Source organism: Nyctereutes procyonoides, unplaced genomic scaffold, assembly GCF_905146905.1.
Source record: "Nyctereutes procyonoides isolate TBG_1078 unplaced genomic scaffold, NYPRO_anot_genome, whole genome shotgun sequence".
Classification (NCBI taxonomy): domain Eukaryota; kingdom Metazoa; phylum Chordata; class Mammalia; order Carnivora; family Canidae; genus Nyctereutes; species Nyctereutes procyonoides.
This window is the reverse complement of record NW_026575131.1, coordinates 3,612,099-3,754,560: the sequence shown is the minus strand read 5'-3', so window position 1 is coordinate 3,754,560 and position 142,462 is coordinate 3,612,099. Positions and strand designations below refer to the sequence as shown.

The 142,462-nt window shown below is 49.9% G+C and overlaps 1 protein-coding gene across 1 annotated transcript; it reads left to right on the top strand.

Moving 5' to 3' along the window:
- The first annotated feature begins 23,652 nt into the window (after positions 1 to 23,652).
- Positions 23,653 to 129,583, top strand: NUP210 (nucleoporin 210). The gene is made up of 40 exons (XM_055343508.1): positions 23,653 to 23,920; positions 42,689 to 42,825; positions 44,336 to 44,467; positions 48,119 to 48,215; positions 52,200 to 52,350; positions 54,133 to 54,265; positions 58,785 to 58,943; positions 59,515 to 59,583; positions 61,232 to 61,338; positions 62,358 to 62,498; positions 63,395 to 63,532; positions 64,479 to 64,634; positions 66,495 to 66,693; positions 71,327 to 71,472; positions 79,845 to 80,066; positions 82,080 to 82,253; positions 87,966 to 88,158; positions 88,789 to 88,895; positions 90,932 to 91,036; positions 91,125 to 91,226; positions 98,736 to 98,864; positions 100,150 to 100,277; positions 100,367 to 100,502; positions 102,059 to 102,121; positions 102,287 to 102,466; positions 104,571 to 104,651; positions 105,733 to 105,864; positions 106,920 to 107,078; positions 110,064 to 110,155; positions 112,378 to 112,552; positions 113,939 to 114,114; positions 116,182 to 116,402; positions 117,862 to 117,998; positions 120,615 to 120,732; positions 121,737 to 121,883; positions 123,407 to 123,657; positions 124,620 to 124,836; positions 126,746 to 126,841; positions 126,918 to 127,001; positions 128,166 to 129,583. The coding sequence occupies exons 1-40, from the start codon at positions 23,772 to 23,774 to the stop codon at positions 128,264 to 128,266; spliced, it is 5,640 nt and encodes a 1,879-aa protein (XP_055199483.1). The 5' UTR covers positions 23,653 to 23,771; the 3' UTR covers positions 128,267 to 129,583.
- The last annotated feature ends 12,879 nt before the right edge of the window (positions 129,584 to 142,462 follow it).

Below are 142,462 nucleotides of genomic sequence, written 5' to 3'. Positions count from 1 at the left end.
CAATTTCTGATACAGTCTGGTTTATCTGTTTTTTCTTGTTTGGTTTTGTTATTTGGGACTCTCTGCCTGCCCACAGGTCACAAAGCTATTCTCCTGTGTTTTCCTCTAGAGGGCTTATGGCTCCAGCTATGAGATCTCACATTATTTTTTTTTTTATGGATTTGATTAACCAGTTGTTATAGCATCACTCATTAATAATTTTTCATTTCTGGGGCACCTGGGTGGCTCAGTGGTTGAGCATCTGCCTTTGGCTCAGGTCATGATCCTGGAGTCCTGGGATCGAGTCCCACATCGGGCTCCCCTGCATGGGGTCTGCTTCTCCCTCTGCCTATGTCTCTGCCTCTCTGTGTGTGTGTGTCTCTCATGAATAAAAAAATAAAAACTTTTTTTTAAAAAAAGTTTTCATTTCTTACTTGAATCACCTTATCAACTTTGTGAGTCAATTAATGGTATATGATAGGGTCTATTTCTGGACTGTCCTGGTTCTATAGATCTATTCATCTATTCTTACGTCAATATCATAAATGCTTAATTACTAGCTTTATCGTGAGTCTTACAAAAGATTAAGTCATCTGAATCTGTTCTTATCCAAAATTATTTTGGCTAATCTAGACCCTTTGCATTTTCATATGTATCTTTAGGATCAGCTTGTCAATATATCTACTAAACAGCTTTGCCAGTTTTGTTTGTTTCTTGGATTTGTGTTGGAGTTTCAGGTGAATTTGGAAAAAATGGACAACTTTAAATTTTCCAGTCTTCTAATGCATGAACATAGTGTATTTGCCCATTTATTTAAATCTTTATTTTTAAAAAAATTTTTTAAAGATTTTATTTATTCACTCATGAGAGAGAGACACACACAGAGAGAGAGAGAGAGAGAGAGAGAGAGAGGCACAGAGACACAGGCAGAGGGAGAAGCAGGCTCCATGCAGGGAGCCCAACATGGGACTCGATTCCGGGACTTCAGAAAAACGCCCTGAGCCGAAGGCAGACACTTAACTGCTGAGCCACCCATGGATCCCCAAATCTTTAATTTTTCTCACCATTGTTGTATAGTTTCCAATGTGGAAATAATGCACTTTTTTTATTAAGTTCAATTCTAAATATTTTGTTTATTTTGCTATTACAAATTGTGTCCTCTTACATCCTTTTCTATTTGCTTGTTGCTAGTATATATAAACACAAGTTTTGTATACTATTCCTTCCTGTATTCTGCAGCCTTGCTAAATTCACTTAATTTTTCTAAGGGTTTTTTTTTTTTTTTTGCTTTTGTTTTTTAAGATTCTTTAGGTTTTCTGTATACAAGATCACGTTGTTTGTGAGTAGAGAACTTTATTTCTTTCTTCCAATATGTGTTTTGTTGTTGTTGTTACTTTGCTACACTGGCTAGAATTTCTGGATCAATGTTGAATAGAAGGATGAGATTAGACATCCTTGCCTTGTTGCTGATGTGGAGGTAAACCTTTCATGTTTCACTGTTTCCAAGTTACACTAACACTAAGCATGCTGTTAACTACATGTATTTCATACATGCACCTTATTAGCCTGAAGACTTTCCCTTCTCCTCCTACTTTGCTCAAAGTTGTTATTACAGATGGATATTGAATGTTCTCAAATGCTTTTTTCTGCCTTGCAGAGATGGTCTTGTTAACTGCCCCTTTTATCTTGCTAATGTGATGATGTATATTGATTGAGTTTTGAATGTTAAACCAAACTTGCATTACTACGATAAGCCACTGGATTCTATTCCCTAATATTTTGTTAAGGATTTTTGTGTTTCTAGTTAAGGGGGATATTGAACTGTAATTTTCTTTTCTTATAATGTTTGGTATCAGGATTATGTTAGCCCACTAAAAAGAGTAGGGAAGCATCCTCACCTCCTCTATGTTCTAGAAGAGATTGTGTAAATTAGAATTATTTCTTCCATAAATGTTAAATGACATTTAACATTTTGGACATTTGACATAAATGTCCAAAAGTTTTTTGTTGCAAATTTAATATTTTTTGCAGTCAAAGGGTCATTCAGATTTTTAATTTCTTTTTGTATCTGTTTTGGTGAATTCTGTTTTTCAAGGAATTTATTAATTTCATCTAGATTGCCAAATGTATTACCATAAGCTGTTTATGATATTGAAATTTTTTTCTCTTCTTTTTTTTTAAAGATTTTATTTATTTGAGAGAGAGAGAGAGCATGAACAGGGGAGAAGCAAAGGGAGAAGAAGACTCTCCACTGAGCAGGGAACAAGATATGGGACTCAATCCTAGGATCCTGGGATCCTGACCTGAGCCAAAGGCAGATGTTTAACCAACTGAGCCACCCAGATGCCCTTGATATTAAAGATTTCAATGCCTTCTTTCAGCGGACAAGAAAGTAAAATGAGACATCAGTGAAGGCATGGAGTATTTAAATAACACTAACAAAAAACTTGTCTAAATTGATATGTATAGAATATTATGCTGGAGACTTGCAAGATACACATTCAAGTACCCATGAAATATCCACTGCATATATACCACATGCTGGTCTGTAAAATACATCTCAAAATTATATTAAGTTAGATATTAGTCAAAATAAGCTATTCTTTATACCTGTTAGGATGGATACTATCAAGAGAAAAACAGAAGCTAGCAAGTATTGGCAAGGATGTAGAGAAATTGGAACCCTATTCACTAATGTTAACTGGTGCAGCTGCTGGGGAAAACAGTACAGCAGTTCCTCAAAAAAGTAAAAATAGCATTATCATATGGTCTGGCAATTCCACATCTGGGTATATACCCAAAACAATTGAAAGTGGGGTCTCAAAGAGGTATGTACACGCCCATGTCACAGTAGCCAAGAGCCAAGAGGTGGAAGCAACCCAAAAGTCCATCAGCTAAATGAATGGCTAAAAATGTGATCTGTACATACAACAGAATATTATTCAGCTTTAAAAAAATATATATGGGAATTCTGACACACACTACAACATGGATGCACCTTGAGGGCATTGTGCTACATGAAACAAGCCAGTCACAAAAAAGACAAATCCTGTATGATTCCTTTCATACAAAGTTTCTAGAGTCAGGGCACCTGGGTGGCTCAGTGGCTAAAGCATCTGACGTTTGGTTTCCTCAGGATCATGAGATCAAGCCCCTCATCCGACTCTGTGCTCAGCAAGGATTCTGCTTGGGATTCTCTCTCCTTCTCCCTCTGCCTCTCCTCCTGCTTGCTTGCTGTCTCCTTCCTTTGCTCCCTCCCTCAGAAGAAGAAAGAAAGAAAGAAAGAAAGAAAGAAAGAAAGAAAGAAAGAAAAGAAAGAAGGAAAGAAAATCTTTATTAAAAAAAGTTCCTAGAGTCAAATTCATGGAGACACAAAGTAGATGGTATTTGTCAAGGGCTTGGAGGACGGGGCAGTGAGAGCTGTTTAGTGGGGACAAAGTTTCAATTATGCAAGATGAAAAGAGTTCTGGAGACAGATGGTGGGAATGGTTGCACAAAACCATGAATGTACTTAGTGTCACTGAACTGTGCACTTACAAATGGTGAAGAAGGTAGTTTTTCTGTTATGTTTACTTTACCATAATTAGAAATAAAATTTAAAAGCGATCTACAAAATCTCAAAAATACTTGAATACTAAACAGTCCACTTTTAGATGGTGATGAATGAAAAAGTTACAAGGGAATTTGGAAATATTTTGAACTGAAAGCGAAAACACAGCATCTTGAATTTGTGAGAAGCCATGAAAGCAGTGCTTAGAGGAAATTGGAAGCTGTTATGATGGTTAATTTTTGTGTGTTGGCTGGATTGGGCCACGGGGGGTGCACAGCCATTTGGTGGAACAGTATTCTAGGAACAGTATTCTAGGTGGTTGTGTGAGCATGCTTGTGGAGGAAGTCAACATGGGAATTAGTACTTGAGTAAAGCAGATTGCCCTCCCCAGAGTGGGTCCAATCAATTGAAGACCTGAAGAGAACAAAAAGCTGAGTAAGAGGCAACTTAAGTTGCCTGACTACTTGAGCAGAGACATCGGTCCCCTGTCCTCAGACTGGAGCTTAGTTTAGACCCATGGGCTCTTCCAGTCTCAGACCTTCAGACATGGACTGCACCTACACCAATGGCTCTCTTGGGTATCTAGCCTGCTGACCACAGATCTTGGGATTTGCAAGCCTCCAGAATCATGTGACTCATTCCTTATAATGCATCTCTTTATCCCACATACACCTGCATACATGCATATCCTATTGCTTCTATTTTTCTATTTCTCTGGAGAGGCCTGTTGATACAGCTCTATAAACAGTTATACCAGAAGAGAATAAACTTTTGACAAAGTAAAGAATCAACCCTCTAAAGACAGGCAGTCTGCAGTCAGTATGTGGAAGAGCCAGGTGAATGCAGACAGCCAGGCTCTGGAGTCCAGGGCTTAATCTTCAGGTTGCATCTTGGCTTACATACCTACCATTGGCTTGAGTCAAGCTTGCAGAGGATAGCAGTCAGGGAGAAGATGGTGGTCAGGCTAATCCTGTGTGGTGCTCCTGAGGGCAGAATTTGGACAGTAGATGGAGAGCAGCTCTAGGTAGCAAGGCAGATTTAAGATTGACATAGAGCAGAACGCATGACAGGCTGGGTCACGCAAATGGCAGTGAATCCTTTGTCCCCGGAGGTATTCAAAAGCAAAGTCAGACCATAACTTGTCCCTACTCTCAGTCAACCCCTATAATTGATGTTCAAACCAGGATTTAGTGGGCACTCTTCAAGAAGCTATCATGTTCTGCCTAATTTATCTTGGGTTTTTTTAAGGATTATTTTTTACAAGCTGTAATTTTCTGGTTCTTGGTCTAAAGACCATGAAGATATTTTAAATAGGAACATGGTCCATTTCCCTGTCTGGACAGAAATGTTTAAACAAATAAAATTGTCTTGCCCTCCGGAGTATGGAAAGAGCATTCTGACTTCAGCCTAAGCCCCCAAATACACTGGACCCAAGTTCTGGGTCAGGCTCTGTGGGATCATGGGCATGTTACTCTACCTCCCTTGGTGTCAATGTGTTCCTCTGTAAGGTGGGCATAATAACAAGGTGTGTTTGCTGAGTGTCTTTCCAATTGCTGTTCTGTGCTTTGATTTTCAGTGAGGATAAGAAAATCACAGATGAAAACAGCATCTGAAAAGTTAAAAGCTGAGTGCACACAGAGGGTATAATTTTCTCCTGCCTGGAAGGAAAAGAAATGCAGGATATCATTTCTTTAGCATCCAAATGCAGCCCATTTTTGCCTAAAAACACATTTAGTTCTTTGACAGGGAAACTTCGTCCCACCTCAGGGATCAGAGATTGGCATTTGAGAACAACAAAATGTTTCATGGCAGCTCCTGGACAAGCTTTTTACTTTTTTTTTTTCAATGACTAATATCCTTGGGTCGGCATGTCCCTAAGCTGACCCTAGCAACATAAAACTGAGACTAATTAGTGTAGAGATAAAAAATAATAATTAGTGTAGAGATAATACAGATGGGTCCAGTTCCTGTTTTCATGGACATCTCAAACACGGAGAATAAAAACAAGGAAAGAATTCTAATTTTTAAAAAATATGTCGTTGGGAATATCCTTGGCAGTGGCCTGGGTGTCAGGAGAATTGGGTTTTAATTCTTAGTCTATCCAAACCATAAGAGACTCTTTTTAACTCTAGGAAACAAACTGAGGGTTGCTGGAGGGGAGGTGAGGTGGGAGGTTGGGGTAACTGGGTGATGGGCATTAAGGAGAGCATGAGATGTAACGAGCATTGGCTGTTACATAAGACCAATGAATCACTGACCTCTATACTTAATAATACACTATATGTTAATTAATTTAATTTAAATAAATTTTATTTTATTTTATTTTTTTTAATTTTTTTTTCAATTTATTTATTTATGATAGTCACAGAGAGAGAGAGAGAGGCAGAGACACAGGCAGAGGGAGAAGCAGGCTCCATGCACCAGGAGCCCGATATGGGATTCGATCCCGGGTCTCCAGGATCGCACCCTGGGCCAAAGGCAGGCGCCAAACCGCTGCGCCACCCAGGGATCCCTAAATAAATTTTAAATAAATAAATTCTTTGTCTACCAACTGAGTGGTCATGCAGCCCTTCAGAAGCCATTTAGCTTGCTCGGTTTCCAAACCCATAAAGTGGGTTGGTTTACCTCCTGTGACATAACAGAATATATATATATTGATCTCTACCCCCAGTTCCTGGCATAGAGCTCCTAAAACCTTTGTAATTTCCTATGTCACAAGAGCACTAGGAACATCTTTTGTTCTATATTTGATCTTTTTTAAAAAAGATTTTATTTATTTATTCATGAGAGACACACAGAGAGAGGCAGAGAGAGAAGAAGGCTCCATGCAGGGAGCCTGATGCGGGACTCGAACCCAGGACCCCGGGATCATGCCCTGAGCTAAAGGCAGACACTCAACCACTGAGCCACCCAGGCATCTCCTAATAGTTGGTCTTTGACTCCAGTTACTGACACAGAGCTCCTGAGTCTCTTGGCATTGCCTGAATGATAGAGGAGTGTCTTTTGTTCTAATGAGGTGACTCTTGGTGGGCTCCTGATAGCTTTAGGCTGGAGGCTGGTCCCCAGAAAGACCAAGCCATGGTTATGAGTTTGGAACTTTGAGCTCTCCTCCATCCCCAATCCTCCAGGGAAGGGAGAGAAGCTGGGTTTAAATTAGTGCTCTGTGATGCCTGTATGATGAAGCCTGCATAGAAACCCCAAGCTGGGGTGTTCAGAGAGCTTCCGGGTTGCTGAACACACCCATGTGCCAGGAGAATGGCACACTGCAATTTCACAGGGACAGAACTTCCTGTACTTGGGACTACTCCTGACCTTGCCTGACGTACCTCTTCATCTGACCGTTCATCCATAGCCTTCCTGCTAAACCAGTAAGTGTAAGTAATTGTTTCCCTGAGTTCTGTGAGCCATTCTAACAAATTTATCAAACCTGAGGAGGGGATCATGGGAAGCTCAGTTTAGACCTGGTCAGTCAGAAGCTTAGGGACACACACAACATAAGCTTAGGATCACAACCCAAACTTGTGATTGGTGTCTGAAGTCGGGACAGTCTGCTGGGACTGAGACCTAACCTGTGAGATCTGACACTATGTCCAGGTGGTTAAAGTCAGAAGTGAATTAGATCGTAGGACACCCACAAGGTGAAGAATTGCTTGATGTGCGGAAGATCCGCGGATCTGGTATCAGAAGTGAAGTGAAGTGTGGTAGCAGTGTGAGAGTGAAGTGGAAACGCAGGGGTGCTCTGTCTATACACCTGCCAAGGTGTGAGGAGGAAATTACATTAGGAACACAGTTCTAGCCCTGTAAAGAGTTCATCGCCCAGCAGGAAAGGTCCATGCTCCTTGCTTGAAAAGGATCCTTTGGGACAATGTCCCCCACTCCACCCCTACTTGACACTGAGTTGTAGAGTATATGATGGGTTCCCAGAACATCCTCTGTTTTCCACTGTTTTAGGGTAGCTTGTATTCTATTAAACTTTATTTTATTTGTTTCCTGTTTTTATTTAAATTCAGTTAGCTAACATATAGTATGTTATTTGTTCCAGAGGTAGTGTTCAGTAATTCATCGGTTGTGTATAACAACTGGCGCCCTCCATCATGTGCCCTCCTTAATGCCCATCACCCAATTATTTTTATTTTTGTTTACAGCCATGAGACATGTTCTTGCAAAAATCCAAACTCTAGGAAAATATATAGGCAGAAACAAAAGCCCGTCTGCTGTTCTATGTCCCAAATGAAAACTTTGGTTGTCAGTCTTCCCCACTAGACTATTAAAAGTTCTGGTCACCAGCTCAGATATGGAGCAGGGGTTGTGGGGAAAGTCCCCCTACACCACCAAGCAGTGCTCCAACACCAGCTCAGTGTCCTACAATTCAGCTAAGTTCTGATGCAATCTACCCCGGGGATAGCACCGGATCCCACAGGTGAAAGGCCCAGTCCCACAAGACTGCCCTCCATTTCAGATGTCACTCAAACGTCCAGGCTGTCACCTGTGCTTCGGATCAATGGGCTATAAATCAGAGATTCCCCCAGCCCCTTCCTTGAGATTCCATTAATGTGCTAGAGCAGCTCACACATTTCAGGAAACCTGCTTACACACTAGATTGTGGATTTATTACAAAGGATATTAAAGGAAACAAATTAACAGTCACATGAAGAGGTACTTAGGGTGAGGTCCCAGACAAAGAAACCTGCCCTCACAGAGTTTGGGCACAGGAGTACATAGAAGTGTTCTGGTTGACAACCTGGAAGCTCTGAACCCCCTCCTTTTTTAAATTTATTTTTTATGGAGTCTTCATTATACAGGCACAATTGATTAAATCATTGACCATCGGTGATTGATTTAACCTCCAGCCCTGAAGGTCAGGAGGTGTGACCTAAAGTTCCAACCCTTAATTCCTGGTTGGTTCCCCTGGCAACCAGCCCCCATCCTTAGGGTCTTTCTGAAAGTTACTTCATTAACACAAACGCAGTGGTGGTGGGAAGGGACTTGAATAACAAGACATTCATTTCACTGTAAGAGCTCTGAAGCAATTTTGGGAACCAAGGGCAAGAGACCAAATATTATAACAAATGTTGTTTTATTCCTCAGGAGAGTTCAAAAGTCTGAGGGGCTGGGAGCCAGGAACTGTGGATGTAGACCAAACATGTATGAGAAATACATTTTGATCACCTGAAAGATAAAATATGATTTCCTATAAATTATATCTCATGCACTGTGAACAACCAAGACACCCTTTTATTCTTCTCTGTATCTGTATTTCCCAATTTGTCCATTGGAGGAGTGGATACCAAGGCCCTCAACATATGCCCTACTAGATGAATAAGCACTCCACTGACTTCATTGTTTCTTTTTGTTTTTTTTTTTTAAAGCAAGATGTCCACACTAATAGATGTCCAAAGCTAATCTTTCATATAGTTACAAGAGCTTAAGATCATTTTCTTGATATTGTTAGAAAAATTCAACGAAGGAAATTTTAAAGATCTTATTGGCTTCACTCATTGCTTCAGGAATCAGACAACATCCCATCCAGCAGATAGAAAGGAGCTGTACAAAATGAAGGATTTTCATAGGTGGAGGGAATAATAAAGTTGTACTATTCTATTCCAAAAAGTGCTTTTCTGTAGGGGATGCAGGTTCTATCACGCAGATTACGTCACCAGTGCTGATTGGGTGACTCCTGACTAAGTGGTTTAAGATTCCATTTCTCAGAGAGCCAAGACTGTAATTAAGTCTCGGTTTGGTGATGTGGGACTTAGCATAAGTGACTCTACTTTGGGCCTGTTGTCTTGTTTTCAATAGCATGGTGTTTTCCCCAAACTATAGCATTCATGTAGAATTAGGCCGAAAATAAATAAATAAATAAATAAATAAATAAATAAATATCACCCAAGAGCATCCCTATTATGAAATTTTACTGTAAATTAAATATGAGTGTCAATGAATATTTGGAAATATTTTGAATATTTGGAAATCTTAAAACAAAAGCAGTGTCCTAGCTTTCCCACTCTAACACAAAAAACATTTGTATTTTGGTATATTCTCTTTTCAGTAAGTCCTTTTTTGGTTGAATTTTTAGTATCTACTTTTAGATTTTTAGAATTTATTAGATTTTTAGAATCGGAGAAGATAGGGATCCCTGGGTGGCGCAGCGGTTTGGCGCCTGCCTTTGGTCCAGGGCGCGATCCTGGAGGCCCGGGATCGAATCCCACGTCGGGCTCCCGGTGCATGGAGCCTGCTTCTCCCTCTGCCTGTGTCTCTGCCTCTCTCTCTCTCTCTGTATGACTATCATAAATAAATAAAAATTAGAAAAAAAAATCTAGAATCGGAGAAGATAATAGAAAATATACATAAGAATAAAACGCCCATAGTCCCCAAACTTGGAATGAACGATCACTAATACTGTATTTGCCTTCACTTTTAAATTAAAGACATAAACTATTTTAAGATTGACTATAATTGTTATCATGACTTGGGTGGGACTCCTTCCTATATAAACTATAGATAGATTGTTAGCTCTATTCCTACCTTTCCCTGCTCTCTGTTTTATCACATGGGACTAGAAGCTTCCAAACCACACTTCCCTCTCCCTTCCCCACTGGTTTTGGGGCGTCCCTGGTGGGAGATGGAAACCTGGAGAAGAAATTAACTATTTTTACTTTGTGGCGCCATCTCTGGTAGGCTGGTGGTACTTTCATCAGCGGCCAACTTAGCCACAGAGTGTAGGTTGTTGCAGTCACAGTCAAGGGCAGGACAGTACATAGTGTCAACTATTCAGTCCAGGGATAGAGGTAGCCTCCTGAGGTACGCATACTATAGCCTTTTTCCTGTTATTTCTCCATCCCTTTCAACATATTTGAAATCAGTTATTTACACTAAATACCTTTCTGCTTGAAATTGGTAGAATAACCGGTTTTCCTGGCCAGGCATGAATGAATACAGTGCTATTGATTGGCATGTTCCTAAAATGTATATAAACAGCATCATGCTGCATATAAAATTCTGCATTTCCTTTTTTATTTTTTAAAAATATTTTGTTTATTTATTTGACAGAGCAGAGGCAGGGGGAGTAGCAGAGGCAGAGGGAGAAGCAGGCTCCCCGTTGAACAAGGACCCTGATGTGGGGCCCCATCCCAGGACCCTGGGATCATGACCTGAGCTAAAGGCAGACACTTAACCAGCTGAGCCACCCAGGCGCCCCTGCATCATCTCCTCCTCCTTCTTCCTCTTCTTTTAATAAACTATAAATTATGAAGATACAGAAAAGTGTTCAGTTTAATAAAAGTTTGCACTCAAAACCATCACTCAGACCAAGAAACAGAACACGAATGGCACTGGAAATACACAATCCTTGCAAACTTACTTTCCATGAAACACGGAATTTGTGACCTGTGTCACTCTGTAGCTTTAGTTCATCTCTTTTATTTCATGAATGTGATTTGCTTATCCATTCTTGTACTTAGTGAAATTAGAGATACTTCCAGTTGGTTCACATTCACAAACAAATCTTGCAACAAATATCCTTCCTTACCTCTCCTTGTACACACATGAGAATTTCTCTGTAGTCATTTTGTCAAATTGAGGGGCGTAACCTATTAGTAGGTTGAGAAATCAATGTAAGGGGTTTTAACCAATTTTTAAATGGTTTTAGTGATATATACATTTCACATATCATAAAACCCACTGATTTAAAGCATAAAGCTGCATGTTTTTTAGTATTTCAGAGTTGAGAAATCATCACCATAATCTAATTTTAGAATATTCTCAAAGCCCCCAAAGCAAACCTCATGACCATTAGCAGTCACTTCTCATTCCTGCTCCCCACCACACAGCCTTCTCCAGCCTCAGGCACCCACCAATCTATTTTCTGCTCCTTCAGATTTCCCTGTTCTGGACATTTTACATAAATGGAATCAGACAGTATGTGGCCTTGTATGTCTGGCTCCTTTCACTTAGCCTACTGCTTTCAAGGTTCTCCCATGTTATAGAATGTATTGGTACTTCCTTCCTTTTACTTGTCAAATAATATTCCATCGTATGGATATACCACATTCTGTTTACCGATTCATTGGTTGATGGATGATTAAGTTGTTTCCACTGGCTATTATGAGTGTGTGAGGGTATGTTTTCATTTCTGTTGAGAGTGAAATTGCTAGATCATATGAGAACTCTAGATGTTTAACTTTTGAAGAGCTGCAAAACTGTTTTCCAAAGTGGCTGCATCATTTAACATTCCCATCAATGTTATTTGGAGGGTTCTGCAATGACCCACCTGAACCCTCCTTTTATTTTTATTATTCATAAAATAATTTGAATATTATTTTAAACTAAACACATTTAAGATTCAAGAAATGCAGAAAGAGCCTTTTTGGAGCTTCCCTGATCTGATTAAAAGCAGAAACTTCTAGAAGTGTGGCTGCCATAAATCTTTCTAGGGGAATTTTACCTTCTTTGCCAGAAAGAATGCAAAGAAGATCACTTGTATCTATCTAAACAAATATTGTCACAAACTTTATGTCCTGTTTGTTTCCCTAGAAACTCATTTGCTCTTCTCATTTGTACCAGAAACCTCTTTTCCTCCCAGGCCCTCTCCCCTATCAAGTTAGGTATATAAACTCTCATCTCAAATGGTTTAGGGAGTCATGTTTTTCTGTGAACTCTGCATACATATGTAAATAAAAGTTTGTCTTTTCTCTTGCTATTCTGCATCTTGTTAGCTTAATTTACAGGCCTCTAAGAACTGAATGTAAGAGGTCAGAGGAAAAGTTTTTCCTCCTCAACGGTTCCAATTTCCCCATATCCTCACCAACACTTGTGATCATCTGTCTGTCCTATTATAGCCATCCCACTAGGTGTGAAGTAGTATCTTATTGTGATTTTGAGTCATATTTCCTTGATGGGTAATGATGTAGGACATTTTTCCATGTGCTTATTGGCCATTTGTATATCTTCTTCAGAAAAATGCCCTATTTGGGTACTTTGTCCATTATATAATTGGCTTATTTATCTTTTTATCATTGAGCTGTAATCCAACAACTTTTTAAAAACTGAAATGTAGAAAAAAATGCTTAGAGCTGGGCAGACACGTATTAAACTGTGCATGTGTTAAACATCCAACACATGAAATCTGGAATACGTGATTATCAGGGTGATCATCTATAGGAAGGGTAGGTACTGTTTCATGAAACTTTGGTTTTAGTCATATGACTGTATATGTGAATTGTGTTTCTTATTGTGGATTGCATTCAGAGAAGTTCAAATCCCATTATTTTAAGGCGTCTACTTAGGAGATGAATTGCTAGGTCATAGAGCAGGACCGTGCTTGAGTTTATAAAGTGCAGACCCTAGTTTCCCTTCTGCAATTTTGAAGGCCAAAAAATTCTAAAAACCCCTTTTCCTATAACTTTGCAACAAAGTCCTGTGGCAGTGAGAAGTGACCTAAAATGAGCTAAGTCTATTTAAAGCTCTATATTTATCCTATTTAATCTGAATATTCATGTTTCACTGCAGACAAATCAATGTGTTGACATTGGATGCTGTTCCTGAACTTATTAGGAATGGTAATGTAAAAATGGTATCTGTACCTTTTAATTCCAAAGTAAAAAAAAAAATTCCAAGACACATCTGGTCGCAAAGATTTCCAATAAGAGCTTGCAGACTTATGTACCGGAAAGCTCTCCAAATTGGCTGAACCAATTTACACTTATCCCATCTGCATGAGAGAGTTCAGGTTCCCCCATCTTTGTCCAGACTTGGTAGAGTCAGACCTTAAATGTTTTGCCTATCTGATCAGTGAGAAAAGACAGCTTGGTGCTGTTTTAATTCGCATTTCCCTGGTTATTGAAAAGGATGAACAGATTTTCTTTCATGTCTTGACCATTTGGGTTTACTCTCCTGGGAACTGTCTGCTCATGTGTCTGTCTTTTCAATTATGATTTCTTTGAGTCTCCCACAAATGGACTCCAACACCATATTCAAGTAATTGTAATTTTCAACTGTTGGAGAATTTGGGTTTATTCTGACAAACTTACGTTTTCTTTCCCCCTGAGATAATAAATGTAGATGAGAAACTAAGAAATTGCAAATTTCTGGATGATTTCTGCCTTTCTCAATACAAGAAGTATTTAGGGACCATAGAGTAAAAATGGCAGAAAAATATTTTTCTCCTCTTCCCCCTAATTAAATTTTGAACTCATTGAAGTTTCTAGTGGATGCAAAACCTAAATTATTCAGGCAAGCCAGGTTATGACTTAAAGGACACTTCAGTTTGCCATAGTCTAATGTGTACCTTTGCGATGTCAATGTTGAGATAATGTCAACAGTTGAGCTAAATATACCTGGCTGGTCACTTTAATGATTAACTTAAGCAACTTCCTCTGTGGGCAGGGAGGGGGACTGGAGCATCTCACTGAAAAGTCACCATCTCACCAACAAGAAGTCACAGGTGGAGGGGAGCCAATCTGAAAGATTTGACGTTGGTGGAGGTAAACCTGTGGCTTCCTCCTTCAATGAATATAATGGAAAATTATGGAAAACCTGAAGTTCCTCTTGATCGTTGTGTTGGTGAGGCTGGGGATGAAAGGAGTTGCCTAACACATATTTTGTTGCCTAGGTGTGAATTTTCATTTATGGCTTCTGTGCAGTTACTCAATGGAGATGAAAGGATACACTCAGAAGAATGTAATGAGTAGAATATTCTGGCCCCATCTTAATCAGAATAAAAAAAATATTTACATTTGAAGAGTCCTTTGCTCAATTTTTTTCTTCGATTTATTTGAGAGAGAGGTGGGGGAGGGGCAGGGGGAGGGAGAGAGAGAGAGAATCCCAAGCAAACTGCGCTAAGCATAGAGCCCCACATGGGGCTTGATCTCATGACCCTGAGATCATGATCTGAGCTGAAATCAAGGGTCTGATGTTTGACTAAGTCACCCTGGCGCCCCTACCAAATGCTTTTATATTAAATATATTCTTTGATAAATATTCTAAAGATTTTTTAAAGCAATATCTACACACAATGTGGGGCTCTAAGTCACAACCTTGAGATCAAAAGTTGCATGCTCCACTGACTGAGCTAACTAGACACCCCTGATATTTTTCATACTTCCTCGAGGTGGAAATTGTTGGTCCCATTGGTCAGTCCTGAAAACTCAGGCTCTGGGAGAGGAAGTGATTTCTATTTAATTCACCTAAGGGGCAGGTCTAGGGAGTAAGGCAGGGGGATAAGTTATAGATGGATCTTGAACAACGGCCACATACTCAAGGGTCTATTGGGCTGGTAGGTAATGGAAACAATGAAAGCTGACTGGGAGCAGTAGGGAGTGGTGGGGACTGTGGCAAAACAAAGGTCACAAATCCTTCTTTTTCTTTAGATTTTATTTGTTTATTTATTCATGAGAGACACAGAAAGAGAGCCAGAGACATAGGCAGAGGGAAAAGCAGGCTCCATGCAGGGAGCCTGATGTGGGACTCGATCCCAGGATACCCAAGATCATGGGGGCCATGATGGGCCCCCATTATGGGGCCTGCGTTTGACCTGAGCCAAAGGCAGGTGCTCAACCACTGAGCTACCCAGGCATCCCACAAATGATTCTTTTAGAAGGTTGTTGCCACCCCAGCATAGCATTACCATGTGGCCTAAGGTTGCCAGAGCTTCTGATTTTCCAAGAGAGATTATAAATCTAGATTTTAATATCAAATGCTCTGATTTTTAAATGCTAGCAAAAATTCAAATTAAAGAAACTTGGATAGGTGTTCTCATCAGCTGATGAAAGGGAGTAGAGGACTCCTAGGAGAGTAAATATTTGAATACTGTTTAAAGCACTGTCCTGAGCACTGTACGTGTATTATTAATAGAATGCTTGTCTCAACTCTGTGAGGGAGTTACTGTGAAGGTCTCCATGTTATGGATAGCTGAAAATGTGACCAAGTAACTTTCTCAGGGCCCATAGGTAGCAGAGTCAGGATCTGACTAGCCAGTGCCAAGAGTATCAGGGTAAGCATCATCCGAAGGCGGGCACTGGGACAGGTCTGCTCTATATGCAGGTAGTAAGAGGATGCATCCTCTATAGAGAATTTCAAAACAGCTAAAAATGGACTGAAGGTCATCTGCTGTTTATTATCACCACACACAGGCACTATTAAATAATGTCAGGGTGTGTTTATTATTTATCACAGCAATAAAATACACAAATCCCAGAAAAAACTCCGGCAGGTGTGAGTTCTAAGGAAGTGTTTTGGCTACTGTTGGGGGTTTAAAAAAACCTTTTGTGTCTGTGTAAATACACATAACATAAAATTTGTCATCTTAACCACATTTAAGGGCACAGTTTAAGTATATTCACATTGGTTTTTTTTTAAATTAATTAATTTATTTATTTATGATAGTCACAGAGAGATAGAGAGAGAGAGGCAGAGACACAGGCAGAGGGAGAAGCAGGCTCCATGCACCGGGAGCCCGACGTGGGATTCGATCCTGGGTCCTCAGGATCACGCCCTGGGCCAAAGGCAAGCGCCAAACCTCTGCGCCACCCAGGGATCCCTTCACATTGTTTTGTAACCAATCTCTAGACATTTTCTTTTTGTAAAACTCTGTCCCCATGGAACTCTCCAGTTCCCTCCCCCAGCCCCTGGCAACCACCATTCTCTATGAACTTGACTGATCTCTGGACCTCATGTAAGTGAAACCCCACAGCATGTTTTTTTTTTTGGGGGGGGGACTGGCTTGTGTCACTTACAGCGTTCATCTGTATTGTGCCACATGTTAGAATTTCCTTCCTTTTGTAAAGCTGGGTAATATTCCACTGTATGCTTCGGCTGTATTTTATCTGTTCATCTGTTGATGAACATTTAGGTTGCTTCCACCTTTTGGTTACTGTGAATAGTGCTGCTATGAACAGGAGTATACAAATATCTCCTTGAGTCCCTGCTTTCCGTTGTTTGGGTATATACCCAAAAGGGGAATGGCTGGATCATATGGTAGATCTCTTTTTAACTTTTTAAGGAAACACCAGACTGTTTCCATACTGGCTGCACCATTTAACATTCCCACCAGGGCAGTGCACAAGTGTTCCAATTTCCCCACATCTTCATCAACCCTTGTTTTGTGGGTGCATGTTATTTTTACAGTAGCCAATGGTATGAAGTAATATCTCATTGCAGTTTTTTATTTGCATTTCCCTAATGAATAATGATGTTGAAAATCTGTTCATAGGAGTATTAGCCATTTGTAGATCTTCTTTGGAGAAGTGTCTATCTTTTTTTTTTTTTTTGGCAGACTCCATGCCTAGCAAGGGTCCCAATGTGGGGCTTGAACTCATGACCCTGAAATCAAGACCTGAGCTTAGGTCAAGACACTTAAGAGATGGAGCCACCGAGGTGCCCCTTCTGCCCATTTTTAAATTGATTATTTGTTTTTTTTGTTTTTGTTGTTGAGTTCTAGGAATTCTTTATGTAGTCTGGATGTTAACCCCTTATCAGTAAACATTTTGTAAATATTTCCTCCCATTCTATCGGTCACCTTTCCACTCTGTTGGTCATATCCTTTGATGCACAGTTTTGAAGTTTAATGTAGTCCAATTTATCTATCTTTACTTTTGGTGCTTGCACACTGTCAAATTTTAATAACATAAGCCCTAAAATAATACTTACAAAACTTCCCTTTAATAAACAATGTAGAAAATGCTTAGTTACACAAGTGGGTTCCCCAGACATATGGATTTAGCTATTGTGTTTGTTTCCAGAGTAAGTTTGTAACTTTTTTGGCATCATTTGAATTTGCTTCGGGGATAGTTCTTATCTCCAGCTCCTAAGGCAATACATATTCCTATGTTTAAACAGTAATTTCAAAATAAGCAATGATAGTACAGTGATTGTGAAGACAAAACAAACAAACAAACTCTTTGTGATTTAGCCATTCTGTGCGAATTCTTATTTGGCTTAAATTTTATTTTACTTTTTTCAAGATTTTATTTATTTATTCATGAGAGACACAGAAAGAGAGGCAGAGACACAGGCAGAGGGAGAAGCAGGCTCCCTGTGGGGAGCCCGATGTGGGACTTGATCCTGGATATCCAGGATCACTCCCTGGGCCAAAGGCGGCACTAAACCGCTGAGCCACCCAGGCTGGCCTGGCTTAAATTTTAAACCGTGAAACAGAATGCCAGCTGCAAGGGGTAATATTTTGGCTAAGTGTAAGTCTTATCTTATACTTGAACTAGTTTACTGAATCTGTATGCTAGTCTAAAATGGAAATCTATTTTTCATTGTTATTCTTTTTTTATTTAATGGTTAGTACACTCTAACATTATTCATTATTGCAACAGGTCAATATATAACTGTAAGCTAAAAAAAACCATGAGGGTAATTATTTATCAATCCACCATCTTTCCCTTTTTTGGAGTAATATTTATCTTATTTTTTATTAAAAACTTTTTTTTTCTGGGTTACCTGAAGTACAATAAAACAGTAAAAATTATTTTTTTCCAGCCATTATTATGTTGCATTTAATGTTCATTACTGAAAAGAAATTTAAAAACTGATCCTCCTATGGCATCAGATACTGGAGACATGAGATATCTAGGTGTGTCCAGCCTAGGAGAGGGGCATGGGAGGTAGAAGTAAGAGGTGACACTGTGCGGTCTTTTAGGCACGGACATCTTTTAGGGCGTGAGGACCACGGGAAGAGTTTGGATTCTCTTCCAAAGGCATCTGGGAGGCTCTGGGGGGGCAGCCAGGTGAGAGGTGTACTGTGATCTGTGTTGCCTGTACTGGCTCCCATGTGGAGCTGCCTGGCTGGCTGGGGCAGTTTTGGGAAGTCTGGAAGTAGGATCTGCCCTCCTCCGGTTTGTGTACCCTCGAGATGTCTGAGGACCCCTTTGTGTGTCCAGCCAGGGCTGTCAGTGTCAGGCTTAGCCAACTGGGGTAAAATACATGTGCCTGAGCTTCTGAGGGCATCTGACAGTGTGGAGCTGCAATCTGCTGGGGATCGAGGATGAAGGACTACAGCAGTCCACGGGAGGCGAATTGACTAACATAAATGGCCACAGACTCCGATGGAGGATGAATGTGGCAAGTGTGAGACCTTCCTGAGTGAGAGTAAAAGCACAGACAGAAATCGGATTCACGAGCAGGCTGCTTGTCTGCACATTGATAGAGAACAGCAATTTCTCTAACTAAATAGCACCATTATCTTACACATGATGATGTTTTGGAAATCATTTTGCAAAGACCATTCCAATGCCCCCAGCTGGTTTATTTTTTTATTTTTACCAAATGCTGAGTTTTCCAGCTCAGAGACCGAAGATTCGTGTTGGGTACCTCTTCCCTGAATTTCCATGACCAAAACCGAGCTGCAGACTCACCCAAAAAGGAAACCACTGCTGCTGTGGCGGTGCCCACAGATATGTTACAGGGCCGGCAGGTTCTGCAAGAGGATGCTCTAAAATACACACTTCTACTCCAAAGAGAAAGGGGAAACACAGAAATCACCAGGAGAGAAACGGAGATAAAGGGCAATCTATAAATTAAAGGCTTATTTCAACCAATTGCAATGTCTGAATCTTAGTTGGATCCTGATTCTTAAAACACAAACTGAAAAAAAAAATGTGACATGTATGAGCCAGTTGGAAATTTGAACTGACTGGATATAATGGAGGAATTATTGTTAACTTTTTAGATGTGATAATAGTATTGTGATTATAGTGTATATATAAAAGGCTCCTTATCTTAGAGATAAACACACTGAAATACAAATGAAATGGTAGGATCTCTTGGATTTGTTTCAAAATGACATGGTGCGGAGCCTGGGGTTGTCTGCAGAAGGCACAGGATTGGCCATGGATTGTGATCATGGGACTGAACAGTCATAGGCTTCATTATACTACCCTACCTACTATTGTGAATGTTTGAGATTCTCCATTGCAGAACTAAAAAAAGAAATTTTTGTGAAAGATGGTGGATAGGCTCTAATACGACAACATCCCACTAGGAAAAAAGTTACCTGCTTTTCATGATTTAAAAAAATATATATATTTATTTATTTGAGAGAGAGAGATAAGGGGCAGAGGGAGAGAGAGCAAGAGTATCTCAAGCAGATTCCGCAATGAGTGTAGAGCCGAAGCGGGGCTGGATCCCACAACCCATGAGTTCGTGACCTGAGCCAAAATCACGATTTGGATGCTTAAGCGACTGAGCCACTCAGGTGATCCTTACCTGCTTTTAAATTATCTCTCTGGGGGCAGCCCCGGTGGTGCAGCGGTTTAGCGCCGCCTGCAGCCCAGGGCATGATCCTGGAGACCCTGGATCGAGTCCCACGTCAGGCTCTCTGTATGATGCCTGCTTCTCCCTCTGCCTGTGTCTCTGCCCCTCTCTCTCTGTCTCTATGAATAAATAAATAAAATCTTTAAAAAAATTATTTCTCTGCCCTTATCCGCTCAAGGAGCAAGGCCCTTTGATTGGGCGAGTCTGTGTTTGATATTGTCTAATGCTTGATCATATCCCTGTTGAACAGGGACAGCAGGCCTTGGGCTCTGAGCCTTTGGCGGGACACAGTGTCTATTTCTAACTTGATGGCATCCCTTTGTATCATTGTATTTATTTTTTGACTACTTCTATTCTTGTATCTGATGCTGGTTTTCTATTTACAGAAGGGACAAAGATTTCTTCTTAAATAAATGTATGTAAATGCTCTGATTTAAAGACAAATAGAACAGGGGTACCTGGATGGCTCAGTCCGTTGAGTGTCCAACTCTTGATGTCAGCTCGAGTCTTGATCTCAGGATTGAGTTCAGGTCCCACACTGGACTCTGTGCTGGGGTGTGGAGCCTACTTAAAAGAAGAGGGATGCCAGGTGCAGTCGGTTAAGCGTCTGCCTTTGGCTCAGGTCGTGACCCCAGGGGTCCTGGGATCCAGCCCTGCTCAGTGGAGGGTCTGCTTCTCTCTCTATCCCTCCCCTGCTCATGCTTGCTCTCTCACCCTTGCTCACTCTCTCAAAAGATAAATAAAATCTTTAAGAAAAAAAGGACAAATAGTAGTTTGTACTCAGATATTGTAGGATTTTCTTTTTAGGGCGGGAGGAAATGATAGAAGTGTGGGAGGCACATTTTCTCATTTTATATTTCACATGGACAACCATCTAACACAAATTTGGGGTCCCTTTCATCCTGGAGGTTCTCTTTGCCTGAAGCAAGATGGCCTGCTCGGGCCCACAGTCTCCCTGAATTTCAGACAAAGCACTTGACACAGAGAAGAGGGTGCAATAGCAGGCTGTGGAAACAGATCACACAGAGAGAGCTGGCTGCCAGAATGGACCCCAACTGGGCCCCAGACACCATCCAGTCCTAGGTTCAGAGTCAATTAAAACAAAGGAGGGGTATAAGTGTAAGGACAATGTAAAGGGGAAAATCTTAAATGGGAAAATGTTTTATCCATCATTTTGTTGTTTCCCATTGGCTGTTTTCTGCGAGGGAAATTTCCTGTCTTAAGTGAGGCATTACAGGTGGTCAGCAAGCCATGTCTACCCAGATTCTTTTGTTACAGCTGTTTGTATGTTTGCTTTGGGTTTGTGTAAACTTTTTTTTAGATAAGTGTAGACCTGCATGCAGTTGTAAGAAATAATACAGAAGGGTCCCATGTATCCTTACCCACCAATGGTAATGTCTGGCAAAACTGGAAGACAATACTGCAACCAGAAAACTGACACGGTCAAGACACAGAACATTTCCATCACCACAAAGGTTCCCCTGTTGACCTTATATTCATATCACCCTTGGCAATCACTCAGCAGCTCTCCATTTCTAGAACTTTGCCACTTCGGATGCATTGGATGCAATCATATATAACCTTTGGGGATTGGTTCATCCCCCGCCCCCCGCCCCCACAACCTTGTAATTCCCTGGAGATTCATCTGAGTTGTCCATGTATCAATAGCTTGTTCTTTACTGCCAAGGAGAACCACATTGTATGGGTGGACCACGGGTCTGTTCAGTGGTCATCCATGGAACGGTCTTCTGTGCTGTTTCCAGTTTGGGGTTACTATGAATAAAGTTTCTATGAACATTTTATTTATGGGTTATCATGTGAACATAAATTTTCATCTTTCTGGGATAAAGGATGCATGTTTGTTTTTAATGAATTAATTGCCATGTTTTACAATCAGGATATTTCACCTAAAAAAAAAAATCCATGTTCCTGAATTCTCTTCAGTAATCACAATAATCTGGAAAGATTAGGTATAGCAGCTCGTGATCCTAATGGGCCAGAGTACTCCAGTCCCCTGCTGCCTGCCTAGTCCTTTTTATTTATTTACCTGCCTGGCAAGGCTCCTGGTTTACCAATTTAAGTGAGCAGAATTGGAACACAATGAGTTTTATATATATGCATGTCCACAGTTTCTCTGCTCAAGCAGAAAACACAGGTTGCCTATGGGGAAGGGTATCCAGTGATGTGATAGCAAGGGGCAATCATTGTTACTAAGAGCCCTCTGGGGCCTTTTTAGTTGAAATCATCTGACTGTATAATCTACTGAAAAATGAGTAAAATGTGCAAACAAGAACACTAAAATTTCCTTACAGATACCCCCCTCTGGCTCTGCTTTTCCCATACCGACTCTTCTGTTTCTTCAGAGAAGAGAATCCATTGGAATTTCCCTTCCCAGAGACCTGGTTTTACACAAGGAAAAACCCCTAGCTCTGGGATCTAGTTTTCCCTAATGCACACATTCCCTGTCCTAGACCCCAAAACACACCTCATCACCATCCAAAAGCCCAATGACCCCTCAGGGGCGGGCACAGACACATCGTGGGCCTCTCTGAGGCCCAGTCAGGCGTCCATGTCCAGCCCAGAGGCCACCTCCTCCAAGAAGCCTTCCCAGCCTGACAGAAATTCAGTGTTTCCTTCCTTGCCTGGCAGTAGTATTGTGTGCCTTTCTGGTTACAATTCAGTGCATACTTCCTGAACCTTTTACACGAGCTGGGCTGGTGCACCCTCGCCCCACCCCTTTCCTGACCTCTCACTAGACTGCCCTCCCCCATCCCCGTCCCCCAACCTCCTGCAATAGATTAAAATTTTAGAGGCCCGGCGAACGTTGTGCCCTCTGAACCTCCCGCTCCTGCTAGTCACGGCAAAGACACCTACAAACCATAGAACACAAAATGTAGACTGAATTTAAGAGCGAGGACTTCTGCGTGCAGATGGATTCAGTGATGCTGAGCTTTCTTTTTGTTTTGGAGGGGGGTGGGGGAGAGTGTGCTCTGGCGCGGCTGGCGCCCTAAATCCACCCTTTGGGTGACCTCCCTAAGACTTAAAGGAGACAGGAGATGTAGCACAGAAAACAAGGGCTTTGGGATCTGAGAGTCCTAGCGGTGCCCCCGTTGGGTGGTCTTTGGGCCGCTCAACCTGTCTCCTCCTGGTGAAATGGGGATCATAACCTCCCTCTGGCAGGGCTGTCGGGGGTTAAGGAGGGAGGAAGCACCCAGCGGGGCCCTCTGCCTCAGCAGGTCGCTGCCGCTTGCGGAGCCCGGTCCCGCTTCTAGAAAGTACCAGCGGAACGCGGTGCACTCGGCGCTCCGCATTCCCGGCGTCCAGCGTGTCTGTCCGTCTCTCCGACGAGCTCCGGGTCACGGACGCTCCGCGGCCTCGTTTGCGCCCCCCCCCCCCCCCCCCCCGCCAGGCTCACTCGCCCAGGGAATGAGCGCACGGGCGGCTGGAAGGCGCCGCGCCGGGTACAGCCGGAGCCTGAACCCACGCGGGGCGAGCGTGGGGACCAGAAGCCCGCGCAGGGGGCCCGCGCCGAGGGGGGCCCGCGCCGAGGGGGGCCCGCAGGCGCGCGTGCAGCTCGACCCCGCGTGGGCGCGCCCGGCCCCGCTCCCGCCGCCCGCGGCTGGGGCTCAGGCCGGGTCCCCCGTGCCCGGGGCGCGCCCCACCTCCTACGCGCCCCTCCCCCCCCCGCCCCGGCCCGTCCCGCACCGCGTGGCCCAGGGCGCGCGCGCTCCAGACGCTCCCTCCGCCCCGCGCGGTCGAGGGGGCGCGGGCCTGGGCCGGGGGTGGGGTCGCCGCGGGCTCGGCCCCCTCAGTTCCCGCGCTCGGGCCGCGCCGGGGCCCAGGAAGCGTCCCTCGGCCGCGGCCGTCGCTCCGCCTCCTCCCTCGCGCGCTTATCACCTGCCGTCCCGGCGCGCGGGCGGGCGCGAGGGCGCGAGGGGGGGCGCGGGCGGCCGGGCGCCGGGTCGCGGGAGGTGACAAGCGCGCGAGGATGCGGCTGCTGCTCGCGCTCCCGGTGCTGCTGGCGCTGGGCCCCGCCGCCGCGGCGGCCAAGCTCAACATCCCCAAAGTGCTGCTGCCCTTCACGCGGGCCACGCGCGTGAACTTCACGCTGGAGGCCTCGGAGGGCTGCTACCGCTGGTGAGGCGCGCGGCCCGCGGCCGAGGAGGGCCCGGGCCGGGGAGGCCGGCGGGGGCGCGGCAGGTGCGCCGGCGCGGGGGGGGGGGGGCGGCCGCGAGTCGCGGGCCGGTGCGGCGAGGCCTGCGGGCGGGCGCGCGGCTTCCAGGCCGGGCGGGCCGCGGGGCGGGGAGCGCGGAGGCCGCGGGCGGGCGGGCGGGCGGGCGGGGCGGCGCAGCAGGTGCGGGGCGCGCTCCCCGGGCTCCGGCGGCCGAGCGGCTGGCGGCGCGGGCTCGGCGGCGTGCGCGCTGGGGGCGGTCCCTGCGCATGGCGCCGCGGGGCCTGCGGGCCGCCGGGGCCGGGGCCGGGGCCGGGGCCGGGGCCGCGGGGGGGAGCGGGGGCCGGGGCCGGGGCCGGGGCCGCGGGGGGTGGGGGGAGCGGGGCCTGGCCCCCAGCGGTGTGTGCCGGTGTGTGCGGGCGAGGAGGGGCCCGGGTCGGCCTCACTTGCCGCGGAGCGCCCCGGGAAGGGGGTGCGCAGGGCTTGCCCCGGGGCCGGGGGCCCACGTGGCCTGACTTCCCCTGGTCGCCCGGGCCCCCGGCGGGCCGCGCTCAGGGCCCTGCAGAGCCGAGTCTGGAGACGCAGGTTTCTTGATCTTGTCTAGTGGTGGGGGGAGCCTCCTCTCCGGCGCCAGACTGCTGTGGGAATTGGGTTTGTGTGGGAAGAATTACACCCGCTCGGCCTCACTGGGAGGAACATGGAGCCTGTGATGAAAGGACTCGCGCGGGAAACCCTGGGGACCCATTTTACAGATGAGAAGTGAAAGGCAAGGAATGGTTGGTGATTCACCCCAGGTTGTCCAGGGTCAGGTTAGGCCTTTATGCTCAAAACCCAGCCTTTTTTTCCCAACTCCCCTCCTGGCTTCCTGGGGGAACTCAGGAATCCTGCATTGGGGTGGGGGATGGGATATTGGAAACCCCAGAAAGTAATGAAACTAGAGGCCTCTGTTCCCCGTTCCCTCCTCCCCCGAGGCAGAGAGACCTGGCTAGCTCCTGGCTGGGCAGGGTGATGTGGTCCTGACCTTCCCTCCAGCACCTTGAGGAGAAGGCAGCTTCTCCTCCTGCAGGGTGGAGACGGGAGATCAAAGGCAGCTCTCTGGCTGCTGGCCTGTAGGCTACACTTTTTGCCTCTCCCTTTCTTCACCTGTCTTTTGCCAAGGTCAGTGTGGAGGCTTACCAAGGCAGAGCTCTGTTACAGAACCAGGTGTGTGTGTGTGTGTGTGTGTGTGTGTGTGTGTGTGTGTGTGTGTGTTTTAGTCTGTTTGTTTGTCAGTCTGTGCAAATATGCAAGTATGGTCCTCAGAGCCCAGAGGAGCATTCTTCTTCAAGTGTACTACAGCAGCTATTTATTTTCTGAAACTTGGCCTCCTGAAATAAGGCCATGCTGTGTCAGCCAATTGCATTTTGGGTTTAGTGCCTGATGCACCTGGAGGGTCTTGTTCCTGCCTTGGTATCAGAGGCTGACCTTCAGCATAAAGTCTTCTATATCCCTGACTAGGGCATTGTCTTTTTTTTTTTTTTTTTAAGATTTTATTTATTCATTCATGAGATACATAGAGAGACAGAGACACAAGCAGAGGGAGAAGCAGGCTCCCTGCGAGGAGCCGGATGCAGGGGAGCCCAATGCAGGACTCCATCCCAGGACCCTGGGATCACACCCAGAGCTGAAGGCAGAGGCTCAACCGCTGAGCCACCCAGGTGCCCTCGGGCGTTGTCTGGTGTGGGAAGATGAGCCATTAGTCCCTCCTTTCAGGAGATGCAAACCTGCTCTCTGGTTGAAGGTGTCTTTTCTTCTTGACATATGGGCAAGAAAAGAGGAAGCCAGTTTTTGAAAACAGCTGGCTTCAAATGAATTTGTACGCTACTTCCTTTGAGATTCTATAGCTGTGTTTTTTTTTTTTTCTGAAGTGACCTTTTTTTTTTTTTTTTCCTTTCCCTAAGTACATTTTCTTTTCTGAGCGAGGCTGGTGGTTTTTAATTTACTTGAATAGCTTCTTAGGAAGAAGGGAAGGGAGGGGGGAGAAGAAAAAAAAATGATTCCTAATCTCTTATACATCAGAGAAGTGCTAAGTACCTTATAGCTTGTTTGGCATCTGATCCATAATTTTTATTGCAAATGTGTGACTACCTCACTTAAGTGTCTCCTCAGAGGTGTTTTGTGGTTGTGATTTTCCCCTTAACTTCATAGGAAAACCTTCCATCAATCAAGCATTGAAAATATTTATTTTTAGTAGTGCTGTTCCTACTTTGGTCCTCTGTTGCTGTAGTTTTTGAAGACTCCTTTGGAGATTTTAAGAGTTGGCATGCAGACAAGCTATTTATCTGCAGTTATCTAAACCTGGGAGGAAAATAACCTCTTCATCCAAGAAGTTCATTGTTAAATCTGACATGAAGATTAAAAAAAATGAAAAATAAAAACTCTCCTGGACATTGGGGGAATTCTTACTCAATCCTTTGAATTTGGTGCCAGGCTCCAAGCTTACAGAAATTACTGCATGCCTCAGCCAGTGGGTGTAAGTTCACTTTTCCTGTTTCTTGATTTTATAGCATCAAATCATTAGACAGTTTTTGGGCCATAGGAGTCATAGAGATCATGTAGTATAAATTGCCCATGTTGTACTCTGAGCCTCAGAAGGAAGGGCTGTGTGTGATGTCACATGAATACAGATGGACCCTGATTAACAATAGTTCCACTTAGATTGTTCAACTTTATAATGAAGGTGCAAGAATGATACTCATTCAGTAGAAACTGTACTTGGAATTTCAAATTTGGATCTTTTCCCAGGCTAGTGACATGCAATACGACACTCTCCCATGGTGCTGGGCAGTGGCGGCAGCCTCAGCTCCAGTTCAGCCACATGATCACAGAGTCAACAACCGATACCCTTACAACCATTCTGTACTCATACAACATTCTGTTTTTCACTTTCAATATAGTATTCAGTAAGTTACATGATATACTCAGGACTTTATCATCAAACAGACCTGTGTTAGAGGATTTTGCCCAACTGCAGGCTAACGTAAGTGTTCCCAGCATGATTAGAGTAGGCCAGGCTACACTATGATCTTTGGTGTGTTTGGTGTATCATATGAGCTTTCGACTTGCGATATTTTTAACTCAGGGTAGGTTTATTGGGGCCTAACAGTGTCATAAGTGGAGGAAGGTCTGTGGTGATAGTTTCTGAGTCAAGTGGGAGCTCACAGGGGTGCCCCCATTCCCACCCCACTCAGGGACTTGTGGCCTCTGGTGTGTTTGCTAGACACTGATTGAATCCTTCTAGTTGCATTGCTGGTTGTGAGACAAGTTTCTTATTCTTCTTTTGGCTATTTCGTGTTACTGAAAATGTTCTATGAAATATCTTTCATTAGGCCTTTTTTTTTTTTTTAAGATTTTATTTTTAAGTAATCTCTACACCCAACATGGTGCTTGAACTCACGACCCTGAGATCAAGAGTTGCATGCTCCACCAACTGACCCTAGCTTCTCCAACTCATATTAAGACTCAAGTATTCGGGATCCCTGGGTGGTGCAGCGGTTTGGCGCCTGCCTTTGGCCCAGGGCGCGATCCTGGAGACCCGGGATCGAATCCCACATCGGGCTCCCGGTGCATGGAGCCTGCTTCTCCCTCTGCCTATGTCTCTGCCTCTCTCTCTCTCTCTCTCTCTGTGACTATCATAAATAAATAAAAATTAAAAAAAAAAAGAAAAAAAAAGACTCAAGTATTCTTCTATGGTGTTTCATTGTCTTCCTAAGCTTTGAGTGTCTGAGCACCATTCTGCTTGGTTGCTCTTCCACCATCTGCTTATGCTTTTCCCTGTGATCAAAGTCCCATGGTGTTCTGGTTTCCCCAGTAGGCTGCCCTGTCTTGGAGAAAGTGAGTATCTTGGGTTGGTTTCCCAGTACATCCAGAAACGAGGATTTGGTTGTATGTAGTTTATTTGAGAGTGTGCTCTCCTGGGAGGCAGGATAGGAAAGAGGAAGGAGATGAGCAAGGATGTGGTCCCAGAGAAAGTCTGTATGGCCCTTGTGACCCTGTGGAGTTGAATTCCACGGCGCGGGGTAGAGCAAGCTTTCGAGCTTTTCTTTCACCCGTGATCAGCTGGCCATTGGCTGCTGCAGGGGGAAGGGGGTGTTGTGCAACCTCCCCGGCCTCTGGGTGAGGCAGCCCTCTTGGTCAAGGGTGTTTGACTGGATAAGGTTGTGTGTGTACACCGTGAGCTGCATGCAGCGCTGCCCTGGCTGAGGGGAGTTGGATCGACATCCAGGCAGGGCATCCTGCAGCCCCCACTAAACTGCTGTGCTCAGAATTCTCCCCCTTTCCTGCTCCCGAAAGTCTCCCCGAGGCACCCTGGAGCTGCCTGGTGTGTCTGCCAGGCGTGGTCCTGAACCACGGTGCACTTCTCAGCCACAGGCATAAGCCTTCTTGGAGGAGCAAATGGGACCCCCCTCCTGCTGCATGGGTCCCCACTCGGTGGAACTTGTCATGGTGGGTGTTGTGTCCCACACACCTCAGATCATCCTTGGGAAGCAGTGGGCATGGAAAAGCCAACAGCCCCTCTGTTGACCTGCAGCTGTGCGAGGTCCAAGGCCAGTGGCACCTCTCAGGGCCTCTGGGCCTGCCCCCAATGGAAGGAAGTGACCCAGTCCCCTTGTAGCCTGGGGAAAGTGGGAGAGAAAGGGGGCCTGCCATTTCCTTGGGCTCTTCCGGAAACCCCTCTGCACACTGAGCCAAGTTGGAAAGTCATTCCACATTCCACCCAGCTGCCTTCTGCTGAGCCCACCGACTCAACCTGCAGGACGGGGGTGTTTGCATGCTGGAAGCTGGATTGGTGAGGAGGCAGTAGGACCCAGGGGAAATTGGAGAGTCAGGCACTAAAATTAAAATAAAGCATTTATAGTGTGGAGGCTTAACCTGAAAAGTGGGTTTAATTCAGCCAGCGGCCCACCAGTGCTCACTGTGAAGAACCAGCCTGCCCAGATTCCCTGGGAGGACAAGCCCTGACCAGCAACACTGATTGCCAGGTGAGGGCTGGGGATCCACTTACCAGGTGTTGCGTGTTTGTGACTTACAGCCCATCCGGGCACTACTCCTCATCCTGGGTCATGGAATAGTGGACATAGGCTCCATTCCTGGAGCCTGCAGCTGGTTGGGAGAGTTAAATAATAAACGAAGATGAAAGGGGCTGCCTTTTGTGTGGTAATAAGGCTGCAAAGGACATAAAATAGCCTGTGTATAACGATTGCAGAAGAGGGTGATGTGCCATTTTGGAGAACGTGGTCAGGAGAAAACCCTTTTTGAAGCTGGCCTGGGACTTGAGCTCGTATCAGCCAGAGGAGCAGCAAGTGCAAAGGCCTGAGGAGGGGCCAGACTTGCTGGAGGGGCACAGAGAAGGCAAGCTCGGTGAGGGGAAGGGTGAGGTTAGAGAGGTTGGCGGGGCCGGGCCATGTGGGACCTTGTGGGCCGTGGTTAGGAGATAGGAAGTGGCTTGCTGGGGTCAGGACTTGGGCTGTGTTAGCCTGGGACCAGTTGGTTCTCAGGGTCTGGATCTCTGCTCTGCTCTGCATCAGCCTCGGGGGCTACCCGCAGCTCCGGTCCCCGCAGGGCTGGTGGGGCCTCCCTCAGTTCCCCTCATGGACCTGCTGAGGGAGGTGCCAGGAAGTGTATGTTGACTCGAGTTGACCTGGTGCTGGGTTGTTTTCTTCCTGCTTCCTCTGCCAGCCCCTCTGGGTGACTTCCTCCGTGGAGGCCCTGTCTCTGCTGCAGAGGGGCTGGCACACAGGTGGATGGCGGGTGGGCTGTGCTTTCCCCCGCCCCCACCCACCCCTGTTCTTTGGACATCTCACTTCTCCCTTTGGACTCTTGCTTTCTGGCCTGACGCTCCTGTGTCCTTGAGCTCCCCTGCCCCGCCCCTGTTTCTGTGTTCTGAGGAGTGGAGAATGGCTCCCCTGGGGCAGTGGGGCCCCAGAGCACCCACCGCGTCCGTGTGTGAGATTAACCCCTTCAACAGCCACGGTCAGTCTTTAGAGTTCCTCAACATAAAAATGTATTTCTGATGCCAATATGCTATTTACATTTTTAAAAAAAATATGGTAAGACATACATACTGTAAAATTTGCTGTGTTAATTGTTTTTAGGTATATAGTTGTGGTGTTTAATGACATTCTCACTGTTGTGCCACCATCCCCACCATCTACCTCCAGGACTTTTCTATAATCCTCAACTGAAACTCTGATCCCATCAGACAGGGAACACCCCCCCCCTTCCTCCTCCTGCAGCCCCCGGAAGCCACCATTCTGCTTTCCTTAACACCGTGGAATATTTGCCTGTCTCCTGTGAGCAGGGACATGAGCCCAGAACCTTTGCAGGCAGCAGTGCCCCCTCCCCCAGAGCCTAGTCACATTGTTTTGAATCATGTTTGTTTTTATGGTTTACCTGAGATGTATGGCAAATGGTATGGGCTTTCCATTTATACTAGTGATAGAAGGTTTCCTCTCCAAGTACTTTTTCTTTAAAGAAGAATCAATTTAAAAGAAAAAAAAAAATAAGGGAAAGATACAAGGGTGTACTTGGATGTGACTGGTCCGGAAGGGCAGCATACAGAAGGGGGGGCCTGGAGGTGGGGAGGGGTTGGCAGACAAGCAGGTGTCCAGCTGGCTCCCCCACAGGCCACAGATGCACATCCAGAGGCTTCAGATATCACACAGGGGGTGTGTGGCAGTGGGAACCAGAATAGCAGAACCCATTTTTTTGCTAGTCCCTTTCTATTACTCCCCACTTAATCCTAAAAACAAAACCCTTTTTGGTAAGAATGACCACTCCCTGTGCAATCTGGGAGCCAGAGATCAGGAACCAGTTAGTGGAAGAGCCACATTCAAAACCAGGTCACCTACCCCAGAGATGGCGTAATTCTGGGGTACACAGGGAGCCATGCTGGCGCTTCTCAGCCATTGGTTGGTTTAATAAAACCAATGACACTTTTCAAAAGCAGTCTGAAAGATACAGGTGGGGTAATGAGGCCCATCTTCTGTTGGAATCTGGGAGCCCAGGCCCTCCCCATGGGCAGGCCTGATGGGGCTAGAGGCCTTTGGCCCTGTTTTGAAGAGTTGTGTGTTCAGCATAAGGGAGTAGGGCAGTGTCCAGAGCAGGAGTCCAGAACTCGGCTGGACTGAGCTGTTTTTCTGGGAATGTGACCTCGGGCTGGTGACTTAATGTCCATGTGGGGGTCTCATGGGGTATCAAATGGTCTTTTGTTTTTAAGTAGGCTCCACACCCACCATGGAACCCAATGTGGGGCCCGAACTCATGACCACGAGATCAAGACCTGAGCTGAGATCAAGGCTCCCAAGCTCAACTGACTGAGCCACCACCCAGGCGCCTGTCAGATGGGGGTTTTAATAAGATGTTTGGAGCAAATGAAACATTTGTGGTGTATTTGGCTCAAGCCAAAACAGTTTAAATAAAACAAAGGAATGTTGCTTGGGCTCCTGGCACTGAATTCTGTCCTGCAGGGTTTCCCTGATTGTTAGCAGGACCTGGGTTTCTCAGTCCTCTTGTCTTGGCTCTGGCCAGGTACTCTCCTGGGGAAGCAAGATCACAGTTCCAGCCGTACAACCTCTAGAGGCAAGTCTAGTGGAGCAGAGGCCACATGGCCCTTTCTGGCTAACTCACCTGGGCACATGCTTGGGGCTGAAACCCTCTCTGGCTAGGTGAACACAGAGCCAACTGGCCAGGCCCCAGCCACCTGCCTTCTCGTGTCCAGAGAAGTGTGAAACTCTCTGGAGCCTTATGTGTCTAAGAGTGGAGGAGAGGCACCACTCACGGAAAAGCTGGGTGCTGTAAACTGAAAGATGAGGATGGAGGCTGGGCAGCCAAAATCCAACATAAGCCCCCTACGGGAGTGACATCCTCCTTGCCTTCTGTTCCATTTAGGGCATTTGGTAAAATTAGGTGTATAATCAAAAACCCTCTCATAAAGAAAATTCCAAGCCCAGATGGCCTGTCTGTAAATCCTATGAAACATTTAAGGAAGAAGTAGTACACATTTTTTATGAACTCTTCTGGGAAGGAGACAAAGAGTGATTATTTCCTAGGCCATTTTTATGAAGCCAGCATTCCACTGATTGCAGACCAGACGAAAACATTACAAGAAAAAGAAATCCACAGGCCAAAGGTATAACATTCTTTCATAAAATAAGAGCAAATCAAATCCAGAAAAATCTAAAATAGAGTGATGAGTCGTCATGACCCACTGGGGTAAATCCCAGGAATGCAATGTTGGTTTAACTTTAGCAATCAGTGTAATTCACCATATCCATAGAATGAAGAATAAAAGCCATATAATTAGTTGTCTCCATAGGTGCAAAGCATTCAGTGCCCATACATGATAAAAATTTGTAGCAAATGAGGAATAGAAGAGAATCTATAGCCTGACAAGGCATCTATAGGACCTTGTACCAGAGTCTTGTGCTAGGGCCAGTGGGGGCAAGGAAGGAACAGGCCACAGGCTCTGTCCTCACACTGTCTCTGAGGGAAGTTGGACAGGAAGAGGGTCATTGCTGAGCCATTGGCTTGAGCCATTTGGGCGTGTTGATCCTTTTGCCTTGAATGCTCTTCTTCCAGATGTTCAAAGAGCCAATGATGGCCTCTGCTTCAGACACATTTGAGGCTGTGTTCATACGTCACCCTCTTGGGGCACCTGGGTGGCTCAGTGCTTGAGCATCTGCCTTTGGCTTGGGGTGTGATCCCGGGGTCCTGGGATTGAGTCCCACATCGGGCTCCCCACAGGGGACCTGCTTCTCCCTTCACCTGTGTCTCTGCCTCTCTGTCTGTGTCTCTCATGAATAAATAAATAAAATCTTTTAAAAAAAGTCACCCTCTCTGTTAGCCTTCCTCTGATCATCCTCCTGAAAATCACAACCTTTCCCATCCCTGCTTTATGTTTGTTCACAGCCCTATTGTGTAAGATCCTATATTTGCTCATTTGTTTTGTTTCTCACTGAGATGAAGGCTTCATGAAGGTGGGGACTAATGCAGATTTTGTACTTTGGTGTACTCCCCAGCACTTAGAACACTACCTGAAATATGGCATGTGGCCCAGTCAGTATGGATTTGGTGAATGAATGAATGAATGAATGAATGAATGAATGTGTGTATTAGGGACCCCATGGAGGACCAGTGGGGCTGTGGGCCTGAGAGGAGAGGTGTGAGGAGGCTTGGGGATGGGTCCATGGAAGAGCTGCCATTTACTGTGAGCCGTGAAGGCTGTGCAGCCAGAGAGCTTGGAGAAGGGTGTGTGAAGTGGCAGGAACAGCAGCAGCAAAAGAATGAAGGTGTGAGAGCTGGGGTAAGGTGGGGGGAGAGGTGGACTTCCAAGTAGAGGTTAGACTCCAAGTCCAGTGGCTTGGGATCTTGCCAGCGGTGTGGCCTCAGGCCAGCAACCCTGTCTTGGACTTGAATCTTTGCTTGTGGTTCTGAAGATGTCTGCCTTTGTGGGTGGTGGGGCTCATGGTGAAGCTGCCGTGGGGGCCCTGACAGCAGGGACCAGGGTCAGCCTTCACTCAGGGAAGGGGATGGACAGCGTGAGGCATAAGTGATCACGGTATAGAAGGACCTGCATTGTCTACCTGACTGCCTTCATTCATGTTTAAGATTTCATTTTAAGTAACGTCTGTACCCAAATGAGGCTCAAACATACAACCCCAAGATCATGTGCCGCATGTTCCACCAACTGAGCCAGCCAGGCATCCCTGTCTAACTTTCTTTTTTTTTTTTTCTTTCTTTTTTTTTTTTTTAATTTTTATTTACTTATGATAGTCACAGAGAGAGAGAGAGAGAGAGGCAGAAACAGGCAGAGGGAGAAGCAGGCTCCATGTAACGGGAGCCCGATGTGGGATTCAATCCCGGGTCTCCAGGATCGCGCCCTGGGCCAAAGGCAGGCGCCAAACCGCTGCGCCACCCAGGGATCCCCCTGTCTAACTTTCTTTAACAAGCAAAGTTCTTGTGGTCAGAACTGTACCAAAGACCCCTCATTTGGGAACCACCTTCTGTTTCCTGAACTTGTGAGCTTTCTATGTATAAGGCCCGTGGTAAGAGTTTAATATTTTCTATGCCATCTAAGCCACCCCAATCCTTTGCGGCAGGAATGATGTTTATTCCATTGTGTAGATGAAACCGAGGCCCAGAGAGGTTGAATCATCTGCCAAAGGCCACACATCTGGTGAGTGGCAGCACCGTGCCATCTTAGGGCCTTACCTGGTAGCAAGCAGACAGCCACGGGTGAGAGAACATCACCAAGTGCTGCTTACCACCCTGCCCAGGGGCCCAGGGAAGCCCCTGGAGCCTGTCCCGGGGGCCCTGGGGAGTGCTGGTGTGTGATATGGTGGGACAGACCTGCTGGCTCCTGCCGAGACCTAGGGAGGAAGCAAGTGTGTGCCAGCTGAGGCACCACCAGTCCTTTCTGCGGAGTGGCAGTTAATTTAAACTGGGGGGCAGTGGAAAGATGTACAAGCCAGGACGTGTTTTCAGAGCTGTTTGTATCACTGTGCAAGGCTGCTCTGTCTTTGTTTTTCTGGAAACCTTGGGAAATGGTAGTGGATACAATAGTAACAGAGAGGAGATGTGGCTGGTGTGGCGAGGCTCAGCCCCTCACTGTCCCTGGACCCCACGCCACCCACGCTGTCAAACTGCAGATGCTTTGTGCCCCTGTCAGAGTTGGGCTTTTTTTTATGTACGACGATATTGGAATTTACTATTTCAACAAAAAGTCTCTCTTTTTTTTTGATATTGATGTTGTCTTCAGTATTAACATCTATGAGCTCATGAGTTTAATATATTTATTTTTCCTAAAACAATTTAAAATGAAAGAATAATGATTGAAATACATAAAGAGTCCATTGAAATCAGTTCATCTGTGTACCACTCCTCTCCAGTGTTGTGTGTGCCATACCCTGGGGAAGAGACTCATGAAGTGGGAGAAATATTGGACCTTTTGTTGCACAGACCTTGTTGTGATCCCTGGCCCTGCCACTTACAGCTGTGTGGCTTTGGGGAAATTGCTGGACCTCTCTAAGCCTCAGCTTTCATTTTCCCAGATGGGCATGCTGGAGGATAAGTAATCTGATGGGTATCAGTTTTCAGCTCTGGGCATAACACATGGTGGACAATCCCCTTTGTGATCTTTTTCCTTCTCCCTGTATTAGTAAGGATTTTCTAGAGAAACAGGACCAATAGTATATAATTTTATTATATTTAAAGAGATTTATTATAAGGAATTGGCCCATGTAATTTTGGAGGCTCACAAACCCCAAGATCTACAGGATGAGTGAGTTGGCAAAACTAGAGACCCAGGACAGCCAATAATAAAACTCTCATCCAAAGGCTGCAGGCTGGAGACCCAGGAAAAGCTGATGTTTCAGTTTGAGTCTGAAGGCAATAAGCCAATGTCCCAATTCAAAGGCAGTCAGACAAGAGAAATTCTTAATTGGAAGAGGATCAGCTCTTTTGGTCTATTCAGACTTTCAACTGATTGGGTGAGGCCCACCGACATTAGGGCAATCTACTTAGTCTACTGGTTTAAATGTTAATCTCATCCAAAAATACCCTTGCAGAAACACCCAGAATAATGTTTACCCAAGTGACCTCTTGACCCAGTCAAGCTGACACATAAGATTATTGAACTCTCCCAGCACCTTTTTATATTATATTTTAAAGTTTTATTTATTTGGGTAATCGCTATAGCCAGCATGGGGCTTGAACTCATGACCCCAAGATCAAGAGTCACATGCTCTTCCAACTGAGCCAGCCAGGTGTCCCATACTTTTATTTTTTAATAAAAAAATAGTCCCCTGAGGTCTCAGCACTAGCCAGATGTGAGGTGCTCTTGCTCATCATTCCCTCTCTTATCTCCTCTGCCACTCCCTGCCTCTGTGTGCCTGGCTTGGTGTGATTAACTGTTGTGTCTCGAGAATTACCCGTTCTCCCTCTCTGGAAAAGGTGATTCTTTTGCCAGATCCTGGAAGCAGAAATATGCCAGAATTGCATATGTGTAGCCAGGTCTTCATGCCCAGCCCCGGATGGAGCCTCCCAGAGCATCTGTACGTTTTTTTAAGCCCACTTGGAGATCTGTGAGATGCAGAGAGAGCACTTCTGTGTATCCAGAAGGGGACTTGAACAGCAGAAGACACCCAAATTTGGCCTTGGATCACATGTGTGCTGGCCCTGGCGCGCAGCATGGCCCATAACCAGTTCCCTCTTTCTGAGCCTCTGTTTACTTCCCTGTACAGTGAGGGCACAACAGCCATTCTTTAAGTTATGTTCACTGTTAGGGGGAAATATTTATATTTAGAAGTTGAATCATGAGAGTGACAGAGAGAGGCGGAGACACAGGCAGAGGGAGAAGCAGGCTCCCTGCAGGGAGCCCAACGTGGGACTCGAAGGCAGATGCTCAACTGAGCCACCAGGTGCCCCTCTGTCCTGGTTGCTGCCCAGTGTTTTTACCCCCTCCCCCTGGCAGTCTCTGTTTGGGCTTCGAGTCCCAAGGGTGCCTGCCTGACACATTCCCGACAAACACTTTCGAATATGCTTTTTCACCTATATTCCATGTGAACCTCACTGTGACAGAGACACACAATTACTGGATTCTGAGGTTCTTTTGTGCCTCTTAAAAGTACCAGCTGAAGCAGGCAGGCCTCAGGATGTCCCAGAAAAAGTCAGATAACTGAAAATAGCCCTTCTGCTGGTAACAGAAACACAACCCTAGGCTGTCGTAAACCCTCCTGTAGGGGGCTGGCATGAGCCATTCCAGAAGCTTCAGATGCAGCATCCTGGAGATCAGAGAAAATTTGTGGGCGACGTGAGCGGGTAGGGGATGTGGCATGGTCTGTCCCAGGCCTGGCCGTCTGCCACATCTGCCGACGTTTCTCGGCACTTTAGTGTTTCTTATGAGGTGCTTTCTGGCCCTCCCAGATGCCCTGTTAAGGAGTGTGGCTCCCATTGCCCCAGCTTAGCCGAGTTGAGCAGGTGCAGTGACTGAGGCTGAAGCCTGCTGCCAGCCTGTGCTGGAGCCTGCCTCCCCTGCGTGGGATCCCCCTGTCTCCTGGCTGGGATGCTAGGACAGCCTGCAGGCCTCAGGATGGGGTGGGCGCCTCCTTCCAGCTGGAGGTCCAGCATGCTGCTTTGTCTTTTCTGGAGGCTGTTATCTGGAGACTTAGCACCCTTGGATCAGCCCTAAAGGTGAAGAGGGGAAACTTTCTCAAGAGGTGCTAAGAGTGCTCAGCACCCACCAACTCCCAAGCCAGGCCTTGGCAGGAGTTAGAAGATAACCCCAGGACAGGAGGTGGATCGAGAGGAGTGTGTGCCTACCTGGCTCTCCACCTGCAGAGCAGTCTGCAGAACTGGCTGGCCTGGGCCTTTGCCAGTCTCCTCAAGTGGCGATGAGTGCCTGCGGTGTCGCTGGGCAGTGTGTTGGAATGAGGACGTCTGGGATGTGTTGGGTTACATCATAGGTATAATTAAAATTAATTCCTCTATTGCTTTAGTATGGCTTTTTTTTTTTTTTAAGATTTATTCATTTGGGAGAGAGAGAGAAAAAAAAAAGCAGGCAGAGGGAGAGGGAGAAGCAGGCTCCCTGCTGGGCAGGAAACCAAAGTTGGGGCTCAATCCCAGGACCTTGAATTCATGACCTGAACCAAAGGCAGACGCTTAACTTACTGAGCCACCCAGGCGCCCCTTAATAATGTCTTTTTAATAGGAACTTTTTAAAAAATAGGAATGAATCGGTGGAGCACAAGGTTTTCTAGGGCAATGAAACCACTAAGTGTGGGTTACAGATGCTGGATACATGTCCTCATACAGACTGCAGCCCCGAGAATGAACTCCCACGTAAACTGTAGGCTCTGGGTGATGGTGATGTGTCAGTGTGGGTTCCCAATTGTCACAGACGTACCCTCCCTTGAGGCATGTTGACAAGTGTGTGGGGGGTACAGAGTATGGGAACTCTCCCTACTTAGCACTCAATTTTGTGTGAATCTCAAACTGCTCTAACCAAGAGTCTGTTAAATTAATTTCACCTGTGAGTTTTGTTAAGGCGATTGTTAAGGCTAAATGTGATCTGCCAGCTTTCTCTCGGACAGGTTCATCTGGACCGAACCTCACCTGGCAGCACGCAGGCCTAGAGGGAGAAGTGGGGTGTTTCCAGCCAGACCTCCAGGCTGCCAGGGCCTTTAGGTGGCGGCCCTGCAAGGGCGGGGGGATGCGGGAGAGAGAATTCCTGATTCCTGGCCTAGCACCGTTCTTACCTGTATTGATTCATTACCCGGGGCTCCGTCTCAGATTAGCTGGGAGAAGAGGTAGCTGTCCTTGTTTTAGTCTTGAGGAGACTGAGATTCAGAAAAGTGAGGAGGTGTTTTCAGCCCAGACTGGGAGCCCCCAGGTCTGGCCACCAAGGGGCCAGGGAGCAAGCAAGACATATACCACACTGTTTCTGAAGCATAGAAGTGGGATATGATGAATTGTCTTTTGAAATAAATTTTATTTTTGAGAGCAATTTCAGCCTTCACAGAAATTGAGCCAAAATCACAGAAATCCCATATTACAGAGCACCCACTGTAACATCCTCCACTGTCAACATTTGTTAGAATCAGTGAACCTACATCGACACATCATTGGCAACCAAAGTCTTTAGCTTACATCATGGCTCATACTTGGCATCCTACGTCCTGTGGGTTTGGACAAACGTACAATGACTTGTGTCATCATCATCATATCAGACAGCATAGTTTCATGCCCTAAACATCCTCTGTGCTTGGTGTATTTACCCCCCACCCCGTCTTTTTTTTTAATTTTTATTTATTTATGATAGTCACAGAAAGAGAGAGAGAGGCACAGACACAGGCAGAGGGAGAAGCAGGCTCCATGCACCAGGAGCGCAACGTGGGATTCGATCCGGGGTCTCCAGGATCGCGCCCTGGGCCAAAGGCAGGCGCCAAACCGCTGCGCCACCCAGGGATCCCCACCCTGTCTTTTTTTAATTAATTTATTTTTTGTTTTTTGTTTTTGTCTTTTTTAAATTTTAAATTGTGGAATAATTTTATTTTACTTTTATTTTTTTAAAAAGATTTTATTTATTTATTCATGAGAGACACACAGAGAGAGAAAGGCAGAGACACAGGCAGAGGGAGAAGCAGGCTCCATGCAGGGAGCCTGATGTGCGACTCGATCCCAGGTCTCCAGGATTACACCCTGGGCTGAAGGCGGCATGCTAAACTGCTGAGCCACCCAGGCTGCTCTGGAATAATTTTAGATTTATAGAAATGTTGCAAAGATAATATAGAGATTCCTTATACCCTTTACCCAGCTTCCCTGAAGTTCATGTGTCCCACAACCAGGAACGTTCATCAAGATGAAGAAATGAACACCAGTGAATAGTCACCAACCTCTAGACTGTTTGCATGTCACAGTTTTCCCATGGAGGTTCTTCTTCTGTTCCTGGATGGGAGATCCACATTGCGGTTTTTTTGTCCTGCCTTGTTAGCCTCTTCTCATCCGTGTGAGTTTTCTAATTTTCTTGTTTCCACACTCAGTTCCACGTGTTTTATATATGTGTGTGTTTGTGTGGTTTAACAGTCTTTGAAAACTATCTTATTTTTAAAAATTTTTAAAAAAGATTTTATTTGTTCATGAGAGACAGAGGCAGAGACACAGGCAGAGGGAGAAGCAGGCTCCCTGCAAGGAGCCCAATGTGGGACTGGATCCCAGGACCTGGGGATCACGACCTGGGGCAAAGGCAGACACTCAACCACTGAGCCACCCAGGTGCCCCTGAAAATTATCTAGAGGGGCGCCTGAGTGGCTCAGTCGGTTAAGCATCTGCCTTTGGCTCAGATCATGATCTTGAGGTCCTGGGATCGAGCCCCACATCAGGCTCCCTGCTCAGTGGGGAGACTGCTTCTCCTTCTACCCCTGCCTCTCCCCTCTGCTGTGCTCTCTCTCTCTCTCATGCTCTCTCTCTCTCAAATAAATAAAATCTTTAAAAAGAAGAAACAAAACTATCTTTGAGTCTCAGAGCTGCCACCAGCTAAATGAAGTGTGTTTCTAGCATGGTGTGAGGCGCATTGTCACAGGCACCTCCTCTCACTTTCTTACCTGTGTATGCGTCCCTGCCCACTTTGTCTTTCCTTAGTCTCTGACATGCTGTTTTCTTAGAAGAAAACCCTCTGCGAGGGGACTGCAGTGCACTTCCTCAGGGGCTTGGGGCTCCTTCCTTAACACAGTGGGTGAGGTTTCTGTTCTGAGTACTTTGAGTGGAGGTGTTGATGTGTCTCCAGGCACCCCACCAGCAGCTCGGCATGCGTCTGTGGTGTTGGTGCCATGCGAGCATCCTCAGGTGTGTGAGGAGGTGCTGCTGTGCCTACCTGGCCCTGGAGAGACACCCAACCCGTGACATGCCAGCAGATGTGGAGATGTCTCTTTGGCTACATTTTACACCATTGCTTTTTAATACCAGGCATTTTTTTTCTTATGAGTTTCTTTCTGAATATCCCACATCGATGGTGTTCCAGTGAATTTAATTAAGCAAAGGGCAGGGAAGGAAGCTAAGACTGGAAGAGCCTACTGTGATCAGGGTGCTGAGTGCAAGCCCCTGGGAATGAGTGTTGGATACTCTGCATGGGGGGCCCTCCTTCCCTAGGTCCTGGATTATACTGCCAACTCCCTGAGGGCAACACCTTGTTTTCTGCTCTGTAGAGTGTGCAGCGGACTGGATCGTGCACCTGCTTAAGATCCCCCAGGGGCTTGTCATTCATTGCTTTTGGAACAGATCCAAGCTCTTTGCTTCTGGCCTCTAGTGCCTCCCTGATCTCCGTTCCTGCCATCTCCTTTAAGGATTTTTTTTATTGAGGTGTACTTGGCATATCACATTGTACTAGTTTAAGGTGCACAACATAATGAGTTGATACATGTGTATATTGCAAAATGATCACAGTAAGTCTAGTTACCACCCATCACATACATAGTTACAGTAAGTTAAAGTAAGTTAAAGGTAAGTAAGTTTGTCCCTTTTGATCCCCTTCTCCCATTTCCTCCCCACTCCGCCCCACCTCTGGCAACCACCAATCTGTTCTCTGCATCTATGGGTTTGGTTGTTTTTAGAGTTCACACATAAGTAAGCTCATACAGTATTTGTCTTTCTCTCTGACTTGTTTCACTGAGCATAACACCCTGAGGGCCCATCTGTGTTGCCACAAAAGGCAGGATTTCCTCTTCTGTGGCTGAGTAATATTCCAGTGTGATTGTGTGTGTGTATGTGTGTGTTCCACATTTTCTTTATGCATTTTACAATTGATGGACACTTAGGTTGTTTCCATGTCTTGGTTATTGTGAAGAGTGCTGCAATAAACTTGGGAGTGCAGATATCTCTTCAAGTTAGTGATTTCATTTCCTCAGGATATATTCTCAGAAGTAGAATTGATGGATCATATGGTAGCTCTATTTTTAATTTTTTTGGAGGAACCTCCATACTGTTTTCCGGAGTGGCTGCACCAGCTTGCATTCCCACCAATAGTGCAGGAGGGCTCCCCTTTTCCCACGTCCTTGCCAGCACTTGTTATCTCTTATCTTTTTGATAATAGCCATTCTAACACGTGTGAGGTAATGATCTCACATTGTAGTTTTGACTTATATTTCCCTGATGATTAGACTCCAAATTTTGAACAATTCTCAAGAAAAGCCATTAGCAGGTCAGGTGTTGGTTAAGAGCACAGGCTCTGGCCAGTACCTCCCATCTCCTTGACCTCAGCCGCTGCCCAGCTCCCTGACCTGAGTCTCAGGCCTCAGATCACACTAGCCCTCCTGTTCTTGAAGTGCTCCTGGCTGTTCCCACATCAGGGCCTTGCCTGAAACACCAGATCTTTGTGTGGTATTCACTGAGGGGTCTCCCCCAGAGGCTCCCCTGAGCTTCCTGCCTGCAGAGAACTACAATGACACATGCTCACTCAGTACTTTCTGTGAAGTATCTGCTCTGCCCATAGCCACTCATTCCCATCCCGCCTCAACTCGGAAACTGTTGTTAGCCTGTGTCATAGGTGAGAAACCATGGCACCAACCTTGGCTCACTCCCCCAGCCATGCCATCCCTTCATCCTGTTGTTGTCAAGCCCTGTCTCCCAATAGAAAGTCACCTTATAGATGTTACTGGTCTCTCTCCCCATCTTCTCTGTAATGTCAGCTCTGTGCACATCAGGATTTTATGATCGCAATTGTTGTTATCCTTACAGTTGATGATGTCCAGGTTTTATAAGACCTGTTTAGAACTGTCTGGGTACCTGCTATGTGCCAGGCTCGCCCAGAGGTCAGCAGGGATACACAGCGGTTCCTCCTAACCAGACACCATAGGCAGTTTTCCCACCGATAGAGAGTCATTTCTAGTTGCATAGATTAGTCTTGTAAGGTGACCATCTACTGATCATGGAGATTGTTCCCATGTGTTAGGTGTCCTGTTTAATTTGTTCGGCAGAAACGTGTGTAGAGGTCCCATGCACTCAGGTGATCATTCTCCTATTTGGAGGGGCATCAGCCAGGCCCCATGTCTTCCCGGGTGTGAAGATCCTGGATGCTGCCCACCTTTGTTCTCCATTTAAGTCTGGGATGGAGCTCCAGATGGGGAATTGCACCTTTGGCTTGTGGGCCCCACTGTGCCTCTTGGGGGAGCTTCAGAGAGTCATTTCTTACCTTCTTGTCGCAGGTCATCTACCCGGCCAGAGGTGGCCAGTATAGAGCCACTGGGAGCGGATGAAGCGCAGTGCTCCCAAAAGGCAGTGGTGCAGGCACGCCTGTCTCAGCCTGCCCGCCTGACCAGCATCATCTTCGCCGAGGACATCAGTAAGAGCTTTGAGTGCCCTGTGGGAACCCCTGGCAGGGACAAGAGATGGGAATCACCCCACGGAGACCTTGGCCACGTAGCCCACCCTTGGCAGTGCTTTCTCTTTCTCTTGTTGGGGCAAAGGATGCTCAGGCAGGGGGGGAGGCCAAGCAAGCAGCACCAGCTCTAGTCCCTCCCAACAGCACTGTGTCCTGTTTTCCCTCTCGTAGAAGCTGGCTTTCATTTCTTTTTTTTTTTTTTATTTTAAAGATTGTATTCATTTCTTCATGAGAGACACACAGAGAGAGGCAGAGACATAGGCAGAGGGAGAAGCAGGCTCCCTGTGGGGACCCTGATGTGGGACTCAATCCTGGGACCCCGGGATCACGGCCTGAGCCAAAGGCAGATGCTCAACCACTGAGCCACCCAGGCATCCCCTGACTTTAATTTATAAATAATTATTTGTTACCCAGATAACTCCTCTGTGGGTATTGAGTCAAAGTGAAGAAAGTTGTAGCAATTCTTTTACTACCCCATATTTAACTTAATATCCTATGGTTGTAAAATGCTTAGAAGACAATTAATGTCATTTCCTGTCATGTTTTCTTTCACTTAACATGATATGAAAAGTTCTTATTTTTATTAGAGTCATTTTTAATGGCTGAATAATATTCCTCATAGGGGGGTTGTCCTGTAAGGATCCCCTTCTATTGGACTTTAGATTGTTCTCAGATGTTTGTTCCAGCATATATAGAAAAGTAAATATGTTTGTACAGAGAACAATTTTAGATTCTTTGAAGCTATTTTCTGCCAAGGATGGATTCCCAGTTTTACATATGAATATATTTTATGGCTTTTGATGTAGTGCTTTCAAACAAGGTACCATTAACAGTACACAGGTTTTCATATGGTGCCTGGAGAATGGTCAGAATGATTTTGTGTCACATGCCATTATTTTTAACTGGAGAATTTTCCAGGTAATGAATGCCATTTATGTATCTTATTTATGGAGCAAGTAAAAAACTCTGTGCTTGCTCACACAACTCTTTTATTCTATAGTACAGTTGATAGTCTTGTGTGAAAACACCAGTGCAAAGCAAACAAACTCTGGGTGCAGTTCCTAATTTTAGTGTAGGGACAAGCATTCAGAACAGCGTTATCTTTCTGGATTCTAACTCATCACAATGTATCCTGGCCATTTAACTTAATGGTCACACCCCATCAAAACCAGATTTTCTCTGAGGAGTTTTCTCATACACAGCCTAAAATTCTGGTGCTCACCTTGCAAAAGTGCAAGAGGGGTGATGAAAATGCCTCCGAGCCCTTACTCCGTACAGGTCCGCGCTGACTTTGAGAAGGCCTGCGTGCTGGTCAGCAGCTTGGCTTCTGAGGATCACCGGCTCCATTTCATGGTCGTGGTTTTGTTGGTTGCTCTCATCTTTGCCAAAGTGCAAGAGTACCTGAGCTATGAGACCCTGGAGGAGGTACCTGCCGCCTTCTGTGCCAACCCCTCTATTCCCGTCCCTCCAGCCACGGGCCAGGTCCTGCGCTGTGATGCCATCGTCGACCTCATCCACGGCATTCAGATTGTCTCCACTACCCGTGAACTCTACCTGGAGGACTCTCCCCTGGAGCTGAAGATCCAGGCTCTGGACTCTGAAGGTGAGGACGTGCCCCTGACAGTCTGCTTCTCTGTCCCTCCACGTCTGGCCCTGCTGTTCCCCCGTAGAGGGCTGTTCCAGCCAGGATGGCAGGGTTAGTGCTGGGGAGACGCTGAAGAGGTCAGGACCACTCTGAGTAGCCCCCAGGCCTTGGGAGGTGGCACCCCTTGGCCTCTGCAGCAGGGCCTGTGAGATGAGAGATTCGGCATCCCTGGAGGCAGATTCTATGCCTGTGCACGGGATTGTGCTGGGTAAAGGCATACCTTTGGGAAGCGGACATCCAATGTCTTGGCAGCAATGAGAGGCTGGGAGAGGCTCACTGAATCACCACTCTGGAAACAGTGGGAGCCTTCTCCTTGCCTGGCTTTGAGGGCTGGGGTTGGCTCCCTGGTCCAGACTGCAGGGCACACATGCGAATGTGTGTGCACGCTGGGACACGTCTGTGTGCTGTCCCTTGCACCGCCTTTCACTTTACTTCACTGGATCCAATATTGGATTGTTCTGGGGTTCTTATAAGATCTGTTCTTGGGCTGTCTTGGTTGCAGCCTAACCTCTTGGGAAGCTGAGCAAAGGGAAATTTATAGGCTAAGATTCCTATGGGAGAAAGTCGGGCAATAGACACCGTTCAAGTGAGGGATCTCACAACACTTAAGCCCAGTCCTTGCCTTACCTTGTCTTTGAAATCTTCCCTGACCTCTCCAGCTCCCTCTGCTTAAAAATAAAGTTCTCTAGATCAGAATTTCCCAGCTTGCTAGTATCACTTGGGGCTGGATAATTATTTGTGGTAGGGTCTGTCTAGGATGTTATAGGATGTTCAGCAACCTCCCTGGCCTTTACCACGAAAGGTAGTAGAACTCCCCAAGTTTTGAGGACCAAAAGTATCTCCAGCCATTGCCAGATGTCCCCTGGGGACAAAAAATCCCTGTTCTAGAGCATCTTTCAGGTCTCTCCTTCCTATCTATACATTTATCAGATAAGCTGCCTCACTTTTCTGAACTATTTTCTGGTCTATGAAATTGAGATAGTGGTGCTTATCGGGGGCGGGGGGTTGTAAGGATTTGGTGAGAAGTGTGTAAAGAGCTTAGAGCTGGGCAGCCCGTAGGTCTCAGCGAGCCAGGTGGCACCTGAGCAGTTCTACCTGCTGGGCATCCTGTCAGGTGCTGGGAAGGGAGGGCTGGCTTCTGTCTCAGTAGCTCAGGCCATGGGGGGCCCACATGCATCTCAGTAAGTGCTGCTTGTCATCAATTCCGATGTGAGGCAACCTCAGGGAGGGTTGGCAGTTGGGTGTGGGGGACAGAGGTCAAGACAGCTTCTTAGGGACATGCTGTTTGACCAAGTCATGAGGAGTATGGTGTTTGACCACCTCAGAAGGCCATTTTATTCTGGAGGAGACTAAACTTGAAGCAGGTGCCATGGTGGGGGATGCAGGATGTAAAGGATCTTGCATATCAGACATGGGGGTTTGCACTGGTCTGAAAACAGAGGGAACCGGGGAAAGGGTTTGTGCAGTGAGATGATAGGAGCAGGGTTCTGTGGGAATTACTCAATGATCTTAGGAACAAATGACCAAGCTTGAGGCCACGCTGAGGCCAGGCACTCCTCTGAGCACTTTGCATGTTCTAACCTCATTTCATATCCAGATGATGAATCCGAGGCACAGAGTATGAACACACGTGTGTGCAGGGAGAAGACATGTAGTTAGTGTGTAGCAGAACCAGAGTCTAAGCTCCAACCTGGCCCCTAAGTCCACTCTCTTGGCTAGTGCTCTGCAGACTTTTCCTGTGAAGGGCCATATAGCATATGGCCACACTGTCTCTGGTCTCCCGCTGTTGCTCCAAAGCAATCATAGAGGATCCATAGTGACTGTGTTCTAATAAAAATTAATTTACAGAAACTGGCAGTGTGATGTGGTTTGCCAAGCCCTGCTCTTGACTGCTCTGTTTTATTTCCTGTCTTATGTTACTTTTAAAAAAAGATTTGTTTATTTTTGAGATTCATATACCATGAAATTCATCCACTTAAAGTGTACAGTTCAGTGGTTTTTGATATATTCACAAAGTTGTACAACCATCACCACTAGGTAATTTTTAGAACATTTTCATCACTGCAGGAAAGAAACTCAGTACCCTTGAGCAGTTAGTTCCCATTCTTTCCTCTCTCCAGCCCCTGGCAGCTGCTGCTTTTAGTGTATATAGATTTGTCTATTGTGGACATTTTATATAAATAGAATCATACAACGTATGGTCTTTTGAGTCTGGTTTCTTTCACTTAGAATAATGTTTTCAAGGTTCATTCATATTGTACTGAGTATTTCCTTCCTTTTTATGGCTGAATAATATCCCATTGTATGGATAGAGCACATTTGTTTATCCATTCATTTGTTGATGGACATTTAGGTTGTTTCTACCTTTTGACTGTTGTGAATAATGCTGCTTTGAATATTCATGTGCAAGTCTTTGTGAAGACAAAGCTTTTCGTTTCTCTTGGGTGCATTCCCAGGAGAATTACTGGGTCACAGAGTAACTCTATGTTGCCCTAAAAGTAATGGCCAGGACAGCCCAGTTTTCTGGAGCTTTTGCCACGCCCTGCTGTGCTTGGCTTCTGAGATCTCACAGGTGGGATGGGGTGGGACCTGGGGCCTGTCAGACTCTAAATGCCTTGCCCTTTGCACTGTAGAAAGAGCTTTTCTAGATTTCAGATGTTCTTATTTGGGTTGCTGGGCAGACAGGGAATATAGATGAAGACTATGGGGAGGGGGACAACAGAGCATGGTGGGGAATGTGGCAAATCTGAGACCATGATCCTTTTAAGAAGGCTAAGCAGAGGGACTGGGGCCCAGGAGGCTGGATCAGTAGACTTTTCATGACAACTTGGAAGCTGGATATATATATATTGCATTTCTTAATTTGAAACGATGGGAAATAACCCAAAAATGTAAGAGCAGCGTTGTGTAGGTAAAAGCAAAGCCACGGCTCCTCAGAGATCTGGTTTTAGACCTACTGGTTTCTATCTCCCACCCTGTTGTAGGGCATCTACACGGAACCAGACCTTGTACTTACACTAAGAAGGTCTTTGCAGAGTGTTAGGACCCCCTCTGAGTCCTATCTCCAAAATCATCGCCCAGTCATCGGTTAGGCTCTGCTTGTCCTGACATCTGGTCAGAAGGCTCACGGACAGCAAGCTGAACTTCAGAGTTAAGGCCAGCTTGGGTGGCTTGCCATCTCCTCTACACTGGGACCCTGGGAATCTCGGCATCCAGGCAAAGAGACAAGATGCTGCTCTTCATCCCCAGCTTCTTTCTCTGCAGAGGGAGAGTAAGGAGGAATAAATGACTCCAGTCTCGCCTAGACTGTAAAGTACTTGTAGATGTGAGGGGTGGTGGTGTCACATGCTACCCTGGGCCTGTCATGAGCAGTCAAAGGCTGGAGGTGCAGTGGGAAGAACACGAGTGCTCACCTGGGACTTGGGTTCACATCCCATGTGAGTCCTTCATGGTCATGTGACCCTGACCCTGTAGGCCTCAGTTCTTCTTTCCTGAAATGGAGGCATGACACCTGCTTTGCAGAGGGGTGGTACTGACTGTGTTTTCCCCTTCTCCTGGACCCCAGTTAACTCTGCTGCATTTCTGCCCCCCCACCATCTGCTCTTACAGGGAACACATTCAGCACCCTGGCTGGGCTGGTCTTTGACTGGACAATTGTGAAGGACACGGAGGCCAATGGGTTCTCAGACTCCCACAATGCCCTGCGGTAAGAGGCACCTCACCTTTGCAGGAAAGCAGGAAGGGGTCTGTCCGTTGGCTCCTTGTAGGCTGGGGTCTTTTATCATCATCATCAACCTCAGCAAAGGAGCCCGGGGCAGTTCCTAGGATGCTGGCCAGCATTCCCCATGACCGATGAAGGAAGAGTACTGTGGCTCACATGGCTGTGTGGCAGCCTTGCCGCTTCTGCAGCCCACTGGTGGGCCGTGGGAAGTTGTCCAGGAGGCTGGCATGTCTGGCTCTGAAAGAGAAAACTTGCCCCAGATAACGGAAGCTGCACGGGGTGCAGGAAAGGGTTGCATATGGCCTCAGAGGGCAGCCCTCCCCTGGGGTAAGTGAGAGGGGAGATAGGTTGTGGCTAGGAAGACATTCCAGCAGTGACAGCCCTTCCCAGGAGCAGGAGGCTATGTTCCCCAGCACTGGAGGATGCAGGTGGACTCCTTACAAGATGGGCTCGGTAGGCATCTTGACTCACTCAATCCCTCCAACAGCTGTATGGACTCACATACCCCCATTGTTGCCATCTTTCAGACATAGAAATTAAAGTTTAAGCCATTTGTCAGGTGGGTAAGTGGTGAAGCTAGAATTTGGACTCAGATCTACATAAATATTCACTATCCAATATGATAATCACTAACCCAACCTTGACTATTTAAATTTAAATGAGATAAAATGAAAAATCCATGTCCTCAGATGTACTATGTTTCAAGTGTTTGTTAGCTATGTGGCTAGTGATTACTGCACATTGGCCAGAGCAAATGTGGACCAGAAAGTCCTGTTGGCCAGTGCTGTGCAGACCCAAGGTCTGGGCTTGTATCCCCTGCTATTGCATATTGTATGCTGCATTGCCTCATGCCTTATTAATAAAATTTTAAAGTCTCTTGGGGATCCCTGGGTGGCTCTGCGGTTCAGCACCTGCCTTTTGGCCCAGGGCGTGATCCTGGAGTCCCGGGATCGAGTCCCACGTCAGGCTCCTGGCATGGAGCCTGCTTCTCCTTCCGCCTGTGTCTCTGCCTCTCTCTCTCTCACTCTATGTCTATCATGAACAAATAAATAAAATCTTTAAAAAAATAAATAAATAAAAAAGAAAGTCTCTTCTAAGGTGGGTCACTTAGATGGCTCAGTGGTTGAGCATCTGCCTTTGGCTCAGGTGATTCCGGGGTCCTAGGATTGAGTCCCACATCAGGCTTCCCCACAGGGAGCCTGCTTCTCCCTCTGCCTGTGTCTCTTCCTCTCTCTCCCTGTTTCTCATGAATAAATAAATAATCTTTATTTAAATTTATTTATTTAAATCTTAAAAAAAAAGAATAAAGTCTCTTCTAAAGGAAGCCAATTTTTTTAGTATTCCCTTACAGTCTTTATAAAATTTTATTTTAATTTCAGTATAATTAACATACACTATTATATTATAAAACTTGAAACTATTATATTAGTTTCAAGTGTACAGTGTGGTGATTCAACAGGTATGTACATCACCTGGTGCTCATCACAACAAGGACCCTTGTTCATCTTCATTACCTATTTCCCCCGTCTCCCCCCCACCATCTTCCGTCTAGTACCCACAAGTTCTCTATAGTTAAGAGTCTCTTCTTTTTTTTTTTAATTTTTTTATTCATTTATGATAGTCAGAGAGAGAGAGAGAGAGGCGCAGAGACACAGGCAGAGGGAGAAGCAGGCTCCATGCACCAGGAGCCCGATGTGGGATTCGATCCCGGGTCTCCAGGATCGCACCCTGGGCCAAAGGCAGGCGCCAAACTGCTGCGCCACCCAGGGATCCCCTCTTTCTTGGTTTGTCTCTGTCTCTCTCTTTTCTTTTTCCTTTGCTTGTTTATTTTGTTTCTTAAATCCCACATGTGAGTGAAATCATGTGGTATTTGTCTTTCTCTGATGGACTTATTTCATACAGGATTATACTCTGTAGCTCCAGAGGAAGAGTTAATTTTGAAAAAAAAAAATTCACAGCTATTTTCAGCCTACAGAAAAGTTGCAAGTGTAGTACAAAAAGTGGTGTCCCTCCCTGAACCATCGAGAGCCGACCTGATGTCCCTAATTATATTAGTGTACATTTACTATCAGTAACAACATTTTCCAGCATAGCCACCATGTCATCAAAATTAGAAGATTAACACTGATGCCTACTGTCATTAGCATTCATTCAGGCCTTGCCAACCTACCCGAATTTTATCCTTCATATGAAGCAAAAAATCCAGCCAGAGTCACTTTCCTTATGTTGTCCTGTCCCTTAATCTCTATCAGCCTGGGACAGTTTTTTGTCTTTCTTTTTTTTGGGACCTTGATACTTATGAAGATTATATAGTCCAGTTATTTTGTAGAATGTCCCTCATTTTGGGATTATCCAATACTCCCTCCTGATTAGCCTCAGAGCTTTGCATTTTTGGCAGGAATATCACAGAGTTGAGCTTCTGTGTTCTCCTGATTGCATCTTATCATGATTTTGTGGGTCTATCTCTGATGATCTTCACTGTCATCACTTGCATTAGGTGGTGTCTGCTGGGGTGTCCCCACTGTGAAGTCACTGTCTTACCACTTTCTAATTAGCAAGTATTTTGTGGGGAATTAAGAGTCTGGTCTTTTATCTACACCTTTAAAAGTCCAGCTCGGGACTTTGGGGAACATCTCAGCTCAGCTCATGACTATTCTCATGGCAGACATTCTCATGCCCTGACACTGCGAGCTGGGTTGCCCTTTTGGGTCAGAGGTCTTTGGGGGGATGGGACCCTCAACCTTTGTCTGCCGAATGAGCTCTAGAATTTCTGGCATCTCATAAAGCCAGGAACATGGACTGCGCAGTCAGAGACTTGGATTCCCATCCTGGCTGGGTTGCTTCCTGCCTGTTGGCTTTAGTCAAGAACGCAGCCCATCGGGGCATCAGCTTCCTCCTCTATCAGAGGGAGGGGATTATTGTGCCTACCTTTGAGGGCAGCTGTGTGGGTTAGCATGGTGACCGGTATTCAGAGCCCATCTCTGGGCCTGACGCACACTAGATATTCAGAGAATGCTGGTTCCCTGCCCCATTCTGTGCTGCCAGGTGTGTTTCCTGTCACAACAGCCCCCTGAGCTTCCAGGCACTCTGTACATGAGCTGAATGTTAACCAAAAATCTAAGGCGCTAAGGCATGTTGCAACCAGAGTGTCCTGGATTTTCATTAAATTCAGGATGTGACGACACCTAGTAAAACCGGGCAAGGAAATAAATCACAGCATAGTACAGCACCCGGCAGGTCTTGGGGAGAATGAAAGCGTGTCCAGTGGACTGCTCTTGTTCAAGTGGAGAGGCGGGCTAACTTATAAATCATAGGCTGCAAAAGAGACTATGGAAAGGGTCCCTCAAGCCAGCCCTGCTTCCTGCCGACCCTCCCCGGTGTCACCGCATCCTGACTTCTCTTCCACCTGAGGCTTCTCCCCATGGCCTAACCCCAGGGGCGAGAAGATGGGTGTGATCCCCTCTTCCTGACACTTCAGAGGGAGGGTCATTGAGAATCATTTCACAGTGGCAGGAACTGGCCCAGAGGTGTGGGTAGAATGTAGCAGGGAGCCCCAGGAGCCTGGTGGGCATTGCTGGCACCACCCCAGCTGGGTCCATGGTCTTGGGCCTGCTTCTTAGTTTCCCTGGGCCTCACCTGTCACATCTATGAGAGTGAAGCATTTTGACTAAACAGGTGGTCCTAATATTTCAGTGTTTACCATAATCACATGCAGATTTTGAGAAAAGGCACAGTGCCAGTCTCATGCAGACTAAGGCCTGGGCCAGAGGCCAAGAATCTGCATTTTTCATGAAGAGGTTGGCAATTCTGATGTAGGAAGAAGTTTCAGGGACACATTTCTAAGCAGCACTGGGTAGGGCACCACCACTTATTTCAGTGTCTGGCCCCTACTAGGAGGTGCCAGTAGACAGTGAATCTGTTAGGGTCTTTGCTTCCCCAATCAGGTCTGATGACACTTTCCTTTTCCAGAATTCTCACGTTCTTGGAGTCTACATACATCCCTCCTTCCTACATCTCAGAGATGGAGAAGGTGGCCAAGCAGGGGGACACCATCCTGGTGTCTGGGATGAAGACTGGGAGCTCCAAGCTCAAGGCACGCATCCAGGAGGCCGTCTACAAGGTGGGACCCTTGGGCCCGGGAAGTGCTGGGCTTCCTGGGGGTGGCACCAGGCTGCCTGTTCCCACTCATGCCTGTGCACACATTTAGGAGTGGAAATTAGTTGTTCTACTGTGAAAGTTTCACTGTGAAAGTTTCATGAAATGGGAACTTCAAGGTGTGATTCCGTATTTCTGTTCATTGGGTTTGGTGTGTGGGGACCACAGCTTTTGAGAGAGGTAGCTGGAGGCCAGAGTACACCACCTCCAGAGTCACAAAGGAGTTGATGCATTGTCACTTTTGAGGGAGGTCTAGGAGCAATGGGATGTTTATTAACTAGCTGATTTTCAGCAAATACTCTCCTGTCCCAGTGTAGGGATGCATCCAAGCATTTGGGGCTCTGAAAACACTGGGGATTTCCTGGTGTCCTCCACACTGTCTCTGAGCCCCATTTCGAGCCCTGAGACTGGTGGTCCTAGCTGTACAGGGCTCAAGCTCCTTACCTCGCTGTACCCCAAATCACCCTGGCCTCACTAGCACCTGCATGTTGTGGGCACACGTCTGCCCTGCCCCTGCCTCCTTTGAACTACAACCGTGAGATCTTCCTTTTGTTTGCCTGATTCCTAGAGCTCATGCAGGAACAGTGCAGCACTCCATCTGCCCATTGAATTTCTAAAGTGACAGATGAGAGAACTCCTCCTGATTCACTCTTTAGTGGTTTAGCTAGTAGGCCGGGGGTCCTGGAGGCTTTTAGAAGCGCGGGACATGCCATATTACAGGGGTTAGTCCTGTAGCACCCTGCAGTTAGTGTTTGGAGATCATTTGCCTCTTTTTATTCTGGGCCCCCGAGCCCAGCCCGTCCACCTCTGTCCTGCCTGTTACCTGTGTGCTTCCCTGTCTGCCATGCTGGGCCACAGAGCTGGGCCCCAGGGCTGCTTTTTTCTCTTTGGATGAGTCAAAGACATATTTAACTTACTAGTAAGTGAGGAAACCTTTAAGACATTACAGCTGCAGCAGAGGAGAACCCCAAGAATTTAGGAATTCTTGAAACAGAACTGGTCAATATCCACAGGACAACAATTGACTGCACCTCCACCCGAGATGATGTATTTGCATTTCTGTGGATGAGAATCATTTCCTTTGCCAAGTTTTCTCCAATTTGAAGAGTTGCCAGGTGGGGGCCCAGGTAGACTCTGGTAACCCGAGGGGTGCGCTGGACTCCAGACTGGTGGTCTTTCTCCCATTTCAAGTCTCCCATGTCTTTTCTTGATGAGGAGGTCACGACATTGGGGGGCGCCAGGGGGGTGCTGAGCACTCATCAAGGACATACATCTCTCTCCTTCTCAGGTTTGCCCTGGCCTTTGGGCTTTTGTGGGCGGCACCCCCGAGCCCCTGGTGGCCATAGTATCCATGGATACCACTCCTCACTTTTCCAGTGGTTTAACTATTATGATTGTATGTTGAGCTGTAATGTGCATAATGTAAAGTGATGTGCTCCATAGGGTTTGGCAGTAGACACTAAACATGTGCCTAGTATATGCACAGGATTCCCCTGGGGCTTTGGGGGTCTGAAGGTATGGGGCTATGAGCATTGCCTTGTTTTTTCACCCCTAACGTCTCTGTCCCCACATAACAATCCTGAGAAGTTCTAGATTCTTTTTCTTGACCACACTACTCGCTGTTCCCCAACCCCACCTCACTGTTTTTCAAGACCTGAGCTGAGATCAAGAGTCAGATGCTTAACTGACTGCACCACCCAAGCACAATACTCCCCCTCACTTTTTCTATCCTCCTCTTTCTTCCAAGCATGTGCGCCCTGCGGAGGTCAGGCTGCTGATTTTGGAGAACATCCTTCTGAACCCAGCTTACGACGTTTACCTGATGATGGGGACCTCCATTCGCTACAAGGTGCAGAAGATCAGGCAAGGGAAGATTACAGGTGGGTCATGAACTCAGCATGGTAATCATGGCAGAGGCTCCCCTTTTTATGGTAAAATATACATAATAAATTTTGCCATTTTAACCATTTTTAAGTGCATAGTTCAGTGGCATCAAGTGTACTCACATTGTGGTGCAATCATCGCCACCTTGGCTATCTGGAACTTTGTCATCTTCCCAGAATTGAAACTGTTTCCATGGATCACTTGCTCCCCAGCCCCCTCCCCCAGCCCCTGGCAGCTACCATTCTACCTTCTGTCTCTATGGATTTGACTTCTGTAGGGATCTCAAAGAAGAGGAATCCACCATATTTATCATTCTGTGACTGGCTGATTTCACTTACCCATAATGCCCTCAAGGCTCATCCTTGTTGTAGTATGTGTCAGAATTTCCTTCCTTTTTAAGGATGAATAGTATTCTACTATGTATATTAATGTTTTGTGACCAGAACACAAGATGTCAAGGGTCTCAGGTACAGGAGTATCACCTGTCCAAGGGCTTTGACATGTGTTCAGGCAGGTGCCGCCCCCAGGTTGGAGGGTCACTCTGTCTGTGATGCAGGGTGTTGTTTAAGAAGCACATACAGGCTTCAGTATCCAAGAAACTTGGGTTTTGTTGTATAGATGGGATCCTGAAGGACACCGTGTCACCTGAGAGCAGTGGATCTGGTCAGAAGTTACAGTGTGGCAGAGGACTCTGCCCCTCAGGCCATGGAAGCTGAGAATGGGCCCCTTCTGGGTAGGAAGCAGGGCAGAGCCTCTTGGTCAGAGATCTGAGAGCTGTGCCCCAACCAGGGAAGGCAGTCACCATGGTAAGGGTGGGTGATTTAACGGAGAGGTCTTGAGAGCTCACCCTGAGTTAGTTCAGGTGTCATAGTCCAGAGGAATGACACATCTTAAGGGACCCAGAAAACTTTGGGTTGAATCACTGACCCTTCATAGAAGTCAAAGAGTAGAATATACAAAAGATGCCCCAGGGCCAGAAATAGGAATGTTGCCTCCCTTTTATCAGTAGGGAAATGAGATAGAAAGTTTGTTCAAAAATGAATACACAGCAAAGGTCTACCATGGACAAGTCATACAGATGGAAACTCTGTCCATTTGTTTTAGATGGATTGGGCTCGTTTTCTTTTAATTGAGATATAATTCACATCACTGTTGTTTTAAACAAGGTGACTAAGCAGGGAAGTCAGGAGTGATGGCCTTACAGGGATGTGAATTTCAGCTGTGTCTCACATGGCATCCCTCTTTGGCTCAGAGAATTCTAGGTGAGAGGCCAGCCACCTGGACTTCTTAACATGCAGATCATTGTAACCCCAAATTTATTCTCTTTCTTTTTTTCTTTTTTAAGTTTTCTTTCCTTAAATGTGTGATTTTCTTCTTTTCTTCCATATCTTTATTTCCCTTCTGGCTGCCTCCCTTTATGGGGTGGCTTTTCTTTCTTTCTTTTTCTCTTTCTTTCTCTTTTTTTTAAGATTTTGTTTATTCGTGAGAGACAGAGAGAGGCAGAGACATAGGCAGAGGGAGAAGCAGGCTCCCCTCAGTGAGTCTGATGCAGGACTAGATCCTTGGGACCCTGGGATCACGCCCTGAGCCAAAGGCAGATGCTCAGCCACTGAGCCACCTACGTGCCCCAGGTGGCTTGCTTTCTTCCAAGCCCATTTATTGAGCACCTACTTGGTGCCATAGTCTGCTGGGTGCTGCATATGCTGCCTGGGTTCCTAGAGCACACAGCCCAGTAGCCAATCTGGTGATTACTCTGCAAACTTCTTACAGTTGGGAGCAGGTGAGGGAGAGAGGGGCCCTTGGAACTTATAACAGGGGTATGTGTGCTCTTAATGCAGGGCAGCGTTTCCAGGGTAGGGGCAGGGCACAGATCTCCCCCCTCAGTCCTCAATCCCGTTCGTGTTTGTACTGTTTGCAGATATAGCTGGCATAGGAACCAAATTATCAGGCAGTACAAAGTGTGGGAAGGCCATGCTGATTGAGGGAATTGGTGTCTGAAAGAACTTGAGAAGTGGAACGGTGGAAGTGGCAGAGAGAAAATGCACAGGGGCAGGGAGAAACACCTGTATAGGCTGGTGTCGGTGACCCAGGTATCAAAGGGTCTTGGAACCCAGCACACCCTTGAGCCATGGCTGCCCAGAACTAGCTCACATGGGCTGTGTGAGCAGGGGCTAGAGCCAGAGGCTGGGGAGTGAGCTCCTCATCCTCCTGTACTCAGATCCACCTCTCCAGGAGCTCCATGGTCATCCCTGGAGCCTACCTGGAGTGGGGTAGGGGCATTAGAAGCACATCTGAAGGGTCAGCCAGGGTCGGGAGGGTCACAGAGCCTGTCTCCTGGAGGCATGTGGGCCTCCTGGCTTACGGAAGGGCAGCCTTGGGAATGGCCCTTTACCCTCTGCAGATGGCAGATGGGCTGTTCTGGTGCCCCAAGAACAGCCTTCCTATTTTTACAGATAGACAGTGACCCTTAGCATCTGCAAAGCCTTCGGTATTCAGTTCCTCTTACAAGTAGTGAGTTCTGCATTATAAGAGGTATTTCAGGAGTCCAACGCACCCCCCCCCTTATTTTCATTGTCTTAGGATTTTGTAATTATCTTGTGCAAGATCTTTTGAGAATCGTATATTCATTTCCCAAAATGGCCTATTCATTTGGAGAACTTTAAATAAGGGAGGAAGCTAGTATTTCATGAAGCAGTGTAAAGTACTACTTTATTGAGCAATGGCATTATTTTATTATGGCATGGATCTTGCATGCACTGCTGCCGTATTATGAACACAGCCCAGCTCGGCTGGGCTTCCACCATGTAGAGGACAAGGAGATGGTCTGTGTATACACTAGGGATTCTCAGTTCCAGCGTGCACTGGAATCACCCGGAGGGCCTGTTCAAACCCAGAGCACTGGGCCCAGAGTTAGGTTCAGCAGCTCTGGGGTGGGCCCAGTCATTTGTAGTTGGCAAGTGTCGCTGATGGTCCAGGGCCCACACTTTGAGAACCTGCTGCTCCAGGGCAAATTTTTGGGGACTTACTACAACACACAAAAGACACCCTAACACAGGAAGTGGACCGGTTGCCTCCATTTTTGAGTTCCCATCAGAATTCTTGGGAATTCTGAAATTCCTCCTGGCCCTTGTGCTGGATGCCTCCTGTGGCAGGTCCTGAGCTGGGACCAGAGAGGAATGGTGAGGAGGGGTGCTGTCTGTGCCTCTTGGTGTTCTCTCTTCTTTCTCTTGCTGGGGTGCAGGGACATGGCCACCACACCTGCAGGCTCTGTGAGCAGGTGGCTTGGTAGGAAATTTGACAGACCAGGAGGGGTCATGTAACAGTGCATCTGAAACTAATGATGCATTGTATGTTGGTTTGTTGAATTTAAATTAAAAAATAATAAAGAGGGACACCTGGGTGGCTCAGTGGTTGAGCATCTGCTTTTGGTCCAGGATGTGATCCTGGGGTCCTGGGATCGAGTCCTACATTGGGCTCCCTGCAGGGAGCCTGCTTCTCCCTCTGCCTGGGTCTCTGCCTCTCTCTGTGTGTCTCTCATGAATAAATAAATAAAACCTTTAAAAGAAAAAAATAATAAACAACAAGTACTCCTGCTCTCTTTGGCTTGAATCCCAGCTCTGCCACTCCCCACTATAAGACCTCCAGCGGACTTCTTGTCCCAGTTTCCACAGCACCACCATCTTGAAGGCATGGGCATCAGCAGTACCCGTTTCAAGGTGGTTGTAGGATAAAATGAGGGTGATGTGCACATAAAACACCAGTCACAGTCTTGCCACGTCTTAATTTTGTGGTCAGCGATAGCCATTTATATCAAAAGCATCTGTGATCATTACCCCTAGGGTGTAGAAGATTGACGCAGAAGTGGTGGGTTTTGTAGGACCCATTATTTCCTGGGGAAATCGTTTTTCATGCTGGCCCAGACTGAGTGACTTCAACATGACACAGCAGAGAAACATTGATGGATGGTGAGGATAGCAACAGAGAAAATTCTTTGCAAATCCTAGACTGAGCTCCCCAAACCCAGTTGGGAAGCCATGGATTGGCGCTCTTTTGGAATCCCCCAGAGGCCTTATGGCTCCAGTGAGCCCCATCCTGGGCCCCTTAGTGCAGCAGCAGAATTCACTGAACTCCTGTATTCTGCAGGTAGTCTGCAATTGGCGTCAGAGGCTGTGCTTAATTTAAAAAAAAAAAAAAGTAGTTTATGGCAATCACTAAAAAAACTGATTGCTTCTGAAAATTCATGGAGAGTGTCAGTTTTGTCCACAGGCATGGAGAATATGTTAAATTTTAAAGTGTTGAGAAAATTGTAACACTGTATGTTAACTATACTGGAATTTTTAAAAAGTGTTGAAACTTAGCAAAAAAAAAAAAAAAAAGAAAGAAAAGAAAAATCAAGCAGTAGTACTCATAGCTGGATCCAGGGATTTGGAGTGGGACAGGCATACTGGTTTCTAATGTTTCTTCTCTTTGCTCTTGTCTCCCCAACTTTGTGCCTTTTTGGTTCTGGGCGGCTAGAGCTGTCAATGCCTTCTGAACAGTATGAGCTCCAGCTTCAGAACAGCATCATGGGCCCTGAGGGAGATGCGGGCCGGCCCGTGGCTGTGTTGGACCAGGACACGTCGATGGTCACCGCAGTGCAGCTGGGACAGAGCAGCCTGGTTCTCAGCCACAGGAGTATCCTTTGCCCCCGGCCGATCTGCAAGTACATATGGGTGTCCTGTGCAGGAGATCTGCTGTTTGGAAGTCATTTTTTCTTCCCGAAAGCTTGGCGAGGCTAAAAATAACCCTGTTTTTCCTCAAGGTCTGAAAATCAGAAAGAACCAAAATAGCAACATGGTTGTATGGAATCACTTACCTCTGTGGAGAGGCTCCAGGATGGGAAGTGGTGGCAGGAGCAGAGCTTCACTCCTCTCTCCTCACTCCTCGCCTCCAGAACCTTCTCTGGCATGACCATCCTTATCCGAGGGGCCTGGCCAAGGCTCTTTTCCCTGTGGGTTGTCTGTCCTAGACTTATTCGTGCGATTTCCAGTGTCCCTTGGAGAGATCCTCCTCTGCTAGTGTAGGAAGAGTGGCGTGGCCTCTGATTCTGGAATTCGGCTTCATTGTACTTGGCCTCAGGCAAGGGGGTTTTCATCCTCTGTCCTACACCTGTGATGTCTTGATGGTAATCAAGCCATCCAAACCAAGCTGAATGCTGCCAGCTGGTCTGTTTTCCTTCTGTTTTTTTCCTTAAGTGAGAATTCAGGTATCCGCATGCAGGGTGCTTCCAGGTTACCCAACAGCACCATCTACGTGGTTGAACCTGGATACCTGGGTGAGTTTGGTCATCATGTGTCCTCCTGGATGTTATTTATAGGAGTTAAAACTATCTTAAGACTGTTAAAACGATTTACAGGAGTTAAACAAAATGAATAGAGGCAACAGCTCCCCAGAAAATGCTTCACACTGGCCTGCTTGGCCAGTTCTCACCAGGGCTGCTCCCCAGTCCTTCCCGCTTGATATGCAGAAAAAGCAGAGGGCAGGCCAGGGTCAGGGTGGGGGGACAGCTCCAGAGGGGGAGAATGAGACACTCATCGAAGTCTCAGTGGAGAGGAAGGGGAGGCCGTTGACCAAGAGAGGAGGGGAAGAGTCTGCAGTCATGGAGGACCCGTGTGGACAGAGCCAGGGCTCAAGAGCTGCTGGAACTGATGCTGCTTGGGAGATACCCAGGACATACGTGTCGCCCCAGGTCATAGAGGCCATGCTCCCTTTGAGTTTCCTTATGAGTTGACTCACCTGTTGAGCGTACTGAATTGGTTCGGGCAAGAGAATATTTGACCGACATGCAGCAAAGTCCCTTAAGTCCTCTTGTTAGCTGCCAGGTGAGCTTGCGGTTTGGGGCAGACCTGAGTTGACAATGTAGCAACACCAGGCAGGGTAGCCCTGTGGGTCTTAGGAGCTTCATTTATTCAGAAAGACTTTCTTGCTACCTTTTCTTCTGTCTGGCCTAGGCTGGGCCCTGGGATTCTGGAGGAAGGAAGCTTAGGTCCTTGTGCTTGGTTTTGCCAGGAGAGAGCAGGGTAAACAGATGGTGATGGGACAGTGGTAAAGGTGAGTGCAGAAGAAAGGCTTCTGGGAGATGATATTTGAGGCAGGTGTTTCACTGAAGCTGCTCCTTTGTAGGTAGGTCAGCCTGGCAGTGGTAACAGCTTGGCAAGGCTGTGGTGAGAAAGCACATGGCCTCACGGGGCTCAGTGAGCACCTGGTGCGGCATTGTGTGGGAGCACAGCCAGAGGCTTAGGAGGGAGGGCCGCACACACGGGTAGAATGCTCAGTGCCAAGACCTACTGTGGACTCAGAGCATTAGTGACTATAGATTCAGCGTGTAGACCTACTGTGGATTCAGAGGGTAGACTCACTGGATTCAGATGTAGATTCACTGTGGATTCAGATAGAGACTTACTGGATTTGGAGCACAGACTCCCTGGATTTGGAGCACAAACTCATTGTGGATTCAGAGTGTAGACCCACTGTGGATTCAGATGTAGATTCACTGTGGACTTAGAGTGTAGACTCTGCACTGTGGACTCAGAGGGTAGACCCATTGTGGACTCAGCAGAGACTCACTGTGCATTCTGAGTGCAGACCTATTGTGGATTCAGTTCATACAACTACTGTGGATTCAGAGTCTAGACCTCTAGACCTTCAGTGGACAGGTTCAAGTCTGGATGAGCCCTTGAGCGGTCAGTGTGGGATATGCTCAGGGTGGTGCTGGGGAAGCCGAGAGCTCACCTCAGGTTCTGCGGGCTCAGGGCTGATGGTGGGCAGTAGATCTCACCGTGATGAGCAGCTGTTCTTCCTCCTTGGAGGAGTGCAGGCGAGCAGCGGTGGAGTCCTACAGGTGTGCCTGCTACCATTCTCTTCCTCAGCAGTACGCCTCTGTGGCCTAAGAGGTCAGGCTTTGTTGCTTGCCTGTTTTGTAGGGTTCACAGTCCACCCTGGTGACAGGTGGGTGCTGGAGACGGGCCGCCTGTACGAAATCACCATTGAGGTGCTTGACAAGTCCGGCAACAAGGTCTACCTGTCAGACGTGAGTGCCTGCCTTGGGTTCTGGTGGGGTGTCAGTGTGGAATTTATCTCCTGGAGCAGCCCCCAAAGCTGTGGGGCCCCCATGCAGGCAAGCCAAGTCACTCATTCCTGGTGGTGCTGCAGGGTCCCTGGGAGACAGCACTGTGACATCCCTGGGGCTTCTCAAGACTTTGTGAACCTGTGAGTCTGCACCCCCAGCCCTACCCCTGCAGGGCCAGAGTGGGGAGAGGGGGCGGCAGGCAGCACTGCTCAAGGAGGCAGTGATTGGGAAGTAGCACCCACCAGCTGCCTTCCTGCTCCCTTGTCATTAGCCTGAGGCTTCATGGTGCTGAGAATCCATCTCTTCCTGCTCTACGGAGGATCAGGACACTTCCTGGCCTTTCCCTGCAGGGCCAGGAATACCTAGAACTCTGTCCGGAAGTCCCAGATGACCTAGGCCAATCCTAGTTAGCTCTCTGGTTCTAGAAAGGAACGGCAGACGTTGGCAGAGGGAGGGGAGTCTCAGCATGTTTTGACCCTTCATGAGAGGTTTCCAGGATCATCAGTTTGAACATCTGGAACCTTACTAGTGGCATTGAGGTTTTAGAAGGAGGTAAAGGTCCCGTTGGGCAGCATAGCAGGTCATTGCTTTCCTTATGTTTTTGAACAGAGACTAATTGATCACCGTTTTGGGGAAGGGGGGAAGCTCTCACAGATACTGATGACCTTTTCTTGTGTTTGGTGCTTTCCTCGTTGGGCTCTCAGGGTCTGAGAATGCCAACAACAGTAGGCTTTGGGTTCCCGTCAGCACCACATGGGTGATCACAGCAGGAGCGCTGGGTCATCAGGCCGTGCAGGGAGGAGACAAAGGCCAGAGTGGTCAGAGTTCAGTTCTAGGGCTTTGGCTAACTCGTCTACTGGTTTTGGAAGCCTCTGGCCTGACCTGGCTGCTCTTTGTGGGTCACGTTGCTCCTTTCCTGCATTCTGACTTCCTGACTCATCCCAGAAACACCTCTCTCTCCCATCTTGCGTCTCTTCCAGAATATTCGCATTGAAACCGTGCTGCCTCCTGAGTTCTTTGAGGTGCTTGCTTCTTCCCAGAATGGGTCATACCATCATGTCAGGGCAACAAAGAAGGGCCAGACAGCTATCGAGGCAGCCTTCACCTCTGTGGTGGACCAGGCAAGTTGGCAGCTCGCTCTCTCTGCCCCCCGTGCCCTTCCAGGCTGAACATGAGCTCCGGAGAGTCGGGGTCCCCAAGTTCAGCCTGGCCCGCTGCTCTCATGGGCACTGTGGGGGTTGCCTCCCATCTGGGCTCACAGGGTGGGCCGGACATCTGGGTGTCCGGTGGCAAGGCTTTGGGCTTTCCCTGTCTCCTGTGTTCACATGGCATGCCCCTCTTCCTTTACCCTTTGGCAGCCTCTGTAAAGGTGAGCCTGCCCTCCTGGAATTGGGGCAGAAACCCTATTGGGGAGACAGTGTTGGGCCAATGTGTCTAGCTGTGTGGCTTTTAGGAGCCATGAGCATCCCTTTGGCTGTTTTAGCTACTAGGGTCCTTCAGAGTCTTTTCACTTTCCCGCTTTATTTAAAAGACCAGTTCTAGGTGTGAGCAGTTTTTAACTTATAGGAGCATTGGCATGGGCGTTCTCATCCTCCCACCCTGCACAAAACCTGTCCCAGACCTGTAGGGGGCAGCAGAAAGAATGGCCTGCGGGTCAGGCAGCAGTTCCTACCAGTCAATCACTTCAGCTCTGGGGGCTTTGGGCAAGTGGCTGTAGGGCCCCATGCCTCAGTTTCCCCAGCTGTGAAGTGGGATACCCACATCACCCCATCTGGGGTGCTGTGAGGATGAAGTCAAGCAGCATTTACTTGAGTGACTATTACAGAGCCATGGAATGCTGTCTCCATGGAGACTGAGAAGGCTGCAGGGTATCTAGCATCTTCCTTCCTGCTCCCCGACAATCACAGACTCTCTCTGTGACCTGATCTCCAGGGAAGGGCGGGGGGCCTGCTCGACTGGGAAAACTTCTGATGACCTGGTTGTCATGGTGACATGTAGCACCCTCACCCCCTTGTAGGACGGAGGGGTCCACACATTACAGGTGCCTGTGTGGAACCAGCAGGAGGTAGAAATTCACATCCCCATAACCCTCTATCCGAGCATTTTGACGTTTCCGTGGCAACCAAAGACCGGCGCCTATCAGTACACGATAAAGGTAACTGTGACACCCCACATCTGGGTGCATTCCTTTGGGTGTTTCCATGGGTTTGAGGCTTCTCACCTACTCTGTTCCTTTTAATATTACTTTCTAGTGATTGGAGAGAATTTAAAATTGGAGTTTTATGCTTTTTATATTTTCTGGGGTTTGTATCACAGCATTATATTTTGGTAATCAGAAAAAAAAAAAAAAACCAACCCTGAAAAACAGAAAAAGAAAGCATAATAAAGAAAACCTAGAACAGATTTAACTTTTGCCTTCATTTTTTTTTTTTGTAAAAAAAAAAAAATAAGTGGTTTCCTAAAAGTAGTAGAACTACCCCTGGAGAAAAAAAATGTGAGATTTGAGGGAAGAATATCTCTAGCTCTGTCTCCAATATTCCCCTTGCCCACCTGGCCGTGGTTGGCAGGGGCTGACTCCCATGGGGGCTTGAGCCCCTGTGGCCAATCATGTCCCCATCAGTTCCCGCTGCCTCCCTGGCAGTGATGACTGTCACGGGACCTGCTGCCTGTTCACTCAGGTGTGTCCCCTCCTCGGCCTCTCTTGGGCTCTGGGGTGGTAGCCCTGGCTTGGGGAAGCCGCTGGACTGTCTCTGCTTCATGGTGGATGACTAGGGGCGGCAGGGGTGCATGCCAGGAGGGAGCTTCTTGGGCCTGGGTGTGTGGCCCACTCCAGTGTAGGTTCTCCCAGGTCTGGGGCCACTGCCGGGGTCACGTGCATATGTGTGTGTCAGCCACAAGGCCCCCAGAATCTGGGGAACAGAAACAAGGCAGGGTGGAGAGAATGAGGTGGGGAGGGGGCCTCCAACCAGATGTCAGCCTGACAGCCATGGTCTTCCGTGGGGTCTGACCATGCGAGCCAGAGAGTGAGTGTGAATGTGTGATGGAAAGAGACAGCCAGAGAGACCAGGCAGGTGGGCTGACACGATGGTTTTCCTCTCCAGGCCCACGGTGGGAGTGGGAACTTCAGCTGGTCTTCGTCGAGCTACGTGGTTGCCACAGTCACTGTCAAGGGTATGATGACCACAGGCAGTGACACTGGACTCAGTGTGATCCAGGCACATGACGTGCAGAACCCACTGCACTTCGGGGAGATGAAGGTGAGGTCTCAGGGGCCCAGAGGCTCAGGATGGCGGTCTCTAGCCGCCTCCTCTCATCCAGTCCTCAGGCTTAAGCACTTCGGCCCTCAGTCTTGTATTTGGTGTTGGTGGTGGGCAGGAGCGTGGGGGTCAGGCACTAGCCCTGCCCTTGAGGAGCGTACATCACAGCCAAGAATGGGACCAGAAGGGCCAGGGTCAGCATAGTTGGAATTTTCTGGAAAGAGGGTCAGGGAACACAGAACACATGAGATCCTCAAAGGAGTCATTCTAGAAAACTCAGACCTGAGAGGTATGAATCTCCACATCGGAAGGGCCACTGAATGTTGGTGAATTCACAGTGAAAGGGAGACCCCAGACTCTGTGAGGCCTGGCTCTGACTCCTTTCCTTTCCCTGTACTGGGTTCCCTTCATCTGGCTCTTGACCCCAGGTGATGCGGGACTGACTCACTAAGCACAGGCCTGGGGTGGAGTGGTCACCTGTGGCTGAGCCTCTGCCAGCCTACCTCGGCCTCCTGACTTCCTGACCCTGACCTCAGCCTGCCTTTGCTACTTCATTCAGGGCAGAAGTCAAAGCGCCATATGCAGTGCGTCCAGTCCCAACCTGCTCTTATATTATTTGGGACGTGGAGGGACAGGTTATTCTAGTCTCTCTTTTTTTTTTAAGATTTTATTTATTCATTCATGAGAAACAGAAAGACAAGAGAAGTAGAGACACCGGCAGAAGGAGAAGCCGGCTCCATGCAGGGAGGCTGACACAGGACTTGATCCCAGGTCTCCAGGATCACGCCCTGGGCCGAAGGCAGCGCTACACCACTGAGCCACCCGGGCTGTCCTATTATAGTCTTTTTATTTGGATCTGCATAGACACACACACACATATGCATGCGCACCCCTGTCTAAAGATTGATCTCATTCTCATGTAAAAGAGTCATGAATGAGACCCTATAGCTACAGCATAACTGTCAAATATGTGGACTATGACCACCTTGCTCCCCCTCAAGCTTCTTTATCTCGTTAAATGCGCTACCTCTCACCCAGCTGCTCAGCCAGAAGTCTGAGGACCATTCCTTGAGAGACAGTGTGTGTAACAGTTAGAACTTGGTTTCTGGAGCCAGGCTGCCCAGGCCAGACCCCATTGTGCTTGGGCAAGTCCCTTCACCTCCTGTGCTAGGTTCTTCATCATGTAGAGATTATGTAATAGAATCTGCTTAACAAATAGGCTGAGGAGATTGAATTTAAAAAATGTTTTTAGAACAGAACCTGGAGGGCAGCCCAGGTGACTCAGCAGTTTAGTGCTGCCTTCAGCCCAGGGCGTGATCCTGGAGACCCAGGATTGAGTCCCACGTCAGGCTCCCTGTGTGGAGCCTGTTTCTCCTTCTGCCTCTCACTCTCTCTCTGTATGTCTCTCATGAATAAATAGATAGAATCTTTAAAAAAAAAAAAAAACAGAATCTGGAGTGTGGAAAGTTTTGTTTTATAGAAGTGTTAGCTGTAGGTGATGACGCCTCTCATGCCGTCCTGTGGCCTTTATATTCCTCCAGCATGCTGAGCTGGCACATGCCTCAGGACCTTTGCACAGACTGTCTCCTCTTCCCACAACACTTCTCCCCCATGCTGCTGTCTGGCTGCCTCTGACATGCCTCTCAGGTCAGAGCTCCTACTTCACCTTATCAGAGGGGCCTTCCCTGACAGCTCTGTCACTGAAATCTTTCCTGTCTCCAGCACACATGTTCCCCAGGCTCAGTCTCCTCACTGATGTGTCCTCAGTGCCTAGTGCACGGCATCTCTTAGTAAATACTGCTGCGGGCCCTTCGTCACCTGTGGAGCCTGATGACCCCAGTCCATGCCCTTGCCCTCCAGGTATATGTGATTGAGCCCAGCAGCATGGAGTTTGCCCCGTGCCAGGTGGAGGCACGTGTGGGCCAGACCTTGGAGCTGCCCCTGAGGATCAATGGCCTCATCCCTGGCGGGGCCAACGAAGTGGTCACCCTGAGTGACTGCTCCCATTTTGACTTGGCGATTGAGGTGGAGAACCAGGGTGTGTTCCAGCCGCTCCCAGGTAAGCCAGCATTGATGAGTGGGTGCCAGATGGTGGGTCAGGCCAGACCACCTACGTTCTCAATGTGGGCTGCCCCAGATTTCCTAAATGGAGGTCTTGAGCAGCGGTGGAGCGGGGGTGGGGTTTGGAGTGCGGGGGTCACAGCCTAAAGAATGGTATCTGTCCCCTTGTCCACCATTAGCAATGGTCTGGTCTGTCTGGCTCTTGTGCACCATGTGACCTGTCCCTGGGCCTTCAGAGCCTCAGGTTCCACATCTCTAAAATGAGCATCATCCTAAATAGAATTGCATGTCCTAGTGCCCATGACAGTGTCCAGAATGTAGTAGATGCTCAGAATACCCTGTCGATAGGGATCTTGGCTAGTGACAGGATCCTGACACCTTGGTGGCATGCAAGGTCTGACCCCCCCGAGCAGTCGAAGTCATGCACACTGATCTTTCCTCTCTGGCACGCCCATCAGGGTTTCAGTGGTGGTATCGGTGGTGATGATGGCAGTTAGTTCAAGGAACATCACCTTGCCAGGCGTGGAGTCAGCACTTGGTGTGCGTGACTCCTCAGACTTCTGGCAGTGGGAGGTGGAGCTGTGGTTGGGCCACGTATTATGTGAAGAGACTGGGGCTGCCTAGCTGCCCAAGGTCACACAAGGGCACGGGTGGGATGGGATAGACCCGGGTGGGTCTGACACTGTGAAACCTTTGTTCCCTGAGAAATGGTGCCTCCCAGGAGAGTCAGCCAGGGGCAGCAGGGGGATTCCTCTGTGGACCAAGAAGACCAAAGGACTGACCGTCTGTTGAGGGAGGAGTAAGGTTTGGGCAGGTGGGCAGGGTTCTGTGGTCAGGGCCCAGAGGTGGGCATATCCGTAGGGCATGGGCACTTATAGTGGCCCTGGGAAGGGAACCTTTTGAATCATGAATCATGAAGGGCTTGGACTTCAGAGTCTAGGCAGTGGGGAGACACTGTTGTTTTTTGAGCAGAGACTTTGAGAAACTCAACTGGCAGAGGTATTTGTAGGATCATCTACGATGCCAAGCAGCTTCACATGTACCTGCTGTAGCTGTGGTTACCTGTGGAGCTGTGTGAGCCCGCAGCCACACAGAAGAAGGAGGAAGTGTCTCTGAAAGCAAACCACATTCTTCCTTTCTTGGAGGGTGCTGCTGTGCTCTCTCTGACCATCCAGGAAGAACAGCTTTATGGAAATTTAAGTGTCCTCAGTGAAGCAGCCATTTAGGACAGAGGACAACATCAGCATTGAGGGAGAGAGAGAGACCTGCTGATGTCAAGACAGGAGCCTGCTCCCTGTGTGTCACCCCTGACAAGTGTCTGAGGGAAGAGTCTGCAGGCTGTGGCCCCAGGCACTGGGTCAGCGCCCGGGAGGTTCTGGAAGTGAGGACAACATTGGGAGTTCTACAGCTATGGGTCTGAGCATCACTTCTTCCACATACTGGCTGTGTGATGGTGGACAAGCTGCCCAACGTCTCTGAGCCTCCACTTCTCTGTGGATAAAATGGGGATCCTAGCTCCTCACTTGCTGTGAGAGTTACAAATGAATGTCCCTCAGCCCAGTGCAGAAGCATTTTTCAAGGAGTTTGGTTCTGAAGACGGCGGCCAAGACCAAAACCCTGTGGCATCAAAATTTCCCTTAGGAAGCTCCTGAAATGTCCCTCAGTGTAGACTTGGTGTGGCTTTGTGAAGCCTCTGTGGAGGGTCCAGGTCATCTGAGAGGTATGTGTCTTACAACCTGTAGCCTTGTCTGGGCAGAGAGATGCTGGTGTCATGGAAACCATGTGGGACTAGAGACCAGATTGAGTGACATCTATCTGGGGCGTAGGAGGCTTAGAGGTGATCCCCACATGAGGTTTCCTTCTCTGTCTGTCTCAGTTTCATGCCCAGGTAGGGAGGATGTGTGTTGTGACCCAGGTCATGGTTCTTAGGAAGGGGCAGCCCCAGGTCCCCAGCACCATCTGGGTCAGTTTGGAACCCCACCTTCTTCCCATTGGAGTTGGCTGCTGGGACCTCATTTCCTCCTTGTCCTCCTTGAAGGCCCCCTGAAAGCCCTGTGACTGTAGGCACTGCCTCTACTGGAGCCTCAGGGCTTTGGGCTTGGCTAGAATCAGCGCCCAGGATAGCCACACCTTGGCTCTTGCTCTGCCCTGGCCCCTTCTGGAGCCTCGGCCAGTTTTCAGCAACCTAGTCACTGAGCATCTAATAAGCGCCATGCTCTGGGGGTTCTTGCTAACCGTGAGAGGCATGGTGTTGCCCTAAGGGGCCATATAGCCCTGCAAGACCCATGATCCCATGGGCAGTGTGGTGCCTGCGACAGGGTGTACCTGTGGGTGAGCGCAGGTCCTGGGAGTTCTGTCCTCAGCAGAAACGTGCAGAAGATGGGTGCCTAAACCAGTGTGGGGGCGTCTGGGAAGATAGAGGAAACGTGAGTTGAACCTGAAGGATGAGAGAGAAGAGACCAGGAGTGTTCTGAGGAGTGGGAAGAGTATATGAAGAGCCAGAGACCACAGAGGGAGTGGCATGCTCCACTCCACAGTGCGAGTGGCCTCTCATTGCCAAGGCTGAGGTCACAGGATGGGGTGGGAGGCAGAGGGCATCACGCCCAGGAGGCTCCTCGGCTGTGCGTCAGAACCTTCCTCCGAGCCACGCAGAGGACCTGGCATCCTGTCTCATCATTCAAGGCCGTGTCCAGAAAAGCATTTGCTCAGACTCTCTGAGCCCGCCTGGAAGTCAGCACGGTCCTCAGACCTAGCATTTCCATATTTGCTCTGTGTAGTTATGGCCACAAATAGGCCCGTTTGGCAGACTTGCAGTTTTCCAGAGCTGATGGGCTCTGTGCGTGGGCCCTATAGCCCACCCTTTCCGCAGTGTAGGGATTTCTACCCAGGGCACAGCACGCCCTGCTCCTTGATCGCCCCAGCCTGGAAATAACCCCAGTGCTTTTCAGCTGGTGAATGGATGAGCAAACCATGGAACCTCCTTGCAGTGGAATACTCAGCAGTAAAGAGGAACCAGCTACTGATCATGCTACACCATAGATGAATTTCAAAAATATGTTGCGTGAAACCAGCCAGATGCAAAATGCCCACTTCATTGATGTGCATTGTGAGGCAGACCAATTTACATGGAGAGAGACTGGTCATGGATGTGGGGTTTCTTTTTAGGAGATGAGATGTTCTCAAATTAGTGCTGATAGCTACAGAACTCTAGGTTAAAAGCCACTGAACTGTATGTGCCCTCTAAATGGGTGAGCCTATGGTTTGTGAGTTGTAGTTCAATAAAACTATTATTAAAAAAAAAACAAAAACAAAATTAAACTATGGTGAAAAAAATCAGAATGCCATAGTGGTTGCTCCTAGGGAAAGGATGAGCAGGGATGGCCTGAGGAGGAACAGGAAGGAACCATGGGCGCAGGTCATGTCCTGCATCTGGGTAGAGGTTTGGGTTTCACAGGTGGATGTGTTTGTGTGAACTCATGGTGTGGTCTGTTTAAGATTTGTGTCTCTCACTCTGTGTAAATTTGACCTTAAGAAAACAAGAACCGAAAAAAAGAAAAAAAAACAAGAACCGTGAGGAAATACTGAACTGCAGATAATTATGTGTGTCTAAAGCATTTAGAATGAAGTGTGCTGATGCCTGCAACTTGCTTTTAAATGCATTAAAAAATAAGATCAGCTGATGGATGGGTAGGGGGATGGATTGATACACAGTAAGAGAAATAGAGCAAAATGTTCATTGTAGAATCTAGGGGATGGGTGTGTGGGGTTTCACAGTAAGATTTTTTTTCTAAATGAAAAAAAAAACAGTAAGATGTCATTACACTCCTTCTAGAATGGCTTTTTAAAAAATCGTGGAAAATACCAAGCATTGGCAGGGATGCCGTGCAGCTGCTAGTAGCAATATAACTTGATACATCCATTTTGGGGAAGATATTTGGCAATGATGATGAAAAGCAAACATACCCATGGTCCTGGCAGTAAGGACTAGAGGTTAACATACTGCATTTTTAGGGATACACACAACAGAAATGCCAGAATATGTCCACCCCGGAAAACACTCATGCATGTTCACAGCAGCACTGAGTCAAAGCCCCACACTGCAAATAGCCCAGATGTTTGCAGCAGCATGGGGGAGTCATTTGGTGTCTATTCACACAATGCAATCATATATACAAACATGCATAAAAGGTCTACATTGTGCAAAATAAAGGAGGGCTCTCACCACCGATATCGAGCTCAGGAGGGCAGACACAAAGGAGTTTATGCTTAGTGATTCACTATGTGTACAATATGGAAGCCAGCAAAGTTAAGCTGGTTAGATGTCAGGTACCACTGGTTTTCCTTTGGGGAGGCTTAGTGACCAGAAAGATATATGGGAGGTTCAGGAATACAGGTCATAGTGTTTCTTAATCTTGGATATAGGGCATGTTCAGTTTTGCAGGTGTGGGGGGGGAACACTGAATTGTATGCTTATGCTAAGTGTATTTCTGGCATGGGAATTATGCTTCAAATTTTTAAGTTGAAAAAATTAGATTGCACATCTAGCCCAGAGCGAAGGATAGGCTGTCAGCCTGTTGTGTTTTTCCAGGCAAAGGTAAGTTCCCAGTAACTGTTTGGCTCTCTTCTTGCAGGGAGGCTGCAGCCAGGGTCTGAACACTGCAGTGGAGTCAAGGTGAGAGCAGAGGTCCAGGGCTACACCACACTTCTTGTGAGCTACACACATGGCCACATCCACCTGAGTGCCCGGATCACCATTGCTGCCTACCTGCCTCTCAAGGTGAGCCCGGGGTCCCTGCCCTCTGAAGGGATATGAATAATTCATTTGCTCTGGCAAATTTGTATTAAAACCCCAGTTGGTCAGAATAACTAATGCTCCCTATTGTCTCCATGCTGAAGCCAGGGAAGTATGTAGAAGGAGCACAGCCTGCCTCCCTGATGGCAGTGATTGCTGGCATCCATGTGGATGAAATGCTCTCTGCAGGGGTCAGGACAGGAGGGTTTCTGGTTCACTCCAGAGTTATCCTGCAGGGTATCATAGAACCTGAGAATGGCATGTAGTGTGGGTTCTGGGGTCTGGGAGATGCGAGTCAGATCTGGATTCTGCTGTCTGCCTGACAAGTAGCAAGTGTGGGAGGCCCCTTCGTCCATCTGTGGCCAGAGGCAGCTAAAGCCCCCGCAGCTTAGAGCTTACCGCCTCGGCTTTGAGACTGACCCCCACCCCCACCCCGCCATTTGAATCCAGATCTGACACTAACTCTGTGGCATTGGCTAATTTAATTTTCTGGGCTTCCCATTTCACTACCTGTAAAATGAAGTTAATATGATACCATAGGGTTGTGGTGAGGATTAGCTGAGCTAATGAACAAAATGGGCTTAGAACAGTGCCTGGGAGGTGTAAGTGCTCAATAGGGTTGGTTTTTTAAAAGCAAATAAAAGAGAACCAGACCTTCCTCCAAGGGTGGTTGGGAAGCTACCTCACAGCAGGATGGTCGACTTTATTTGAACCCTGCCTTTCATGGGGTGCCTGGGTGGCTCACTTGGTTAAGCACCTGCCTTTGGATCAGGTCATGATCTCAGATTCCTGGGACCAAGTTGCACATCTGGTTCTCTCCTCAGCGGGGAGTCTGCTTCTCCCTCTGCCTCTGTTCTCTCTCTCTCTCTCTCTCCCCCTCCCCCCTCCCCCTCCTCCCCTCCCTCTTTCTGTCTCTCTCAAATAAATAAATCTAAAAAAAGAGAGAGAACCTTGCCCCTTGTACAAGAGGCCCAGAGAGGGTGAGTGGGCTCCTCTTTCAGTGGAGGAGGAAAGAGTTGTCTGGGGGGGGCCTCCCCACCAGCCTCCCAGGCTGGGCCAGTCAGGGCTGCATTTCCTTGACACCCAGCGGCAGACTCTAGGATAGCTCTGGTCCCCTTGGTTTGTGGCAACAGGTTTTCTTTCCCCCTCACCCATTAGAAACGGGGTCAGTTAAAGCCTTTCATCTCTGAGCCTCTAGCCCTGAGCATAGTGCCTGATATAGAGTAGATTGGTTTTGTGTGTTTTCTAATTGAGGCATAATTAACATGTAACATTATATTAGTTTCAGGTGTACAGTGTAATGATTCAATATTTGCATACGTTGTGAAATGGTGACCGCCGTAAATCTAGTTAACATCCGTCACCATACATAGTTACAGATCTTTTTCTGGTGATGAGAACTTTTGAGATCTACTCTCATATCAACTTTCAAATAAGCAATACCATATTAATTCTAGTCATTGTGGTGTACATAACATCTCCACGAATTATTTATTTTATAACTGGAAGTTTGTATCTTTTGACTCTTTCACCTATTTGCTGCCACACACCCCTCTCCAGCAACCAGGCAACCACCAATCCATTCTGTGAGTTCTTTTTCTCTCTTATTTTATTTTTTTAAAAGATTTTATTTATTCATGAGAGAGACACAGAGAGAAGCAGAGATGCAGGCAGAGGGAGAAGCAGGCTCCATGCAGGGAGCCCGATATGGGACTCGATCCTGGGTCTCCAGGATCCTGCCCTGGGTTGAAGGCGGCGCTATACCGCTAAGCCACCCGGGTTGCCCTTCTCTTTTAAATTACAATGAGATCACATAGTATTTGTCTCTGTCTGACTTACTTCCCTTAGCCTACTGCTCTCAAGGTCCATTCATGGTGTTGCAGATGGTAGGCTGTCCTTCCTTATTATGGTTGAGTAATATTCCTGCGTGTGTGTGTATCAAATCATTATCCATTCATCTGTCACTGAACACAAGTTATTTCCACATCTTGGCTATTGTAAATGATGCTACGATGAACATGGAGGTACAAATACCTTTTTGAGTTAGTGTTTTCATTTCCTTTGGTTAAATACCCAGAAGTGGGTATTTTTTGAGAAGGGTTGTTTTATTTAGATTGAATGAACGGGCAAATGTGTCCAGGCTTGCCAGCCAGGGCTGAAAACCAATGTTTCCTGACCCCCCACCCCCACCCGCAAAATCTGTATCTATACCTACTCTGGACCAATCCCTGCTCTAAACCGTAGGATATTACAGTGCAAAAACCACACAGAAATCTTTGTCCTCATGAACTGACACTCTGGCAGAGACAGACAGACAGTAATAAACCAGCGCTTACCATGGGGAAAGGAGATGGTGGTAGACGGAGGATAGGAGAAGGGAGGGTGACAGTTTAAAATTAGAAACCCAGGGTCCCCTTACTGACCAGGAAGCAGTGGCAGGGCTCAGAGAACAGGGTTCAAGAGAATGGAAATCCCTAAGATGGCAGCATTCTCGAGAAACCCCTGCCACAGCCTTCCACGAGGTGGAGTTTCCTTAGGACCCTGGGGAGAGCTTCTTCAGAGCTCTTCCTGGGTGCTTGCCTCACATGACCAGACACCCTATTTATCTGGGGTATGTGGCTGAAGTATCCAAGGCCACCAACTGAGCTCACTATCCCAAGGTGGGATTAAGGGTAAAGATAATATAGATATGTCCCCAGTCAAGACTTCCTGACTGGACACATTATAGAAGGATATGGGTTTCTTCTTTTATCTCTTTTCCATCTTGATAACAGTTAAGATCAAGTTTGTTTACAGATAACAAAATCCAAAACAGTGGCTTAGCCAATAGAGGGTTTGTTTCTCTTTCATATGAGAGCCTTCCCATGGGGCTAGTGTGGCAGCTCCATAGTGACCGGGGATCCAGGTTTCTATCTTTCATCATTCTAGTATGTGGCTTTTATCCTCAAGTTTGCCTTCTAGTCCTAATGGCTGCTGGAGCTCCAGCCATCACTTCTGCATTCCATATGGCTAGAAGAAGAAGGAGCTCTCCTTTCAGCTGAGTTAGTTTCTTCTAGTAACCTTGTTAGAAATTTAAAAGAGTAGTTTCTACCTGCACCTCATTGGCCACACTATCTTCAACAGAGGCTGGGGAGTATTTTAGCTGGACAGTTACCTACCCTAACAAATGAGAGTCCTTTCTCTAAGGACGAGAGGACTGTGGAAACTGGGAAAGTGACTCTCAATGACTGCTTGTCCATTCATCAGTTTACTTTGCAGATCATCCCTGGGCACTTTGTTGGTACACAGTCCAGGCTGGGGAGACAGAGATGCAGGGAGAAAGCCCACTTTGTGCCCTGGGTGGCCACCGGTCTGTGGGGAAGGCAGGTGCTCAGACATGCAGTGGGCATGGTAGAGGGAATAAAGAGACGCAGGGGGGACAGGTCACTGATGAACACAGACGTCTAGAAGGAGGGCCTGGTTGCCAGAAGCTTGGCTGGTGAGGGCACTAGAAACAGCATATCTTGGGTGCCCTGAGAGGCTGTGAAGGCTCCATGGGTCAGACCAAGGAGGTGTTTGAATGCTGGGTTAGGAGCTGGATATTTATTCTATTCTAACCTAGCAGTGGACAGCTGATGAAGGTCAGGGAAGGACAAAATCAGGTCCACATGTAAGATGGGCACTGTTCAGCCCCCCCATGCACGTAACTTCCTCTATTTGGACCTTGGGAGGGCTTATGTTTGCCAGCTACCAGATTCTCTCTGCAGTCAGCACCCCAGTTACTCTTCAGCTTTTGTCTGCTGTGGGGACTGGGTGTCCCTTGACCCACCTGCAGGTAACTCTCTGGGAGTCTCTAGTGCCCGGGTCTGGAACCCTGCCTGGCTGTCCATTCTCACAGTGTTAGCATGACTACACATAACAACGCCCGAGCCTCTGGGACAGCCAGGTGCAGTGGGGCCTTGACTTCTGACCACCCCGCCCCCCTCCTCCGTCTCTGTCCTGGAGCAGGTGTGAGTATCCCTGTGAAGGGGCATGTGGATGCCATCTGCTAGAAGCGTAGACAGTCAGTGCAAGGGGCCTCTTGATGTCTAGACTCACCTCTCTTGTTCTGCAAACCAGGATACCAAGGCCCTGAGCAGAGGTCTCACCTGAGGTGCATGGGTCCTCTCCTCTCTGGCTTTGCCTATTCAAATATCTGTGCTTTGCCATCCACTGAGGAGGCTGTACAATTTATGACTGTCCTTCATTAGCTGTGTTGATTATTAACCTTTCTTCCTGGCACAGGATTCTGTGACACTTTTATGCCTGAATGGGAAGAGAACTACACATGAAGGTGATAATTTTAGATCTAGCTGTTAATTATGGGCCATGTGGCATCTTTACACAATCTTTCCCTTTGGGATGGTCATAGAAAAAAATATCCTTTGGCAAGGTTTACAGTGACCTGCTTTGCCCACAGAGATTTTGCTGGTTGTAGCATTGAGAATGGGTAAGAACTGGGCATCTGAGACTGAACAGCCTGAGTGAACTTGGACACATTGTTTCACTTTCCTGGGATTCATGTTTTCCATCTGTAAAAAGGAGATGACAGTTAATGGTAATGATGGTTGATATAAATGATATATAAATGACATGTATATGATATACAAATGATATAAAGGGCCATTTATTGAGCATTCACTGGACATGTATTCATGGCTTTTGTTCACATTCCCTTGAATCTCTATAGTAATCCTGTAAGCCATGGGTTCTTGTTGTACCCATTTTATTGGATGGGGAGACTGAGCCTTGTAGAAATTAACCTGCGTAAGGTCACACAGCTGGCCAGTAACAACTTCATTCTAGTTGTGGGAACGGAGAAACAAATGACCATATGGAAAATGGTGGCAGGTAGTGAGAAGGGCGGTTGGGCCGGGAAAAGAGGTAACAAGTAACAAGAGGTTCTGCCTTCAGGGGTCAGAGAAGGCCTCTCCAAGGGGATGATGTTTGAGCAGAAGTCTGAGTGACATAGGCCATGAGACTCCTTCAGGAGGAATAGTGAGAGCCCTGATGATGCTTAACCATTCACGCAAGAGAAGATGCAAGAGAAGAGCTCTTTTGATGGTTTTAACACCTGGGCACACAGCAAGGTTGCATCTGCAGGTGGGCGTGCCCCCAGGTATTTTGAAGTTGCATGTGTTGTACACTCATGTGCGTAGGGAGGGATGCCTGGAGAACTGATAACCAATAGCAAATTCAGAAGAGTGCCCATATTGGAAAGAAAAAAAAGAAAGAAAGAAAGATTAAAAGGACAGAATTCTCACTGACAAGTGAGGCTGTTTCTTGGCTAAGGTTTAGTGTAGGTACCCAACCAGGAGAGCCTGTGCCCCCACAGGCCTCAGCAGACCATCACCTTGCCCCGCTGCCCCCATCCCGGAGGAGGGTATATACATCTTAAAGCTGCCACTCAGATGACTCCCCCTCCATATTGAAGGTGCAGCTGGCTGGGGCACTGCTCCAGATCCAGGACTGCAGGTGGCAGCCGAGTGGTCATCAGTCTGTACCTGGGAGGACTTCTGTCTTGGCAGTTGGGGGATGAAGATCCAGCTGGCAAGGGGGTGAGGCCATGGAAGGAGCAGGGTGGAGGGTCAGGGGCCCTGATGAGTGGGTTAGTGTAGACTCTGGTCCTGGTGGGTGACTACAACAATGGGCTGGCACCCTGCAGCCCTGTGTGAGTGGGATTCACACACGTTGGGCCAAAATGGAAGGAGCATGGGGATACTGTGGCTCAGTCCAGGCTTGTGATATCTCAGCAACACATCCTGGTCTCCACCTGCAGACAGGTCTGAGGCTGGGTCTTCTGCCCGGAGCAGCATGAACACTCAGGGCTTGAAGGATTCGGGAGAGTGGAGTTTGGGGAAGCCATGCTGGATCTAACTGTCAAGCACTCTGTATGTTCTAGGCAATAAACTAAGGACTCACTTGATGTGTGTGAACAGTGGTCTCCACACTCCCAGCATGCTGGCCACTCTGAAGTAGAAGTGGGTGCCGTCCACGTGGACTCCAGTCTAATGCAGACCTGGCCCTGTGTGTATCCGGGCCCTGTCCACCACAGACATTGCTAATCGATCCTGGCACACTTTTTTGCCTGGTGCTGATTCTACTTTAGGAACCAGTTCCATGCACCCCCACCCTCTGTCCTGCCAGCTGTTGCAAGGCAGTCAAGGTGACAGGTGTTTGCAACACTTGTTCTGAAAGGCGTTAGGAATCACAAGAGGTTAAGGAATCGCTTAGGCCAAGAGTTAGGGAACTGGTATGGGTTCAGTCATTGCAGTCTTGAGGTGACCAGTCTGTCAGAAAGATTGGTTTCTTCTCAGTTTTAGGGTTTGCTTGTTGGTGTTTCTTTTTTTATTTCATTTTGATGTATATGTAAGTTGTTTGTGTGGTTCCAAAGCTAAGTGTATTAGAAGGATACTCAGAAGTCTTGCTTCCATCCCCATTTTGGGGAGTCAAAAGTTATATGTGGACTTTGGAGTGGCTGGTGGGTCAGCGCCTCTAACCCCTCTGTTGTTCAAGGGTCACCTGCATATACAAATATTGAATCGTTATGCTATATGCCTAAAACTAATATAATGTTCACTGCCAATTATATCTCAGTAAGAAAGTGAATAAATTTTTTAGAAAGGGTTTTTCTAGGATTTTTATCAATCACACGGTTAAGAAATAATATCAAGGTGTCATTGTCATTTCCTATTTTTATAAAAAGTATTTTATTTTCTCTCTGTGGCTTTTCAGTCCTCATATGGTTTGATCACGCTGTGGATACACAAGGAAACAGGCCCTATCCTTTCATGAGCCTGTAGGCTGATCAGGGAAGCACCACCCAGACCAGTCATTTCCTTGCTGACACCAGATGAAGTAGGGGCCACAGAATAAGCTGGCCTCCATGGCAGGCCAGACGTCACTGGGTGAGGGAGGAAGCAGGGGCTTCTTGGAGGAAGGAGTGGGTAGGGCTCCAAGGATGGCAGGGCAGCTTCTGTGAGGGCCTGAGCACAGGCTCGTCTGAAAGTGGGACCAGGAGAGGGGAGGCGAGGGCCAGGTGGGGAGAGCCTGCATCCTAAAATAATGAAGCCTTTCTTCCAAGGGCAGCTGGTACTGTAGGCTGACTTAGTGCAGGAGGACATGGTCAGATCTGTGCTTTTGGAAGAGACGTCAGGCAGCCCTTTGGAGGGTAGAGTTTGGCGGCAGGGGAGGCTCCAACAGGGAAGCCAGCTGACATATAAGGATTCTAAGGATTTGGGGTGACCTCAGTGAGAGCCTCTGGAGCGGGAGATCAGCCAAGCCCAGGAGGGAGTGAGAGAGCAAGGCTGCAAGCCCCCCCTCAGACAGACCCCCTTCTTTATACCCCAGTTGTGTCTGTGAGGGGAGATGCCCGTGTACAGAGCAGACCACATCTTCCCAGATGTCCTGTCCCCTCTCCCTGCTGTTTCCCACAGACCCTACAGAGGCCCCGGGACCCTCAGCACAAAGATCGTGAAAGCACACGACAGCTTTTTGTAAAAAATTATTCTAATTCATTTTCCTTTATTGGGTACTTTTCGGGCTTACTGTTTGCTCTCTCCTTCAACAAATAATGATTGAGCATCGACTATGTGCCAGGCACTGTCCTAGGTGCTGGGAACAAAACAGGCAAAGAAGGTTGGCCCCCCCAAAGCTCCTCCGTATGTTGTAGAAAGTGTGGGAAAGTCAGTGGAGTAAAAAGGAAACAAATTGCCAGCAAGGAGAGGCCATCTGTGGTTTTCCCCCATCATCTGGTGTATTTCTTTGTTGGACTGCTTTATGCTTTGTAAAACGACGTGGCTGTGATCACACTCTACAGTCAGCTTTGTATCCAGCTCTTTGTAAATACTTGCTCTGGGGACCTGCATAACCTCCTATTATATATGGATATACCATGTTTATTTAATTAGTGCCATGTTGTGGATTTTAGATTATTGGCCAATAATAATAAATAATAGCGTGTGGAAGTCTTGTTGCACATGAACTTGTTTCTCTCCTTCCTGTTCTAGTGTTACTGGTTAGATTCCAGAAGAAGAGTTCTCTGGTTCAAGGGCTATTGATGTTTTCAAGGCTTTTACCGATTATTTTTCGGGCTACACAAATCAGTTTACCTCCCACCCCTCAGTAGTACAACAGGATGGGCACATAGTTCTTCCCAGGGCTCTCATATGCCTTTGGATCTTGACAGCAGCCCTGATGGTGTTGCTGATGAGCACACCAAATTCCAGAGAGGGGTTGGGGCTTATCTGCCTTCCACGGGGGCAAGTCGGTGGCAGGGCGAGGCCTCCCCTGCATGTGCAGTCCAGAGGAATGCTGACTCTCCTTTCTTTCCTCCACAGACTGTGGATCCCTCCTCTGTCGCCTTGGTGACTCTCGGCTCCTCAAAGGAGATGCTGTTCGAAGGAGGTCCCAGACCCTGGGTCCTTGAGCCTTCCAAGTTCTTCCGGAACATCACCTCCGAGGACGCAGACAGCATTAGTTTGGCTCTCTTTGGGCCTTCTACCTCCCGGAATTACCAGCAGCACTGGATCCTTGTAACCTGCCGGGCCTTGGGCGAGCAGGTGAGAGGGTGGCCGTCCCTAGGCCCATCACGTCCAGAGGGAGGGGTCTAAAGTCACACTCCTTGAGTACCCTGCTGTGCTTACAGCACCATTTCACAGACAGGCAAACTGAGGATCAATGAGGTGGGATGACTGGATAGGCACGTTGATCGGGGTGCAGGAGTTGGATGGGACCCTGCCGATATACAGTGGCTTTGCTAGAGGCACCAGTCCTGGCTCCCCTTCCACTACTGGGATACTCTGTTCTCTCTCTGGGCTTCATTTCCCGCTGCCAAATTGGGGGATGGGACGACACCAGGGGTCACAGTCAGAGTCAAGCAGCTACCATAAATGAGCGAGACCTAAGCCCAGGTTTCGCAGATCTTTTTTTGGCATTTCAAGATAAGCTATTTTTTTCTGTGAAATCTCTTGAGTTTTGTTTCTCACAATGCCAAAAACCAGAGAAATCAGGAGACTGGGTGGGCTGAACACATGTCTGTGGCCTGAACTCTCACACTGCGGGAATGGGCTAGAGAAAGCAACAGCTCGCCCATCCAGGCTCCTGTGCCTGCCACCCCGGAAGTCAGGGCCACATGCTCATTTTGCTTATAGTGGGGATATAGCCCACCATTCATAGGGTGCCCTGGAGCCGGGGAACAAAAAGCAAGGTGGGAGACCAGCGGGGATCAAGAAAAGTAGGAGAGAGCCCATGTCTTAAGGGAAGTGGAGAATCCCCTTGCACATGCAGAGAATCTCAGTTGATGTTAAAACACACGTGCCCACATCACCCAAGGTACCTTTATGGAGCTTGCCACGCCAAGACTGCCTGGTGTGCACAGAAGAGATGCACAGTGAAAGGCTCTGATTCCCTCTTTGTTTTGTCTTTTAAAAAAATTAATAAATGTTTAAAAAATTAAATAAGAAAAATTAATAATAACTCAACGAAGTTAGAGACGTTTCTCCTCCCTGGCTTGGCTTGCTTATCTGAGTCCCCGCTGGGCCGTAGGAGTTGGCACCTCCAGGGCCCTCCCTCTGCTGTGCTCTGTGCCTCCCGTCCTTGGGGCATTGCAGTGGGGGCCGAGGGCCTGCAGGTCAGCGTGGAAACCACCCTTGGTCCTGCCTTGTGGTCAGGAAGGATGAGGGGTGCTAGGACCAGACCGCTGGGTCCTACGGAAAGCGTGTGTCATTTGAGGGGCCCGAGGTGCTCCCTCAGGATGGGTCATTAGATGTGGTCCTCACAAAATCAGGCTGGGGTTTATTTTTGAGGTCCCAGCTCTAAAAGCAGATTCAAATTTCCCTCTTTTGTTGCATCTTTAATCTTGGTTTCTATGCAGCCAAGTAAGCTTCTCTCAAAGAGAGAGAGGGCGCGCAGGCTGAGGCCCCCCACCTGTCCTCACAGGGTGAGCCCCCCATGGCCCCTTCTCTGCCTTTCACAGCCTGCCATGGTTGCACCTCATTACGAGGGATCTTCCGGGTCAGTGTGGGCTCCTCATTTAAAAACCCACAGGCTTGGGATCCCTGGGTGGCGCAGCGGTTTGGCGCCTGCCTTTGGCTCAGGGCGCGATCCTGGAGACCTGGGATCAAATCCCATATCGGGCTCCCGGTGCATGGAGCCTGCTTCTCCCTCTGCCTGTGTCTCTGCCTCTCTCTCTGTGTGTGACTATCATAAATAAATAAATTTAAAAAAAAATTAAAAAAAAAAAAAACAACCCACAGGCTTGTGAATTCGCTCTTATGACTATTGGGGTCTTCAGAGAATCCTGGGAAGCTGTGAGGCATCACCCACCCCCTTCCTCCCTGGGTCGCGGAGCAGACAGTGGTTCGGCCAGCGTTTGTCTGAAGGCCTCTTGCATGTTGAGAGAGCACTCCCCCATACGTGTCACTGGACTTTTGTAAGCCCCTGGTGGTGCTGGGCTCACCTTCCCATTCTACAGAGCAGCAAACTGAGTCTGATGGAGCTGGATGGTGAGGCCAGGCTCATGTGGGGCAGGTCATCGTCCTCTCATTACTTTAACTGCTCCTCCACTCTGGCAGGTCATCGCCCTCTCCGTGGGGAACAAGCCCAGCGTCACCAACCCCTTTCCCGCACTGGAGCCTGCCGTGGTGAAGTTCATCTGCGCCCCGCCCTCCAGGCTCACCCTGACCCCCGTCTACGCCAGCCCCCAGCTAGACCTGTCATGTCCACTGCTGCAGCAGAACAAGCAGGTGGTAAGTGAGTGGTTCTAGGGGTGGTGGTGAAGGTGACGGGTCGACACTGTGCCACCTCATCTCCGTGCTCAGGCACCCCTGTACAGTGCCTGCTTTTATCCAGCTCTAACTTATCAGGGGGCTTAAGACTCACACAGGGAGGAGACTCGCCTGGAGTCACAGGCTAGTGGCAGTGCCGGGTGGAAGCAGAGTGCCTCTGGTCCCAGACTCGGCTCCCCTCGCTGTGTGGCACTTGGCCATTGGTAAAATCTCATCATCTGCTTCTGTGACTTAGGGATGTTGAGGTGGGGCTGCGGTCTGTGGGCTGTGTGTGTGTGTGTGTGTGTGTGTGGTCAGAGTGGGAGCTGCAGGGAGGGGTGACCAGCTGTAGCATTCTCTGTCGGTGAGGGTGGGGGGGACTGTGTCAAACATAATTGCGGGAGGGAGAAGAAAATCACTTGGGGGTGGCTGTGACACGCAGGGATGGAAGTGAAACCCATAGGTCTGGTCCTCTTGGGCTTGCGGCCAGTCTAGCCCTCCACCCTGGGACACCCAGAGACCAGATGACAGATGCGGAGGACTTCAAAGCCCTTCCGTTCAGGGTCAGGGGTATGAACACCCTCTGGGCTCGCCCTGGCCCCCAGTCCCTTCTAAGAGGTAGAGACTTAGGCAGGCTGCTTTTCCCTCATTCCTTCAATGTATATTTATCCAGCACCTTCTGTGTGCCGGGCCCAGAGTTCTGGGTTCTAGAATACAGAGTACTTGATACAGGTGAGGCACCTGCTGCCTGGAGGGGACAGGAGACCAGGAGGTCCACAAATAGTAGACAAGAAGGACAGGAGGTGGGAGGTGCTGTGGAGCAAGTGAGGGGGTGCGGGACAGCTACCAGGGAGGCCACTTCAGGTGGAACCAGGAAAGGCCTCTGTCAGGAGGACACACACCACGTCAGGCCCCATGATCAGGAGATGCTGGCCAAAAAGAGCTAACATAAGGGGTCCCAGGCAGGTAGAATGGCAAGTGCAAAGGCCCTGAGGCTAGACTAGGGTCTCTGTGTCCCTGCTGCCCACACACGGTAATTAGAACAGTTGTATGTGCCTGGAGCTCTGACCCATATGCTTTGTTCCCTGTCACCAGGACCATTTGGGAGGCCCCGGCTTGTTGCATCCCCTTCATGGGTTTGCCCATGAGGCTCAGATGTAGGCAGGGCCCCAGAGACAGAGTGGATCTGCCCAGCTCCAAGTGCAGTGCCTCGGAGGGCCCTGCGGCCGCTTCTCTTCTCCCAGCCGTGGCCCTGTGATCACCCCCAAGGCGTGTCCAGCTGCCTCTGTCCTGGTGGGTTCTGAGGGGCCCTGTGTCTCCTGGAGCCCCTTCTAGGGACAGGGCCCTCTTACCTCTTTGCTGTTTGCCCTGAGAGGACTCACTGCATGTCCTCTCGGCACCTAATGGAAGCTTTCTGAAGCTGCTTATGTGAGCAGCCTCTCCTCCAGGCAGATAGATTTGGGGTTTGGCTCCCCTGTGGGTGCAGGAGGAGAACAGCTTTGCGTTTGGTCAAAGTACATTTCTTTGAAGCTCTGCGGGGGGTCCCAGACTCCAACAGTTCTCCCTGTCTGGAGTGTGCCTCTGCCTCTCTGCCTTCAGCCTTCGTGTCCCCTGCAAGCTTGGTTGACTTTTCTCCCCGCTTTTCTGATGGGCTGCTGCCCTCTCTTAGGCTCTCCTGATCCCTCAGCTCTGAGGTGAGTGGGCGTGGGAGCCCCTCTGCTGCCCCCATGCTGGTCCCTTAGGAGTCAGTGCCTCAGCAGTGTCGGTTCAAGTGAGGATTCTTGGTGCCCAGCCTCGGAGCACTCTCCCACCAACCCCACAGGGGCCGGCCAAAGCATACCTGCCTGTGTTCCCTCTTGACAGGTGAGGAGACCCAGCTCCGAGCCTAGATAGAGCTCCTCTGCAGGCTTGTCACCATGAAGCCACGTTCACCTCCAGCTCAGGCCTGGGTGTTGGTGGCAGGGAGCAGATGGCTGTCATTCCCAAGCTGAAAGTCTGTGTGTTCGGGACTAAGGAAAGTCCCCCTGATTTTGGGGGCTGTTGAGATGAATGTCCTAAAAGCTTCACATTTTAAATCGCTTTTATATATATAGCAGATTATCCCTGAAGAATGTAATCATGCTAAGTCTGGACTTTTCTGGAAAACCTGGCCTATCAGTCCACTAGGTGTGAGGCCAGGAGTCCAACAGTAGCTGATATCAGTAGGGATTGACGGCTGGGTCTGAATTCCTCCTCCAATGACACTGGGTGACTGTGGTCTCCTAGGATTGTAGGGGACAAACATAAGTGGACCGAAGGTGTTCAGAGTGCAGAATGTTACACTTCTTACCCTGTTGTCTGCTTAGACCCAGCCAGCAGCTTCCCATTCCCCCAGAGCAAAAGCCAAGGCCCTTGTGTGGCCTGTGATCCCCGAGTCCTGGCCCCCGTTAACGTTCCACCCCACTCCACCCATGCTTGGACTCCCGTTGTGCCGTGAGCACTCAGGAACGGGCCCTGTGTGCATCCTGGAGATGCTGTTCCCGTTGGCTTGACTTCCCTCCTCTCCCAGTCCCCGGGCCTCCCTCCCCACCTCCTTCACTTCTTTATTCAAATGTTACCGCTAGGGAGGGTGCCTCAGCATTTAGACCTTAACCTGAACTTTCAACACTTCACATTCTGGTTCCCTTCTTCCCCTGCCCCCAAGCTCTTTACATCATCTGACACTAGAATTTACATGTTTCTTTTCTTCTTTGCAAGTCTCTAGAAAAGAGCCCAGCTCATGGGAGGAGTTCAGTCAGCCGTGATGGATGAATGAGCACACCATGCCTGTGTCCCTGTGTCTTCTGCCCCTGGTTCTGTCGGGCTCAAATGCCTGGAGAAGCCAGGTGGGGTCTGCTGAAGACAGGGGGTAAGGGGTGGGGGTGCAGACCTGAATGGAGAGCAAGTACCTGTCCACAGGATAGCCTGTTCAACCTCAGGCTGGCCAAACCTTCCTATTTGCAAAGAAAAAGCAGGCAGCTCTGTGTATCTTCCTTGTGTAAGTGTCTTTACATGTTGGGCACTGGCCAAGTGAGCCGTGTGTCTGGCCATCTGTTGACTGTGACCTCTGGGTCAGCCCAGGGCTGTCTCTTTTGACTCAAAGATGACAGGCAGCAGAGCACGGCTCTGAATTGGCTTGTGTGTGTCATCGATCTCACTTGCCAGGAAATAATGGACCTCAGACACAGAACTGCGAGGCCATCCATCAGGCCTGGAGTTCCAGAGCTGTGAGCTGATCGGGCATGGCCCCTGCGATTTATGATCTCACTAGGGGACCTTGAGAAAGATATATCCCTGCCATGCATCCTGGGTGCAGTATCAATTTAATTTTATACCTCTCCAAAGCCAGAGGCCACCCAAGATGTGTTTGCAGAGTAAATTACTGGTGAGGCCCAATCACCGGAACCGAGCTGACCAGTCAGAGTGACAGAGTGGAACAAGACTCTGGCCTGACCCCAGTGCTCTGCATAGGTCATCCTGTGTTCAGCTCACTGTGGCTGAGCACCAGTTGCGTGCCGGGAGACTGATAAACTGGGGCTTGGATGGAGCCACTGCACAGGGGTTGGAGGGGAGGCCACAAAGTTGGGGGAGGCCTGTATGCTTTAAAATCAGACCAGCAGAGTTGTACCCCTAAACCTGTGCAACCTTGGGCAAGTTGCTTAACATCTCTGAGCCTCAGCCTTCCTGTTTATAAAATGGGGATAATGTTGTTGTCCCAAATGCCCATTGGAAGGATCCAAGCCTGCCTGGCACAGGGTGTTCATGTCCTCCCCTGGTAGCACAGGGGGAGGGAAGGAGAAAGAGCGGGGCATCTAGAAAATGCTACTTCTTGTCCCTGCCTGGAGTCACAACTCCTGACTCAAATCCAGAATTGTTACAAGATCCTTTGCATCCCCAGGGATTGTGCTAATCTGCATTTAAGATTTGCAATATGCTTTTGGTTCAGTGTTATCTGGGGGCAAGAGAGCTAGCAGGACCTGGGGAGGGGCCCTCCTGGTGCCAGCCTGAAGTTCGGTGACAGCATCAATCTGGACAGGCGAGGCTAGGCTGCAGTAACAAGCAGCCACAGATCCCAGTACCTTCACACAGCACACCACTCACTTCTCGCCCGAGCCCCATTTTCATCACGGTGACTGGGGACCCGGCTTTGTGTCACTGTTCTCTTCTTTCCAAGACACAGTAGGTGGGGACAGCCACCATGTTGGACATGGCCACATGCCACTGCAGAGGGGAGAGCCTGGCAGGTTGCTTCCCCCTGGAGTTTTTTTTTTTTTTTTTTACTTATTTATTCATGAGAGATGGAGAGAGAGGCAGAGACACAAGCAGAGGGAGAAGCAGGCTCCATGCAGGGAGCCCGATGTGGGACTCGATCCCAGAACTCTGGGATCATGACCTGAGCCAAAGGCAGACACTCAACCACTGAGCCGCCCAGGTGCCTTCCTCCTGCAGAGTTGTTTTGAGTCACTTTCCCTTTCATAGTCAAAGCAAGTGACACAGTCACTCCTAACTGCAAGGACCAGACAAGTACGGTCCTGGCTTTTGGACCTGTGCTTGCAGCCTGACTACCTGTTTCCCGACTTGCGTGTTTGTTACAGTGAACCAGGCTCCCTAAAATGATCTCATACTACCCTCACTTAAAACAGAGTCCTGGGAGGTGGGTTCTGTTGTGATGCGTGGTTCTGTCTGCCTGGGTGGTGAGAGGCCGAGGCTCGAGTGCAGGCAGCGGGACTTGGATGTCCCTGTACTCAGGGTCCCTGCTTCACTCCCTGCCCTCTTGCCATTCAGGCAGGGAGTGGAGGGGATGACCCAGCATCTGGAAGGAAGGAGGTGGACTTGGCATGGGTTCCAAGGGGTGGAGTTGCATGGGGAGCAAGAGGTGGTGGTAGAGTGGTTAGTAATTCAGTGTTTGGAGCTGAACCCTGAAAGCGTACCACTCATTTGCCGAGTCGCCTTTGATACGTCCCTGTTTTTCCTGGGACTCTGCTTCCTCACCTTTAATATGAGGATGACAGTTCCCATCACACTGGGATATTTGAGGATCAGGTGAGAACCTGGCTCTGAAAGGATCTTTGCAAGCTGAGTAAGTCTGGACGTTTTAGAGGTTGTAATTGATGTTCCTATTAAAACTTGGGGGGCGGAAGTCATCCTGGAGGGGCTGGGCGTGCATGGGGCAGGGAGGAGGTGGCAAGGATGTGGGAAGGTGAGGCCAGGGAGGAAGGAGAGCAGCCTGGCTATGGTGGTGGAGGGCTTGAGGCGGGGGTCTCTTGGCCCTGGCACTCCTGAATTTTTGGGCCAGATCCTTATTTCCTGAGGGCTGTCCTGTGCCTTGTGTGATATTAGACAGTATCCTTGACCTCTACTGACTAGATGCCCATTGCACCCCCCAACCCCGTAGTTGTGATCATCAAAAACACTTTTCAGACATCATCAGTGTCCCCTGGGGGAGCAAACTTGGCCCTCCTTGAGAACCATGGGCTGGAGTAGGAGGCCAGGTTGGATGGGGGCTATGAGGCTTCTTGACAACTGGGTAGCAGGAGCTAGTGACTTACCCTCCTCTATCACCAGGACCCAGGGATCCCCAAACACAGCCAGCCAGGGCCAGGATGCCCTGCGTGGTCAAGAGCAGCAGTGCCTGGTTCTAGAGTGACCAGGATGTTTGACTCTTGCCTCTTGCAGGTCCCGGTCTCTAGTCACCGCAACCCCCTGCTGGACCTGGCTGCCTATGACCAGCAGGGACGCAGATTCGACAACTTCAGCTCTCTGAACATCCAGTGGGAGTCGACCAGGCCGTTGCTGGCCAGCATCAAGCTTGACCTGCCCATGCAGCTGGTGGCCCAGGATGATGGGAGTGGCCAGAAGAAGTTGCACGGTGAGTTGGGTGCCGAATGTCCCAGGCCAGGAGGACAGAGTGTAGTGAAACCCTGGACAGATGACGGGTGTGCTGAGTAGGGCTCCTGGCAACTGCTACCTGGGTGGGCAGACAGGCTCAGGCTCAGGGCGGGTGAGTCTCTCGTCCCAGGTCGTACTCATCTGTGCTGGCCCCGGAGACCCATTCTGCTTTGAGCCATGCCGCCCCTACCAAGCTGACGGCAGCCAAAGGTTGAGGCCAGTGCGGCTCCCCGAGGCTGCACTGTGGAACTTTGCTCAGGGCCTGCTAACTCTTATGGTACATACAGTTTAAACATACTCAGTTGTGTATTTTTAGGACCGTGGAGATTGATTTTTTAAAAAGATTTTATCTGTTTATTTATGAGAGACACACAGAGAGAGGCAGAGACACAGGCAGAGGGAGAAGCAGGCTCCCTGCAGGGAGCCGGATACAGGACTTGATCCCAGGACCCTGGGGTCACGCCCTGAGCTGAACCTCAGAGCTCAACCTCTGAGCCTCCCAGGCGTCTCCTAGGACCATGGAGATTGCAAACCAGGAGTAGGGAGGGGCTGCTTCAGAGGCCACCAGCGGGCAAAAACCCAACATCTGCTCTCCTCTCCCTGGATTCAGGTTTGCAGGCTATCTCGGTTCACGAGGCATCGGGGACCACAGCCATCTCAGCCACTGCGATGGGCTACCAGCAGTCCCACCTCAACAGAGCCAGAGTGGAGCAGCTGGTATCTTCCTGGGCCCCGGGCAGGGAGTCCCCCCCCTCTGTTCACATCCTGCCCGCTGTCTGAGCGTCCTGAGCCCCCTAAGCCCCCTCCATTCACTAACCTGTCCTGGAACCTAGTGCTGTGGGCTCCCTTGAGCTGGGGTGCCTTCCTGCTGGCCCCCTGCCTCCACTACCCCATCCCACATGCCTGGCATCCAGGCAACTGGCAGGATCCAACCTGAGGGCAGCCTGGCCCTGGCCCCTCGCAGTCCCAGCACACAACTTTGGGAACCCTCGTGCTCATGCGTCCAGTCTCTTCTCCCACACGGCCCTGACCTCACAGCCCAGCCAAGAAGGTGCCCAGGTGGCTCGGGCTTCTGTGACTTTGCATGCCTGGAACGCCGTCCCCCTCCTTCCCTTTACTCCTCCCTGCCAGGTGGCCTCCTGGTTGTTGTCCCAGCCATGATGGCAGCCTCTCTGCAAAGTGGTCCCTGAAACCTAGGCACTGAAGCTGCCCCAGGTCTCAGATCCCCTCGTGCCCCTTCCCCCCACCATGATACAAACGCCATCCTCCCCCATGTACACCGTTGCCACCATCTGCATACCCAGGGCCAAGTCCCATTGAACCTGACCTCCCGACCGCAGCGTCTCCTGAGCCCCCAGGGGAGGTGCTACTTGTGGGTGGCAAGTGGGTGCATACGAGAAAGGCATGGGAAGGTCTCCCCAGGAGTGGTCCTGCCTGGATGATCCCACCCCATCATCAGGGGAGGGGCAGCAGTCAACTTGGTTGTGTAGAGGGTGAAGGCAGCAGATAATAGCTGGAAGGAGAAGGTAGACTGGGTTCCAAGAGTTCCTCAGTGCCAGGATAGGATAAGGAGCTTGGAGTTGTCTCCTGGGTAGTGGGGAGCAAGGGAAGCACTTGGAGGGAGTGGGGCCCAGTGGGAGCAGCATTGAGTCTGGCCTGGGGGACGTAGCCCTGAGGAGTACACCTGCATGCCCCTGGTGGCTTAAGCCTGGGTTGCCTGTCCCCACCTGTGTAGGAGGTCCCTTGGCTGTGGATGGCCCCTTGGGCCTCCCCCTGCAGGGCCTCTGCACTTAGGCTCCATGGCCTGTGGGTATTTCTCTAGTAATACCACCCACACCTTCACTTCCTTGGTGTCTGCTCACCCGAGAGTCCCTCCTACCCCCATCCTGTCCCCTCTCTGCCTTCACAACCTACCCTGCGTTCTGACACACCCTTACTTCCTGTTTGAATCCTGACTTTTTTTGTTTTGTTTTGTTTTGTTTTTTTTAGAAATACACATATATTTTTTTTTAATTTTTATTTATTTATGATAGTCACACACACACACACAGAGGCAGAGACACAGGCAGAGGAAGAAGCAGGCTCCATGCACTGGGAGCTCGACGTGGGATTCGATCCTGGGTCTCCAGGATCGTGCCCTGGGCCAAAGCCAGGCACTAAACTGCTGTGCCACCCAGGGATCCCCTGAATCCTGACATTAGATTAAATTTGCATCCTTGCCCAAGGGCTAGCACGGTGCCAGGCACTATGTAGATGCTCAGGCACGTGAGGAGCAGGTGGGTCCAGCAGTCTCCCTGGAAGGACACGTGGCAGGTGTCACACACTCAGATATGTGCACCACCCAAGGGAGTGAGGGGCTGTGCTTGTGCCTTTGTGAACCCACTGTGAGGACACCCCCTCTACTCAGCACCTTCACTGCCCAGGCCCCATCCCTTGCACATGCAGGGGTCATTAACTATGTACCCCCACTTTCCTAGGGTGTGTGTGAATCATCCGTCTCATGGGGCCTGCCAGGCAGGAGAGGGTGCCAGCCTTGACAGAATTATTGGACATCTCAAAGGGATGTGGCCTCTTGGCTGGGCTTGAAGCGTGATGGTTTTACTGGGTTTTGTGTCTCCAACATAATGAGTGCCCTGGGGTGACGCCAAGACACAGGGATTTGAGTGCTGCTCTTTCAGGGGGGAAGCCCACGGGCTGGCCCAGGGTTGGCCCATCATTGCCTTGGGTCTGATAGCGCTGCCTTGCCTCTCCAGTACGATCCTCTTGTGCCTGTGTCGGCCTCCATAGAACTCATCCTGGTAGAGGACGTGAGGGTGAGCCCTGAAGAGGTGACCATCTACCACCACCCCAGCGTGCAGGTACAGTCCTTGCCCTGCCATGTGCCACCGGGACGTGACCCCCAGGGGCCCCCTCGCCTCCGACACCCAGGCTGACCCCTCCTTGCAGGTAGAGCTGCACATCAGAGAAGGCTCTGGCTACTTCTTCCTCAACACCAGCACCACAGACATCATCAAGGTGGCCTACCAGGAGGCCAGAGGCGTGGCCACGGTGAGTGCAGGGGGGGGGGGGGCTGTCTCCACCTTCCTTGTCATTCCTCATCCCAGTGGCCTTGGGTTTAACAGATTAGATTGGTTATTTCAAAAGTAGGCACTAAATCACAATCAGATGCAATTAGCAAGGTTTTTAGAGTCTCTGACTCATTATTTGTGAAACTTGGATCCTTTGTGAGCTACCTTTGTGACTTTTGTTCCATGTCCACAAACTACCCGCACCATTAGTTAACTAATGGTTCCTTTTCAATCTTTCATTTAAAACATTGTTATATGAGCACCACTCTAACAACAATAAGAAAGATTGCTTTTGAAAGGTGTATCAGCTTTTTCTATTTTTCCATATTCTTGGCCCTCTCCCTATTTGGGCAAATATTGACTTAGCTGTGCCTGAGGTATAGAAGGATTTAGCATTCCGCTTTTGTCAGGGATTGCACCGTAATTTTTTTCCTCCATGTTGCGATATAGGCTGGCTGATTTTTTAAATATGCTTTTTACAGACTTATTTATTTATTTTAGAGAGGAAGAGAGAGAGAGAGAATCCCAAACAGATTCCACACTGAGTGCAGAGCCCTACGCGGGGTTTGATCTCACAACCCCAAGATCACAATCCGAGCCAAAACCAAGAGTTAGATGCTTACCCAACTGAGTCACCCAGGCACCCTGCCTTTTGTTTTTTTTTTTTTTTTTTTTAATAACAGCTTTCTTGTGGTTTAATTCACATTACCATACAATTCATGCACTTACAGTATGCAGGGGCACTGGGTGGTTCAGTTGGTGAAGCATTTGTCTTCAGCTCAGGTCATATTCCTAGAGTCTCAGGATTGAGCCCAGCGTTGTCGGGCTCCCTGCTCAGTGGGAAGTCTGCTTCTCCCTCTGCTCCTTCCCTCGCCTTACTCTCTATCTTACATAAATAAGTAAAATATTTTTAAAAAATAAAGGGTGCAAGTCAATGGTATTTAGTACACTCATAGGTACCTCCAGGACTACAGTCAGTTGATTGACTACAGTCAGGTGATTTTCATCACCTTGAGAGCATCCATATGCTCTAGCTGTCTCCTCCCTGTTCTTACATACATACACAAGAGAGTATTGGATTTTGTCAAATGCTTTTTCTATGTCTCTTGAAATAATGATATGGCTTTTGTTTTGTATTCTGTTGATACAATGTGCAATGTATTACGTTAATTGCCTTTCAGATGTTAAACCAACCTTACGTTTCTGGGACAAATGCTACTTGATCATGATGTATAATTCTTTTTACAGGTAACTGGATTCCATTTGCTAGTACTTTGTCGAGTTTATGTTCATAGTCCTAAGAGATACTGGTCTGTGCTTTTCTCTCCTGGGATTTCTTTGTCCGATTTGAGTATCGGGTAACATTGGCCTCACAGAATGACTCAGCTGTTCCTTCTTATTTTTGAAAGAGTTTGCGTAGAATTGGTAATAAATACTCTTAAATGTTTGGTAGAATTAACCAGTGAAGCCATCGGGACATGATATTTTCTTCCTGGGCAGTTTCTTGATTACTAATTCAATGTCTTCCTATGTTATAGGTCTATTCACATTGTTTCTTTTTGTGTCTTTTTTGGTAGCTTGAGTCTTTATAGGACAATTCAGGTTTTTTTGTTATTTGTTTTTGTTTTGTTTTGTTTTTGTTTTTTTACACGTTTTTTTACAACTCCTCCAGGGGTTGACCTTGGTCTTTACCTGTATGTGGAGAGGACCTCTTCTGGTTCAGTCCCTCAGTGAAGGGTGAGGAAGCATGTCATAATATTCCTATTCTTCTCAGTGGCAGAGTCTCAGTTGGCAGGACTTCGTAGGCATGTCACTATAAATCCGAGCAAAAAACACTGTCTCTCAGCACCTGGGAATAAATGTGTGTTGTTAGAGGCAGCATGAGGGTTGCTAGCAGTCTGAGATCATAGGAAGCTGTCCTCTGAGCATTTTTGTTCTCTTTATAAAAGAAAGAATAATTTCCTGGCCATCGCTCCTGCCATGTAAATGAGTGTTCGCTGTCACATCCTTCATATTAAAAGGAAAAGCTCAAATCGTAAATAATTCTGACTACTTGAGATATGCCTTGTTTTGCTTTATTTCTAAAGATTAAAAAAGAACTTCCCTGTTACCAGTGGGGCTCCTGGGTGGCTCAGTGGTTAAGCGTCTGCCTTATAGCTCCAGTCGTGATCCCAGGGTCCTGAGATCAAGCTCTGCATCAGGTTCCCTGCTCAGTGGAGAGTTTGCTTCTTTCTCCCTCTCCCTCTGCTCCTCTTCTCCTTGCCCCACCCCCACCCCGGCTCCTGCTCTCTCTTTCACTCTCTCACGGTCTCTCTCAGTCTCTCAAATGAATAAAATATTTTTTTAAAAAAAGATTTTATTTATTCATGAGAGAGAGGCAGAGACACAGGCAGAGGGAGAAGCAGGCTCCCCACAGGGAGCCCGACACAGGACTCGATCCTGGAACTCCAGGATCATGCCCTGAGCCAAAGGCAGAGGCTCAATCACTGAGCCAACTAGCCATCCCTAAGTGAATAAAATCTTTAAAAAAAAAAAAAAAAGAACTCCCATTATCAAGAAGAGGGAAGTTTCAAGTTTCAGAAGTATGTGTACAGTGCCAACAATACTTGGGGGCCCCTATACTCACATTTACCTCACACTTTACATTTTTAATAAGCCCTGAGGATGGACCTGCAGTCAGAGAGAGAACTTTTCCTCCAAGAACAAGAGCTTCTGAGAGCCCATGTTGGAACAGCTGCCTCTGTAGGTAGTGAGTGCCCCGTCTCTGGAGGCAGCCAAACAAGCTGGGACACTTGTCTGGAAGACTCAAGATGGGATCCCACCATTGGAGTCAAGTTTCCTTAGAAGACCTATGAGCCCCTGTTCAACTCCTACAATGTTGCTGTTGTAGGGTTACCCCTGTGCCATCCCCGTCAGCAACAGATGCCAGGCTTCTCCAGTCAAGAGCCACAGTGTTTCTCTCTTGGTTGTGGACTGGCCCTTGCTCATATGTCTCATCCCTCTATGGCTCTTGTGGCATGAGATGGAGTGTCCAGTGCAGGCATGACCCCCAGGACAAGCCTAGCACCAGGAGCCTCCCATGTGGCAGGTGCCACAAGATGTTCTGGAGGCACCTCAACCCCTGGGGTCACAGCTTCCCGTTGGCGTGGGCCTGCGCAGAGACCATTGCACCCAGGATGGAGATAAGGTGGGTTCCCTCTGCCTCTTCCATAAGCTGCTGGAGAAATTTTTCACGGAGCGTTGACGATCGGTGACAGATCCTAGCAGCTCCTCTCAGACGGTTGTTTCTGAAGGACGTTTACACATTTCTTTGGCATTTTCCAGCTGCTAATTAGCAACATTCTCATTTCCCTTAATCACAGAGACAAGAAAGCCCACAGCAGTTCTTCAATTAGCTCACAGAAAATGTTTCTTTCTTTCTTATTGATATACATTCAGGATGCAAGAATGGCTCCTGGGTGTGTGTCGGCTTCTGAGTGTCTCTGGAAGGGAGCCGGGAGCTCACGCACCAGGGCCATTGTGGAGGCTGTCCTGCCCACACAATGCATGAAGGGCCGCGCCTGGCTGCACTGAATTCTGCGCGCACGCAGCCCCAAAACTCTCCACAAGGGGCCTTTATTTCATTTTTGGCTGGCTTGCCCCTGGGAGTATTTACCTGACTTAAACTTAGAGTTTTAAATGTAAACCGATTCTTTACATTTCAAATCAAGTCCTCCACGCTGAATCCATGTGATTACAAGAGCAGGGGGAGGTACCTACTGTGTGCCAGGCACTTAATACCTTTAAGTGATGCATCCATTCTGCAAAAATTGGTGTTGGTCCTGGGGCTGGGCATCAGTGGTGAACAGATCATGAGCCACGGTGTTTCTCTCCGTTTCCTTGGTCCTGGGCTGCACAGCCTGTCGTGACATTGCACATCCTAGGAGGTGCATCAGGAAGAAAGTTGAGGTGGGTAGCAGGTGGCAGCCATAGGGTTTGAACTCGGGTGTGTCCTGCTCTTCTCCCTGGGAATGACCTGAGGACAGAGGGACCTGTTTCAGTCCTGGCCATGCCAGAAGCCTCGGGGCCAGCTGGGGTCCCTGGACAGATTTTCATCCAGTGTCCAAGCCAGGGCTCTTCTCAGTGCCTATGATTTTCGTGTGTTCGTGGTCACCCCCTACAGGTCTCAAGGGTGTCTAGTCAGGGGCAAAGGACCCCAACACTCGCGTGGCATGGCCCGATTCACCACATACCACTGACAGGCATGCTATAATAGGAATCGGGAGCTGATGGCTCCTGTGACAATTACAAGTATTTATAGGGTCCTTACTCTTCTATAAATGCCACCCGTCAAGGGACAAGTCTGAAGTGTGTGGGGGTCCAGGGAAGCGAGGAACAGAAGTGGCACAGGCAAAACCTTGGGTCTGGGTGGGCGCAAACAGACCTCACGGCTGCAGCCTACTTGGGAGGGGGGCCGCCTCTGGCTCTGCCACCAGTGTCTTAATGAGTAGTAACGCATTCATCGTCTCTGAAGAGATGACAGGACTTTCCTCTTGGCTCAGTACTCACTGAAGTTCTGAGGTGGCACTTTCAACACTTAGAAATTAGAATTCACTCTAGGCCTGGATTTTCCCCTCCTCCTCTCCTGCATGCACATCCTCCTGAATGTCAGTCAAGCAAGGAGATCCAGAATGCCCAGACCAGAGAACCAGACGTGCCACAGCCCAGGGTTAGCGGCGAGGCAGTTCCCAGCTCTGCCACCAGCTGCCTGGCAAATGCCTTCGCTTCCCCAAGAGCAGTGTGTCTCCCAAGTGGCCGGCAAGCTCTCCCTTGAAGCTTTCCTCGGCAGGGGCGAGGTGAGCTGGTGCGGGCCAGCGGGGAGGGGGCAGGCCAGACCACTTGATGCCACCCTTGCGTCTGTCACCCGGAAGGTGGCTGGACATCCAGCCTCTGGGAAATCAAGTGGAAAACAGATTGATTTCCCCTGACCATTTTCTGTCTTTGTTTAAAATGTGCAAAATGGTCCTTTTGAAGGAGAGAAAAAAAGAAAAAGAAAAAGCCTGCCATGCATTCCCCTGCGTGGGTCTATCAGCAGCCAGTGCAACATGTAATTTCGTGGTGCTGTGAAGGACGTGCCAGCTCCTGACAGCAATAACTTCTGCAGGAGGATTAGATTGGAGCCTTGAATTCGGTTTTCAAAGAAAGTTCTCATTTCTCTCTCAAAATTTAAATGTGCTTTCGTTGAGGGAAAAGGAATAAGCCAGGGTGAATCGTCCTTGGCAAAATGGGAGGCCTGGTGATTCCCAGGCGCCTACTCCCCAGCCCTTATTTAATAACACACTCGGGTTGGCGACGGCACAGATTGCACGGGCATTGCAGTGGAATACCATCATGATTTCCGCTCTGGGATCTTTGTTAATCGACTTTTAAGTCACCGTGTGGCATAACTTGGGCACGCCTCATCTGCATTGAGGTGCCCTTGAGCTTAGTGATACTGGCAGTTTCCAGCATGGCCAAGCTTGTGACTCCTCATGCCCCCAGCTAACTGTGGGCTTGGGCCTGCCCTGGCTCTGGCCTGTTCCAGCAGGCCCTGTCCTCCCCTGCTCACAGTTCCATTGTGGTTGCTAGAGACGTCCTACTCTGGGAAGTGGCAGAGTGTGGTAGAAGGAGCCCTACACTGGGGCCTTGGGCACCTGGGTTTCCTCCCCAGTGCTGCCCCTTTGAGGCTGGGTTCCCACCCTGTGTGGGCCTCAGTTTCCCCATATGTGCATTGAAGGAGTTGGACCAGAATCAGTGCTTCCCAAAGAGATGAGGGTCCATGGATTTACAGACTCTTTTCTTCCCCCTAGAATTTCTAGGTCTTAGCAAAGCTAAAATTAAAGCTAAGCAAGCAGGCTGGAGTGCCAGGTTTCTTTGCTGTAACTACAGTGACCTAGAGCTGTGACCCTGGATCTTGGTCTAATCAATACGTGTTTATTGGGGGGTGAGCCTGTGCCAGATGCTAGGCCCAGTCCTGAGGCCACAACCTGTGGGAGGACGGACACTAGACCGTGGGCTCTGACATGGCCGAATTACATGCAGTAAAGCTGCACCAGGAGAAATGAGCGGAGGTAGTGAAGAAGCTTTCTTTAATTCGGGAAGACTTTCCTGAGGAAGGATGCTTGAGCAGAAGCCTGAAGGATGAGAAGGAGCCAGCAGGTGAACACGGGGTATGTGGGGGGGAAAGCCCAGGTTGTTAAGATGGGCTTTGTGGTCCTGAGGCAGGCAGGCGCTGGTTGGCATTGAGGAACAGAGCAGAACTGTGTCTGGAGCCTGACAGTAGTGAGGGAGCGTGGTTTGTAATAACATGAGAGCCATGGGCAAGGGCCAGCTCGTGCCAGGTTCTTATAGGACATGTTAAGGATTTGGACGCCCTCTCTGGGCAGTCTTTGAAGGGTTTTATGCTGGATATGATGTGATCACACTTGGCTGTCTCCTTAGAGCCAGAAACCTGTTCTCCCTCCTTCCCCTCCGCCCCAACAGGTTCTTGGTATCAAAATTCTAGCTTTGCAAGCACCTATTCACTATAACTCCCCACCCCACCCCACCCCCGCCACCACCAAATGACTATAGCACCACAAACTGCAGCCAGCAAAGCCAGGGCCGGACAGAGATGGGAAGCAGCCCTCTAGACTCCCCCACCAGCTCCGTGGTTTGCCCCCCACCTGCCGAGCCCCCAGACCACCCAGTTGAGATACATGCCTAAGCAGTACCGCACATCACTGCTAGTCTCTCTGCAACATGAGACAGTGAATATGGTACAGCTCATCTGGGGAGAGGTGCTTGTGAATGTGGGATCCCAGAAGCAGATAGGGCAGGAAGGAGGTTTAAAGTGGGGGGTGGGGAGTCTGCAATGAAGACTGGAACGCAGTGGCTCAGGTATGTCCATCCTCTCAGTGTTCATGAGGTCTCTGTTTCAAACATGGCTAAGGCAGAAATGAACATCAGGATGAATGAGACTCACAGAGCTCACACTTGAGACCATGGTGGCCTCTGGGGTCCCTTGACAGGTTCTGAGATTCTCTGGGATCAGATTAAGACTTGTGAGGTGAGAGCTGAATTCAGAAAGGAGCTATGTCATGTATAACACTCTACTGTTGCCAGAGCTGCTGGGCAGGTGGCCTGCACAGGGAACATGAAATCCTGGGTTTGAACCCTTGTTCTACCTCCCAGTTGCTGGGTGCCTCGTGGCCACAGACTGCCCTGCTTTGAGCAACTTACATTTTTTCCTTCTCACAAATTGCACCAAGTTGAAGTAAATGCTCTCTGGGATCCATCCCAGCTCTACCATTTTACATTGTAGGCCCTTACCCTGGCCGGCAGCAGGGGCTCCTAATGAGGAGTAGGTGGGGCAGTATTTGGGTTAGGATTTTCTTTGTCTGCTGCTTCTGAGCCTTGGTCTGGAGGTCTCCTGGAGACCCTGCCTCATGAGTGGTGGCCCGAAGGACTGAGCCCATCTCCAACCTCGCAGGTGCACCCTCTGTTCCCGGGCATGTCGACCATCATGATCCATGACCTGTGCCTAGCCTTCCCGGCCCCAGCAAAGGCAGACGTGTACGTCTCAGACATTCAGGAGCTCTATGTCCGCGTGGTTGACAAGGTCAGTAGCAGCTTCCTAAATACGGCCCCTCGCTGCTGGTTCACAGAGATGGGGAGAATGGTGAGGTTGGGAGAGTTCTTTTCCTTGTGCCCTTTGCTCTTTCTCCTGGTTTCTGAGTCCCCGTACACACCTCCTGAGTGGCTTCCAGCAGATAGTGCTGTCTCGCCTCAGTCCCTCCGTGTGCACAATGTAGAGCGAGCTCTGAGGCTGTACTTCTTTATGCCAGTTGCCATCAGTAAAGCTCAGCTATAAATCCTGCCCGAAGTTGTTTCCTCATTAGCCCCAATTTGAGACTTCCTGACCTCTAGCTGCTGTAGGTTCCTGATTGTGAATTTTCTCCCTGGTACATGGATTTTGGATTCTTGGCAATCTTAGTGGCAAGTGAATAAAATGCATAAATGCCAATGCTTTTGTAAAAGGAATACATAATAGATCTAAGCTTTTCTTTAATGTAAAGAGGGCATTTTTATTGCTCCAAATACCTGAAGGAACTACAGGTAGGCTTACAGAGGTTGCTATCAGGTTCCTATTTTTTGGACTGGAGAGGATAGTTAGTAATTAAAAGGGGAATGTTTGAGCTGCTTAGAGTACTTGAAAAGCCAGTATCCTCTTAGCCTCAAAGATTCCTTCTGTGGTCTTATTTCCTGATCAGACTTCTGTTTCTTCACTGAGCATTTCTGACTCTTCGTAGTCTAAGGTTCTTCCTGTATGTATTATATGCTGCCAGGTGTGAGCTGTTTGGTCAATGAGCACTTATTGAATGCCTACTGTATGCTATTCTGGCCGCATCTTATCACTTTAATTAGATTCTTAGTTCTTTAAGAGCAGGGAGTGTAATTTATGCATCCAAGTATCCCCCAAGGCTCCTTGTATACAATAAGCACTTAATTGATTTTCATTTGTTGATTGGCTGATTGGAGCTCACCCTGGGTCTGTGGGTTGGAGGTCACAGACGCTTTAGTAGAAAGCCTTAGAGTGCCACAGGTGATAGCATTAGTCATTCAAAGGCCATCCTGAATAAAATATTTTTTTAAAAAATTATAAAAAGGGGATCCCGGGGTGGCTCAGCAGTTTAGCATCTGCCTTCAGCCCAGGGTGTGATCCTGGAGTCCCAGGATCGAGTCCCATGTCGGGCTCCCTGCATGGAGCCTACTTCTCCCTCTGCCTGTGTCTCTGCCCCTTTCTCTCTGTCTCTCTCTCTGTCTCTCATGAATAAATAAATAAAATCTTTAAAAAAAATTATTTAAAAAAAGGCCACCCTGAGTCTCTGTCCCCCATGATACAGGTGGAGATTGGGAAGACAGTCAAGGCGTATGTCCGTGTGCTGGACTTTCACAAGAAGCCTTTCCTGGCCAAATACTTTGCCTTCATGGACCTGAAGCTCCGAGCGGCTTCTCAGATCATCACATTGGTGTGAGTCCCCCCGGGGGTCAAAGGAGGCCATCTCAGGGACAGCACTGGCAGGTTCTGGGGAGAAGTCGCATCCCTTCCCTCTGTTCCAGGGCCCTTGACGAAGCCCTTGACAACTATACTGCCACGTTCCGTGTCCATGGTGTGGCCATCGGCCAGACCAGTCTCACCGCGACTGTGACTGATAAAGCTGGACAGCGGATCAACTCGGCCCCACAGCAGATTGAGGTAAAGCAGTTTCCCCTCCCACCCTGTGGGATCAGTCCAGCGTGCATGCACTTGGAGTAGGAAGTGTGTCATTTTTGTGATGGGCTAGGAGTTCTAGGGGTCATCCAGGAAGCTGCTATGGAGAACCCTTATTAAAATCTATGCCCTGTGATGTCCTCTGATTAAAAGGGAACCATCCTCAGTCCTAGAGGCCTGGGGAGGCAGCACCAGAGGGAGGGGGCTGGGCTACTTGAATCTCCCTGTGGGACGTGGGGGAGGGCAGGATGTGGCTCAGAGAAGGGGGGCCACTTGTCACACAGCAGGGTGGACAGGTGGACTAGCCTTTAAACCCTGAAGTGCCAGAAAGGAGTGGCTGGGGAGAAGCTGCAGACTGATTAGGCTCACGTGTAGAAGCACGTCCTGGTAGCCAGTCTGAACTGACCCTGAGACAGTGGTCTTTTCTGGTGGAAGCTCCTGGAACTAGCAGGTCCTGGAGCAAGCAGGGAGCTCTGGAGTACTCTCCGTGTGTGACTTGGGACTGTCTTGTGGCATCAGGTTTTCATAGGAGCCTCCCAGTCCCTGGGGCCATGGCAGCCATGGCCAGAAATTCATGTCCAAGTTTCTCCTTCTGCTGCAGCCCTCAACTGCTTGCCTCCTGCCAGCGTCCACTACAGGTCTTGTCTCCACACGGGGGCTAGAGACTTGATATTAAACTGTTCTGGAGCTGGTGGTTGTGGTTTGTGCCTCTGGATGCAAGGGTTCCTTTCTTTTGCTGAAGAAGAATTCATTTCTGCCTATAAATAGCACAGCCCTACAGAGATTAATCCTTATGCACAAAGCAGCCCCTTGGCCGACTGGCATATTCGTTCACCGTACAGGCTCTTCCTATGCTCCTGCTAGGCGCGGACTGTGGGGGAGGCAGGGGGAAGAGGTTGGGCTCTCCGTGCGGCAGAGACAAGGGCATCCTTGTCCCTGCCCGCTCCCCAAGCCCCTCTTTCTTCATCTGAGAAGTTTGAAGGGCGTTGAAGAAGATAACTGTTCATAGGCAACTTCTCAGTAGAAATTGGAGAAATTCAGTGCAAGGAGGAGAATCTTGAAGGCAGTGGAATGTGAACTTTGACAAGCATCAGAATCCCCTGGAGGACTTGTTAAAACACAGATTTCAGGACCTCCCCCATTCCAATTCCATAGATTAAGGTGGGCCGGAGAATGTGTATTTCCGATGTTTCTCAGGTGACACAGCTACTGCTGGTCAGGGGACCATGCGGTGAGAACCACGCCCTAAAGGGGGCATCTTACATGAATAAGATGTGTTTATTTTCATGGGGTTTCACGTCTGGCAAAATGAATGGCTGCAAACAGCAGAGCACACGTGTCCCCAGGAACCACAAATCCTCAGGCCCACGGGTAGGCTGAGACCCTCAGGCTCCTCCAGGCTCCTCACCAGTCCCCTCCCACAGAGGAGGGATGTCCAGGTGCCAGGTGTCCCTCTCCTTGAACATATTCAGGGTGAATTCTGCCCAGCTGTGTAAGCTTGGAACACAGTGGCCCCTTCTTTCTTGTGTTTCCACATGCAGGTCTTTCCTCCGTTTAGGCTGATTCCCAGGAAAGTGACGCTGATCATTGGGGCCATGATGCAGGTAGGAGCCAAAGGCCTCGTGATTGCTCACTGCCCCCACCCCATGCCCGCCCCCCCCGTGGGGGTCATCAGAGGGCAAAGATGGAGAGCTCAGGGGGTGTCGACGCCCTCACCTCTGAGGGATAAGCAGGGGCTGATTGGACAGTGCTGTTTCTCTCCACTCCAGATCACCTCCGAGGGCGGCCCACAGCCCCAGTCCAATATCCTCTTCTCCATCAGCAACGAGAGCGTTGCCGTGGTGAACAGCGCGGGGCTGGTGCGGGGGCTGGCTGTCGGCAATGGCACCGTGTCTGGGGTCGTACAGGCTGTGGATGCTGAAACCGGCAAGCTCGTCATTGTGTCTCAGGTATTGCGCGTGGGCTCTGCCGGCCATGGTTGCTTCCAAATCCTCCCTGGACTGGGGCCCACTGGTGATGGGGTGCACTGCTCCCCCCAGCAGCTGGTGCGCTGGTCAGCTGTGATGGCAAGGAGGTCTGTTTACTATGGTTTCTTTTGTTGTTGTTGTTGATTTTTTTTTTCTTTTAAGTAGGCTTATGCCCATTGTGGGGCTTGAACTCACGACTTTGAGATCAAGAGTTGCATGCTCCACTGATTGAGCCAGCCAGGCGCCCAAAAGTTGGTTTCTAAGTCTGATAGTGTTGCTTGTTTCCCGGGAGTGGGCACTTCGTTGGGCTCTGGAAGGGAGACAGGAGATGAGTCTCCACTTCCTGAACAGGGCTCAGAATGTTCCTGTTCTTCTTGACATGCTTTGCCTGTGGTGACTTGTGGAAGCATCTCTGAGGAGGCTGCAGTGGTCACCAGCATGCCAGAAATCTAGGCTCTAAGAGAGCATCATTTTGTGTAACATGACTATTGGACAGTCTTTTCAGAACCTGTCACCTTGTTCCTTGTCCAGCATTCAGGGTCCCCCCTAGAAGGAGTCCGTGAGCTCCCCCAACTTCACAGCATCTGAACACAGGGCACCCAGGAGAGCAGGAGCGTGCACCATCCCAGGGAAGGGGAGGCAGATGCATCCTCCTCCCTGAGAGGCTGACTTTGATCTGACATTGAATTCATTGATTTACTCCCTTTTGCAGGAGTTTCAGTGTCTCTGCAAATATCCTGGTTAGACCACAAAGTCTTTTTGAATCATGAAGGTAGCTGCTCTGGTTCTACCTATCGATTTTATAAAGACGACAAGAAGGTGTTGGGAATGTGAAATCTGTCCTGTGGCATTGAGCAGGATTCAGATAGACATCCTGGAGAATAAGATGAAGGACCAAGGAGGCCTTGCTTTTTTTTTTTTTTTTTTCCTTTTCTTTTTTTTTTCCTTTCTAAAGAAAGGATTATGGCTTCAGGAACTAGCTTATTTTTCTTCTCCTGGGGGCCCAGGTGGCTGAAATGGCAGCTGGCTGGAACTTCGGCCAGAGGGGCAGGCAGCCATGCATTTCCCTTCCGGCCACTTCTCTTTGTGATCTGACCTTGCTGGGCCACCTCTCTCTCTGTGTCTCCCATCTGGTGGAATAGGAGAGGAGCTGGTGGTGCCCCTTGGCAGATGGAGAGGCTGTGCTTCCAGTTCCATCTGAAAGCCATCTTCTTGAGCCCAGGTCAGCAGGGGCCCAGCTTGAGGCCCATGTGTCCACAACGTGTATGGGATTTCTGCTCAGAAGTCCCCAGTTTGGACAGTCCCATCTGTTCAAACCAGGTCACAGAATCAGCACCCATGGCTGATTGCGTAGGGGCCAGGATGGATAGAAGGAGACTGGGCCATGGAGAAGACAAAGGGAAGGAAGAGGATGGGTGTTTATTGAGTACCTATTGAATGCCAGGCATTAGCCCAGGTCACAAGACCCAGAAGGTGGGTGCGGTATGAGCAAACACAAAGAAAGCTTAAGGGTCTTAGTAGCCTGGTGTCAGCTAGTCAGTAGCACTACAAAGAAGCCTAATAAAGTTAATCTTTGACCAGATGAATGGGAGTATAGACTTCAGAATGAAAGAGGATAGATATACAGTCTGCTCTAACCAGACTATCCGTGTCTACATTTGTCACAGTACCCTGCTCACATACATAGAGAAACATGCTAGATTTGGGGTTGGGAGGATCTGGAATCCTGTCCTATGAGGGCCACCCAGCTTAGAGAAGAACAGTCCCCAGTCACTGCCCCCAAGTCTCCTTGGTACTGACCTGGAGCAACTGAATCAGATAGGTCTGGAAGCTCAGAGGACCAGGCTGGGACCCCTAAGGGAACGGGAAAAACAGTGGCCAGATCTGCATGGGATGAGCCACCCACAAAGCCAGGCTGCCTTGGGAAGAGGAACATGGTGTTGGGCATCTTGTGAGTGCCTACTAGCCAGGGGATGCTGAGCTGGCCTTGGCAAGATCCTCCTTGGAGGGGTCCCTTCATGAAATAGCCATTGTGAGCACATAGGCCCTACTGCGGCCAGCCTGAACTCCAAAACCCTTTCCCTAGGACCTCGTGGAGGTGGAGGTGCTGCTTCTCCAGGCCGTGAGGATCCGTGCCCCCATCACTCGGATGAGGACAGGAACCCAGGTGAGGCGGGAACCCCTCTGGCCCCTCCTAGCTGTGCTTGCTGTCTGAGCAGCCTCTTGGCAGGTCTTAGGCTCAGAGTTCTGGTTCAGGAGGAGCTTGGGGGGGGGAGTGTTGCTAGGTCCCTGTTCCCTCTCCTGCTCAACACTTGCTTGTCCCTGGGCTCAGCTTCAGCTTTAGGAGCTTTGGTTGCATTTCTTGCTCCAGACCCCGCCCCCCCCCCCCCCCAGGTACTTGGGGTTTTCTGTCTCTCAGCACAAAGCTCCTTATCTGCAGAGCATTTGGCCCTCTCCAGTTCCATGTTGGCACGATTACTGAGTGACGCCTTTGCCCCCCACCCCCCACCCCCGAGTCTGCCACCTTCCCACACCTAGAATAGCACCTGGCACATAACAGGAGCTAAGGTTTATATGGCGTGTACTCTACTCTGTGCTTTCTGTGCAGTAATTCCTTTGATGGTCATTAACAACCCGTGAGGTAGCTACCCGTGTCACCTCTCTATTATAGATGAGGAAATGAACACGTGGAAAGCTTACGGCCTCTGCCCAAGGTCACACAGCTAGTAAGGGATGGAACTGGAGATTGGCCCAGGCAGCTGGGCATGAGTCTGTTCTTAGCTTTTGCAGTATTCCCTTGCATGTTTTCCCTAGTTGTCACTCAGGAAATACAGATTGAGGGAGCCTGTGAACCCCACCTGTGCCCCCCTGCCATGACCAGGGACCAAGGGGCAGGATGAGCTGTGCTGCTCAGGAGGCTGCAGGCTCCCTGGAGCTCTGGGGGGGGGGGTCCCATCACAAAGCGGGGGGGCTATCAGCCAAGTGAGACATTGTCCACAGCCCAAGGACACTGCGCAGAGGGGCCGGCTCTGTCTCCTATCTAATCATTTGCTGTTCCCACCAACCTTCCCACATCCGTGCTGGGCTCATCTCTGGTGAGGGAAGAATGGGGTGCAGCTTCCCATGCAGCGGGGAGATAGGAAAGTAGCCAGGCAGTGGAGAGGTAGTTCAGGCAGTGCCCTGGGTCTCTGTGGGGCCCTCTGGGCTGCGGGACCCCGGTGGTCATGGGCCCGGCTCCTCTCCTACAGATGCCTGTCTACATCACTGGCATCACCAACAGTCAGAACCCTTTCTCCTTTGGCAATGCTGTGCCAGGCCTGACCTTCCACTGGTCCGTCACCAAGCGGGACATCCTGGACATCCGGGGACGACACCACGAGGTAACTGCCCCCCGCCCCAGGGCCCTCTCCCCACCATGTGCACCAGTGTCCAAGGTGCGGAAGGTTATCCCCATATCTGTGCACATGATGTCTGCATCCTGACTCCCAGGCTGGTCCTGGCCCTGTTCTGTGCCCTCTTAGGTAGGACACCTAGAAAATGCTGCCAGTGCACCATCCTCACCTCGTGTCCTTCCTCCACTCCCAGTCCTCTCATGTCCAGGAATATGGGCTCCCAGCTTCCCTCCTCACAGCCTGTTCCACTCCAAGCACGCACTTGCCAAATGCTACAGTCAGGCTTTGTAGGAACCCACCTCAGAGGGCAGCCCTGTGGGGAGGTCGCAGGAGTTCCAGAATATCACAGGGCCTTCTTGGTCAGGTCCCTGCTCTGTAACTTCTGACCTTCTCTCTGAGGAGATGCCTGGCAGTGCTGGGGCTTTCTCCAGATTTACCCCCGAGGGCAAACTCCCCTCCGCTTAGCCCTTCTTAGAGGGACCCTGGCCTTTCCCTGGTCTAACCCCCTCTCTGTGTTGACCAGAGCCCATATATGGGAAGGGACTTGTGAGAGTCACCCAGTGAGCCAGGGAGGAAATGAGACAGGGTGCCAGCCCTGGTGACTCCAGTCTGCCACCCCCAGTGGACCTTGGTCATGCAGGACCCAAGTGGGGGTGGGTTGAAGAGGTTTCTTCTTGTCTTCCCTGTGCCCAGGTGGTTGGGAGGGTCCTGTCCCCACTACCAGGGGGCTTCCCCAGACTGTTCCCATAGCATAGACATCTCACAACAGCAGGGCTTTTTAGGGAAACACTGCCAAATCCCTCTTTGTTCATTGCCCATTCCACACACTAAAGGCTCTGAGAAGGCCTGCCTGTCAACCCGGGTTGACCCAACATGACCCACCTGCACCTGTGAACCGCGAGATGCTGCGTGCTGCACTGGTGCTGGGGTTAGCAGGCCCCGGCCAGAGCAGGGAGGCAGCAGCCTTCAAGGACAGGCAGGTAGCTGTTGGGGTTACTGGGGCCCCAGGCCCTCCCTGAGAATGTGTTTGGTGTCTGTCCCAGGCTTCCCTCCGGCTGCCATCACAGTACAACTTTGCCATGAACGTGCACGGCCGGGTGAAAGGCCGGACTGGGCTGAGGGTGGTGGTGAAGGCTCTGGACCCCACAGCCGGGCAGCTGCATGGCCTCGCCAAAGAACTCACCGACGAGATCCAAATCCAGGTAAAGGGCAGGCAGGCAGAAGCCACTGTTAGAGGGAAAGCGAGTGCCAACCCAGTGGCCCTCCCCCGCCCAGGGGCCATCGGGGCCCACATTCACCCTTCTACCACCCTGTACCTGATGACTTCTCCACCTGCTGGGGTCAGGAGCCCCTAGATGAGGCTGCCCGAGGGCATCAGCCTGGGGGTGGACGGCTGGCAGGCCAGGTGGAAGGAGCTGCGGGTACAGAGGCCTGGAAGTCTGAAATAGCTTGCTGTATTCATTCCCCAAATAGCAGATAATTCTGCGCTTGGAGTCCGAGGCACCTTCATGGTGGAAAGAAGCTGGGAAATCGTGAGTGGGACTTTCATTGAATTGTCTGTGTTTATTTCACAAATGCTCACAGAGCACTTTAACAGAGGGAGACCCGCCTTCCCCTGCTTCCCAGTATTGTCTCACCTATGAGGTGCTCCCGTGAAGCCAGCGGGGCAGGAGCCCTGGGTGCTGCTGCTGGATTATGAGCCTGCAGCCTGAGGGGTACGGGTCAAAGTGCCCCCTCCAGGTCATAGCGGGTGGTGGGCCCTGGAAGGCCTGGAGGGCTGTGCTGTGTGACAGCCTGGGAGACAGTGGGACCCATCGATTCACAGGTGGAAACCAGGCCTCAGAGGGGGAGGGGCGCTGCTCGGAGCCCCCAGGGGTACGCCACTGAGTCAGAACCTAGAACCCACCAGCTCTTTTCCCACCCAGGGCTCAGCACCTGTGTCTCTCTCTCCACCCTGCTTCCCACCTCCCCTGTCCTTCGAGACCCATCTGTAAAGCTAGGGAAGTGACAAGTTGCTTCTGAAGAGCATTTTTAGCTTCAGGGGCCCCATTCTGCTAATCTGGGACTCAGCAACCTCAGGGTCTCCCTAAATTGCAAAGAAAAACTAAAAGGGGCTTTTAAATATCATGAGAAGAGAACCAGATTCAAGCCCCTTCTTCAAATGAAATAAACCATTTCTAACCTAGACACTTACCTCATCAGGGGTAAAGATTATCAAAGACAGGAACACCCATTTCAGCAACCCCCTCACCTGCCTGCGTGCATTCGCGCGCATGTGCACACACACACACATGCACACAGACACTCCCAGACCTGTAAACATACATACACATGCAGAGATAGACACACACACACACGGGTAAATATAGACACAAACAGACCCAAATACACACAAATATATGTTCTTTCCAGTTAAAAATAAAGTGAGATAATGTCTGATGTCTCTCGGGATTAAAGATGGGGCTTTGCAGCTCCCAGATTCTGTGACCTCACTTGAGTCCCTTAACATCTTTGGGCCTCAGTTTCCCTAGCTGACAGCCATTGGAGGTTTGAGCACATTGGAAACTTTGAGAGGCTGGATCCAGCCCACAGATGTATTTGCTTTGGCTCATGCAGTGCTCTGAAACGATTTTTATTTGTTGCCAATATTTAAAAATAGGAAGATGTTGTATAAAAATCCGGTAGGCAGCTTGTCCCGAAGCCACAACGTCTTGCCACGTGGCTGAATGAGCAGATGAGAAGCAGCCTCCCCCCTGATGGAGCTGGCCCCACCACTCCCCCCGTTGGCCCCCCAATGGTGAGGCCACGTGTCTGTCACTGTGTACCTGGTGCTTGCGCACTGTTGCTTTTCTTACACTTGAATTAACAAGAAAGTGAGATCTCTCTTGTACCCTCACCTCCCTCTGAAGAGGGGCAACGAAGAATACGCATTTAAGAAAAACAGGAGGAAACCCGTTTGTGGGTGTATTTCCTGTGTGCGTACGTCCAAGTCAGAACCAGTGAGGCTGCTCCACTCGGTACCACCGGCCCAGCAGAAGGGCTCCTTGACACCAGAGCCCCATCTGGCTCCCATAGGCCATTTATCATTCACCACTCAGGAAGTGCCACTCACTTTGCCACACGAATCCCACAGCTCTTTGAGACAGACGTGGCAAGGATTATTGGTTTTAGGACCATTTTACAGATGAAGAAATCTAAGCCTATGTATATGATCAGAACATAGCAGTGCTGGGAGGGAAGGGGTTTTCTTGGAAAATTGGTCCCCTAGACTCCAGCCAGTCTGATCACATCAGAAGCCAGTGGGGAGCTCAAGGCTGTGTTCAGCATCCAGGCCCAGCTGCCAAGAGAGGTCGTCCCAAGGGTCCCTAAGGAAAGGCACTTGGCAGTGTGGTAGGCAGTTAGGGTGCTTGTAGGGAGGGGTCTGGAGTTTCCATAAGATCTGGGGTGGGGAGCCGTGGAAGGCCTTGGGGCTCCTGGGGAGTGCCGATCAAATTGGCTCCAACACTCCCGGGTTTATCATCAGCTGGCCTGGTTCATGGACACGCCCCACCCCCGCCTCCACCCCCTGTGCCTCCATGAGAGCATGACAAGAGGGAGCAAGATGAGGGTCGATGGGGCCGATAGGGGTTATTCTGAGAGGACCGCAGTGAGGAGCAGCAGGACCAGACTGCAGGCCCTGTAATTCCACATGCTGCCTTCCGTGCCCACAAAGATCTCCCAACCTGGGAACTCAGGGAGGTCCCTGTGCTCCCTGGCTTCACGAAGCAGCTGCTGTCAGGGTGTGCAAACATGAGCCTGTCTGCTTGTTCTCTCACACCTCTGACCTCTCTTAAAAGTCAGCCCTTCCCTGGGGATCCCTGGGTGGCTCAGTGGTTTGGCGCCTGCCTTTGGCCTGGGGCATGATCCTCAAGTCCCGGAATCAAGTCCCACATGGGGCTCCCTGCATGGAGCCTGCCTCTCCCTCGGCCTATGTCTCTGCTCTCTCTCTCTCTGTATCTCTCATGAATAAATAAATAAAGTCTTTAAAAAAAAAAAAAAACCAGCCCTTCCCTCACCTGCCACCTGACAGATGCTCACAGTGGTGCTTCTCATCTCTGGATCCCCTTGGTCTCACTGCCAGGAGGGGAGCAGGGACATGGACATGACTCCAGTGCATCCCAGGGGACAGAACTCGCCCTCTTTTCCAGGTATTCGAAAAACTGCTGCTGCTGCACCCTGAAATAGAAGCAGAACAAATATTAATGTCACCCAACTCATTTATAAAGCTTCAGACAAACAGGTACGTGACTCAGCGCTTGTTTGCAGCAGGGCTGAGAAGCTGCGCTCTGTGTCCGACGACTCATTTGTCAAAGTTGTCAGGAGCCGTGGATGCTTCAAGCGAACTGCTTCTTTCTCAGTCTGGAGTGGGTGCGGCTTCTGCATTCCCCCTCCTCTTCACCAGGGATTTCTCCTGCTGTTCCACATCACTGGTCCCCATGGGCCCATCTTTTCTTCCCTGTCACCCAGAAAGCTTTTAATGCCCACTGCTCACGTCTGCTACTTCAAAGGAAAAGAAGTACCACCTCAGAAGAGTTAAATTTTCCAGTGCCCTTTTGTCTTCAAGACTTGCTGTTCAATGGGTGTAATTCCTGAACCAGCAGCATGAGCATCACCTGGGAGCAGGTTAAAATGCAAATCCTGGGCCTCACTCCAGACTGCACTTAACAAGATCCCCACTCGATGGGGACGCACATTGGTGTCTTTAAGGCACAAGCAAATCTGCAAACACAACTCCTACCTTGCATTCACACGGGGCACCTTTGGTATCAATGACTTGCCTGTGAAGTGCAGTTGCAAGGTGGGGGGCTGTAAGGACCACAGGAGTACTTGCATGTTGCATGAAACACACACATGGTGTTCATTCAACCACAAGTGTCTAACGCTAGGCTGTGTGCTAGGCTCCTAGAACAGAGTTGGGTGGCATTCTAGTGAGGAAAAAGTACAGCATAAGAAGGCCAACAATAAAACAAGGTATAGGGATGCCTGGGTGGCTCAGTAGTTGAGCATATGCCTTTGGCTCAGGTCGTGATCCCAGGGTCCTGGGATCAAGTCCCAGATGGGACCCCCTGCGAGGAGCCTGCTTCTCCCTCTGCCTGTGTCTCTGCCTCTCTCTGTGTGTCTCTCATAAACAAATAAATAAAATATTTAAAATAAAATAATGTATAATGGTTAAGCCGTATCCCAAAGAGGGGCCTTCTGTGTGAGGATTTAAGGGAGGCATGTCAGAGACAGAGATGCTTGAGCTGGGTCTTTTTTTTTTTTTTCTCAGAATTTATTTATGTATTTGAGAGAAAGCCCACAACAAGGGGGAGGGGAGAGGGAGAAGCAGATTCCCCCCCACCTTTTTTAAGATTTTTTATTTTATTTATTCATGAGAGACAGAGAGACAGAGAGAGAGAGAGAGAGAGGCAGAGACACAGGCAGAGGGAGAAGCAGGCTCCATGCAGGGAGCCCGACGCGGGACTGGATCCTGGGTCTCCAGGATCAGGCCCAGGCCGAAGGCGGCACTAAACCCCTGGGCCACTGGGGCTGCCCCAGATTCCCTTTCTGAGTGGCAAGCCCCAGACAAGGTTCCATCCCAGGACCCTGGGATCATGACCTATGCTTAACCAACTGAGCCACCCAGGCGCCCCTTGAGCTGGGTCTTGAAGGGTGAACAGGACTTCTGCAGGTTCCACGGAAGGGATTGATGATAGGGGAGAAAGTTGAAGCAGAAGCAATAACATTTATGTGATGTCATCTGAGGAGGGTCTGTAGAGCTGCATTCAAACAGCGAGGTGAAGGGGGCTCATCCTAGGGGCTGACCACCTTTCCTTCCTGTTGATGCTTTATTATATAATAAACATGAGAGAGAGCATACGAAACACTGGAATTTGTCTTCTACCCAGTGCAGATCATTAGTAGCTTTACAGACCACTTGCTGAGCAAGCAGCCCCTGGTCCCTTCGTCCTGGTCCCTGCCCTTGGCAATAGGACAGGACAAGACCATGGCTTCCCTTGCACAGTGGAGGAAAACGAGGCAGAGAGGCGATTCAAGGTGCCTGAGGGCACACGGCTGTCTGTGGGGCATTGAGACCGTGCTCAGATTCTGCTCAGCTCAGAGCCCCGTGCTCTTTCCACTGTGCCAGGCTGCCTCATGTCGGGAAATGAGAAACCATTTGCCCCAGAAACCATCTTTTACAGCAAATGTCCCCTACAAAGGATGAGAGGAGCTCAGCACTCAGTCTCTTCTCCCAGAAGCAGCGCTCTCCTTGGAACCGTCCGTTTTCCAAGTCAGGTTTCCGGTGGATGACTAAGGAGGCCGTAGTCAGGCAGCCCACCCAGGTCCTGATGCATGGGGGCCAAGATCAGGCCTTCTTGTCCTCCCAGGAGCCTGCGGGAAGCCCAGATGGCTGCCGGGCACCTCACTACGACCGCTCCCACTGCCACGCTCTGTAAAGCTGGGTCTGTGTGTTTTCCAAAGGGACGGTGCGGCATCTCTGAGCTACCGCGTCCTGGATGGGCCCGAGAAGGTTCCTGTGGTACACGTGGACGAGAAAGGCTTCCTGACGTCAGGGCCTGTGATTGGGACATCCACAATCGAAGTGACTGCCCAGGAGCATTTCGGGGCCAACCAAACCATCATCTTTGCTGTAAAGGTAGGATCATGTTTTCTTCCTCTTTGGAGTAGGAATAAAAGCAGTCGTGTTGAGGTAAAAGCTTTCCCCTCGTGGGGGTAAGACTGACCTATTCACCTTCCAGCCGGGAAATTGTACCTAAGAATTTACTGAAGAGTAACGTGAAGGCAGAGGTCCCAGAGGAAAAACAATAGCGTCTCCTGGATGTCAGAGCTGAAGGTCCTTGGAGATGATTGATTTCAATGGCCTCATTTCACAGATGGGGAAACTGAGGCCCAGCTAGGCCTGTGAGTTGCTGGGCCTGGTGCCCCAGTGTCCTGATTGGGTAGCTGGGACCTGGAACAGGGTCAGTGCCTATGGGCATTGGCTGCCTGTGCTAGATCCCTGGCGCTGAAATCCTTGCATGACGTATGTAATGACAGACAATTCAGTAACCCGTTTTACAGGCAAGGAAACTGAGACTCACCATAGAAGTGAGTCACTCAGTGAGTCAGGATCTGGACCCTAGCCCATGTGTGTCCTTCATATGCATCACAACGCCTCCCACTTCCCCCTGCCATTCCATGCTCCTTAGTGCCGGGTGTCCTGGGATCCGTCCCAAGAACTTCTCTCCTCCATCTCCTCATAGCCACATTCTGAATCCCGAGTGATAGGTAGGATGCAGTACTTCAAGTCTGAGATTTTTGCCTCGGTCACAGATCTGCTTCCTTAATAAATGCTTTTTTGATTGAAGGTGGGTGCCCTGCAGGGAACCCTCCATCCTACTTTTTTGAGTAAGTGGAAGGGACTCACTGCTCATCCTACTTCAGCAGATATGTGTGGAGCACCAGCTGTGTACCGGTCACGGCGCCCACTGATCTTTAACCAAGATATCAAGTCTTTGAAGGGGGCGAGCTTTCTGGCCAGGATAGATTTTAGTCGGAGTTCAGGGACCAAGGCCAGGCTTTCTGGAGTTCAGGTTCCCTCCTCCCCATCCTCTTTTCCCTGGGCCATCAGCAGGCACACAGTGGCTCCCAGTTAATGCTTCCTCTGCAGTCCAAATGGGCAGTACTTCCACTTGAAACACCCGGAGAGAGCCAGGTTTCCTAAAGAAACTGAACATTCAAAGCCCTGGGGATATTTTTGCAAATGAGAATAATGATTTTTCAAAGTTATGGGTTTTGACTCCTGTTGGTTGGGTTTTGTTTTCAGAAGGCCGGCCTGCTGTGTGGGAAGGCGGGAATCTTGTCATTAGGTTGGACGCTCAGGAGGCCAAGGCCTTTCCTCTTTCTGTGACCTCTGAGTCAATCCAGCCCCCACCCCACCCCCAGTCCTTCTTGAAGCGGGGCCCGGCTGGGGACAGGCACCTCCTCTGAAGGGAGGCTGGTCCCCAGTGCGGTCACCCCCACACCCGCTCATCGTCCTCAGGTGTCTCCTGTTTCTTACCTGAGGATCTCCATGAGCCCCACCCTGCACACTCAGAACAAGGAGGCTCTGGCAGCCGTGCCTTTGGGAATGACTGTGACCTTCACGGTCCACTTCCATGACAGCTCCGGCGACATCTTCCATGCTCACAACTCGGTCCTCAGCTTTGCAACCAACAGGTAGGGTGTAGGTGACACTCATTTCTCACCTGAAGGCGAGTCTTGGTTGTACCTGGATCTAATTTGTGCAGGTGGCTGAGTGGCAACTGGACAGACTAGTGCCACTGAGAGGACAGCCTTGTTACCTGCAGTCATTGAGAGGAGGGGATGTGCCATGCTGGCAGGGCCACGAGGAGAAGCACTGCACTTGGTCAGGAGGCAGGAGGGAGGGGAAAGCAGGGTCGAGAGTCTCTATGACCATGTGGCATGAGAAGCTGTTGGTGATGTCTCCTGGTATACAGGAGGCGAGACACAGGTGTCAGGGTTTGTGGTTGGAGGGCTTGTGGTGAGACTTCTGCATACCTGTGACAGCCGACTGCAGGGGAGATGCAACCAACCCGGCCATTCATGGGCTCTGTGAACAGTGGATGCAAATTACATCATAGGCTTTATGAAAGTTGGTCACCCCACAAGGTGCACACCTTCCAGTGCTCCAGTGCTGGTGAGGAAGAAATTTGACGTCCACTGCATCTATTATGTACAGGCCTTTCCACATGACATCTTGCTGATTCCTCCTGGTAGCTCATTTGTAGAGGCCCAGAGAGGTCAAGCCAGTTGCCCACAGTACACAGGCAGAAAGTGGGGTTTGAATACCAGGTCCCATGTACTTCCACACACAGTTCATTTGGGGCTGACTCTTTCTTACTATACCTGTGGCCACAGGCCTTATATGAGGAGAGAGGGCACTCTCCACAGCAGGAGGAGAGCCGTGGCTTCAGTCTAGGCCTGTGAAACCTCCGACTGGGTCTGTTGGAGCACTGAGTGTCAAAGTTTGGTTCCCAGACCAGCAGCACCAGCAGCCCTGGGGAGCCCTAGGAAATGCACGTTTACAGGACCCAACAGTCTGTGTGGTAAGGATGCCTCTGGGCAGTTCTAAAGCTTGAGGACTACTGCCCCAGGGGCATACAGAACAGCTAAGAGGACAGAGAAGCATCTGGCACAGGGGGAGGGAAGACAGCTGGGGCCGAAGTCTAGGGAGTCTGGGGGCAGAGGATCGTATCCAGGTGTGGGTGACCATTGCAAGTTGGCCTCCCCCCAGGCCTGTACAGCTGTGGCCCCGATTGCTTGCATACCCAGGGCCAGACATAGGAGACGAAGCATGGTGGAGAAGGAAGCCTCGAGTGAGACCCAGTTCAAGCCCCAGCTCTGCCCTTTGTGGGGCCTCCACGGGTGAGGCAGCTCACCACTCTGGGCCTATTTCTGCACCTGTCATGTGGGGACAATGTCTTCGTCCTCGGGGCCACCTACTGAGCCCCAAGTCGTGAAGGCCTCTGGCAAACTGTGGCCTCTCTGCATGTGGTAGGGGCCATGCATCTGTCTGGGACCTCGGCTGCCCTGGAGGGAGTAGATCCGGGTCCTCCCAGCCCCTGAGCACAGAGGTCCTGCTGGCCCTTTTGTGGTAGGAGCACGTCTCTCCTGGAGACGGGTCAGGGCTCTGGAGTCAGAAGGCATAGTGGAGGAAAGTGATGAAGCCAGAGACCCTACCACAGAGGCCTGCCCGTCCAGGCCTTCCCATCAGAGTGCCATTGGCTGGTGTCGACTGAGCTATCACCATGTGCCAGCTGCTGGTCTCAGTGCTTTACAGCTACCAACCTGGTTTAATGCTTACGGCAAGCCTGGGACACAGGTGCATCATCAAATCCATTTTACAGATGAGCCAGTGGGCAGAGGTGGTGCCTTCCAAGATGGCTCGGTTCACTGTTGGGAAGGGCCTGGGCAGCACTTTGCAGCTCACCTTGCCCTTCGGCCTCCACCTTCCCGCCCTGGGACGTGGGGGATGCGCTATGGGCCACGTCAGCTGTGGGCCATGGGTTCCTCCCACAGAAGAGGAGAGGAGGCCTGGTCCGTGTGGCCTGCGATGGCCTCAGATCTTGGCAGCTGCTGGATAAACTTGAGCCTGAGGGACATCAGGGACCACAGTCAGCCAGAGGCTTTGGCTTCACCTGGCAGGGGACACAGCATGCCTGTCCCTCTGGAGCCGGGGACCTCTTCCCTCAGACTGAGCCTGCCTCTCCCTCCTGTGCCTAGAGACGAGTTTGTGCAGATTGGGAAGGGCGGCACCAACAACACGTGCGTCGTGCGCACCATCAGCGTCGGCCTGACGCTGCTCAGTGTGTGGGACACAGAGCAAGTGGGCCTGTCTGACTTCGTTCCGCTGCCTGTGCTCCAGGCCATCTCCCCAGAACTGTCCGGAGCGGTGGTGGTAGGTGATGTCCTGTGTCTGGACACAGTTCTGGTCGGCCTAGAAGGTAAGAGAGATGCACATTGGTCAGGGAGCCCTTCTGAGTGAGGGGCAGTCCCAGGGAGGAGACTAGGCTCCTGCTGTGGGGCTAAGACCAGCAGAGCTCGTGTGAGGCTCAAGAGCAGGTGTCGGAGTCTACAGGCCAAGTCCAGTGTGCTGCCTCTTTTTGCCAACCAAACTGCGTTAGAACTCTGCGGCCCCCATTCATTCATGAGCCCTCGGTGGCCATTTTCACCCTACAAAGCCGGGGGGAGTGGCATCCAAGACCTTCGGCCCCACACAGCCCGATGTGTATACCCTCTGGCCCCTCACAGAGGCTTCCAGCTCTTACACGAGCATAGCGCTGAGTGGTAGATGTTTCTGTGGAAATGTCCCCCTATCTACTGTCTAATGGGAGGCACTCATGACCCAACACTCAAAATGTGGCTAATGCGACTGAGGAGCAATCTGTTCCATTTTAATTCATTTCATGGCCAGTGGTTACCATGTCGGACAGTGTACATCTAGAAGGAAATGTGAGCAAAGAGTAGCCATTGGCCCCATTCAGCGGATTTCCAGATTTCATCCGTTCACATGCCACCTGTATATGCATGACCTACATTCCTTTTTTTTTTTTTCCAAATTGACTTCCCTTTTTTTTTTTTAAAGATTTTATTTATTCATTCATGAGAGACACAGAGAGAAAGGCAGAGACAGGCAGAGGGAGAAACAGGCTTCATGCAGCGAGCCCAATGTGGGACTCGATCCCGGAACTCCAGGATAACGCCCTGGGCCGAAGGCAGACGCTCAACTGCTGAGCTACCCCGGCGTCCCTTGAGTCCCTGTTTTTTTTTTTTTTTTTTCACCCAATGAAATTCATTTTAAAAGGAAGTTAAATACTGCCCTTAAAAAATATATATATATATATAATTGGCCAGAAGTAGATGTAGTTGTTGAGTTACTGTGTTGTATCTATTATATAACGGGATTGGCTTTTAATTAAGAAATGCTGTTTAGTGCCAGCTCTTGAGCCTTGACACTTGCTTTGTTTGCTAAAAAGGGACTGGTAAACAGTTATGGGCTGCGCGGGGGGGGGGGGTTGCTGTGGGGAGGGCCAGCTCCCAGGTCATCCCGGGACAAGGAATGATCATGGGATTCAGAGCAGGGAGGTGCTGGGGAGAAAGGGCCAGAGGTTCACTCTGGTCAGGGTCGCAGCTGAGCAGAGAGCAGGTGCACTGGAACTGCAGGGGGTTCCAGGTGGCCACAGCCAGGAGCCTGAGGGGAGTGGCCAGCCTGTGGGGTGCAGAGCGGGAGGCATGGGTTCTACCCTGAGGGTGATAGGGTGATGCGTGAGCTCCCCTGGCAGCAGTGTGGAGCATGGGGGTGGGCAGGGCAGCCAGGAGGCTGGCACCGTCACCCCGGGGACAGGGTTTGGCCAGAGTAGCAGTTATGGGAAAGATGAGTGACAGCAGGGCTTCCTCTCCCAGGCCTCTCTGGAACCTGGAGCTCCTCAGCCAGCAGCATCCTCCACATCGACCCCAGGACAGGTGTGGCTGTCGCTCGAGAGGCAGGATCTGTGACGGTTTACTACGAGGTCGCTGGGTACCTGAAGACCTACAAGGAGGTGGGGCTTCGGGGAATGCACAGCTGGCCCTCTGGGGTGAAACCCTTAGCTTTCTATACTGAATGACTCCCTTTTCTTTAAAAAACAAGCACCAGCAGCGTGCTAGCAGGCAGGATCCGAAGTCATGAGTCTGGGTTCTGCTGCCCACTGGGATTTTCTACATAGGCCTCCACCTCCCACCTCCCCACATTCCAAATGGTGTCAAGGCAAGGGCTGACATCCTGGGCTTCCCCCCCAGCTCCCATGCACTCTGGGGGATAGGCAGGAACATCCCCTGTGGGTGTCTCCCCAGGGGTCTCGGTGTGGGCGGGCCATCGTGGCAATTTGGATTTGGCGTCACTGAGGAAGTTAAGCCTCCCCGGCAAGTCACCTTTTGAGTCTTTCTGGAGGCGAACAAAACTGTTCTCCTATTTATCTCCAGCCGAGAATGAATCAATGAGCAACGTCTGGCTGTGTTCCAAATGTGTCTCATTTTAGAGCCAGTGTGCACGTGGTCGAATCCAGCAGGTTAACCTAATAGCTCGTATATTTAGTGCCGGGGCTATGCAGTGGGTGAGCTGGTTGCAGATAGGAGCACCTTGTGACTGATGAAGTTGTGCTCTCCCAGGAGGAGCCGCCGAGAGTGGGCAGGGGCAGCGGAGGGCTGGACGAGAGAGCATGGTGTAGGCTAAGGTATGCCGGGCTTGAGAGCCCAGCCCCGATGGCTGGAACACAGGCAGTGCAGGCGGGAGTGGAGGCCGGCGTTGTAATCAGATCATGATACACACTGGGCTCCAGGTAGTTCCATGGAGTGTTTAAGGCATGGGAGCTCTGGGGCCAGGCTGCCTGGGTTCGCATCCCAGCTGGGCACTGAGGGGCTGTGTGGCATTGGGGAAGTCATTTTGCCTCTCTGTGCCTTGGTTTTCCTGTCTGGAAAATGGAGAGAAGAGTGTTGTAGGGATTAAATGAGTTCATATATGTGAAGCACTTAGAATGGTAGGCAGCGCTTAGCAAATATTCAGTAGATATTAGCTGCAACTGTTACTATTCCAGAATAAAGAGGTGGAAGCTTATGCCAGACCCAGTAGGGACTCATCAGGGATTTTTTCTTTCTAAGTAGAGAGCGATATAGATCAGAGGTAAGGTTTGGAATGAGTACTGGTGCCTGGCAAAGTCTGCAAGCCCAAAGGAAAGGCAGGAGCTGCAGGGTAGCCAGCCAGGGGCTGAGGTTGGGCCCTCAGCTGGCCCCATCGGGTGGGCATAAACTAAGGGTGGATTTAGGGGAGATTCAGAGGGAGGGTCACCAGAGCTTGGTGACCATTTGGAAGTAGGGGTTGAGGGAGGAGTGGGCTCTGAGGAGGACTCCCCTGGGGTCTAGCTTGGGTGACAAGGTGGATGTTGGTCCTTTACCCTAACGGGGAAGCAAAAAGCAAAGAGGGGGTACTAATGTGGGTGGAGGATGAGTTAGTTGAGATGTGGCCAGTTTGAGGTGGTTGCAGCTCCTCTCTGGGGCTAGGGGTGAGATGGCAGGTGTTTCTGGAGCTCCAGGGCAGAAGGCTGGAGATGGGTGGGGGTCTACCACACAAAAGTGGTTCTTGAAGACCTGAGAGTGGATGGGAACATGCAGAACATGCCAGAGCAGGAGGGGCAGGGGCAAGGCCTTGGGCCTCCTCTGCAAGGTGTGGAGGAGGAGGAAGAGGAAGAGGGGAGAAGACAGTAGCATGGTAGTCAGAAGTATGGGAGAAAATGGGAAGAACTAGGGCCAGAGAGCAGGTGCCTCTGCTCAGAGAGCAGTCCGGAGGCAGTGGGCCCAGCCCATAGGCCTTCCTATGATCCTACATCAGCCACGGCCCTGGGAGCTGTATGGGATTTGGGGAGGATTGAGACCCTATCCCCGCTCTCAGGGAGATCATGTTCTGGTGGAGGTCAGACCCATGGGAGGCAGGAAGCGCTCAGGGGCAGCCCAGAGGTGGGTAGACAGCCTCCAGCTGGAGGGGGTGACACAGGAGCTGGGCCTTCAGGGGCCAATGGGGTCAGGCTCTACAGGGGAGGTTGAAAGCTTAAGAAAGACCCACAGCTGGGGTGTTTGGGTGCAGCCAGTGCAGGATGAGCAAAGGGGGTGGGCAGGGAAAAATCTGGGAGGACTTGTATCTGGGTAGAGGGACAAGTGATGGGGGTGGTTGCTTCACTGCCCAGGCTGTGTGAGTTGCATTTTGGCCAGGGTGATTTATTTTGAATGAATGGCAGTAAAGTAAAACAGCACCTTCTCTCATTGCTGAAAGACTAATTAACCAAACTGATGAACAGAGAAGTGATTGCAACTGTCACAAGAACCAAAATCCGCAGCCCACCCCAAACTGTTAAATGAATTCAGGCCTGCGGTTCAGCTCCAGGCTCTGCTGTTCAAGAAAAGCAGCTTGTTCAGAGGGACAGAGCCAGACCGCAGGGTCTGACCAGGCCAGGGCCTAAGCCCAGCTCCACCACCTCTTGGCACGTCTTTCAGGTGATGAGCCTGTCTTGTGCCCTGTGCAAGGGGCAGAACCCCGTCATAGGCAGCAGGGTGAGGTCACGAGAGTGCCCAGCACCGAGCCCACACGTGGCCGGTGCTCACTGCAGCTGCCTCGGCTCCCTCCTCAGATAGTGATTGGTGTCCCTCAAAGGATCGTGGCCCGTTCCGTCCGCCCAGGCCAGACCGGCTTCCAGGAGGCCTCCAAAGTGACCGTCACCGTGGGAGACAGAAGCTCTAACCTGAGAGGTAGAGAGTGAGGGGCTTGCTTGGTCTGGGGAGGGGCCCTGCCAAGCCAAGGGCTCCTCATGCCCTTGTCTGCTGCGATTTTCTCTGCTTTTCCCACACAAACTCACCCCATAGCCAGAGAGAACACCTAAACCCCCCATGGGCCCATTCCTTCCAGCTTTTGAGAAATCCCAGTCCTCCACAGGTAGAGATGGTGCAAAGAGATCTTCCTAAAAGAGCCTGGCACCCAGAAACGTCCTGTTTCTGAGCCAGAAATGCCACTTTAGCCCTCGGGCACCCGAGTAAAGAAAGCCACCCTTTCTACCACTCATCCCAGAGGGTACTGACTTAGCAGGCATCACTGCTGATTTGGGTGTTTGTAATTACCTCTTCTGACTCACGTGCAGAACATTCGACCCTGTCCCCTGCCCGTGACAGCCCTGGACAGCAGCTGTCAGAAATAAATACATCAATACAGACTGGGTTTTGTTTTTATTTTTTTGTTTGGTTGGTTCTTTTTGAAACCACTTAACCGGTAGGATTAAATATGGCTGTTCTTGTTCCGATTGATGAGGCAGCTTTACTGCATCCCAGTAACCTCTGTTTTCCCACCTCCGTGCACGAGGGCAGCTGCACTGTGCCGTTGCCAAAGTGATACTCAGTGTATTAGCGGAGAAGTGTTGCCCTCCTGATGCCCAGGAATAAATTGCCCATCTTCCCCTGCTGCCGGCGACAGAGGACGTGCATTAGTGGCCCGACCTACCTGCCGGGCTGCTGGATGCAGGCTCTCGCACAGATGCTGAAATTCCGATCTGAGGTTGCCCACCACTCAGAATGACCTTCCTCATCCTTATAGTCACCCTCAGCTTTTATAGTCTGTGGCACCACTGTGAAGCTTCCGGCTGCCCTGGGAGCCCCGTGCAGAAGGAGCGTGGGGCACAGGTGCCACTTCCCAGCACAGCCAGCCTGGGCGTGGCGGCCAGTCGTCCTGGCCCAGGCCCTTCTTACCCATCTCCCGTCTCCAGGTGAGTGCTCCCCCACCCAGATGGAAGTCATAGAGACTCTGCACCCAGAATCGCTCATTAGCTGCCAGCTCCGGTTCAAGCAAGAGGTCTTCGATTTCCCAGCACGTGACATTTTCACAGCAGAACCGGGATTTGACACGACTCTGGGTAAGTTCAGGGGTTGAATGAGAAAACTGGCTCCTTTGGGGTGTTTGGCTCACAACAGCCATCTGCGTGGAGGGGTCATCAGGAACCCAGCCCGGGGACAGATGCCATCACTCTGGCCTCTGGTTCCTTCCGGCCACCAGGAGGGGTTGGCAGTCCTGTGCTGGGTGATGGCTGTTGTCCACAGCTGCCTACACATACACAGGAAGGACGTGCTTCGGAGTTGGAAGACCTGGGTTCAAGGTTCAAGACCTTCTGTGCTCTTTCTAGCGCTGAGCCAGTGGGTGTTGAGGTGTTTCCCTTGGTGAAATGGGCAGGAAGGTGCCTTGCTCTGCCTACATGAGAGGGCTGAGTGGTGCACGCGAGAGATGGCTGGAAGGGGCCTGGTTAACTAGTCAAGGGCCACACTGTGTGTCTCAGCATAACTGTTCCACCGTCCATGGAGCTGAAGGCTGGAACCCCAGTCTGGAGTGACCACCTGGACCCCCAGCATGCTGGCCCTGAGAAGAGTGGTCCCCCCCTGGGGTGCTTCAAGGGTTTAGGAGGATAGTTCCTGCGACATGCTTAGCACAGTGCCCAGCACACACTCCTAGGAGTCCTCAGTGGTAGCTGCCAATGTCATGATAATGATTGTTGATGAGCATTTGGCCCATTTTTCCATTCCTTCCAAGAACACGCAGCCCAGTCTTAATTAGAAGTTAGCAACAGCATGATGCCAGGCCATAAGCCCAGCTGCAGCTCTCCGTGGCCCGGGTCAGCATCTAGGCCTCTGCCTAGGATGCAGGAGATACATCCTCAGGGCACATCATATGTGGGGCCCAAGCTTTGGGCTTGGCACAGAGCAGGCAGTGGTTGGTCCCATGCCCTATTTATTCCCTAAATGGTGCCATGAGGGGTGCAATGCTAGTTCGGTAAGGAGGCTGAATCACTGAGCGTGCTTGCCTGGCATGGGCACAGAAGGGACTCCAGTGCAGGCACCCTGGTTCCAGGCTTGGAGGGGCCTCCAGGGCAGCACTCAAGTGTCCATTTAACTCGTTTATCTACTCAGGGCCAGGCATAGAGGATCCAACAGGTACCAAAATAGTCCTGATCCACACCCTCCCAGAACTTTCTGCTGCATCTGGGGCCATAGGCTGTGCTGGGCGTGAGCCCCAGCTGACCTGTAGCCCAGCATTGATCGGGTCATGATGTCTGTTCATCATTTACTCACTGGCACTCTGAGCCAGGATGGCTGGGCCCTGAGATGCAGAGCTGGCCCCCATGTTCCTACTCCCAGGAACGACAGGGACCTGGTGAACAGAGCATTCTGAGAAGGGAGCGAGAGTGCTGGTCACAGAAAGGGTGCCCAAGCTGGACTGGGGGTACCAAAGAGGGACATCCCTGGAGGGTCCAGGAGGAGGTGATGCCTCACCTGAGCTCTGAAGGATGAGTAGGAGTTGTCCAGTTAGAAAAGCAAGGAGGAAGTGTAGCATCAGGGCCTGGGTGGGAGAGGGGACAGACAGTGTGGAACACCCTTGTCTGCACAGGCCGGTACCTCTGCTTGGTCACGATGCACAGGCTGACGGACAAGCAGCTGAAACACCTCAGCATGAAGAAGACGGCGCTGCTGGTCACTGCCTCCATCCCGGGCAGCCACATCTCTGGAGAGCATGTGGGCGCCGAGGTGCCCTTCAGCCCAGGGCTATACACTGACCAGGCTGAAATCCTTTTGAGCAACCACTACACCAGCTCCGAGGTCAAGGTCTTTGGTGCCATGGAGATTCTCGAGAACCTGGAGGTGAGTGGCATCCACACACGAACCAGGGGCCTTCGAAAGGACCAGGAGGAGGCAGGGAGTTCTGGGTAGAACATAGAAGCCCTGGACCACCTCTCTTTAAAACTAAAACTTAAAATTAAAGTAAATACTCTTTATCCTTTTGTTTCCACAGTACCACTGTTACCTGTGAGCCTGTATAATTGTGTTAATTACTGTGATTTCTAGAAGTCTTCCCCAGCCAGGAGTTAAGCATGGGAGGGCAGTACTTAGCTTAGGGCTTACCTAGTACCTGCTAGTGTTCAGTGAACATTTAGTATGCTCGATGAATGAAGTCAGTGCAGGGATGCGCGCTGCCATGGGGCAGGAGGAAAAGCTCCAGTCTCTAACCTGTCACTGCCTCCTGCACAACTGTACTGAGCTCTGGGCCTCAGTTTCTCCATCTGCTGATGCTGGATGAATGATGTCCTGGGTCCTACCACCCAGCAAGCTGGGAGGAGATCTGGGGTGATGTGGCGAAGAGGTTTTTGTTTCCTCTGTTCACTCCATCCATGTCTCACTGCCGCAAATGTGGCTGAACATTCTTGGAGCAAGACAGGGATGAATCCATTGCTGGTGACGGAAGGCCTGCCAGGCCCTGGGGTTTGAGCTGCTGGCAATCAGCCATTAACAGAGCTCCAGGCTGTTCCCTTGGAAAGTTGGCGTTTGGTGATAGTTCATGTTAGTTTAGCATTTTTTTTAAAGAGCACTTGATTAGAATTCAATGATATTGATTTGTCCTTTCCTCAAAAACACTCCACGTATACACGGTGTGCTCCTTCCCTGACTTTGCAGATTTCACGCTGTCGGTTAGAAGTACCCAGGCATCATCACTGGCCTGGGAAGTGGGGCTGGGGAGGGGTCTTCACCCCTAGCCTTCAGGAGGGGAGCACAGCATGTCAGGCAGCAGCGAGGGTGCAGCTCTCCAGCCCTGACGTCTCTCCCAGGTGAAATCAGGGTCCCCAGCTGTGCTGGCCTTTGAGAAGGAGAAGTCTTTGGGGCTCCCCAGCTTCATCACCTACACGGTCGGCATCTCAGATCCTGCGGCCGGCAGCCAAGGGCCTCTGTCCACCGCCTTGACCTTCTCCAGCCCCATGACTAACCAAGCCATCACCATTCCGGTCACCGTGGCCTTTGTGATGGATCGCCGAGGGCCTGGTCCTCGTGAGTCATGGGATGGGACACAGCTGGGATGGACCTGGGCAGGGAGGGCTGGGCTGGGTCGTCTCAGTTGTTTTTGGGAACCTGGGGGTGTCAAGAACTGGACAACTCAAAACTACAGAATGTCCTGCAAGGCAAATATCACTCATTCAAGCAGCCATGCGCACTTTGCTTCCCCATCTATTCTCAACCTGGCAGCCAGAGGGAATCCTGTTGAAATGTGACTAGGTCATGCCCCTCCTTGCTCAGAATTCTGCTATGGCTCCCACCTCCCTCATGAAGTAAAGCCCAAGTCTCTGCAGTGTCTTGAAAGGCCCTACATAATCTGCCTTCCTGACCCAGTTATGCTTGTCTCCCCCTTGAACACCTTGTTCCAGCCACTCTGGCCTCCTTCCTCTTTGGGAAGCCAAAGAGGCTTAGCCCCAGCTAAGTCCTTGGCATTCACTCTTCCCTCTGCCTGGGATGCCTTCCCCCCTTGGCCAACACTCCCACCTCCATCAAACCAACCTCCCCTCAGACATTCTCTGCTCATGAAATAGGAAACCTTGAACTTTACTTCCACTCAAACCCTTCTTCTTCCATAGCACTATTCTCAGCTGTCAGCCTGTAGAATAATTAGTACAGAAACTTGGGTTTCTACCAGTCTTCCCCAACTAGAGACTAAGTACTATATGTGGGGACAGCGCTTAGAACAAGGCCCACCTGGGGATCCCTGGGTGGCGCAGCGGTTTGGCGCCTGCCTTTGGCCCAGGGCGTGATTCTGGAGACCCGGGATTGAATCCCACGTCGGGCTCCCGGTGCATGGAGCCTGCTTCTCCCTCTGCCTGTGTCTCTGCCTCTCTCTCTCTCTCTCTCTCTCTCTCTCTCTGTGTGACTATCATAAAAAAAAAAAAAAAAAAGAATAAGGCCCACCTGACATACAGCAGGTGCTCAGTAATGGATGATTCATCGATTCTGTAGTCATTATTAGCACCTGTTGTATGCCAGCCCCTGTGCTGGACAGAAGCCTGAGAAGCCTCAAATAGGGCATGGATTATAAACACAGTAAAAAAGAAATGATTCTAAATGTGGCTTCTTCTTAATGTGGCTGGAGAAGTGGGCGGCACCCAGAGGGGGTGGGTGATTATACTTCTGCTGGCTGAAGGGTGTAGTTCAAAGGGGCATGGAAGGATGAGTAGGCAGGGGGAGGGTGATGCAGTCAGAAGGACTCTGGGACGATGTGCTGGATGAGGAGCCTTGAACGCCAGGCCAGGGGTTCAGGCTTTTTCTTGAGAGCAGGGAATAGCCGGGTCAGGTATGGCTGGGAGCAAAGGGATGGGGTCAGATCAGTGTCAAGGGCACTTGAAGAGGTCCCGCCTTCTTCCTGCCAAGCAGGGGTGTGTCCTGACCCAGGACAGCCCGGTGAGGGTGCAGTAGGGATGCAGGTTCAGGTAGAGGGAGATAGAAGAGGAAGCCACTGTCTGGGCCACCCTGAGGCAGGGCCCCAAGAGGAGGGGTGGGCTCCCTTGGTCCATGGGCTTCGGGTCTGTCCAATACCTTTGCCCGACCCTGACTTCCATTGTCATGCCTGCAGCTCACGGCTTGACATTTTCAACACTGCCTTGCCTTTCCGGGCAACTTGGCTGACTCGGGCAGCCCACACCCTCTGGACTCCCCTGGACTCCCCCGGACAGGTCTGTCCTTCCTTGGAATGGGTATGGACCCTGAACCCACTCCAAGGAAGCAGGGCCTCGGGTGGAACCAGGTCAGTTCGAGTGGCCCAAGATGGAATAGGACGGAGCACTGGGGAGACAGCCCCCCAGGGCCAGATGCAGCCCCAGGCCCAGGGCAGGCCACCTCACCCTCTGACCGCACACAGACACGAGGGAGCTCGGTGGATTGGTTTGGTGACCTGTCTTTCCATTGATCGCAGACGGAGCCAGCCTCTTTCAGCACTTCCTGGACTCCTACCAAGTCATGTTCTTCACACTCTTTGCCCTGCTGGCTGGGACTGCTGTCATGATCATAGGTGAGGAGGGCTGCCTTGTTTCCCCTGGTGGTTCCCCACCCCCACCCCAACGCTAACCAGCCCTGTGCTCCTGCAGCCTACCACACGGTCTGCGCGCCCCGGGAGCTCACCGCACCTCCAGCCTTCTCCCCGCGAGCCAGCCCTCGCCACAGCCCCCACTGTGAGTAGGGGGGAAGCTGCGGGAGGAAGCAGGGATCGGGGCCCCAAACCCCCAGTCTCAGAAGCTCTGGCCCTGGGCAGTAGTGGCAGCTGAGGTGTGAGGCCCAGAAGGCAGACCTGGATGCTGGGGAGGGGGACAGCATGCCGGCCCTGGGCCAGGAGAGCTTTCCCCAGGCCAAACCTCGCAGGGTGGAGGGCTGGCAGCCGGGACCTGTCTCTGCAGGTAGCTGGCACTGGCTCCCACCTGCCGGGCTGCTGCAGAGGGCTCTGAGCTGGGTCAGACCTGCTGACTTGGAGGTGGGGGTTCTGGACTGGCCTGATGATGGATTTCCCCGATGGAGAAGAATCACAAGGGCCCGTCTTCCTCATGTTCCAGTTGTCTCTGGTGACCCTGGGCAATTCCAGGGGACACCTCTGAGAACTGCAGTGCCCGGCCAGGAGGGCACATGGCAGCCTTTCTTGTCTTCTGTTTTCCATCTGAGGCTTCTCTCCCCTGAACAGGTTTTTGATGACCTAAGGGGGCATGGGAGGCTTCAAAGAGTCTGAATTTTGAGGAGGAGAACAGTTTTGTATAGGGTTGCATTTTCCTGGGTGACCAGATCCCACATGCATTCTGGACCCCTAGAACCATAGCCTTCCACAAACGTTCCCCAGCCATCCTTGCAGCGGGCACTGCCCCTTTCTCACCCCGTCTCCCCATGCACCCCTCCCTCTGTGTGCTGGAACCACTGCGGAATACTGGCATTTTCTCTTGAACACTCCAGAGACTTCTGCACACAGGGGAGTCTCTGTTCATGCAGCTTTCTCTGCCCAGGAGCTTGGTCCTGCCCAGGTGCACAGGCCCTCATCCCCACACTCCCTGGGGACCCACGGACACTTCCATGTGGCCCTGAGACCCACTACTTGTCCTCCCCCACAGGTCTGCTGTGGGAGGTCAGGGCCTATGCTCCAGGCCTCTCTGCATGTTCAGTCATCACACGTTCCTTGGGTGACATCTCTCTGCCAGCACAGGGCTGCCTGGGGGGGGGGGGGGGGGGGGCGGTCCTGGGGAGTGGCCGAGGTAGGCAGCCGACACTTCCTCACCGGCTGTTCCGGCACAGCCGCTGAGGAATGCCCGGCTCTCCCTTTTGCTCTGTCGCTCACGCCGTATCTCTTTCCACCCTAGATTTCGCTGCCTCGTCACCGACGCCTTTCAACGCGCTGCCTCCCAGCCGCAGAGCCAGCCCGCCCTCAGGGCTGTGGAGCCCCGCATACACCTCGCACTAGTCAGCGGGCCGGGTCCTGATGCCCCTGTGCCCCCGCCGTGGGGACAGCCCCGATCAGCTCGGCCCGGAGCCCAGGCCCCCTCGCTGGCTGCTCTGTGGTGTCCTGTAGGCTCTGCTTATTCTTACACGTCAGAGTTGCCTCTGGCTTTTGTTTGGTTTTGTTCCTAGCCTTTGCTAAGACTCTGGCTCATTCCTTTATGCCCGGTTGTCGAGGGTTTCCAGACAACGTGCAGCCATGCTTTTCTTCCCCTGCCGTCTCTAGAACCACTCTCTTCTCAAGACTTCGAGCACACAGAAGCTCCGTTTACTAGGAGGGGATGTTACTGCAGTGGCCTCAGGGAAAGGACTTTTTAATTACTTCTTAATTTGTGTGGGGTTCCCCCCGACCATGTGGAAACTTCACCCCTAGTCTGGCTCCTGCTAGGAAATGAGGGGAGTGAACACACGTGAATGTCAGGTGCTCACCCCGTGACTGCACAGAAGCCTTAGGAACGCAGCGATGGGGACCCCACGTTGGCTCCCCCTGCCCTGGGGGACAGTAAGGGGCCACAGGAGCTGCGAGCCGGGCTACCTTTTGCCCCTCCGTGGGCCACTGTGAATCAATGGCATCCTCTGTTTCTGTTTCCTAAGCATGGAAACGTCTCCTGGACTGGGCCGCAGCCTCAGTGGGATGTTTGGTGGCGTCTGGTTCCTTTTCCTTCTCCCTGTGTCTCTTCCCACCTAAGGGACATGGGGATCCTAGTTAGGAAAACATCCTTGAGCCAGAGGCCGGGATCTTTCCTTCTGTTTGTTCTTCTGGAGAAGCCACTGTGTTCCACCCAAGCACAAAGACCCAGTGTTACCTGTTCCCCCTTTTGTACTATGGTCATGCACCTCCACAGACCTGAGCCTCCGGCCCGCCCGGCGCGAGCACCGGTCTCCCCGTGGCAGCACCCTGCCGGGCCACAGAGCCCGACCCTGGCCAGTGAGGAGGGTGGGCCTGCCTTCTGGGAAGGGGCCCTCCTCCTTCCCCACCCCTCGTCCCTGCAGCGTCCAAGGCCTCCGAGCCAAGCGCCGTGCCACTCTCAGGAAGAACTGGAGACGCATCCCAGAGCCAGGCACGCATGCTCACCGTGTGCGGGAGTCATCCGCTCTGCTCCAAGCCGCACATGTGAGTCCACTTCAGGCCTCCAGGGCTGGGCTGTGCGATTTATTTTTCTAAAGCTGGAGACAGGAAGAATTGTGCCTTTGCATATTACTTAAGCTCAAACTGACAACTTGGATGTAAATAGGCGCATTTCTACTGGGTTTATTTAATAAAGCTCTATATCATTTCTTACGAGGGGCGTGCTCATGGCTGGAACTGCATGTGTGCTGCCTGGGAGGGACCCAGGCCCTGGTGACTTTGTTTCTGGTCACGGGGGCTTGGGGAGCAGTCCGTCCTGCTGCCCAGTGTGCCACTCCTCCCTTCTCTGGCTGGCCACCAAGGCCTCCCTCCCTGCTGTCATCCCCCGGCTGCCAGCCCAGGGTCCCCAGAGGTGCCCGAGGATGGGGCCCACCCACACGTCACCAGCTAGCCCCACGGCCCCCCTTTCTCTCTCCCTCTCTCTCCCTTGGGCACCTCTCACTCGGCATCTGTCCCTCCTGTCACCCCATTTTCACCCCCGCTCTCAGAAGCTGACCTCCCTGAGGCCACCACTCCCCACACTGACTCTGCAGCCTGGAGTCCACCTGCCCTGCCCACCAGCACCTGCCTCCACGTCCCCAGCCCCTCGCCCTCTGCCTATCCCAGTGCTTACTCCCCTCAGGGATGGTCCTCTGCCCCCTGCGACCCCCAGGGCCTAGCCTTCTGCCTTCACAGAGCACGCACCTGGGCGCACCCGGGGCCCAAGGTTCTGCAGTCCTGCGTCACGGGTGTGGAAGTGGAGCAGAGGCCTGGAGAGACCAGGTGGCCACCCAAGGCGGGCAGGCCACCCAGTAGAGCTTCTGGCAGAGGCCGCCCGTCCCCCACATCACCCACCTTCTTCCGCGGGCCCAGACCCCTGACTCAGGGTTGGGTGGACAGTGGCCAGAGTACCGTCAAGGTCTCCCAGCCCTTTAGGCTGCCGGAAAGGCAGCATGCAGCCACGTTTTGGGGACAAAGCGTGAGCATCGGTGTCCCTTGCCGCTCCTGAAATGGACTCATGGGAGGTGCGCCCCCACCTGGCCAGGCAGGCTGCGTGGGGGCGACCAGAATAGCTAGGCCCCTGTCTGGGGAGCCTGTGCCTGGACGCAGGACGGCCTCCCTTGACATGAGAGAGGACACTCCCCACAGCTTCAGGATCCAGTGGGTCTTCCGCTGCAGCCAAACCTAATCCCCAGCGATTCAGTGGCAGCCCCTGACAGCAAGCTTGGCGCTCGGCTCCCCGCCCGCCTCCTGCAGGCCACAGAGCCAGAGCCAGTGCTCCACTCCCACCCGCACCGTGGACACTCGCCCCTGCACACTGAGGTCCCCTCCCCAGACCCTCCCCGCCCACATGCTACATCGGGCCAGTCTCTCAGTGCCCGCGGATCTGCCATCCCCAGCAGCCTCCCTGCCCCAGCGGCTCCTCATCTCGGCTGTCCCATCTCCCCAGCCAGCTGCTCACAGGCCTGACCATCACGCCCTCCTGCTTCAACCCTGCTACGGTCCATGTGGCCCCTCGGTACACACCCAGCAAACTGCAGTTTCCAGACAGGCTCAGCCCCTTCCCCTCTGCTCTTTATCCTCAGGGAGAGGCCGCCACCTAGGCTACCCCCCTACCCCAGGTCCTGGGGCTTTGGTACCAGCCAGGGCTGGGGTGGGTCCTGCACCCACCTTCTCCCTCCTGCGTGCTGCTCTGGTCTCTTCCCCTCTCTGAGCCTCAGGTTTCTCCTCTGTGAAGTGGGCACAGCGGTGCCTGCAGAGTTCCTATAAAACTAAGCAAGAAGCCAGGTGTGAAGCCTTCCTTTTGGGCAGTGGGCTGGTGAACAGGGTGTCCTCTCTCCCGAAGGAAATGGCTGATCTGGCTCTCGGAGGGGATGATGGGGGAGGGAGAAGTGGGCCGGGGGTGTGGGGAGGAGGCCCCAGCTCCCCGTGGGAGGCTCTGTGTGGCAGATCTGGCACTGAGGGCCCCGGGCAATGGGGGTGACAGGGCACAGACATGCTTAGCGGCTAAGTGCCAACTTTAGGACGTGTGAGCCCCAGTCATGGCCTGCCCACACTGGGAAGCTGTGTGTGGAAGCTAAGAAGCTAAAAGCACCGTCAGTGCCCCAGGCCTCATTCCCCGGATTGGGAAATGAGGAAGACACTGTCCTCACAAGGATCCTGTGAGGACAAGATGAGCTGATAGACGGGAGGCGCTGTGTCCACATATGCTGCTGTCACTGTTGTTGGGAAAAGCTGGCACGGGGCCCGTGAGGGTCCAGATGGAGAAAGAGCGTTCATTTGGAGAATGGCAAGATAGACAGCAGGTGAGAAAGAGAGAGGGTGCTCCCCTAGCGCCCTGGCCCTCTGTTGTCATGCCCAATGCTGTGTTGCAATTGTCAGACCCCACTATCCCCAGCTGGGACCTCCCTGAGGCCGGTTCTACTACGGCCCCGGAACCTGGCACACAAGAAGACCTAGCTAGAAAGCATTCAATCAACGTCCTGTGTTCAGCAGAGGGCCTGCCTGACATGCAGCACTCGTTAAGTGTCAGTATTGCCTTCAGGGAGGCCCCCTCAGCAACACAAGACGGCTGCCAAGATCCAGGCATCACATCACATCCAGACATGGCGGCATCCAGAAGAAGAGAGGAAGCAAGAGACAAGCTCTCCCTGTCTCCTTCTAAGCACTTAAGACTTCGTTCTGGAAGGCTCCTCAGCAGACAGCTCCCTTCCTATCTATAGCTGGGGTGGGCTCTGATGGCCATTCTGGTCCCATGGCTAGTGAGGGCAATGGGATGGTCGTGTCCATGTGGCCCATCAGGGCTGACTGGATGTCAGCGTGTCAACCCTCTCAACTTGTTTCGGATCCAAATAGAAAGGCCACAGCCTCTGCTCAGTTGGTTTTCTCTCTGATAATGGCATTTTCCTCCCTTTACCCATCTCAGATACTCTAGAGTTAGCCAGACACACAGGTGGGAAGCCTGGGCCTTACCTGCAGAGGTGAACACCATCTTAAAGCACACACGGCACAGATGCATGTGCTGCCGGAAGCAAGCCGACCTTGCCAGAAGTGAGGCATTGACAAAACCAGAGGACGCACAGCACATTCAGCTTTCAGCTCCCAAACTAACCACGCTACTTTCGCTCTCTAAAGGGTGCCAAAAAATGCTTTTAGCACCATTTAGCACTAAAAATATAGTATTGCATATAGTTTTTTTTTTCTCCAGAATTCCTAAGTTTGAACAAAAATTGACTCTCTGTGCCCATTTCTCCCTGCTTCTGTGTGTGTGTGTGTGTGTGTGTGTGTGTCTTGGGTGGTCTGGAAATGTTCCATCTCAAGGTCTGATGGAATGGCTAGGGGATGGGGGGTGAAGGTCTGGGCTAGTGGGGAGTGTGTGAAGCTTAGAGATCAGGTGGCCAGGAGTCTGGCCTACTTGCTGGAGCTAGGGGGAATCATTCTACCTTTCCACGCTGTGCCTCATTCCACAAAGTGGCCATCCTGATATCTGTCCTGCCCACCACCCACCGGCGGAAAGCAGGTGCGCTATTATTCCAGGCTTCTCCCTCTGTCTGCACGCCCTCCTGCACATAAGTCTGCAGAGCTGCCCCCGGAGCTGAAGCGTACGCCCTCCCCATGGGCCTTGGCCATGATCCTGTGACTCGCTTCAGTCGGTAGGATGTGGTAGAAATGACAGCACGTCAGCTCAGAGTCTGGGCTTAAGGAGGCCTCAAGCTTCCCTTGGCCCTTCTTGTGCTTCTGCCAATGACGTTGTAATAAGGAAGCTCAGCAGCTGCTGGTGCAAGGAGGAGAGACACCTAAAAGGGATCTGAAATGAATCTGTCCATCCTGGATCAACTGATCAGCAGGCCCATGACTTGATAAATGACAGTTGTGAAAAACCACTGACTTTGGGGACAGTTTGTTAGGCAGCATTACTATGGCAGTAGGTGACTGCTACAAAATGTGATATGGATTCCCCTCTGGCTGCCACTGAAGGTCAGCTTCCTGCCGCTTGTCACAGAGTTTGACTGACATAGCTGGGCCTTGGGTGGGGCCCGCTCAATCCATCCTGTTGGGATTTTCCGGGTGGCCCTGGCAAACAACTGGAAAGGCACCAGGCCTGGCACTCAGGCAGGAGCATCCAAGGACAAAGGGCACGGAAAGGCTGTCTGGTGCAGGGCCTTCCCCTCCCTGAGTTTCAATTTCCTCCACCTAGCTGGGGGGATGCCATCAGCCACACGTTCAAGGCTGCCAGAGATCGATGGAAACATGGCTCTGAAGGACCTCCTTGCTCCATCGGTGCGGGTCCTGTACCCAAACAAGAACTGTGGAGGTGGGACCACACAGGGAAGGATGTGTTTGGGATGGTTTGTTGAATGAATACAAGAAGGAGCCTCACTGAAGGGCTCAGTGACATGTGGATTTTCCCCCATCACGGGCTCTAGTTTTCTGGAACCCTGAGCTTCAGGCCAGTGGGCAGAGGACCCAGGCTGAGAGAGGCAGGTGGTGGCTGAAATTCTTAAGTCCATTTCACCACAAAGGCTCATGGGGTAGGGCCCCTGCCCTGGCCTCTGCCCAACCACTTCCCCCAGCCACCTCCATGCCACCTGGCCCAGGGCCAAGCAAAGCCAGCCTGGCAGGTAGCCACCACCTCCCACAGCCAGCCGTGGCTCCTGGGGCCAGTGTAGCCGTTAGAAGAGGCCTCGGGCTGCACAAGCAAGTAAGGCTGCTGACTTCCACTGTACCGCCCCCTGCACCACGCACATACCAAGCACTTTCCCATCTCTAGCTCGCTTTGTCGTCACCTCAGCTATTCACGGATGGGTAAACTGAGGCACACAAAGTTACACCTTGTGTAACCTCTTCTGGCATCCCACAACTGGCAAATGGTGGAAGCAGAATTCAAATCCACGCAGACGGGCATCAAGGTTTCCTGTTCCAAAGCAGTTCCTGCCTGTGCCCACCTGGAATGGATGGTGTGGGCATCCACTCTGGGGGGGCAGGTGCTGTGTGCAGGGAGCCAAGGTCTGCACTCCCTCCCTTCTGAGCACCTCTTCTTCAGACTATCTCATGGGTCATTTTATTTTTTCATAAGGAAAAAACCTGAATACCAAAAAGTACAAAGAATGGTAGGACAGCCTCCTATGCCTTCCACTCGGTGTGGCCACACCAGGCTGTGGTGGCAGTGGTGTTTAAAACCAGAAACAGGGCAGCCCCGGTGGCTGAGCGGTTTAGTGTTGCCTTCAGCCCAGGGCCTGATCCTGGAGATCCGGGATCGAGTCCCACGTCGGGCTCCCTGCAGGGAGCCTGCGTCTCTTTCTGCCTGTGTCTCTGCCTCTCTCTCTCCCTCTGTCTCTCTATGTGTCTCTCATTAATAAATAAATTTTTAAAAATCTTTAAAAAAAACAAAAACAAACCACAAATATGACTCAAGTTTCACTTGAGTTTCACCCTCTGCCTTGGCTGCCTTCCCTTCCTTCTCAGAGGCAGCTACCTTTATAAATCGCAACATATCCTTCCAAAGCAACATTTATTGTCAATAATAAGCATCAGTAAATAAAATATTGCTCTTTTGTGTGTATTTTCATAACTTTGCATGACGGTGACGATATATTATCTCATTCGGCTCTTGTTTCTTTCTCCAGATGTCATGTCATTTATCATAAAGCTTCATTTCAATTTAATTCTTTATTCCCCTATCGTTGGGCAGCAAGTTTTTGTTGTACTGAGTAGTGCTCCAGCGAATGTTCCTGTACAAGGCTCCATGGGCCCAGGGGCCGGAGTTTCTCAGGGGGCATGTCAAGGCAGGGAGCTGCTGAGGCAAAGGGTGTGTCTGTTATCAGCTTTCCTCAATGCTGCTAAATTCATTTCTGAAGCATTGCACGGTTCTCACACCCACCAGCTGGATGCAAGAGATTCTATTCCCCTGTCCTTGTCAGCACGTCACATTGCCATCCAGGTATATTTATTTTTGCTGGTTTGGTAAGTGAAGTTAAATTTTATAAATTTAATTCAAATTCTTGGATCCCCACTGAAGGTGAATTTTTTTGTTTGTATATTGGCCATTATATTTTTCTCTGTGAATTGCCTATGCTCCACTCAAATGCTGATTAAAAAAAAAAACAAAAAAAAACAAACAAAACAAAACAAAACAAAAAAAAACTTTGTCACTCCAAAAGGACAAGTGACAAAATGCTAGGGCGCCTGGGTGGCTCAGCCGGTTAAGCCTCTGATTCTTGGTTTTGGCTCAGGTCGTGATCTCATGGGTCATGGGCCTGAGCCCCGCTTTGGGCTCCATGATCAGCACAGAGTCTGCTTGGGATTTTCTGCCTCTCCCTCTCCTTCTGCCTCTACCCCACTCATGCGCGCTCTCTCAAATAAACAAATAAATAAAATCTTTTTTTTTTAAGAAAAGAGAAATACTATAAAATACCTATTCATGTACCCAACTTTGTATTCAATGTATCAGTTAGCTGTTGCTGTGTAACAAATTCACCCCCCCATCTCAGTGACCTGGATCAGCTAACATTAATTATTTCTGATGAGTCCAGGGATCAGCAAATCTAGCCTGGGCTTAGTTGGGAGTGTCTCTGCTCTGTGTGTCTCTCATCCTCCTCCCAGGACCCACAGGCCGGGTGACACATGTCCTCCTCATGGTGACAACCTAGATGGAAGAGAACAAGCAGGAACACCATCCAGCTTCTTGAGGGCTAGGCCAGGACTGGCGTACCATCCTCTGAACTTCATCCTATTGGACAAAACAAGTCACATGTCTGGACCTAGAATCAGGGCCTGGAGAATAGACTCACCCTTTGCTGGGAGGCCCTACAAAGCCACATGGCACAGGGTGTGAAAGGAGGGGTGAAGAATCAAGGTCATTGATGCAAATTCATCACGGTTGCCTTTTATGTATTGATCAGTGGTGGCTTGTATTTGAGATACACGTTGATATTTTACATATTGATATTTTGTCTGAGGTCTTAAGCTTCTGAAATAAAATTTTGAAACCCGTTGATCCAGTTCAATTCCCTCACTGTGCAGATGGGAACAGTGAGGCCCAGAGACGGGAAGCGACTAGCCCAGGGTCGTAACTGAGTCACACACCATGTCCTAGCCCCTTCCCCTGACATTTAAGGTCCCCACCCAGCTGGGTGCTGGCCTCCGCAGCTGAGACTGCTCACACGGGTATAGGAACGAATCCCTGTGAGCATGTTATCCTGTGATTAATTCTCAAGGAGCCAGTTAAGATCTACAATTTTTACATCAAGTAAAGTGAGCAATCACCGTTAAAGAGGGAGAAAAGGAAGAAAACAAAACCCGAGACCATGGGTTTGGTGATCATCTATTATTTAGTTAAGTTTTATGTTGTATGTAATTAGCAAATAAAATTCTGTGGAGGATTTCATTAGCAGCCTCATCAGGTGACCACTTTCATTTGGGGAGTATTTACTGAAAGCAAATAAAGCCCGTTTATAAGCGTCAGGAAAAAGCAATCTGAGGGACCCATTGCTTCACTGCATTAAGGCATAATCATCCCAGGGCAGCGACGCTGCCTCCCTGGGGGGCCTTTCCCCATGGAGATGGCGTGAGGCAAAGGCACAGCCCGGAGCTTGGTGGATAGGCCCAGGCACTGAAGACAACGCCGGCCTCGGCCACCTGCCAGCCAGGTGACCTTGACCCTGGGTAAGTCACATCATCTCTCTGAGCGCAGTGGGAGCAGACATTTGGTGCTTGAATACATGGTCTCAGGAGCCACAACTCATCCCCTCTCAGAAACTTTCCGCACTGTCCCCGCAGCCAGCTGCCGACTGAGCAAATTGGTAATCCAGCACGGGCTTGTCACCATGACAGGCCAGGTAGATGTCACACCCAACGAGCTGGTAGTGGGGCTGTGACCTGGGTGCATGGTTTCACCTGCTTGACTCCGGCCACCACGTGGGGAATAAAGGCCAGTGGCACCATTTCTCGTGGTTTTCTAGAGATTCCCAAAATCCAGATTTGGGGGCTGTGGGGATAAAACCTTCCACTTTATAAATAGTGGTAATAAAATTCAAGGTTAAAGAGTAGAGAAAAGCAACTTGTGTGGGCCAAAGAAACCCACCCTCAGTCCACCAGGTTTCAACCTGAATTTCATAAATGGTAAAATTCTATGCACGTATCTCCACGCTCCCTCCCTGTGGCCCCCGCAGACATGGCCAATCGCTCTGAGCCCTCGTTCCCACTCCTCCCACTCTGCTCAGACAGGACTTAATCTGGCAGCCAGAGTCAGTCAGCTGGCGTCCACGAGGAGCCCTTCATCTTAGAGATGGACAAGGACTGGTCTTAGCTCACCCATAATGAAAGATGTGAGCTATTTCACTGCATTAAGGTATAATCATCCCAGGGCAGCGGCGCTCCCTCCCTGGGGGCCCCATGACAGGCCAGGTAGCAGATGAGAAGGCTTTTCTCTGGCAACCTGCCCGGGATGGACACAGATAGAGGAGGAGACAGGGTGGCCAAAAGATCCTGTGTATGCTAGAAGGGTTTTTTTTTTACCCCTATTCAAAATTACAGGTTTGGAGCTGAAGCATCTTAAAATGCATAAGGAGAAGGGGATGGCTGCAACCCCAGCTCCCTGCTCCTACCACCCACAGGTCCTGAAGGCAGTGGGCAAGAGGACTTCATGGGGTGGGGGGTAAGGGAGTTCAAATATGTAAGTGTAATCACTTTTTTGCTTTCAGGAACCACTGAAATGACCTTTCCCATCAGTAGGAGAGAACAATTATCAAGGGCTTTTTCTTAGATACCCAGATTGAAGACTAATTCATGTTAGCTGCCAAGTCAATACTTCTGTTCCTTAAGCCAGGAAAGTTGAGTTGCTGTTATCACCTCCAAGGGATGTTGGCACTCTTTATCAATGCCCTGCTTGCCCATGTATTTATTCTCCAAGCATTTATTAGCTTGGGTTATGTGTTGGCAGCTTCCCAAGGAGCCAGCGGGGATGAGGGGGAGGGGAAGAGACTGCAAGTCAGATGGGGCTTCTTTATGGAGGGGCTGGGAGGGAAACAGACAAGCATCTTCTATGGGATGGAAGTGCTAGAACCTCAGAGAAGGGAGGTGCCATATTGGTGGGTCAGAGAAGAGTCCTAGGAGGAGGCAACCTGGACTGTAACAGTCTCAGCAGAGGAACCAGTTTGAATCCAAGACCAGAAACTCACGTAGGGACAGTAAGCAATGAGCAGTAGGCAGGAACATTTAGTAGCCTGGGTTTGAATACTCACCTGTTTGGAATGGAGCTGTGGCATATTGTGCTAGGTATAAAAAGCTCCCAGCTCCCAGCTCCCAGCTCCCAATTCCCAGACTCAGGGAGGATGGCAAGTACTGACTTAGGATGACTGGGATCACTAATTCAAACCACAAGCTCCCTGTCTCTCCCAGCCTTGTAACATCCCCCACACCCACCCCGGGGGACATGTGACCTGCAAGGAGATGTTCTGAAGTCCGGACAACCAAAGACAACTCAGCAAAACTCATTCTTTCCAATCTCCCTGGACTCTTTTTGAAAAGGTTTCTTACATTTTGAATTACGAAATGGATAAAACCCATTCAATAAAATTTCACATAATTTCAGATTCTGAGGAGGATATTTAATTTGATAATTATAATCTATTTTGTCAAGTCATATCATAAAGTATTCTAATTATGGTAGATGGTCATTGCATTTCATCCTGCAAAATGTTTAATATGTTCTATTTCCTATTGATAAATGTATACCTTTAAATGTAGGGTGAAAAAAATAAATAAAATAAATGTAGGGTGAGAAGCTATAGATGCCAACTTATAAAGGTTGGGAGAGGATACAGTTTTGTGAAAATTCTATGAGAGTCAAAAAGATTGTAAAATCTCTCCCATAGGCAATGGGGAGCCATGCCTGAGCAGGAGCCTGGTGTGTTTGGGCTAAAAGAGGTCTCCTAGGGATAAATGTATGCCAGGCTCAGATGCCCTCACCCCTGATAGGTCAACTGGGGGAGTAGCTGGGCTGTCTCTGGGGAAAATAGGTGCCATTGCCTTGCTCTGCCCCTCTGTCCTTCATCCAGTCTCCTTTAGGCTTCTGCTTCTGGTTCTGACTATCTAGTTAGTCTCCTCCTCTCTCTGGGTCTCTGTGTCCCCCTGGGTTGTGATGAGGTGCTCGCAGCTCCAAGGGACTAAGGGCTCAAGGAAGGAGAAGCCCCAGTGCCCAGTCCCAGCTGCCCACTGAGCCAGGTCTCTGGGGAGCACATCTACTGCCCTCAAGGGGCTGCCCTGTCCACACAGGGGAGAGGCTAAACCTCAGAGGGAGAGCTAAGCTGGTCTAGATGGGCTCAAGGGCCAGCTCCCCACCCCCCAACCCTGGCCTGATTTAGCCAACAATGACCAATGTGAGGGTCTGAAGGACACCACAGGCAGCTCCTGGCTCTCCCTGCCTGATTCAGGACATCTAAGAGAGAGACTAGTCCTCTAGTTGACAACAGGGGAGTCCCCTGGGAGCCCCACCCCAAACCTGCTGGATCAGAACCTGCATGTCAACAAGACCACCCCCCCACCCCGGGATTTGTATGCACTTTTCTAACTACAGGGTAATCTGAGCTAATTGAAGCAGAAACTACATTTAAGCGAGAAGAAAAGAAGCATCACCCCAGCCCCTTGGCTGGTTGCTAACTCCATTTCGATGTGCTGTGCTTTCGTCCAAGATTTTTTTTCCTTTATATATATGCATACAGAGAAATTGTTTCTCCTACAGAAATGTCAGCAAGCTGTAGAGATTTTGTAACCTACGTTCTTCATGCATGTAAATATATCACGGGCATCTTGCCATGTCGGTAAGCATGGGTCTGTATCCATTAGTTATTCACTAATACATATGTCCTTTCAACAAATATTGAGCACCCCTTGTGTGCCAGGCATGGTGCTAGACTCTGGCTTACATCAGGAAACAAAACAGATCAGTTCTTACCTTTGTGGAGCTTACAGTCCAACTGGGGAGAAAGATAAATCGAGAATCACACCAGCCCAGGGACCATTGCAAATATAATGGGCTCCTGGAAGATCCATGTTATTGGAATTTCACCTGGACAAGGAGGGCACCCCCCACACACACCGAGGAAGTGATGACTGGGTTGGGATTTGAAGAGTGAGTAGTAGCTAACCAAGTAAGGAGGTGAGGGCAGAGTGATCTGGACAGGGGCAACAGTGCGTGCAAAGACTTGAAGTTGAAGGGGGTGGGGCTATGATGGCAGACAGACAGCTGGAGGAACAGCAGATGCAAGCCGAGGCCAGCTGTGCGGCGTAGATGCAGCACAAGTCACTAAAGCCATCCCTGGGGATGGGCACTCGGCTTGCTTCTACCGTTTTACTCTTATAAATGTTTCCAGTGTTTTACTGTTCCCCAAGATGAACATCCTCATGCATATTGCTCTGTGCACTTGTCTGGTTATTTCCGTAGGATACCTTTCCCTAGGAAAACTTTCCTCTGAGTGGGCCTTGAGACTTGTTGAGCCAAAATCCCAACCTGGATGTAAATTCTGGAAGCTCCTCCATCAACGAGATCTCCTGACTCTGGCTGTTCCTGCTCCAGTCACATCAGTGGAGTCAACTCCTTTTGGCCTGGGACAGCCGGAGATGGGAACTAAAGTCCTGCTGAGGACACAAAGGGCAAATGCAGCTGAGGCTCCCTGCTGATAGGAGGGATGGTCCTCACAATCCTGAACATCCATTAACCTCTCAGCCCAGCCTGCATTGGGCACGGGGGTCCTGGAAGGCCTCTAAACCACCCCTGCCCTGCCAGGGCTCACAGTCCAGTGTGGAGCCAGGCCAGAGGGGAGGAGTCTTGAGGAAGCTCAGAGGAGGCCCCAGCCTAGTGTGGAGAGGGGATAGGTAGGGAGGGCTGCCTGGAAGAGGAGACACTTGTTCAGGCATCTTGACGGAATGGCCAAAGATTTTCTCGTGGACAAGAGAAAAAGAGAAGAGTCCCCAGGAAGAGGGAACAGCACTTGCCAAGTCGGCCAGGGGCAGTGGTGGTAGGTAGCAGGGAGGGGCACCAATGAGGTCAGGAGAGTGTTGAGATTGTGTGGCTAGGACAGGGCTTCTGTGGGTCTGCTGTAAACATTTAAGTGGGTGAAGTGAGGGGCGGGACCAGGCCACTGTCCTCCATGTGCAGCCTCTGGAACCAGAAGGCCTAGGTTTAAATCCTGACTCCACCTCTCTTGAGCTGTGTGACTGAGCAAGTTGCTGAACCTCTCCATGTCTCCGTTTCCTTAGGGGGAAATGGAAGCAGTAGTAATGCCTCCGTCGTTTGGACTGATTTGAGATGAAATGAGTTAGTGAATGGGAAATCGTGGCGGAGCTCCTGGCATATAAAGGGCCAGCTGGATCCAAGGACAGGTCAGTCACCTCCCCACTCGGTTTCCGCAGCTACAGTGTGGGCAAAACGGAAGCTTTCTTGCAAGGGGCGCCTGTACATGTTCAACAACATCCGACACACACATGTTGTGTGTCCCCCTGCTAGGCACACTTGCTCCTCTCACAGGCTGACTCTACCTTGTGGAGACAGAAAAACCACACGCATACAAGGTCATCTCAGAGATCATGGTCAGTGCCACAGAAGCACAAAACCAGATTGTAGAAGAGAGGATGATGGCAACAATGGTGGGATGCCACTTCAGTCTGCAGTCAGGGAGGACTTCTGGAGCAGTGAGATTTGAGCTGAGATCTTAGTGTCAAGGAATCAGCAAAGATGGGGCAGGAAGAGTGCTCCAGACTGAAGGAACAGCACATGCAAAGGCCCTGAGGTGGGAACGCCAGCAGTGTGATCGTGGAATAGCAAGGGGATGGTGTGCCTGGAATAGGGCTGCCAGATTTAGCAAATAAAAATATAGAATACCCAGTTAAATTTCTAAAATGAGAATTTCAGAGAAGTAGCAAATGAGTTTTTAGTATAAGTGTGTCCCCAACGTGGCGTAGGACATACTTATAACTAAAAAAATCATTTGCCTTTCATTTGAAATTCCAGTTTAACTGGGCACCCTGTATTTCATCTGGCAATCCTAGGCGGGA

Excerpts from the sequence above, each read along its gene's own strand:
- NUP210 (XM_055343508.1), top strand. The coding sequence starts at position 23,772 with ATGCGGCTGCTGCTCGCGCTCCCGGTGCTGCTGGCGCTGGGCCCCGCC. Across the intron at positions 88,159-88,788 it reads TGGCCAGAAGAAGTTGCACG|GTTTGCAGGCTATCTCGGTT; the intron begins GTGAGTTGGGTG and ends CCCTGGATTCAG. Across the intron at positions 91,227-98,735 it reads AGGCCAGAGGCGTGGCCACG|GTGCACCCTCTGTTCCCGGG; the intron begins GTGAGTGCAGGG and ends CCAACCTCGCAG.